At 40.8% G+C, this 118,066-nt stretch overlaps 1 protein-coding gene across 1 annotated transcript; it reads left to right on the top strand.

The window, feature by feature from the left end:
* The first annotated feature begins 59,615 nt into the window (after positions 1 to 59,615).
* LOC137258377 (metabotropic glutamate receptor 7-like) lies at positions 59,616 to 117,563 on the top strand. The gene is made up of 2 exons (XM_067796036.1): positions 59,616 to 61,727; positions 116,811 to 117,563. The coding sequence occupies exons 1-2, from the start codon at positions 59,616 to 59,618 to the stop codon at positions 117,450 to 117,452; spliced, it is 2,754 nt and encodes a 917-aa protein (XP_067652137.1). The 3' UTR covers positions 117,453 to 117,563.
* Positions 117,564 to 118,066: the final 503 nt, after the last annotated feature.

Below are 118,066 nucleotides of genomic sequence, written 5' to 3'. Positions count from 1 at the left end.
TAAGATTAACTTTCCATCATGAATTTGATTTTAATGATAAAAGCACAAAAATTGGTCATCGTTTTCAAAAACGTTTCTTAAATTTCAGATATGGAGGTACGTGGATTTTTTTGTCCCCTCCCCCTCTCAACGAAACGGGAAATGTCGGTAGCGTTTGTACGTTCGTCCCGATTCTTGTTAGCGCGATATCTCATGAACTGTTGTCTTCAAACTTGGTGACACAGAGCACTGGTAGATTACTCAGACACAAACCGATTTGGGTGATCATGACCGTATCTTCAAGGTCTCCATGGCATTTTGACCACTTTTGAAACTTATGCAAACACAGTATCTCATAAAACGTTCCACCCAATTTTAGCCACTGAGTGAGTGAGTGAGTTTTACGCCGCTTTAGCCACTGAGCTGAAGAATATGGCGATAACGCTAATTTTCAGGGCATTGTCGTTTGCAGAAGCTCGAGGCCTTTCCTTAACTGCCGATAGTCTAGTAATAGCGGGGTAGCCTAGTGGCCTAAAGCGTTCGCTCGTCACGCTGGAGACCCGGGTTCCCTTGGGTACACAGTCTGAAGCCCATATCTGGTGTCCCTCACCATATTGCAGGAATACTGAAACCACATTGAATCACACACTCGTAATTTTATACAATATAAGATGCACATGCCATCTTATGACGGGATCCGGATGACAGTGCAACCACCCCATCAGCAATATGTCTTGAAAGTACATGGTAATAACCAGTAGCGGCCCGGTAAGCGTAGCCCAATGGTTAAAGCGTTCGATTCGATCAAAGGTTTAAAGGAGCCTATTTTAGTTGCAGGATCTGTCCTGGAGGTAGTCCTCAAGATGCTCGAAGCGGGCCACGGAGCTCGTCAGCTCAGGTGGTTCTTGCTTGTATCGCCACATGTTCATCTCAAAGGCACTCGGACGATGTGCAACAAAATACATCATCTGTATAGCAAGGGAGATAACATGAGTTGTTCACAGGTCACGACGGGAAGATGGGTTGATGTACAAACATCGAGGATACATGTCAACGCGATACGACACACGTGTGAGGTACGATATTAGTATGCAACTACCCATATGTTGACCACGTGAGAATTAAACATAAATACACAACGAAATACAGTTAATGTCGACCGTCTTCCAGTCATATCCCACCCCGGAAGATCCGGGTTAGAACTCCTAGGTTTTCGACGCTCTCTTAGCACTAAGGCAGTCGTAGGTGCCATACATTAACATGAAATTACGACTATCTTAGTGCTAAGACTTCTTCGAAAATCTAAGCCCTGGTATTCAGCAAGCCATTCTTGTCGCAACAGGCGACTAGCGGGATCGCAAGATAGAGCTCGCCAAATTGATTGACACGTATGATCGAATCCCAGGTAAGTAGATCGATGTCCATAATGTCGATCACTGTATTGTCTGGTCCAGGCTGTGTTATTTACAGATCGCCTCCTAAAGCTGGAAAAGGCCAAATCTAGCCCTATGATGATATCGTTGAGTTTTTGTTTTTGTTCAACAAAGCAGGGAGACTCACATGCCGTAGAGTATCCCTGGCAAAAACCAGGACCTCCACTATCCAGTAAGGGACTGTTCATAATTTACCCATTGTTTTCCATGGGTTTCTGAATACATACATACATACAGGAGTAGAAGATTAAGAATGGTTCAGTAGCAAACTTATTTCTGAGTAAGATAAAAGAGTTTTATGTGTATAAATTAACAACATGACCCAAGTTCGCCAATTGAGTTGAGACATGCAACTTTTATATTTCTAAATTAATTAGCTAATAAAAACTTCAGTAAAAATGTAGTTAAAATTACAAATTGAGTCTTCTGACTTTATACGAGTTCAAAACCGTAGTAATCCAGCATAACATATGTCACCCTGCTGTAGGAAAGTGTGACCTACCTGGCGTTGTAAAGATAACATCATAGTAAGGAGTCCCACAAGTCTTGCTTAACGGTTATATCTACAACAAAAATGTCCGACAAACTTGGTGATTCTACCGACAGAAAATCGACTGACGAAACTGAAGGACCAGCTGCGCAAACATTCTGTTAGCCACCCTCTGAAATTTTCCCAATGACACTAGAACAATCAGTTCTGATGTTCTGATATTTCAAATTGAATCCAGTACTGCCACACAATACAATACGACGTATTTTGGAAAAATCATATAAAATATTTATGTTACATGATATTTGTATGTCAATAAACAGTTCATCATGCACCTATCATCTCTAGTGCTTTTATTCAACTTGATTTTAAGCCATATACTAGTCGCACTAGTCCATCCAGTGCACTTAAGCTAAGGGACAGAGTTTTTGGCTGTAGACGTTTTGGCAGGACGCCATTTTACTCATGTTGGGAATCGAACCCACGTGGATCTTCATATGCTATCTGGTTCTAACGCCCGTGCAAGAAGATCTTTGCTTATCTTCAGATCAGATACCAGATTCATCTCGCCAGATTTCACGTTCATCGTGAGATTGGCAGCTAACAGGACAGCTTCCAACTGTTGCCAGTTGCACAGAAGTTCGAATTTGAGAACTGAAATGAAATAGCAACCGAGCCAAATAAGAACCGAGGCCATGACCGCTTTACTGTTCTCTTTCTTTCAGCCATGATATATGCTGCTCCTCACAAAAAAAAAGAGTTAAGCAACAAGTATTTTCAGTGTAATATCTTTAGCAATCTCGAAATCGAATTTTGCCGGCATATTACTGAAAGATAAATATTCAAAGAATACATAACCTTTAGTGACAGTCAAAGTGATTTATCTGATAACATTAAAAAACATCACCCGAACACAGTCACCCTCAGAAACAACATGCAAACTGTGTGGCATGAGTGTTCAAATATATATAAGTATTAATATTGAAAATCAGTTTCAGGAGATCCGATAAGAAAGAGACAGCACTGGACACTTCATCAAGAAAGAACAGGTTCCCCCTTCTGGATAGCTTCCTGATTTAGATGGGGCAAAGATTTGGTGTGCACTGGTTTCAGTTAGGTGTTGCAAACATAAGGTATTTGGAAAGTTACAAGAAACTTAGAGGTTGGAAGGTTACGGTTGCTGTATCGATGCCATCCAGATGCACATTTAATTTTCTTTACGTGATAATCAGGTGAACAGACTTACTGGTTACGACTCGTGCTTTGCCAACGACCTGAAAGTTTTGAAACAAAATGATTAAAGATAGCATGTCTGGAATTTATTCTAAAAATTACAAAACGCAGACACCGAACCAGAGATAATATTCATGATGTAAAATACCACGTTTTATCAAATGTACGAATGGAAAATAAACTGTGTACAAGTAGCGCGATTCAGCGTTAAACAACCACATGTCTTCTGGACAGAAATTACATGCACTTACCGTTGATGGTTTGTTGTTGTGAAAATGCGTCTTTGCCATGACAGTTCCACGCCTACAGATATCGGCACACATAAAGGGATTCGGCAATTTCGTAGGCAGATACTAGGATGTTGCAGAGAATATGATGTTCAATACCTTCGAATCATTCTTCAACATTAATCTAGATACGACTTACCTTGAAAGCCTGTTCAACTGTGATGTCCTCGATAGTACGTAATTTATTGTTTATAGTCGCCATGGTGAACCTGACCAGCTCCAGGTGCCACTATTTCCAGACAGAGTTGTTCGTTATACCGAGTGTCGGCATACATGCCACAGTAAATCATGCTAGAGCACAAGGAACCAGCACAGCGTCATAACTGTTTTTCTACTGTGTCTCTACTACACAGTGTGACAGCTGTGCATGGCAAGAACTGTATTCATATTCAACAGTACATTTTCTTCATATTGGAGCGACTGGGACTGCGTTTCTATTAAATATGTACTTTTAACGACAAAAACACAAACGTTATCACCATTTTTAAGAAAACAACGCATGAATAATTCTAGATATATGCGCAATTCACAATAATGCTGTTGTCAATCTTTCCTCTTATAGTCAATACAGCTAATCATTACAAAGACCGGTTGGATAGCCTAGAGGTTTAAGCGTTCGCACGTCATGCCGAAGACTCAGGTTCGATTCCCCAAATAGGTATAATGCGTGAAGCCCATTTCTGGTGTCCCCCGCCGTGATATTGCAGGAATATTGCTAAAAGCGGTGTAAACCCTAACTGACTCAATGATTACAAACCAATAATTTCACAATTTCTTTGAGAGGCATTTAGACGTTGGAGCAGTAAGGAGCCATAGCAATATAGATGTATGGTCGAACAACTTCTTTCTTAAGAATGAAGACTTTTATGGATATCAACTTCTTTATTATGGGAACACAACGTTTCAGAGTTAATGCTTACTCCTTCATCAGGTGAATGAGAATGGGGTACAGAGCTATATTTATATGTACAGGTAAACAATCACAAAGTAACAAGTGGAATGAATCAACGAAAGCTGGAAGCCAGTATAAACAAGCACTGATAGAAAGCCGACAGTTATGATAACAATGATGGAAGCCAATGGTAAGATTATTGATATCCATACAAATCTTTATTCTTATGTATTTCACTTCTAAATGCCCTTGAAAGACTTGAAACTTCTTTCTTGCTGTGAGAATTTGTTCATCCATATATTGTTATCCTTCCTTAATTTCAAAATTTATGATTTACAAGTACATAATTTTACCGTACCAAACGATCACAGTTTCAAATCGGTATTGGTTTGTATAATTATGGGGAAGGCGCGGTAGCAGAAACAGTGGAACAACTGCACATGAGGAACGTATGTGGTGCCCTTAAGTGCACAATGGTCTTAAGTGCACAGACAACACACTTAAGGGCACAACAAACGTATGAGTTTTGATTATCATGATAAATAGATTCTTTTTGGTGTAAAGGGAAAATGAGGTGATAAGGCTATATTTAAAAAAGAGTGAAATGTTTCTCGGGCATCGGCGCGTTATTTTTATTTGTGTGCGTGACCATTTTTATTGCCATTACAAAATAATTTTGATTTTGCCGCGTCCCGGGTCCCATCAATTTTTCCACTATAAGTATGAGTGTCTGTAAGAGCGGCTGTGATCGAATCTCATTAACACATGCTGAACTCACCCAAACTATATTTCTGATCGAAAAAAAAAATGTGTTCCTCCCGAGTCACTTTTTTTCGATCAAAGATTAGAAAAGACCTACCGCCCTCGTCACTTTTGCCAAAAGTGTGCCCGAGAAACACTCTATTTTCTTATGCATCTAATAAATTGAAAATGAGCGGTGACCGTGTCCTGCCTTGGCACCGCTATTCATCGGTGGTTAATCTGGTGTACAATCGACCAAAATATCCATATTATTTCTAGCTGTATGTTCATAGGCGAGGCCCGACACTCGAACTGATACTGGTTAACTGATTGTTTTGAATGAACGACCAATAAAAAGCAGGCACCTAGCATGTCCTGACCCACATTTAACTGTCAGTAATCAAACTCTTCATCATTTCACTGGCAAAATAACATTGATATACACTTTATCATGATTAACCATTGCCTACGAGTAAAGGTACCTGACGAGTTGTACCGCATATTAACAGTCGGTAGATACCACTCTTTCTGTTCATATTTCAAATGCAGTCATATCGTATTGCTGTCACGATGCCCTGTGCTGCATAGACTATCCATGATCACATCAATATCCATTACACTGCTCCTCCAACGCTATTGAATCTGAACGTGCTGCAAGAGTCTAAAAGAAACCTTTTAGCGGCGCTTCATTCTCCTAGCATTATACCTCAGTTGTTATTCCTTAAGTTTCATCATATCCCGGAAGTAAAACAGGAGAGTATAGTGCCTTGTATAAATGTGCTAAATAGTTCCGTATTTAGCGCCGTGGCTCGCTTGTCCTTGGGTGTACAGTGAGGACAGTTAGTGTTCTTGAGGACCTCATACACTCGATAATTTATAAAAGTACTTTTCAGTTTTTACCTGGTAAGTTTGCCTTTGAAAAACCCGTGAAAAAGTCTTTGTAAGTTTCTGAAGAGAACTTTCACCAGGAAGTAGCCCTCAATATGGCGGCCATCGGGGGGAACATCATGGCTCTTTTTGTGTAGAATTCGCGTAATGGCCACTGGTCATCGGTCATGGAAAGTTTGGAATGTCTAGAGTTGATGGTTCCAACTCGGTTTATTTTGGGAGGAAACACTAAGAAAACTGTTGAAAGACATGGCCCAAAAATAGAAAACAAAAAACAAGTGCCAGACGGTACATTTTAGCAGCTTGACACTTCCGGTTCAAATTGTTGGAAATTTGATTATGCATTGTACAAGAGATTTAGAAGTGTTGGAACTATTGGCTCTTGGGATATTTGCTGTCGAATTTGAACTTTTGGAATTAATTTTGAATTATATGCCCTTTGCTATTGGGACTAGAGCCTAGAGATTTTTAATGGAAATATTTTCCCCTCTATGGGCATCTGAGTGAATTTTTATAAGTGATTCGAAGCATTGCTTAAGGAGGTATGTTTGGTACAAACATCAGCGGAGTAATACATAATCATAATCCGAACGATTACAGTATGTCTCTTGCCTAGAGGCACGAAGCTCTAGTTATTACAAGTCAGTTATAACAATTTTGTCAAATTCGATTTTACGAAAAAATATATGACATAACTTATTTTCTATAAGTTTTGGTTTCCAGAAAGTTGATGATAATGCACAAAGTTTATGCTAATAAGATACCTGATTAGAAATTGAAAACTCATGGTGAGATAGAAACCATTTTTTCTTACAGGCCCCGTGGCAGTTATACGACAAATGTCAAGTTACGATATTGAATTATCCAATGAAGATTAATAATGTAATTGCCTACTTTTTAAAGATGAGTACGATAACTACTATATCGACTATTTTTGGTATTTGGTGACCTGCACAAGCTTGTTAAACAACACGACGCGCCGGCATAATGAAAATGATTGAGTTTAGTTTTACGCCGCACTCAGCAATAATCCAGCTATACATGACATCGGTCTGTACATTATCGAGTTTGGTTCAGACAATCCCGTGATCAACTATTTATGATATAAAAGATGATACACCGAGATTTTGCTGAGTAGATTACTCAGACGAAGAAGATAGAACATCAGCACTTGACACATATTGAAACAATTAGTTATTTTTTAATAAATCGATTTCTAAACAGCTTATCGAAATGGTCTGCACAATAACAAAATGTCGACGTGACTGCTGGAAGGAGGTGTTGTATCCCCTAATTCTCCATAAATATCTATACAATTCCCCATGCATTAAAGAGCCGACCTGAATGAGAACCAGGACCTGAATGAGAACCAGGACCTGAATGAGAACCAGGACCTGAATGAGAACCAGGACCTGAACCGACCTTGGCGTTATCATGACAACACCTCACACACTTAAACATATGCTTGTAGTAGTCGTAGCTCTGAGATGGCTTTGTGAAACTGGATCAAAGTGGCGTGCTGCTGAAGTGGACAATAATGGCGACTTGCTGGACTGTCCGAAATGACTCTATTGCCATTATCAGAGGGATTCGAACAGTCTCTGCTTTAAATGCCCTTGAGAATCAACATCGTCCGCGTGCACTTTAGATACATTAATTCTAGGACTAGAAGTACAATCATGCATTTTTGCCCGAACCTTAAAATACTTTCAGTACAAGGAATCCAGATTTGTACATACCTGAAGCAGTGTTGTCGACCTATACCCTTCCTAGCCCCCTCCCTCCTCGCCGCCATTACACGCACATGTCAGTAGACCGCGCATGCCAGTAAAAATGCCTCCCCTTCAGACAAGTGTACCATAGCTGAATTGTCTGATCCAGGTTTGATTATTTTGCAGATTGCTGATGTCGGCCCACAAAGTTTACTCAATCCAAATTAATTAATCAAGATGACAGAATTCGACGTGTAGTCAAGTCGTGTAGAGTACATCGGTGGCCGTGTTGTCGATGACCACGTATGTCTATAACCACGTTGGGCACGCCGTCGAGAATACATATGTATTCGAACCCGGATCTTCACGGAGGAGACAAACACGGGGCAATCAATCCCTTGTTGGAATTTGGTTGATGCTGTCTCGGTCTCAGGTATCTGATGTTACTGACCAGCCTCTGTGTTCCCGATTCAATTATATGGTATATGCATGACTGTATAAAGAGCCAAGAAGATTTTCTATTGGCGCTTTGATGACATGAGCATGAAAATACGCACGCATGCACGTACCAACGCACGCAACCATGCAGTGGGTTTCGGTCCTTCGTTTTTCACTCCGTTCTTCGGTTATCGATATATCATTAAAAGTTAAGGTTGGGAAATTCGACAAGCAACACGTTCCCATCATTGAGGACACATTCATTCCCTAGAAAGACCCTGCATACATGTTTCACGGACACGTTTCGAGATGAAGCTACTTAAACAAATAGCGTGCCTTCAGATCAGTAGAAGTATCCATTAAGCCACTCGCACTGTAATCCGGATACACACACTGTTGTCTCTGTCTCTTTATGTACGCTCATTGATAATGGTGTTCGGAAACACTAATGCAACGCTGGCAGGTCACAGTGACCTAGCATTATCTCTGAAGTCCGCGATAATGAATCTGCCCTTTGAAGTAACGCTGCATATTGCACCACAACGTATTTATCGGAGGAAACGAGCAGTGCCTCCTGAACAAGTGTATGCTATTCACGGGTTCACGCCGATGGCGACGTTGTAACGATGTTTGCTTTTCCTAACAAAAAGAAAGAAGCACACAATCTTAAGCCTCTTCATCGCTTAGTCGTGGCGGTGGGTAGCCTAGCTGTTACACCGGTAGTTCGTCACGCCAAAGACCCTGGTTTGATTCACCATGTGGTACAATGTGTGAAGTCAATTTTTAAGGTCTCCCGTCGCGATATTGCTCAAATGACGTACAATTAAACTAACTCACTCATAATATTATGCTACTGGGTAACAGATTTTTTCACACGCTTCCTGTGTCGCTTTGCTTGACATTATATGCTGTGGTAGCCTTGTCAAGTAGTTTTATATCCGACTGTGAACTTTGAAGCGACAGTCGAACGTACTGTCCAAACAATGCTGTGTTTTACTTTGTGCCTTGTGTTAATGTCCTTTGTTTCCGGTGAGTAGTTGGCTTGCCTCTGTGTGTGTTTGTGACCTGTGGTACTCGTAGGGAAGGATAGTTTACTCTTCGTAAACACCTGGTGTCATTAGGAATTGCTAGTGATCCCCGCCCCCCCAAAAAAAAACACAAAAAAAAAACACGTGACAGTGAGACACCCGGAATCGAAGTGGACACAGCATAAGATGATGGAAATGCTTTTGTTGCTTTTATTTACATTTCTTTACTCTGATCATCTATGTTTTCTTGCCTTTATTTGTAGTATGTTGCTAACTGTTGATATCTACTATTTCTATGACGAAACACGTCTAAGTGACGTATGTCTGTGTCAAGGTGTTGCCTAGTGGTTGAAGCTCGTTACACCCATGCCGAGTTTGAATTGTCTGGTCCTGGCTCGGGCATTTACAGACTGCAGCCATAATACTGAAATATTGCTGAATATGGTGTCTAACAACGTACATCCAAAGCATTGCACTTATTATTCCGTTGATCAAAGAAGGCGATTTGCTATTGGGACCTTTTATCAAAAACATCGGCAATTTAACAAGATAATTGGAACATTTGCCTAAAAGAGGTTGACGTGATGAGAATTTCATTAGGTTGTTTTCATGCCGTTGTGGAAGCTTTTTTATTGGTTGGAGCCATGTACTGTACAGTGTGTGCAGTGACATGTATTATAACGACAATAGTACATAAAATTTACTCCAGTTACTGCATCAACCGACCCTCTGTTATATGGTCTCTGGCATTTGCCATGAAATTATCAATAGGCACACTCCATCAGTCTCCTATCCAACGTTCGAAATAGACACTAACCCGGTAGCCCTTGGCTAGTAAAAATCCTGTCGGGCCAGTAAATCTCCATACTAACTGCCCCGACTGGCTAGTGAGTTTTTATCGGGTCATTCTGTGGATATATCACTCTCTCCGAGTTGTTAAGTTAACACACTTACATGTATACGTCATGTACGATTATGGGCTGGTTAGATGTGTTATCACACTAGCAGCTTAATGATGAGACCCACGCCTACATTCATATTTCGGGCTAGCGAATTATTTTGTGGGCTAGTAACTTTCAGGCAGAGCTAGCCCGACTGGCCTGCTAAATTTGGAAACTGTTTTGCTCACTGCTTCTATCCTGCGCACATACATTTCATATTTAAAACAACCTGAATATTGATAACACGACATTGTATTAATCGGGGGTCTCATGGCGTATTTTGCTACATTTGACATAATGGATGACACAATGAATCCGCCGAGTATCAGTTAAAGATCACAGAACACTCCCAGTGGCCACAACTCGAGGCCTAACAGCCCAAACAATACATCGATCGAACACACACATCCTTCAAGTAGATCTAGTAATCTAAATACCAGGACTGTCTGTCATCTCGTTGACAAATAACTCTCATTACGCTGCAAATGATCTCTGGAACTGTACATGTGTCTCGCAGGAGATGCAATACATCTAACAGGCTTCGCTAGCTGAAAATTTAAAGAATCACGCAGCTCATCCTTGACATTGAGATTTTGTGACTTTTGGGTAGCAAAGTGGTTAAAGTGTTCGCTCATCCCGCCGAACACGTTGGCGTCAATTCCCAACAATACCTCAGTGTGAGAATCCCATTTCTGGCATTCCAGCCTCGATGTAACTGGTCTTTTAATGTAAGTGGTTCAAACAATCCTTACTTACTTACTAAGGCTTTAAGCCAAAGTATAAGGATCTAGATAGTTTGTTATTATTTGTTTTGAGTCGGTTTGACGGCGGTTTGTAAAATAGTTAAACCGGTGTTTGATGTCATGGATAATGTTCTGCAGTAGGGATACGCTGACGCACAGGCAGCCTTGTCATCATCAGTCTGCCCACCCGATTTAAAGCTATCCCTCCTCCCGAATATCAAACAGTCCGCCTTTTATAAAGAGACTAGACGTTTCCCAGTGTCTGACACCTTGACTTTAAAGGGAAGCCAAAACTGACCGCGGCCAATTCCGATATAGTGTTCACGTATATCAAGTTGGTTAATATTTGCCCCGAAAAACTAACCTTATTACACAACCCTTTTCCGCGCTTATTTTTTATAATTTGTGACCTTCGTCTTTAATGGTACCTATGGATATCACATGGATAAATACCAAGAGGTGACGAGGAAAGATGTCAACACCATTAAACAGCTCCATTCTCAAGTGGCACAGCTCAGTTACTCTAACTGGTTGCCTTGGAGACCAAACTGACGTATCTTTGCCTCGTTGATAATGTAAGAATGAGAGGGCGACATCCGCCGACCACAGCAGCATGTCACACACAAAAACAGGCGACTTATTTTTGTGACGAATCAGTCGCAAGAGATCTGCTAGAGAAAAGGTTTGTGCATGACAAGCCTGGGTGAGGGCTCAATTGCCCTGTACATTAACTTTAGGGGGTCATTCGCAATGTACATGCAACTCCCCCATCCATAATTATGAACGGTTCCTACTCCCGAAGTTCTTAAGTTCCATCCACCCCGTTCTAAATGTGTGTCTTAATAGCCGCCGAACTGCATGCGCAATTGCATATTGAAAGTATTTCCGTTGTGGATGATTGTCCCAAAGCGATCCTGCAGTAGCCATTTTGTCCAGGAGGAGTAATAAGACAATACGTTATTGTGCCATAGGTAATTTGTCTTAGATCATCAGAAGTTGTTACCTGTTACGTGTGAAAGTGAACATGGAACACAATAACTTCACTGTAATGACGAAAAAGAACATTTATAGTGTTAACTAAGTCACTCTGAGTAAACTTATCCTCAGTACTTTTCGTTACACTCCACTGCTGAGCCTAACAAAACCTTATGAGAGGTCGCGTCAGGTAACCTTTGAGATTGACCAATCAGGACACAGCGTGCCAAATCGCGAAAGTGGACATTCGCACATACCTTTTGAACATTTTATCTCGAAAAGGTTCGTATAGGAACGATTCCAAATGCTATATAGCGTACAACAATGACAACGGTGCGTGAACAGTCGCTGACAATAGTGTTTTAGGCAATATTCAAGGATGTCATCTTGCGGAAATATTAGGTAATGGTAACCATGTCAACAGAAACCCCAAATTGTATATAGTGCAGGTCAAATAACTATTATATGCAGATTTTTGTTTGTGGAGAGATCTGTGTCAGTGGCCTGAATACTTTGAAAGTCCCTCCGATCCCCGAATAGTAGCCGTTGTCTGATTGGTAAAATCTATTTAACCGTCTCGCGTTTGATTGGACGGTCATTGGTCACTCAGAGGTTACCTGACGCGACCTTCTACTAGGTTTTGTTAGACTCAGTGATGGAGTGTAACGAAATACACTGAGACTACGTTTTCTTAGACTGCAGCTGAGTACAACATTGATTATGAACACGGATTATGACAGATTTGGGTTGTAATTGTGTCGCCGCACTCAGCAGTATCCAGTCTGAATAATCCAGTCTGATAGTCTGACTCCGGACAAGCCTATCCAGTGATCAGCAGCATGAGCATTTATCCACACAAATCGCATACAATGACATTACCACCCGATCCCCGATTCCCGGTCACCTTTAACGGCCAAAATGATGGCGGATGACAAACATAGCCGTAAACACAAATGAATCATGTATTCATCATACATCGGTTTGGTTTCTCGACAGGATGACGCCAACGGAGATTTTCGGTATACATTCGGGTCTAGACGGATATGGATGCAAATTAGAGAGGTCATATGAAGACTACTTTCACAGTGTAAACAAACATGCCCTCATTCGGCGATATTGTCTGGATTGACACTGATAGTGTTTTGGTCCAAGTACATTTTGTGCCTGGTAATGGTCGATGGGCCGGATTACGAAGCAAAGCTATACATTCGTAGGCTTGTGAAGATACCAGCACCCGTTCCCCGACCGTCTCAGACGACTAAGCAGACGGGTTCGGAATCTTTTTTCGTAATCTCAGAATATATTTGTTCTGCAATGGTTAATTCAAGCCCTCTGAAGTTCCGCGCGAGAACTGTTGACATCAATACGTGCTTTGACACTAAAAACTTATCGCAGTGAACTGTGATCGGAGAAAATTGTGTTCCTGAGCTTGTTACGTAACGTATTTCTACGCACATATTTGTGACGTCACAGATATCCGTGCACATTCCACGAAGTTTAGTTTGATTATTTGTGGCAATTGATATCGCATTTTCAAAAATTATTAAGTAAGAATTATCATTGTATGATAAACAGGTTATCCCACGAATGTGTTTTGGGACGATTAATATCCTGCATTTGGAATAAACATTGTATTTAGCCAGCCTTGGCGAGCGGAGTTATTAGGGCAGGAAACAAACCATATTTGGGCATGATGAGTGAGTTTACGCCGCAGTCAGCTATTTTATGGCAAGAATGGGTTGCTGAAGACCTATTCCACCCCGGATCTTCACGGGTCGGATTATCTGATAAATACATCAATGCAGAGGTATACATGATCTATATGTCAAATTAAAGATATGATAATTGACATGTGGAAATGCCGGTATGGACACTTTCTGGTAAAACCGAATTCGGGGACAAAAACATTAAAAATGATTGTTTTGCAAAATATCCATTTTAATTTTCATACTATTGACCCCATTCAAATTAACCATAAAATGAAAGGTTATTCTCAAGTGAAAATAATAGTCGTTCCAATATTTAGACATAACAATTACATCGAATGCCCGAAATATAGGGTAACAAACATAATTTCCGCTGCTAATGTCCTCCATTTTCGCAAGGTAGCATACAGTTGAAGAATAATAAATCTACTTGTTATAATTTCAGGATTACCTTTTAATCACGCACCACTGTCATCAATACAGGTATAGATAAATTAGCGTCTCTAAAGTAGAATATCTTTTTAAAAAAAGAAAAAAAAGGTGTAAATAGGCTGAGAATCAACGATCATTCGAACTCGATTTATTTGCTGTTTCTCTCGTAAAGCAATAGTAGGTCTTGTTTAGAGGTTATAGGTAACAACGGTTATAGGCGCGTAGCAACCCATTCTTTGTTAGTCTGTCGTACAGACCCTGAAGTATAAATATCCAAGAAAGCCCACGCAAGTCTAGAAAATGTGGCGAGTCTAGATTTCTATAGCTTCGGGAAATGAAAATGAAGAAAGTCTCAGGGCTCCATTACATTATATTATTTTTTCCCACTATGAACGTTTTTTCAGTAAAATGTGTGCATTTCAGAGACTAGCTGTTAGTCTAATTCTTTGTGTGAAAGCCCGATGGACAATAAAGACGGCCTTTTGCAAACTTAGATGATTTCCACCTGCAGACATGCGTATGACTTCGTTGTCGGGGCTTTTGTAAATACTTGCATTTCAGCTTTGACTCCTGACCCTAGTAAAACCTTTACATACATGTCACTGGAATCATCATTGAAATAAAGACCTTTTGCATAATTAGGACAGGAAGAGTAACACGTTTATTGTTCATGATCACTGTATTAGTAGTGCTTTGTTTTGAAAAATGTATTAGTATGATTGATGGAGGGTTACTATTTTCTCAATTATTCTGTTAATGTGTTTCTTGGTATTGGCAAGCATTGGGGAAAAACCAAAACGAATTTTTAGCAATAATCATGTTGTTACGCTCAATAATTTACCGTGACAACAATTTAAGAAATCCCCTTGTAAACCAGCAAAACAGAACAAAGTTGTTTACGTTCAAATTCTGTTATTACTATACCACGAGAGCAAGGTGTACAAAGTCACAATTCCATATAACAATGCAGATTTCAGGTACAATTCAAGTGAGACAAACTCTAAGTCAGTGGGTTACAAAAATACAATATATCAAACTCACCAAAGTCTTGGTGTAAGAGGGAACAGCTATGGCGAAATGTAAACACAGCGATCGGTGCGACAGCAGATAATGTAGATTCAGGCGCTGACAGGATTTCAAGCGTTGGCAGTGACTCCAGCTAATATGAATAAATGTCCGTGTGAGTGTCCCCTCTGCACGGCAACCAGCCCTTATATATATTTACAAAGTCATTTCCCGAAAGGTCGGGCACAAACGAACGTCGTCAACACTGCAGAATGGTCTCGAAGCGAACATCGAAAACTAGGAACAGATAAATTCCGGACTGCCAGAATGCTACAAGTGTTGACCAGATATTAAAACGAAATGTGACCCATAATATTTACTATTCAAAACACTAAACATTGTGACCCAATAATAATTAATACTGAATTAATAACGAAAATATACAGGAAATACACACTCGTAACAATGTCTAACCCTGGGCTTTTTATTTAAATAACGGTAGTTACGTCCATGAAAGAGGGATGTAGACTGTCTTCTTGCCAACACAAAGAAATGCTGATGAAAGGCATGGGTTCCTGGCAAAGCAAAGGATAATGATGATCCAAGAAGATGGCAGATGATCTGATGACAAGAATGAATTTTATTATTTTTATTTTTGTTATTACTATATTTTATATTTTTTAATACGGGTGAGGAGATCATCTTTTTGATATTTGCACAGTGTACACTTTTGTGATTGGGTTGACGAACTATTTTTCATGATCCAAGTTCACTGATAAATATTACCTGTTACCGTGTTATTGATAATTAGAACGTCATGTACTCACACATTCTGAGATTTAAAAAAAGAAAACAAAAATATACAGGTAAACGTTAATTAAGCACCACCAAATTAAAAAGTATATATTCTGAGTTAGTGTCAACTCAATGAGGACAATGAAATTTCACAGTATGCTATATGCCTGTATTGTCCGTGCATCCCACGTATCACAGTATGCTATATGCCTGTATTGTCCGTGCATCCCACGTATCGCAGACATAAAATGTGAAATACAGAAGATGCATGTGCTCCATACACATGCACGGCTCCTTCGACTGAAAACACAGTGTTGTTGTGTGATACTTGGTGGCTGAAATTTGAACGTTGAAGTATCAGATCGTATTGCACTGTTCCAAAACGACATGCCGAGACGTGGGATATCCATTAACTTACGATGGACAATAATTGGCATGCATGACACCGGTGTATCATGTCGTCAACTTGGTATCAATTTGGACTCTCAATCACACCATTGTTAGCCGACTGGTACGAAAGCACGTGCAAATTGGAGACGTCTGAGACCTGGACGTCCAAGAAAAGACAGTGCTCGTGACGACTGGGCCTTAATTCGCTTAGTCGGACGCAATGAAGACCTAAGCGTGGGTGTGACACTGTCCACGAATACCGTCCGAAAGAGGTTAAAAGTTGCAGGATTGCACGTAGACCAGCCAGACGTCCATTTCTCACGTACAAACACATGCAACAACGCCATTCCTGGGTGCAGGTTAAGACATAACCACAATCTCAGATACTGGCGCAGAGTCCACTGGTCTGACGAAAGTTGTTGCCTTCTGCACGTCATTGACGACCGAAGTCGTGTCTGGCGCAATGAAGCTTATAACCCGGAAATGACTGAACCAACGGCCCCCTTTGGTGGTGGCTCAGTGATAGTTTGGGGTTGTGTGTCCTCTGACTGGACCTAATCACAATACAGGGAACGTTAAACAACCAAGGCTATCGACGTCACATCTTGGAAGAACCCGATTTTGACAATCGCACACTTGCCAGTCGTCCCCTATTCATGGATGATAACGCCAGGCCTCATCGTGCCAGAGCGGTAGTTGATCATTTGAGGATCAATGCTATTGACACTATTCCATGGCCAGCTAAAAGCCTGGATCTTAATTTCATAAAGTGAGTGAGTGAGTGAGTGAGTTAATATTTAACGTCACATCGGCAATATCTCAGCCATATCGTGACGAGAACATTCAATACTAAAATGAAATATATGTCTATTATAAAATCTGTCAGCGAAGGACAGTAAAACAACTAGGATATCACAGATTATAATATAAAACTAGTAACTATGCCTAAAACAATTTATCTATACAGGACAATACAATGTAGAAATGGGCTATAGATTGCTAACAACTGAAGGTAGATCACCATACTAGGGACCATGGGGACTTACAGTACCTTTGCTACCTGCATGGACCCTAGCTGGATTTACATCATTCCCTCAGCCGTCAGCAATTTGTGAAATCTAGCCATACAATAAAAAGACATTTATTCTACAATTAAAAACCTGGAAATTTAGAATTTACTTTCACTGTTTGTGGACTTACGTACCCTCTCAGGAGGACAATAATTTTACAATACTTCAACCCCCTTTGAGGGTACAGCCACTAACAATTCTAGTTACAAGTCCAAACAACCAAGAATTAAAATACATCTATTTACAGAACATGTTGTTCAAAATTCAATCAAAAAATCAATTTCTTTTAAAAAACCTATAATTAAATGAGAATTAATGTTTGTAAAAAGATCCTTTACAGTTTTGACATTGAAATATTTATCCCTTGTGATGGAGAATTCAACACAGTCAAGCAGAATATGCTTGACCGTGACTCTCTCATCACAAGGGATACAAAAAGGAGGATCCTCACCTTTTAAAAGATATGACTGAGTATATCTAGTATGGCCAATACGACATCGTCGTAAAATAACCTCTTCAAATCTGGACTGACAGCCCAAGTGGGTATAACCAATGTAAGGTTTTATCTCATGTAATTTATTTATACCCACTTGGGTGTCCCACTTCTTCTGCATCAGATCACGGATATAAGATCTAATGCTCGCTTTGTAATCACTGTAAGGAATAAGCAATGCTGTCACAGATTTGTTGAGTGCTGCCTTAGCAGCAAGGTCAGCCAATGTGTTACCAGAGATCCCTACATGGCTGGGTAACCAACAGAAGACGATGTCGTATTGGCCAGTAGCAAGATCATTATGCAATTCAATAATTTCTATTAAAAGTGGATGTTTGCAAGAAATATTTTTAATAGCCTGAAGGCAAGAAAGAGAGTCGGAATATATTATATACTGTTTACGTTTAGGGTGTCTTTGAATATATTTAAGAGCTGTTAATATGGCGTTAGCTTCTGCTGTAAAAATAGAACTATTATCTGGTAATCTAGAAGATATTGTTCTGGATCCAATGACAGTAGCACAAGCTACTGCTCCACCGTCCTTGGACCCATCTGTAAATAAGGATTTGTAATTGTTATATGTATGTTTCAATTGATTATATTCTTGTTTATACTGTAATTCATTAGTTTCTGATTTTTTAAATGTAGTTAATGTTAGGTCAACCTGTGGCCTAACCAACTGCCATAGGGGAGAGGAAAGAAGACGGGAAGGAGCTATATTGTTCAGCTCAATACCAGCAGCAGCAATAAACGGCTTTATTCTGAGCCCAAGAGGTGGAACAAGAGAAGACTTTTTGCTATACAACTCCTCATAAAGGGGATTGAAGACACAGTTATATGCAGGGTTAGATTCGTTAGAGTATAGTTTTATGATATATTGTAAAGATAATTTGATACGGCGTTGTGCAAGAGATGGCTCATCGGCCTCAACGTAAAGACTGTCAATAGGTGAAGTTCTGAAGGACCCAAGACAAAGTCTTAGACCTTGGTGATGGACAGGATCAAGAAGTTTAAGATTGCTTTTGCAGGCTCCACCATAGACGATGGAGCCATAATCAAGTTTAGAACGAACGAGTGATCGATATAAATGGAGAAGGGTAGCTTGATCCCCTCCCCATTTTGAATTTGAAACCACTTTCAACAAGTCAAGAGCTTTCAGGCATTTACTTTTAAGTGATTTAATATGTGGTAAAAACGTTAAGTGTGAATCAAAGATTAGACCCAAGAACTTGGCTTCCTTCACAACCTTAATGGGCGTCCCATCTAGAGACAGTTCAGGGTCTTTATGTGGTTTGTATTTTCGACAAAAATGTATGCAGTTAGTTTTTGATTTAGAAAATTTAAAGCCGTTTTCTAGACACCATTTATTAATCCTGTTTAAACACAACTGCAATTGCCGTTCAATGGTATGCATATTTTTACCACGACAAGAAATATTAAAATCATCCACAAATAACGACCCATCAATTGCATCGTTTAAAACTTTAGATAAACTGTTGATCTTGATGCTAAAAAGAGTGACTGACAAAATACTGCCTTGTGGAACACCCTGATCCTGATTGTAATGATCAGACAGGGTAGAGCCCACGCGGACCTGGAATTGTCTGTTATTTAAAAACTTGGCAATAAATTCAGGCAAACGACCTCGCAAGCCGAAGTCATGTAAATCTCGTAAAATGCCATATTTCCAAGTAGTGTCATATGCTTTTTCAAGATCAAAAAAGATAGACACAGCGTGTTGTTTGTTTAATCAGTGCATTTTTAACAAATGATTCTAAACGCACTAAGTGATCGACAGTACTTCTGTTTTTGCGGAAACCACATTGTATATCTGTGATAAGGTTATTAGTTTCCAAGTACCAAACAAGTCGATTATTTATCATGCGTTCCATGGTCTTGCAAACACAGCTTGTTAATGAAATCGGACGGTAATTGGATGGATCCGTATGATCACGTCCAGGTTTAGGTATTGGTACTACTATGGCATCACGCCATGACGGAGGAAAGTTACCCAATGTCCAAATATCATCAAAAATATTTAGGAGAGTTTCTAGGCAGGATTCTGGTAAGTGCTTCAGGAGTTGATAATGTATGTTATCAGCTCCAGTAGCAGTGTCATGAGCCTGATCAAGAGCAGTATGGAGTTCATGAATAGAAAACGTTTCATTATAATCTTCCCCATTATCAGAATTGAAATTAATAGTTTTCTTTTCTTGTTCTTTTTGATACTGCTGGAATTTAGGTAAATAATTAGAAGAGGAAGAGTGTTTAGCGAGTGTTTCGCCCAATTTATTTGCGATATCTGATTTATCAGTAAGCAATTGATCTCCATGTTTAAGATGATGGACTGTAGATTTAGTACCTTTACCTTTAATTTTCTGGACCATGTTCCACACCTTGGACATGGGTGTCCGAGAATTTATTTTAGATACATAATTTTGCCAAGATTGGCGTTTGTTCTGTTTAAAAGTACGCCGTGCTTTAGCATTTAAATTTTTTAATTTATTTAAATTATGCACCATAGGATGGCGACGGAAATAATGTTCTGCCTTTTTCCTTGCCTTCCTAGCTTGTTTGCACTCATCGTTGAACCATGGTTTTCGAATATGGGGAACTGCAGAGGAATTTGGTATACACTCATCAGCTATAGAGTTCAATTCATCAGAAAAGCATTTAATAGCATCAGGAACGTCAATAAAACGTTCGGGTTTAAGTTTTTCAGCACACAGTGTTTCATATAAAGCCCAGTTAGCCTTTTTAAAATTTCGTCTTGATGATGGAGGAACATCGGATGGAGTTATAGCTTTTAATATAGTAGGAAAATGGTCACTTCCACAGAGGTCATCGTGGACTGACCATTCAAATTCATTTAGTAGTTCAGAATTTGTCAATGACAAGTCGAGAGCAGAATACGTCCCTGTACCAGGATGTAAATATGTGCTGGAACCATCATTATAAATACATAAATCATTGTCAGAACAAAAGTCCTCCAACAATTTCCCTTTAGTGTTTATATTTACACTACCCCAGAGTGGGTTGTGCCCATTTAAATCTCCCATTATAATACAGGGTTTTGGGAGTTGGTCATAGAGAGCTTGCAGATCAGTTTTGGCAAACGTCGAAGACGGCGAAATATAGAGCGAGCATAGTGTAAACGCTACATGTAAAGTAATTCTCACAGCAGCAGCCTGCATATTAGTATTAAGTGAAACTGGGCTTTGAATAACGTTTTGTCTGACTAGAACGGATGACCCACCAGTGGCTCTATCACCCGGAGGTGAAAAAGAATGATATGCATTAAAATGACGAAGGTCAAATGTATCTGTTTGTTTTAAATATGTCTCTTGGAGACATATGGCTGAAGGTGTGAAATCTTGGACTAATAGCTGTAATTCATGTAAATTAGTCCTCAGTCCTCTGCAGTTCCACTGTACAATATTATTAGAATAAACTATCTTTTGGGGGGATTTATTGGGGATCTACCCCGCACTCTTTTGGAGGGCGACAAGCTATGTGCCCTAGAATGGACGTTTTCAGAAACGTCCATGTCTTCAAGAGACCCATATTTGTTGAACAACTGAATTCTATTTTGTGACCCTTTAGGAGCTCTGCCACTTTGTTGTTTTGAGGCATCAGACTTAGGCTTAGATTTACTTTTAACAGTTTGCTGATTGTCAGCTGTCGATTTAGACTTCGAGAGTGACTGAGATGATGATGGTTTGTGATCAGAAGACGACTTTGAGGTACTAGGAAGTGATTCCTCAGTCTGAGATGATATAGCAGGGTACAAAAGCTGTGGAGAATCGCAATTCACCCATGTCAAGGTAGTTTGGCAGCCTGTGGATGATTTTGTTCTTTTTGAGCTTGACTCAGATGATGTTTTTGCTACTGTAGCATAACTTTCTGGAAGATCAGATCTCTTTACCATTTTTTTTGCCTCGGAAAAGGAGATATTTTGAGTAAACTTTATTCTATTTATCTCCATTTGCTCTTTCCAAATTGGACACTGTTTAGAAAATGACGAATGATCGCCTGAGCAGTTGGTGCATTTTTTATAGTCACTGTCACAATCTTCTGTTGTGTGTGTTTTCTCACCACAGTGAGCACACACAACAGACAATGTGCAAGTATTTACACCGTGTCCATATTTCTGACACTTAAAACACCTAAGCGGGTTGGGGATGTAAGTGTCAACACTGATATTACAATATCCTGCTCTTACTGATTTTGGAATACTTGGAGAAGAGAAGTGGAAGAGATATGTGTTAGTAGGTTTTGTTTCTGAGTTTATCCGAGTTGTAAATCTTTTAACAAAAGTCACCCCTTGATCTTTCATTTCTGATACGATGTCAAACTCAGTCATATCTGCAAACAATTGATCTCGGTCTCTAACAATGCCTTTGCTCGTGTTCAGAGTCTTGTGTGGAGTAACTGAAACCGGGACTCCAACAAAGAGCTCAGTTGACAACAGGTTGGTTGATTGCTGTTTCCTGCTACATTCTACAAGTAGGGAACCTGAACGCAGTCGTCTGATATTTCGTACCTCACCTGCTATGCCATGTATACCTTTAGATACCGCAAATGGGTTTAATTTGAAAGGTGATTTGTCAAGAGTCTCGATCACTAGAAATCGTGGCCAGTATTCAACGGACGGAATAGACGGTCGTAGTTCATCATCATCATTGTCAAGTTGACGCTTGTTTCTTTTAATGGGGGTTGTGTAAGCCATAGTTACTTTAATATGGTTCATCATCTGAGCTCCCCACCCACCACGGAGTATCACAAGGACAATGCTAAAAACAAGTGGGCCTCCGACTTGCAGCACCAAGGATACTCAGATGATATACTCCAGCAGAAGAATTATAAATAATTGATCTACCAGATTGGCCCATGAGCCACCGCCTTCGGGCATAAGACTCTAGGCAAAATTCATATTATCATATTTCACAATCCAAAACGTTAGAGATCAATAGTAGTGCCAAGAAAATTCGAAAAATTCAAAATAATATTTGTGCAATGACACATACACAGTCCATGCACAGGGCTTGGCATGACCAGCCGATTGGTCGAACCGGGCCCATTCGACCACCCGTCTAGGCGAAGTCAGGGCCAAAGTGGTATATTGAGCAAGAGGAACACGGTTACAGGTCCCTATTGCCCTCAACCACCAGGATCCCCTCCTCCGCCGACACAGGGCCGCAACCCACGGCAAACGGGTTGGTGGACCAAATATCCCCCCGGGTCCACAACGGGGGTGTCGGCGAGCTCTTGGCGTTACCCAGCACCCACCACGAGGAGGTGGCTCGCCACGGGTGCCTAATTTCATAAAACATTTATGGGATTATCTTGGGCGCCAAGTGAGAGCCAGAGAGTCTCCTGTGCAGAATGTGGATGAACTGCAACAGGCTCTTCACGAGGAGTGGCAGAGATTCCCAATGATTAGGATCACACGTCTCATTTCATGCATGAGAAGGTGTGTTGAAAATGTGATTCGTATGAGAGGTGGATACTCGCGATACTGACTAACAGATAGCCCTGTCGACAACAAGCATATTCAAGTTGAACGTTCGACATTGCTGATACCACTATGGACTGGACAATGATACTTTTCAGACTTAATGAAATGGTCGTTTTGACACTTATTCACATAACTCCAATAAATTGGTATCAAAGATAATCACCGCCTTCGTTATTTGTGCAGTAATAGTGCAGGACATCCCTTCAGCAAAATCATTCCTTTTTTTACATTGAGTCAGACAGGAAATTGCACTTGTCATGGTTTGAATGTTGAACTTTTCTGAAAAATGTGTGGTGCTTAATATACGTTTAGATGTATATGAATACTCTTTAACTGAATTGTTTGCGTTGTTGGTAAGCAAACATGGCCGCCATAAGGCTAGCCCCGATACCGAAAACGTCTCATCCAGACCTTCTGGCAGTGGCCTACAGCACATCAAATCATGCAAATTTCTGGGCACGAAAATGTTCAATCAATAAAGAGCTACTCACGAATGAGAAACAACAACAGTACATCAATAAACTGTTGGCAAACTCTTGCAACGCCACCACTCTGCCAAGTCACCCTGTGCCTCAGACTGCCACCATGGCGTCATGGTGTTTGTTGCATGCCGCAGGTGTTCATTTAGTCCATACAGTATGGTCAGGTCCAAATAATGGTGGTGTATTTCACTTCACCATCTCGAAAGACCCCTCTGTAAGGCGACCATCTGCCCCAAAGAGCCGTATTCGTCCCATTGACTGTAAATCCGACTAGAGTTATGCCTCTTGGAATGAGGTGACTGTAACACGCCTTCCACAAAACACAATTTGTTTTCTTTTTAAATTACATTATGGGTAATAGATAGTATAACCGACTCGGTATGAGTGATCACGAGAAATATGCCCTCGCCAAAGCTCGGCACTGTGAACATTATTTCAACTCGGACATATTTCGTGTAATCACTCGTACCGAGGAGGTTATTCTCTAAGTCTTTGACAACAGATCTCCAGTTTCGAACCAAATTTCACGGACATGCCCCATTTGTGGATAACAGTAGATACATATATAGAACGTTAAAATAGTGCCTTTGGGTATTTTGTATTGAACGAGAAGATATCATGAGAGAAAAGACACAATCTCTTCGAACTCACTGTTTCTCTGCTCCCATGGCATCTTCTCGTTCAATACAAAACATCCAAATGCAATAGCATGATGTTCTACATTTATTATATATCCTCTTATTTTCCATTAATCTGTGTTGGATAAAGTAGAACCGTCAGAGGCTGAAAACGGAATCTGGGGTGCAATACGGAATTTGACCACGTCACTCATATCGCACAGTTATACTACTATCGTAAGTTTACATGGGTATATAATACATAGTATGCAAACATCTGTACCGGGGTCTAGATTTTCGACGCTTTCTTAGCGCTAAGGCAGTCGTGCCAGTGTTGAGGTCAGCTCTTTGGGAACGTTCTGCTTTGTGTAGTTGGGATTGTCATTCTGGTTGATGACATCTATGACAGAAACACTGTTTCGTCCTTCGAACTGTCAGTGACTATATCAAACTACATCATACCCGGTGGCGCGCGATTGCGCTTCTACATCGAACATAACGCTAACTCTAGCCCAGGAGAGTATAGTGCATACCACTAAAAACACACCAGTTACTTTGTAACAGAACACTCCGAGTATTTAAGTTGTACTTAAGTAACTTTTCGGGGGTTATTTTCAACTTTGTTGACATCCGGATTCATTCCGACGGAATATCCCTGGATCATATGAATTACCTGTACAGATTACAGATGCAGCTACACTCACAGTCACAGTTATCAATCGCAAGTCACGAGTGACTTATCGCCAGTATGAAATTTATTTACTGTTTGTCTTCATGATTCGGACATGCTATGTTTACATTATCAAGTGACAGTTTCTGCTGAGGGTTGCTACCACTGGGGATTACTGGACTCGTCTTAAGCCGAGACATACGTTTTTCACTGCAAGTCATAATTTGGAATTGGCTCCATTCTTACTTGTGTCGCATTTTGACAGATGTCGGAGGTATGGCCTTAGTATTCATTCCGGGTCACGTGACTTTCGTAATGTGTTTACATTATCTGGATCCAGTTCCGGTTACTGCAAGTTCATAAACTTTAAAGTTTCGACTTTTATTGTGCAATGAAATCCTTTAGCAACCCAGGGGTCTCAGCTGAGACTGACATACAGTATTTCAAGGCTGCTACAGCCATGACGACACAGTTTGACGAGCCAGGTATCCAGTCCGGATGACAGTCGGTATCCTATCGTGTATTTTCAGTTTAGTCCTTTATAATTAAAACCGTTATTGGAAGTTTATCTGCTTGTTGTGTGATTCTTCTGCATTTCGCCAGTTTCTACATTCAGCATGTGTAAGGTCCTTGTCATAATTTCGCTAAGCCTCGTCCCCGAACTCTGGTATCTATCTTGTTTTGTAACAGGTGGCAGTCTCAAAATTTATGTTTATATTTTTTGGCTACTAGTATTTTTCGTCTAGTCCTTGGCCGTTCCGTTACAATACTTTATCAATTCTTGGTTCTCAATCTTAATCAACTGAGATCATGGCACACAATGTGAAAACCCCGAAGATGTCTATGAAATTAAAACAACGTGAATGATCCCTGGTGTGGTCTTTAATTGGACAATGCTCTCATTAATCCTTTCAAATTATCCATGGTACATACTACATACTGTTGTAAACAAGTTAAGGAACACTCCTGTCCATCATATTGTTATTGTTAATATGTTTTTTAAGTAGTATACTTAATCATTAAACTGTATTTCTTAAATATGTTTAAATTTGGCATATGAGTAGGCTGTAACAATATTGCTGGAAACCTGTGGAGGTTCACATACCATGCATGGTGTTACGTGTTTTCGGGGTAATAACAAGATGATCATGTACATTATTGCGTAGATTATCAAAACTGTAATTCCGAGTGAGTGAGTTTAGTTTTACGCCGCACTTAGCAATATTACAGTTATATGGCGGCGGTCTGTAAATAATCGAGTCTGGACCAGACAATCCAGTGATCAACAACATGAGCATCGATCTGCGCAATTGGGAACCGATGACACGCGTCAACCAAGTCAGCGAGCCTGACCACCCGATCCCGTTAGTTGCCTCTTACGACAAGCTGAGTCGCCTTTTATGGCAAGCATGGGTTGCTGAAGCCCTATTCTACCCCGGGACCTTCACGGGTCCTGTAATTCCGAAGACAAATATCATCTCACCTTTCATAACTTTACTGTTAGTATGTCCTGTCGTTCGCTGGTTTCCAATGCAACGAACATTTCGAGCGGGATAAGTGACTGACGGACCATGTTTCGGGTTACTCGTTATCGCTCGAAGTCACGCCCATATATGGAAGTGCATGTGATGCATTCTTCTCCACAGAAATCAACAAATACAACGTGTCATTTTAATTAAAAGTTATGCAAACTGGTCATGTTTTTCTTGATTATTTGAAAGTTGTTTTTTTTGTGTGGAAAATGTTATAAACTAAACAGATATACAGGTAAGTTATTCAATCACATGCGCATTCTTTCGTTTTGTCCGCATAGCACGCCATGGCAGGGACAATATAACTTCTCATGTCCGCGCAGTACAGTGACATCGTTATGGTATTTAAATGAACCCAGTGGTCACAAGCCGAGTACAAATTCAGCAGCACGAAAAAAATATGTTAGAGGTGACCGATTCGATGTTCATTAGTATTCTATTACGTTGGAAACATTCTGTTCGAGTTACCTGATGTTTGTGTGGCTTTTCACTCGAGCAGACGATGGTCCGCTTGACACGTTGCGAGCTTCATTTTAAACGTTATGATCACATTTATGAAGGTTCTCAACTTGCATAACTTTCCGGGGTAGAATTTTAGTACTTTGACAGAAATTTAGACAACTTCCGTGAAAGCCGGATATTTCAAAACTGTTGTTCCGACTGCGATGGAAGCTTCCGCACTACAGACGGTGTTTACAGGTGGCGTTGTCATCTCACTGTACGCAAGAATCATGTTGTTCAAAACATTAATGCACACGTGTTAAATGCAGCACTATGACAACTAAGTTGACAAATGTAATGTTGACCAAAACACTGCAGCCAGAGTTTAAGTTATTGTGAAATATTTTGAATTCCATAGATGTGATGTTACTAACCTGAAGTTAGAACCGTCTCATTAGATGGTTCAAAATGACATTATTTTCCTGTTCGGGGAATTTTCGGATATATCTGGAGGAAATAAAGATATTTACTCACGAATACTAAAGTGAATGATTCAGATGTAACACATTTTTGCACATTGTCATTGTTACGATGTTTCTCTGCCATGACATAATTCATTTCACTTACTGTAAATGTTGCATCTGCTGCATTCACGTTGTGCATCTTTACAAACTTTTGTTTCTGAATTTGCACATTCTCATCGTGCATAAAAGCAGCAATCCTGTTCTTTTCTTTTTCTGTTTTCACGTGTGCCTGCTTGCTTATGGCTTTGGGTACTGAGTGGATTTGTTTCACGGGCAACCTTACAGCCGTGCTTTGATTTTGAGAAATACTTTTGGGCTAAGGGTTTGTGTTTGAGAAATACTTTTGGGCTAAGGGTTTGTGTTTGAGAAATACTTTTGGGCTAAGGGTTTGTGTTTGAGAAATACTTTTGGGCTAAGGGTTTGTGTTTGAGAAATACTTTTGGGCTAAGGGTTTGTGTTTGAGAGATCGAGCACCATCGTAATTTTAGCAACCTTAGGGAAGATAGCATGGCTATCGTTCAGAATTTCAAACATTTCATCAAAATATTCCCATTTACTTCGGAACTCACACTTTTGTTGTGATGGGCAAAAGTATTTTTGAAGTGGCTTCAGAGAACGCGAAACTTGCGCTCGGCATCGGTATGAAGAATGTTATAGCTAAACGTGCACATTTCCTTTGCAATGATCTGCCAAACGGATAGTGTTTTTTTTTTTTATTATTTGATAAACGTCGCCTGATGTTCCCGGTACTTCTTCGACAGGAGCTTCGTGGATTGGCAGTTCCTTTCGAAAGATGAGATTAAAGGACATTGAAAAGGTTAAACGCCATGCACTTTTCTTACATAGTCATTCACACATGAATATATACCACTTCTTCACTATCCTTTTACGAAAAAATGTCCTAAAATTAAAAATATGCACCAAAACAAAACGTACTACCCTCTGAGGGTGTGACGTCACCCCGAGAGTCCGCTCAGCGTGTAAACTTACATTTCAGTACTGTATAAACCTACGAGTTGAAAGTGACACAAAGCGCAATATTTAGAATAGAGCATTGCGGTTTTATGTCGGAAACTGACAACTGCACTTCGAGTTTTGATGATTATCCAATTGTGTTAACAACACGGATGTATATTTCCTCAGAAATTCTATTTGACATGTAGAAGGGCGTATAGTTTGTTTACTGTCGTCGTGCGGATTTTATGAACCCCTGCACGCACGGTCATCTGTGTTCGTAACATTTTTCGAAGAGGTCCTATTAAAGAGAACAGTGCTTGGTGAAATATGGATACAAGTAGGAAAAAACTTTACACGAATGCTGTATTGTGGACTTTCCTTTCTACATTCTAAACAAACACAGCGGCCGCAATAACAGCTTGGGACAGAGACCGAGAGAGTTGCATTCTGGAAGCGATTTTGGTTACAGGCGAGTTTCAGATGTAGTGTCTTGGAGCAACATAAACACTTACGTAACATCATATGGAGTTGGTGGTGAGACAATGTACATTAACAGAGTTGACTGCTTTGCACTTGCATTAAACCTAGTAAAAACACTTACTAAAACATGACATATAGGTTGCTTTTAACACACTTTCAGAAATGGGCAATCAGGAAAATAAGTTCATTCAGATAATGTACAGTGTGTGTGTGAGTCAAAAGTAAATATGCTACTTTAATGCTATTATAGGATTTCTTGCGTGTACATGGCAGCATTTGACATCAAATGAAAGCAGCCTATATGCCTGAGTGAGTGAGTGAGTTAATATTTAACGTTAATCGGCAATATTGCAGCCATATCGTGACGAGGCCTAAATTCCCGAGCAGCGACCAAGTCGGGAGAGCCCAAGAAGGCAATCAGCTACCCGTCAGGGAAACCAACAGGCCAAGCCAGTGAACAAGAGACCATCACGTGGCAAATATAATTCCGATAATTGACATTTTTTGTCTATTTGCTTCCTTTGGATGAACTGGTACACTCCAGTTTAAAAAACAACAAACACACACTAATCTTATTACTGCATGTTGGTCTAGTGAGTCAATACTAAGTCTTGTTCGCCAAAACACTTGTGTTTAATGTTTGTATCTATTTTTCCTCTCAGCACTTGTTAACACAAAGGTACTTACATTATTAGTACATTTTTACCAAGAAACTTATTATCATGGTAGCCAAAACGAATTATACTAAATTTTGTTCCAGAATATCTCCAACTGAACATGATATGTATTCACAGAGTATGTGGAATTCCTTCTCAGGGCCATTCTCGAGATGAAACACGTTTCCTTCCTAGGTTACCACTCCAGGATATTCTTCCAGACACTTTCATTTATAACTAGTAAACAGACTCTGGTGAATTCACTGACATCAAGATATAAAATGAAATCATGTATATGTGTAAAGATAATGACCTGAAACAAGTTGTACCGGATGTCTTAAGGTCTCTTGTATTCCTCTGTTTAAATCCTGCGACTTGTATCAGATGGTAAATGTTTCCAAATTGCAGTTACCACTGTGTCACATATAGAGCAATCTTGTTCTCTATGGCATTACGTTAAAATACATGCAAGCCTTTGCCTTCATGATGTGTGTGTACATGCACATGTATTCATTACTTTACCATAAACAGTTTGCATGCAAATAAATTATTCGCTTTAAATTTTTGTGTGGTGGTTTCTTGATTTGATAGCTGGTCTTTCTTTGGGACTGATCACACTTCACACATTACTACTAGAACACAATGAAGAAATTTCTTTTTGACTAGGTGACAGTTAAAGAGTACCATACAGTAAGGATTTGTCAGTATTTATTGCAACCTATATTTCTTTATCATATCTATTATCAGCTGTCAAGGAGGGTACGGGTATATATAGTTTTACTTTTTATGCACATTTTGCAGATTTATATGTTTACTCCGAAAACATACACTAACAAATTTAGGGTACGTCTCTAGTACTTCTCTCACGATATAGTCTCTACAGTATAGTACTGAGATAGAACTTATCGGCCTCCTTGATTAACGGTACGTATTTCATAAACACGATTATCTCCACACCAAGGCCTTTACGGATACCTTTAATCAGAAGAATCATTTAATCAGATTATTATGAAATAAAGCTGGAAAGCTTAGACACCTTAATAAAATCATGAAACTCGAATATGACTATTTCGGTGTTTACCTTCCCGATGTATTCTGTAAGATCGAACATTGTAGTTATCATGACTGCAAATTTTACCGTCACTGCTGAATATTTAATTCTGTATCTCATCGGTTTTCAATGACCAATGAAAGGCGTATGGCTTGTATACCAGTCTACAGCAGTCTATTCAAAACGTAGTCAGGATCGGTATCGTCCCACGGCTGTATGTCGTCAACTGGTGGAATCGTTGCCGCTTGAAATACTTTTGTATGCATGTGATATGTGTATCTAGTATGTCGTCCAAATGAAGGTTTGACTTTGTGGATTTATTTATTTGCTAAACTTGAAGCAGGCCTCAGTAAGCGAACAGGTTCGGTACCACTGTATTTTCCGTGTGTTCATATTAGCGACTCGGGTACGACGCGATCACCTACCTCATTATCTTGCGAAATGCTTTCGATGGACGTGCGTTTCAGATTCACAATAGAAACTGCATAATATTACTGTTAATAAATGTTGTTTTTTGTGAATATATCATTTATCTAAGTATTCATCAAAATCGAATAGAAACAATGTGTACAGACCTTTCAAAATTACTTTAACTCACGAAGACCAAACACAATACCAACACAGAAATAAATGAACAAAAGGGTAAAAACAAAATAAGTCTAACTGTAAAACGTAATATTTCGTCTCTTGACATGAAGAATAACTATGATCTATTAAAATGTGTAATTGGTGCACACCAATATTTTCAAGGGTAGCGGAAAAAGGTGATGAATTTCATTTCACTCACTACATGGCCTAAGTGTTCAGTCATACACAAATAGCTACTAATGATTATGGCATACTTCGCTAACATCAAACAAATCATAATGTGACAACCATGTCATGAATTATTGATTGGTTTAGAGAAAGTAAATGTATTACCAACCTACACCATGAATGTTGTCACAGGTAACAAACACAGAGGAACCGCAAAGCATCGTATTCTTCAATAAGTGAGCATCAGTTTCCACTGGAAATGAGAATAAACATTGCACCTTTCACAACTTGCAATGGAGCAGACTGTCATTTGTGTATCGTTTATACAAACATATCTTATTTGATACAACTGGTCTGGGTCTTCAGTTTCGCAGACTTATTGCTTTACTATTATCATACGTCCAACAAATATCATTACTAACCGTCTGGTTTTGACTGTAGTCTTGCTGCTGTATGACAGTTCTGTGGCTTCGAGAACTGCCGAATTTCTTCCAGTCTTTGGCATGGACCCTTCCTCAGACTGGAAGGTAAGCGGAGGTTGTCTACCGTATTTTGACATCTGCAGAAACATGTATTTTCAACTGTAAATGTCGCTGAAACGCTTGACATTAAGTTGATAAATCACGTAATTCCATCATTTGCTACAATAACGACATAACAGATTAAATGCATATCTTGTGACATTGCTGGAGGATAAATTAGTAGACGTATGAACACTCCGTGTAATTACAAAGAGTAGATCTTCTCAGGTTAAATAAATTAACACTCACAAGAGGATGACTGCAGATGATTGAATCAAAAACTGCACCAATCGATCAACAAGTTAAGTATCACCGCCTTCTCTCTAATGGGGGTCAGGTTTTGCAGGATGTATGGACAGACCTGCCCTGAAAAAGCGTTCACAATTACCGATGCGCCCCCTTTCCATTTTCGCCATGGAGACGTCGCACGCCCTCTGATCTGACACCACATATGTAGCTAAAGTAGTACCCACGCTGCCAAGGCTGTGGTAATTGTTTGGGATCACTCTTCCCAGAGGTTCGACAAAAGAGGTCATGTCCACTAGACAACAACAACCCCCAAAAAAATCCTCATCCCATGCGTGCCATATAATAGTCGAAGTGTAGCCAAACATTAAAAGTAATCATTGCATTCTCATACCACTCATAGTCAACCCCATTCTTTCACAATACCCTGCTAACATTCTAAAGTCAGTTTGACTAAAGGTAATGTTCAAAGTATCTGATGTTTAATTTCTTTAGGGTTGCATACGTTGCTTAGAGAGAGAAAAATTCATTCAATTTGCATGGCATTTAATGGAATATCTCTATGTTCAGCCTCAAAATGATTGGATCCTGGCACAGTAATCAATATTTTAGCGCATATACTCTAAGGAATCACTATGACAGTGTATTACCAAGATTGGAAATGTCACTTGGAAAGAACGGAGAGAAAACGAAGCGACATTCTTAAATAAATGAGCACACAAATTTAAATATTTTGTGCGTAGAGGTTGAATAGTGTCTGTCTGATATCCACAACATAATCTGTTGATACTTGGTCATTGACTCAGTCCATGATTTCCTGTTGAATCTTTAATCTCAAACTTCCCCCGGCCGCCATGTTAGTATGAGAAAGAAGCGACCAATCTTAGAGTCGGGGTCAAATACCGTAAACCTGTAGATGCCACTCGGTCTCGTCACTTCAATGTCAACCTTCTGGATATCAAAATAAGCTCATCCAATTAGCTTGCTCATTAAACAAACCGTTTCCGCATTCCGGTTTTCAGTTATCATTGGTATTGAAAACAAGCATGCAACTGGTCATCTTCAAACACTGTGCACACTAAGTCTTTGAAGGGCATTTAGAAGTGAAATGCATAAGAATGAAGATTTATGGATATCAACTTCTTTATATGAGAACACAACTGTGTTCTCATATAAAGAAGTTGATATCCATAAATCTTCATTCTTACTGTGCATACTGATGATAAACGTATTGTAAAACAAGCCGTAAAATTTAAAATACCAGTCACGAAAGATATCCCCACATGGGTACTATATGTGAAGCCTATTTCTGGTGTCTCTCGCCGTGATAGTGCTGGTGTATTGGTAAAGGAAGTGTAAAATCAAACTTTTTGACCACTTTGAAGAGGAGTAAATTTTATTTAATCAACGACTGAAAATTCATTACTTGAAAAATTGCCATTACTTGCCTTTCTCAAATCATAAAGAAGTTATAAAAATGATGCTTTTGTTTATTTCATCTGAAAGCTTCCATTAATAAGGGATGTTTCCTACTTACAATTTCCAAACTTGCAAAATACGCTTCCGCAAAGTTTACACAACACGAACTACAAGAGTTTCTCTAGGATTCAGAAGAAACATGAGACGTGCAAAGTAAGGAATTGGCTCTACAGAACGTTGTGCACATCTTTGTTAGCTTAAGAAAGTTAGTTTGGGGGATTTTTTTCTTCAGTATCTCTGTTTCTTTGCTTCTTTTCTTTCAAGCTTGTGATTAAATAATTCATCACTTATGAGAATGCTGTTGGAAGTTAGTTTTCGAGGATTGGCTTTTTGAGATTGTTTCTTTTCTTCGAGTTTTTGGAATAGTAAATTCCCGAACCACCTCATGTACCTCTGACTCGACACTCATGCTCGAGCTATTTTAAAAATAACATTACCAGTGTCGTCCATTGAAAATGGGACATCTGTCAGAACAGAGAGAGTTTGACAGGAGTGTAGCCCCCTCAGGAATAGCTACAGCAACTACTGAAGGTGTATCGACTCCCGTATAAGATGCCTCTGGGGGCAGATGTAATGACATCGTCTTCTGGAGTTGACTTATCTCCTGGGGTTGCTTTAGCCTTGGCCTCAGTGGTTGTCAGTCCCTCCTTGATTCCGCTGCAAATTTGAGCAAATTCTGCACCCCATTTTTCAATATTCTACAAAACATTCTGCTGTTAAAACGTTTAGAAAAAACAACAAAAACACTATACAGACCTTCATTGTTTAGTTCTGAAACAAAGAAAAAGGTGTGGGTGCTTTAGAACATGACATTTAAGGTACATCTAGCAGTTCTGGGAGCGGTGGCACTACAGCTTCAGGTACTACAGGTACAGGCATATATGGCTCGATGTCGTACAGGAATTTCTCGTAAGTAAGTCTCAGGTTATATAATTGAGAAATACCAATGCTTTCAGAGAATCTTCGTCTTCCAGTGAGAACAAGATTGTATAAAGAGAAACTGCGTTCAGCATCTGCCGAGTGTGTTACAGCATTCCTGTATGGTTTTGAAAGTTTTGCTAGGTGAGAGATTCTGTCTTGCACTGAAGCCCAGAAGGTCTCCACATTAACTTTGTCAGTTCCAACATATCGAGCTGCTTCTGGTGCAATCACGGTTGTATACAGTATAAATTCCTCAAGAATTAACACCCATTAAACTTGGGATATCTTCAAAACTGTTTTGAGTATTGTCACGGAAAAATTCATCTTTTTGGATTAAAAAATCTAACAGCCTTTAAGAAAGTCAACCCAGGCTGACCCTCATTCAAATACTTTTCAAGCTTTTCTTTGGCTGCTTTAAAAGCAGTTTTGAAAGTTTCAAGGCATTCTAGTTTTGTGTTTAGGATCATGTCATCAAACTTACACAAGATGTGATGTGTAGTGTCGAGGTATAGGTCAAAGTTGGCCACAAAAGAGAGATCTTCCAAAATGTCAGATGCATACAATGTACATGGAACCCTGCTTTGGAAATAGTCATTCAGGCGTAGAATGTTTTCACATTTTTCAGATATAAAGTTAATAAAACACTCTATCTTGTCACTTGTGTCTTTGTTTGTAAGCATTTCATGAAGGTCATTTACAGAATCTGGTGCTCGAGATCCACTTATATCACTCTCTGCAGCAATGAGTTCCCTGAGTGAAGTTGTTTTTGATGGTACAACACACAATCAAACCATGAATTCCACCTTGTGCTACATGGATGGGGTGGCACTGTGATCAGAGACTTGTCATCCACCCCACATCTTGCCTCAGGAAATGAACGATATCTAGCTTTTCTGTTCCCTGCATGAAAAAACATATTGCTGAATCTTTTCACAAATTTGTTAACCACCAGGAAATGTTTTCTGAATGCTTGGCCAATCAGATTCATTATGTGAGCTACACATGTAACATCAATAGCACTGGTACAAAGTCCGCTGAGTACAGAGTCAAAAGCCTTTTTCAAGTACTGGGCATTATCAGTGTCTAAGATCAGAACATCTTCAAACTTAATGTCGTAGTCATGAAGACAAGCAACCACACTTTGAGATACCGTAAGCGTGGTTTGTTTGATCACGAAACACAGTAGATGCAAGGTAAGCCAACACTTTACCATCATAGACTTCATCAAGTGGAGCTAAAAGAATGTACGTATCTCCCCTCTTCATCTCCAAGTTCATCAAAGATTACAGCAATGGGTTTGTTTCGAATCTTTTCCTTCAAGGCAGCCCTTTCCGCCACATATACGTGAAGCAAATATACATCTTGCAACCTGTGGCTGCCAGGTATGGAACCTCCATTAACAACCCTTTTGTTCATAAACTCTCGCATTGCAGGGTGATCTGTATTTGAAAGAGGTACAAAACAAGCTGTGCAAACTTTTATCCATTCATGACACACGTCAACGCGTTCCTTTTCTGCTACTGTGTTGGAGTGAAAAGTTGTGTTTTCTGTTTCTTTAATTTTACTGTTTGGTTCTTTGTTCTTGCAAGATGTTTTTTAGATTTAGAAAGATGATCGAAAACAGTACTTTTACGAGTCTGATCAATAATGACATTACACACTTTGCAAAATAACTTCCCTCCGTCTTCATACAAGTCGGAAGACATTGCACTTCTGGCTATTGCATCAACATTCCCTAGTTTAGAGCCCGTCTGACTTGCTGGGGGAACTTTCTTGACAACTCCATTCATAATGCCTAGCTGATAATTTCGTTTTAAATACTCGTTAAAAGTTATTTCTCTACTCTCGCTGATGCAGACAAACAACTTCCGGTTTCATGCAAATAACAAATATATATTTGAAAGAAATCGGAAATAATTTCAATTTTCAAAATGATCGATTTTGAGAACGTAACTGCTTTGTCAAAGTAATGTAATGGTTTGAAAATTCCTAAAACTTGCTACATTAATAAAGTATCTTTAATCATGATTATTTTTATGTCAGTTCGTTTTATAGGTAACCGATCCTAATTTTGAAACTGACTCTACTTTTCGTTTCGGGCGACAGTCAGTTTTCACTCAATTTTTAAAATAAGCAAATTCCGCGTCAGAAAAGTGAAAATCCTGCGCGGATTCTGCACGATAATGTGTTTTCCAGCATGGGAAAACCAGAACCAGACGTTTTCTGCATGGGAAGGTAAATTCCGCGATTTTTTCTGCAGCCGCGGAATCCAGGAGGGACTGGGTTGTTTTCCCATTTTCAACAGATGCGGCAGAAAGTGGGCAATCGTATCATAATGGTTGATTTGGCGCGTACATAGCGGCTGGAATTGCCGACTTGGTTCAAGGGGTATGTGTGGTCTTCCTAGGCCTCTGTGGCGAGGGAAGTGGTTGATACACCACTGAGCCCCCAGCACGTCTTCCATTCAGGTTTTACTCAGATATGTGTACACTGCAGCACCCTCTACCCCCGCACTTGTCTTTTAAGCCTGCAAGCTTTTGTTGGTTTACAATGGCCATAGGTGCAATGTTCTCTCCTGCAGCAGTGACACATGCATTGTTCCTGCTGTTCCCAACGCGACAAGGGACATTTTAATCCCACTTTCAAACAGCACTTTTGACGGCTTATGCGTGAGAGGTACGCTTGATTCGTCCATGTTCCAAATGTGCTCTGGTTTATCTTGCAAATTTGTTTTGCTATGGTCTCTTTTAAGGAATCGGATTAGTTATCAACAACTACTTTATTGAACACCCTAGCTCAAAGTGTTAACAGAACAACAGGAGAAACTTCTTAAGCCCATTCTTAACACATTGGCTACGATCAAAGTTAAGAAACCTTAGGGCTACGAACGTTGAAAGAACTGCCATTCTCACCTCTTAATTTTGCTCCGGTCCTGTTATATAGGCTGCTTAAAGGTTTCCAGAAAAAGCAGGCAGACTGACAGTAGTTTCTCCCTTTTATCCTTAATTACAATGACGTCACAATCAAGATGCACCCGGTGCAGTGATCACGTGACCGTGCGAGAGATTCGTAAACAAAGATGGCGGCGCCCATAAAACAACCTTTTGCAGCACTTATGTTGCCATCCACAGCGGGATACGGATAAGACAGACTCCCCACAAATCGAGAAAATGGCCACTGTTCAGGAGAAGACGGCATCCGAACCCAAAGAAAACGGCCAGCATAGTTGTATCAAAGGAGGTTATGTGATTAAGTATATGGTAAGTAAAAGTATTGTCGGCAGTAAGGTGATTCAACTTACGTTGTTGGCAATCTATAGCCCGTTTTTATATTGTATCGTCCTCTGTGGTTTAAAGAATTTAAATTTAATGTCTAGTTAAAATTTATGAGATAAACTTGTAGTGTTCTTCGATGACAGGTGTAATTTACCTGTAATTATCATGAAATTATAACCTGTTTTAGTCACGATATGACTGAAAGAAACTCAAAACTCAGGTCAAGATCATCCCCGGAACTCATTGTGACAGAGACAAACAAAGAGTGGTAAAACATTATGCATAAATACAACTTGTAGGTGTACACGATAAAACTTCGCCTTGACTATGTTATCATTGTTGTTGCCTACTTATTATAATATTGATTCAGAGAAGAATGAAAGTAATATGAAATACATGCAGTTTTCTGTTTTATGTAATGTGCGTTTTCTCTAAGCCCAAAGGACGTTTTCTCCAGCAGTAGTGGCCGGTTTCGCTGAGGTCCGTTTTCACTATCACCCTCCACAGTCACAAGCGTTCCTACACCATGAAATGTAATGTAATTGTAACCAATACATCCAGTAGGTGGTCACACACTTTCTAGTCTATAGTTTTCGTCAAATTTTCTCCACAAATATATTATTTTATTTTCACCAATAGCCACCTGCGATTCGTCTGAAAAGCCCCCCAAACAGTTCGTCAAAAGTTCTCAACAGTTTTGTTTTTCTTTTACCGACACCAAATACGTTTTTATCTGTTTATATCTTGTGTCAACATTTTCTACTCTGCAATCTTAGTGTAAAACATTTAAAATATCGGGATGTCATAGTCACATTTAAGAAATATATTAAAGTATATGAACGCATCTAGAATGATTTGTCAGCGTTAACAACAAAACTGAACGGTAAAACTGGTTATTCGATTATGTGACGAACTTACGAGTCTGTGTTCCCGAGTTTTCCAATGCTGACTGGTTGTCAAGATTTTAACACTGTAACCTATAATGGCTATCTTGGTGTTCTGTACTGATCAAAAGCATGTCAAACTATCTGCCTCAAAGGTAGTAGGACTGCTTTAAAAAATTAAATGTTTCTCGGGCACATTTTTTTCAAAAGTGACGAGAGCGGTAGGACATTTTTTATAAGAGAAAATGATAGCAAAGAAAAAACAAAAAAAACAAAACAAAACAAAACACAAAGTGACGAGGGAAGAGCACATTTTTTTGTCTCAGAAAAAAAGGTCTGGGAAGTTTGGCACGTATTAATGAGTTGTAGATTCAGTCACACTTGTTTTAACGGACATTCATTCTTACAGAGGACACGCCGAAGTCAAAATTATTTTTTTAAAAAAGGTAATAAAACTTGTTACGTGCACATTTAAGAGTGACGCGCCGATGCCTGGGAAACATTTCACTCTCCTATTTAGCCTAAATAGTGTGTTTGTCCATGTATTGATTGTATTGTAAGTATAAGCATATTTCCTTCACAGTTGCTTGTAAAATGAATTATAGTAAGATCGTGCCTGTGTACCTTTATGGTTCAGAAATTTGGGTGTCTAGTTCTTTGAATGAATAGAAATGGTACAAACTGCATACTTCAAATTATCAAGTAAAGCACTATTGAGTGACTGTGGTAGACTACGCGGTGCACGTATCTTCTAAAATACGTGTTACAAAGTTTTGGTTAAAATTATTAAGAATGGAATCACGCTGCCATCCTCACCAGTGTTACTTGATGAAAATTGTAAACATACATGGATGTCAGGTGTACGGCCGTCACTTAACGTTCCACAACTGGTTTCCCATATGTCTTCCATATGTGAAAGGTATGCGGATCCCCATACAAAATATTTTCATCCTATCAGTTACAAAAATCTTTCTGTTCTCAAAATTATCCTCACCATAACATATGTTGCAATTTTCATGAAATGCGTGTTTTCCTTATCATGAAAAAGTGCATATGTTCTTCGCGTTACGTGTTACGGCTATGCCGTCACAATCAATTGTACTTTGGGTCACATGGCCAAAATACCGAATAAATGACTTGAATTAAGTGGTGCCTCCGTTCCGAGGGATTCTTCTTTTTCATCTTCAATGGAAGCTTCTTTTGCAAGATGTAAAGTCGGATGGTATTGTTACAGTCTAACATCCAGGTGAAAAACATGACACTGGGAACATCTTTTATTGCTTCAGAATCTATGGTCACCGTCGAGCTGTCACGTATAACCACAGAGAACGCCATCGGCAGTAGGCACGTATGACGTCATATCCCGTGATACCCTCCTCTGCTCATTAACTGTCGAGTGTTTCTGTAATGGGCGGAAGTTTGAGGGAGTTTTTCACATTTTTATTACGATTTTACAAACTTTTTTTTTAAATTTAAAAAACGGAAGGTGACTTTTAGTATGTTTTTTTCCCATATGTCAAACACATTTCGCTAGTTTTCTAGTGCACTTTCGACGAAATGCTTTACCATAACGCGCTGAGAATGGAATACTCATTTTCTAAGTCCATGTAGAATTCGGATTCCCAAAAACTATCACCCTTCTTTCTTAAACAGCACCGTCGCTTCTATCTCTATAAAATCAATCACTCTCCATTCCGTACTTGCAAGGAAGTACTCGGTGTGTGTGCGTGCGTGCGTGCGTGCGTGTCTGTCTCTGTGTGTTATTATATGACGTTTTTCCTGTTTTCGACCCTGCGATTTTGCTACATTAAACTGACATGAAAGGTCGTGACAGTCACCGTAACAACGGTGATATTGTATAGAGATACCTAAGACAAACGTTGCACACAGTCACACAAGGAGCCCAGAATATGTATAATACTGAAAAAGTGTAATCCCAAATAACACATGTGACGTTTGACCACTTTCTATGCGGCATTGTGTATGCGTAGCGTATGCGTATGTGTATGCGTTGGTGCCATGCCAATTTACACTTGTCAGGGAAATGCTAGTATACAAAGTGTGGGATCTAGACTACCAACTGTCCGATTTCCATTTTTGTAGAAGCTGTGGTGGCTGAGTGGGTTAGATCGCTGACTTTGCTGCCTGACTCTGATAGTGAAGGTTCGAATAACTGAGGGGGCTAAACCTAACAATTTGTTCAGAGTGCACCACCGGAGAAAGTGTAATCCCAAATGCAACATATGTTACTTTTTATCACATTTTTCAAAGTGGCACTGTATATTGTTAGATTAACTGTCACGTACATCCGTGTATATGTGTGGAGATATGAAGAGGGAACCGCTTGTAAAACAAAATCATATCTGTCAAAATATTTACGTCATGTATTAAATCGAACTATGAAACTTATATGCCAAAGAACTGATTCTGATATTTACAGTCTGCACGGGCAATGCTTCCTGCCCCAGACCAATTCTAAAGAGTTCCTGCAAGTACCGCTGCCCCGTGTCATTCTAACCCCCATCAGTATCGCCAGGTCATTGACATTACGGTCGAAGGTAGACCAGCACGTTCATCATACTGAGTGTGTCTAACAGGTGCAGATACATCAACAGAGGCCATTCATCACTATCCCTAGTCGCTCATTAATTCAATAACTACATCATTGCAATCTCATGTAAGCCATAGAAGAACGACGGTTTCGATTTTGTGGTTGGTGAAGCTTTGAGTTCCTCACGCCCTCCATTGCTGCTTTCCTTCAAGAACAATTAATTGTAGGAAATAGATACCTCCCTTAAACAAGGGCGCTAACCTGCCTAGTCAGGCCTCGTTTTACCCAGCTGAAGTAACAAGTCGATCGTACCACTGCATGTCACCTTAATGTAGGCTGTAGAGTCGAGCAGTATGAGTTATGCCAACGATGAATTAAAGATCAAGCTAGACATACATAGTCGGTGACCGTGAGAACTTTTAGGTGGTTAAAGTATCATGAAACATGACGTGTTTGCTTGATGTGAGTTAAAGGAAGATCTTAAACCTTTGCCTTGGATATGCTTTATGATACCCACGAACAAGGGTATAGCCTTCACAAACCCAGAATCATAACCATGGCGAACCGGAAGTCCAAACATAAGGGACGCAACTCTTTGCAGCGAACTGAGCTTCTCAGATCACTTGGCTAACTAAACCAGCATCTGTGTTGATTTTGTAAGCAGTTTGAGAGGAATTACCGGGTAGTACTTCACTCTTGATGCCCTCAAGTATACCATGTTGACCGGTACGGCCAGTCATATGCTGTTACAGGTGACCTATCATGTTCGTGTTTGGTTAACGACTTGCTCATAGTAGCGGAGGTCTGCTAATGGTTAAGGCGTTCGCTTCCTAAACGGGTACAATAAATAAAGCTAAATTATTATGTCCCCTGATATTTTTAGGAATATTTCTCAAACCCAACTCATTTATTGACCCATGTGGTTTAAACATTCATATTTTAACAGACTTCACATCTATTGTCCAGTGAGCCGACTTTGTGCAGCTTCCTTCTCCCATCAAACAAGAATGCCCATTAACCCAGTTCTCGCCTGCCCTGGGAGTTCTGAGGAATAATTGCACAACGTTTCATCATCCCAGGGTTGTCCAAATCCGACCTGATCATCGGCTACGTCTTTCATCAAGCGAGTGACACTGAAATGGATCCTTCTACAGGACGTTGGCCTACATTTACGGCCGCGACATGATGGAACAGCTTGATGCTGATTCTACCACATCTATAGTCAAATATACCGAAGGAAACAAATAAGGTAACATCACTTCATTGCAGTGATCCATTATTTGTGATCAGATTTCCTCCTAATGCACTATTCAAAGGTGGTGAGAAGAGCTGAAAAATATTAAAGGAGCACTTGGATTTCCTTGCGTTCTTTTATTTGTTTCCTTCAGTATATTATCCACACACCATCATAAAGATTACATAATTGTGATTTAAAAATCAGGGATGTTTCAACCACACAGTGCTGAATACTGAATGGAAATATATATGGCTTTGGTTATGTTCTTGGAAGATGTTAATATTGCATTAACTGGTAGATATTAGAATATTTAAAGGTGTGTGAATGGGCCCAGGTGATAACTTAATCAACTTAATGTCTTTGGTTGGACAGTATCTCAGTTATATCAGGGCATGTCATCCATGTGCCCGAGAAAACCTTGTGTAAATGAAGTCAACGGTTGATGTTCACCATGTGTGTGAAACCCAGGAAAATCAGAATCGGACGAATCTAAAAGTGGAATCTCCGATCGACAACATTTACACGCCCCAAGCGTCATGTTTAGACACAGACTCCAAGGCAAATATACATAAAGAATCATTATTGGATCTGCCCACATGCCCACAACACGTGCCCATGTCACCATCACAAAGAATTAAATTTGGTCAAAGTTGTACGCAAAGGCAAGCACACAGATGTAGTGTTGGGATTAGATTTTGAGATAAACTAAAGCCATTCGCAAATTAGCAGCAGTTGTCCTGAATCCAAACACTGAATTTAGTTGCAACCACACAACCACAATTTAGTTGCAACGATGATTAACTCAACCCGGAGGGAATTTCGCCTTCTATAGCGTGACAGTAATTCAATATCCAGAGACGTGTAGATTCCAGGTAAAGTCATTTAGGTGTGTACAATTTATATAAATAGTTTCCCCTGTGCTTATCTAGACTAAAGTAGTAACAGCCTTTGTGTGAATGAACGTGCGGACATGTGTAACTGGAAGAGCGAAACGATGTTTCGGGGACACACACCAAAATATTTTTATAACTCTCAGCATGTTCATTGAAAATTGTTTGGGATGTAAAACTTGAGTACAAACTATTTTCAGAAATTCCATCATGCGCAGTTATGTAAAACTTGAGGTGAAAATAAATTTGCAAGCAGTCTCGCCAAAAGGTCTAGAAAAATATCTTCACTTCATTGGATATATTGGCGTATCACAATACTATTTCAAGAGCACGAATACAGATTGAATCAATAGAACACAGAATCTGTGTATATTCTCGGATATTATTGACTTTTACAGATCGGTCGGTATAAGGTTATCACAGAGACCACAGCATCGACTAGAGAGCACAGTTGCTGATATTGCTTGAACAGTCTTCCCTTATCAGAAATTGTTGGTATGTTACAGAATGTGAGTTTTGCAGAGATGGTAGCTGAATTTCTTAAACTTTCTCCTTCTCAAAGAAATACTGGCTTCCGTACTTGTTCAAAAACATTGACATTTCAGGGACAACCAAAAACTTCATTTTCTTATAAAAACACAATTTAGTTTGAGCTGGAGAAACACGGCGAAGAATGCAGGAGTGGCAGATTAGGATGACCAGTCGACAGATATTAATGCAATATTGACAGATTAGGATGACCAATCGACTGATTAGGGTGAACAATCGGCAGATTAGGATGAACAATCAGCAGATTAGGATGAACAATCGGCAGTCTCTGATAAACAAGGCTTACCATACTGATTCCAACATACTGATTGCATAATGAGACTTCAGCAAAGGTGACAATAACCGCCTATGACAGTTGTATAATACTGTTGTGAACAGCCTGCAACCCAAACCGATCACAACTACAGCATCATTAGAGATGTTTTATAGAAGATGTCTGTCAGGGTCGGTTGTGTCAGTGCGTGACGGTGTCACTTGTAGAATACTTCAACTAACAGAGAGGAAGCAGAACTGAATTAACCCATTCTCTGCTGGTCACTTTCCATCCAGAGTATGGTGGCCCTTTTTGTACATTATGACAAGGTTCCCTGAGAGTCACTGTGTTTGGTTCGACGCCCCTTTTAGCAATATTCCATTAGTATTATGGGGGCGACACCAGAAATGGGTTTCATTCATTGTACCCATATGGGAATCGCGCCCGCGTCCTCGACGTGACATGCGAACGCTTTAACCACTAGGCGTAACTACTAACCCTTAGATGTAAGGGAGCAACCAGTTGATTTTCAGGGCACATGCACAAAAGACCTAGAGAGCACAGCTCGCTATGATATTTAACGCTGAAATTTGTGAACATGTTAACTAACCAGATTGACTGAGTTTATAATCATTAAAACATGACCTCCAAGAAAGTATTTCCATTCCTCTTTGAGACTGATTTAAAAACATTCAAAGAGAGATAGCTGGGTCCAGTAAATGTACGGCAACCTTTAGGTCTGAAGGTATACCCACTATGTATGTCATCCCAAAGATAGATTATTTCTTCATGTGTGGTTTCTCAAATATCCAGGTTAAAATCGAAAGAAAGCTTGATTTGTCGGCTTTATGACTCTCTCAATCTAGTGACTGACATCATGAATTTCTACCTACGCCATTGTGATACGATGCAAACAGCCAGCAAATTTCACCACATCCGCCCCGTCTGTCGTCTCCTACTGCAGGCACAGTCGCGTTGTCTCTAGGTTAGTGTGTTCTCAGGTCAGTGACCTGAAACTGCTATGAGTTTATCAGTGATTTTCCCAATAACTGCGTGTCCACCAAATATTGAGCAGTTTGCCCCTCTGACAGATAATGGATATCGAACTAAACAAAACTGGAAGCGACAGCCATAAATCCTGTATATAGCTCGCTAATTGTACACCACGGAAACCATTGCAGTCTTCAAATTACTTGTTATCACTTCCATGGAAGAGAGAATGTCGACCGGAAGTGATGTGAGAACGGCGGTAATTGGTGTCTCGAGACATGTCTATCTACGGTTCCTAATTGCGATTGATGAACACTAACACTCGTTAAAACATAGCATGACACCATTGTCAGAATTTGTCAGAGCTGTTAGTTAACTCTCACCAAGCAATGGCAGCCAGTTGTTTATCATAATTGTTTGTTTTTAATGGTAACTTTTGCATTGTTAACATCTCCTCGGAAACAGCAAGGTTTATGTAGAACGCGGCTGTGTTGTCTCTTGGAGCACCTCATGAAATTTCGGTGCGACGGACATATTGCAAATTTCTTTCATGGCATTTCTCACCTATTCCCGCGGGTATCTTTATATCGTGATTTGGGGTTATTTTTAAATAGCGTGACACACACTGTCACGTTTATTTTTTCTGTGCCTTTTTACCCTAACTTAGTGTTTTGTACACTACATTGACATTACCAGGCTAACCGAATGTTTCAACCCCTGGCTGTGTGTGTCTATGATGGACGCTCAACTCGAGGAACATCGCGCAAGAGCGAATCAAACTGAATTCAGGCAAGTTCAGCTTCGGGTTTTTGAGTGTCCTTGGTTTGAAACAATATTGAGCATCGCTTATTGATTTGTTGAGTCCCAGACCACCAAGTAGGACTGACGCTGTTGACACTTCTACACGACGTACGTGTATTTATGGTACCAGCTATATTACAGGAAGTAAGGGGAAAACAGCCTCAGTTATATTCTGCAGGCATCCCGATGGTCTGCAGGCATCCTGGTGGTCTGCAGGCAGTGAAAACGTACCGATGAATTTCTCTTTAAATAAAAATGTAAACCAGATGAAGTGAAATCAACATTGTGAATCCATATAATTGTGCCTTGCCAACGGAACGTTTAAATTTCAGAATTTTATCATAGTTGTTAAGTTGCTTAAGAAACGATTCACAGTTTCAAATCGCTTAATTTGCTTGCATTACATGGGTGAGTGAGTGAGTGAGTTTAGTTTTACGTCGCACTTAGCAATATTCCAGCTATATGGCGACGGTCTGTAAATAATCGAGTCTGGACCAGACAACCCAGTGATCAACAACATGAGCATCGATCTGCGCAATGGGGAACCGATGACATGTGTCAACCAAGTCAGCTAGTCTGACCACCCGATCCCGTTAGTCGCCTCTTATGACAAGCATAGTCACCTTTTATGGCAAGCATGGGTTGGTGAAGGCCTATTCTACCCCGGGTAGACCTTCACGGGTCTGCATTACATGGGGGTATGCATATTAAACGATTTGAAACTATGATCGTTTCTTAAACAACTTTTGTTGTTTGAAATTGAAATGTTCAATTGGCAAGGTAAAATGATGAAGATTCGCAGTCTTAATTTCATTTTATTCAATTTACTTTTAAAGTGACATTTGTCGGTACGTTTTCACTTCAAACAGACTGTACCTTAGACGTTATAGTTACCATGATACCCTCAATAACACTATTGTAACACTAACCATTGTTTAAACTGGTTACACCACGCACCTCTGACATGTCTATGTATTTCCCCAAGGGAGCTGCTCTCCCGTTTTCGTGTATTTATGCGATGTTTGCAAACTTACTTTCATCAAAGGAGAGTGTGTTACGACGCAAATTGTAATAAAGCGGCAAATTGTAATAACATCGTGGTAAATTGTAATAAAACGTGCGGCAAAATGTAAATTGCGGTAAATGTGGTAAATTATGATAAAATACATTTCATGGTCTATTATGCAATGAAACATGCACAATGTTAAAATGTGATTCTAAGCTTCATAAAAATCACAGCCCGGACAGTGAAAACATCGCACTTATGAGGCAGAAACCGAAAATTGGAACAAACTGTAGGGAATTGTAATAGTATGTCTCATTACTTCTAATCCCTAACAAAAGTCGAATTCCAGTCTTTGTGCGTTTTCGTGACAGTGCCTCCCGTAGTGACATGTTAAAAGAAACGAAAATGTCAGTCATTATTGATTGTACGAAAGTGCGTGCAAATTGTAATAAACTGCGGTAAATTGTAATAAACTGCGGTAATAAACTGCGGCAAATTGTAATAACAGATGCAGCAAATTGTAATAACATCTCTCATTCCTTCCAAATTCCAAAGAATGTCGAAATTCAACCTTTGTTCGTCTTCATCACGGTCCCATCCCACCACTGACATGTTAAAAGAAATTTAAACTACAACTACTTTTTTTTAAATCTCTGAACTCCACGCTCAAAGTCAGGTAAAATAAATTGTACCAAAGTGCGTGTAAATTGTAATAACAAGTGCGGTAAATTGTAACAAGTGGCGGTAAATTTAAATAAACTGCGACAAATTGTAATAGCATCTCTCATTCATTCTAATCTCTAAAGAACGTAAAAATTCCAACCTTTGTTCGTTCTTATCATGAAAACAAAATATGTTTTTGATTTTTTGTATACTCCACACAGGCGCCGTAAATTGTACCAAAGTGCGTGTAAATTGTAATAACAAGTGCGGTGTACTAAGAACTCTCATTCCTTCGAACCACCAAAGAAAGTTTATCTTCCTATCGGTTGCATCTCACCACTGACATGTTAAAATAAATGAAAAGCGAAAACAATATACATCTCTAAACTCGAGTTGCACCAAAGTGCGTGTAAATTGTAATAAGAGAATCGGTAAATCGTAAAAACATCTCTCATTCCTTCTAATCTTCTACGAAAGTTGAATTTCAGTGTTGTTGGGTTTTTTTTAGATTTTATCATTGTCACATCCCACCACTTTTATTTTAAAAAAAAGAAAAAGAAGTTAATATTTTTTGCTATTTCTGTCATTTGTAATGCGAGTCATGCGCCGGAAGTTGTATCGAACTATGGCAAAGTGTAACAACAACCGAGGTAAATAGTAATAACTGCATTTATTGATTGTAGCTCCATAGTAACAGTAACACTGATTTCAATGTCCTCAATGCCGACGTCAGTTTAATAGGGAGATAACGGGAATATTCTTCTCTGTTTCTATAATGTAAACCCAGAAGCAGGTAGAGGTGTAATTGAATGTTCGGCAATCTGATTTAGACAGGGTAGATAATATTATATAATTTATAATATAACATGATATAACATTTATTTCATGTGCTACAAGGGACCATGCATGAACGAAAAATGTGCGTTATTTGACACAGTGAGTCGAATTCATAAACGCACATATGACATTTTCATGAACCAAAATAAAATTCCTTCGTTCGACCTTACTGTGGTCAAATCCGTCTACATTTATGTGAAAAGAACCAAATCAAACAACGGTTACCGTTTCTTGCAATGTGCGTCACCTATATCCCATCGTCAATGCCGAGGGGTAGATGCGGTTACTTGTAAGAAAACCTCTGGAATTTTACCGCAGGCACTACATGCGGTAAATTATGATGAAAACTGTAGCCATTTTTCAATTAACTGAGGTGCATTGTCATAAGTGATTGTTCTTTCATATTCCAATAACAGTGTCCATTTCAAGTGATGGGCCGCAATCATTTTCCAATGAAAAATACACCCAAGTCATTTCCGCGATGCGGTCACTCATACTTCAGTGCTGAGGAATCAGTTATGACGACATGTAAATAATGTTTCAACAACAGGACCACGTCCAAACCATAAACGTACAACCAAATGAATGGTGGCGATACATGGTGTTGCAGCGCCGATACTTTTACCATGCTTCATTATTAGTTTTCGCACTTACAATTCTTTGAAGGGTCATATGTGGGCAGTAAATTCGTGGTCGCAGATAGAGAAATGACTTAGAATATGTACGAAACTGATGTGAAACTTGCAAGAAAGATAATATTGTTTTGAACAGTAATCGCTAGAAGATTGCCTTGTTCCATGTCTACGAAACCCTGTTCAGTGAGCAAACGATGATCTTGCTCTTCATCGTTGTATGCGGTTTCTGTTGACTCTTCCCTTCTGTTCCTGTCCAAGTCAAGACCATCATATTTTTCTTCATCCGACACTTTTTTGACTCCTCAGTGCCTGTAGATTCCTTCTCATTGTGCGGAGAATACTCTTGTTCTTCGTCGCTGGTGCGTCTTCTGTGAAACCTTTGTCTTGATTTTTCCCGCTCTGTTTTCTTCCAATTCAGATGAACAACGATCATCACAAAGTGATAAATCTCGGGAGTTGAATTCTTTGTCGTCACTATTGTCAACAAACCCTTGTCTTGGCACATCTGTTGCATCTGTTAGTAATGGATGCTGATAATCACTTCGTTTTGAGTCCCATGCAGCTGAAGCGCATCATAGTGTTCGCCTTCCTCTTCAGCAACATGGCCAAGATTGAGTGTGTGGATGGCTACATAGTCTGTTGGAACGATATTAACTGCAGCATCAGTGCCAAGCGATGAGTGCACAATTATGTTGATATTAAACATATGTGAGACTACTTGTAGTCCTACCTTAGGTACCAGCATCTAGCATACCAGATATACATGCGTGTCCCATTCTTCGCTTCAAAAAGTTCAAATGGAAATCATTCTGATGTATAGGGATGTTCAAGTGTTCTAGAGGAGCGGAATATACCAACCTTAGCTGAAAGGTGACACAAGGCTGTAAACTCAGTCGCTGTTTCCTGCCGGATCATAAACGATGTGACCTTAAGATGAAATTGGTCTTTATGTCCGACAGTGGTATACGTTCTTTGTTGCCTGCGTTGTGATCTCGACGTCGCTCTTTTCTTCGTTTTTACCTCAGCATCAATTGTGGAACTTGACAACTTGTCGACAGACATCCATTCATACGTGTGCTCCTCTCCTGTCATAGGATTTGTGAATGAAATTATATACATCGGTGGTTATAACTTCCGTGCAAGTACTTTTCCTTTTCCAATGAACGGTTTCTTAGGAGCCACAAAACATCGTCACCAACAATGTACACCAACACTGCAGTCTTGCCGCACTGCATGTATTTGATTTCTTTGTCCCTCTTTCGTACTTGTTTTGCTTCAGTCTGTCCCTGGCATTATGTTCTTGAATATTTTCATCCAAAATATCAGCATTGAAGATACCTGAATCCAAGTCTAGAACAAAAGTGGGTTTTCTTCCGAAGTACACGTAAAATGAACTCTGCCAACCTGAACATTGCTTCTTTTCATCACTCATTATTGAGGCACATCTTCGCAAATGTGATGCCCAGTTGACGCCCATAGTTGCAAAGTCATAAAGTATTTTCTTTTTCAGTTTTCTGTGTGATCTCTCCACCTTTCCTTGAGGCTGGAGATGGTAGGTCTATTGCGTATTGGTTGGATTTTAAGGCTTTTACAAAGTTCATTTCTATGCCCCTTAAATTCAACACCTTGGTCCATCTGCAACTTCTTAGGTAGGCCATGTTCTTCATAGATTACACGTAAAGCACTGGCTACACCCGATGTTCTTTGTCTGCAACACCACAAACCATGTATATCTACTGAATACATCCACAAGAGACAATGCGGACTTGTATGTTTTCCATTTCCATTTAACAGCATTATTGCTGAAATCTACGACATCAACGTGATGGTCTGATTGCACATACTTTGCCGTGACTGGTCTGGTGATAGCCTTATTTGTAAACCTGGCAGTGTGGATGGAATACTTCTCTTTTGTGTGTAGTTCTCTCCGTATGGATCTTTCTGTAAGTCGTGACAGGGAATCGGCTGCCAAATGCCATAACCTTCGACAACATCCGTTCGTTTCACCACTGGATTCCCTCTGAAATACAGTATATTTTTTTGACTTGGTGCCTTCTGAGAAGTCCTCTGTCCTTCTCCAATGTCTAACAATGGTATTTCGCTGACCTCTGGTTCTTTCGGCAACTGGTTGGACATGTACACGCAGCTTGAGCAAAGTCGGGGTCAGTGAAAAATATACAATGTCATCCTTCGACAACAAAATGTGGACATCTTGGACATGCATTGATGCAAACATATAAGTGAAGGCATGTAAAGTCAGAAATACTTAATTTCATACTAAATGTACATACTTTAAATGTAAGTTTAGAATCTGTGAACATAAAGAGTATAGCTGTTTTTGCTGCTTTTAAACATACACTATTTATGATGGGAGTTATTAAGGGAATTAACTAGCCTTATAATTAATACCTGATTTTGAGTTTGGACTGTAGAGATTTTTTCCGTTGTTTTTAAAAATGATCTTTTTCATAATGATTTCTTTTAGCATGTCATTGGTGGGAGGGGACCGTGATGAAGACGAAGTGTTGCGAGTGTGTATTTTCTGTATATTTTGTTATTAATTCAGTAATAATTATTATTTGGTCACAGCATTTAGTGTTTTGAATAATAATTATAATGGGTCACGTTTCGTTTAATAGACTGTAAGCACTTTTAGGATTCTGGTTTTCCGGAATTTATCCGCTCTTAGTTTTCTATGTGTTTACTTCCGAGAGACTTATTCGAGTGCATTCTACAGTGTTGACGATGGTTGTATGTGCCCGAACTTTCGGGAAGTGACTGTATATATATATAAAGGCTGGTTGCCGTGTTGCGGGGACACACACTCATTCATATTTACTTGAGTTACATCGCCAACAATCATCTATGCCTGGCCTACATTAACCGCTGTCAGACCGATCGTTGTGTTTACATTCTGCATAGTCGATTCTCTCTCACACCAAGACTTTGGTGAGTTTGCTACTAAATATATTTTGTGACCCATTTGAAATCTGTGTAGTGAAATTGACTTGTGGCTTTGTATACCTTGCTCTCGTTGCATAACAATACGATTTATGACTTGTCTTTGTTCTGTTTTGCTGGTTCACAAGGGGACCTCTTACATAGTTTGTCACGGTAAATTCTTAACCGTAACTGAAGAAAGGTTGGAATTCTACTTTTATTAGAGATTAGAAGGAATGAACGATGTTATTAGAAGTTGCCGCACTTGTTATTACAATTTACACGCACTTTGGTACAACTGATGGCATCTGACATTCAGTGTGGAAAATAGAAATTAAGAAACACAAGTTTTGGTTCTGGCTTCTTTTAACATGTCAGTGGTGGGCTTGGGCCATGATGAAGACGAACAAAGACTGGAATTCAACTTTCTTTGGAACTATGGACAATATTTAAGTCACTCTTGTTAAACTGAATTCAAAATGACCTAATTGATGTATTTTACACAGTTTATAATTTCATGTTATATATTATTAAATCAATCCCAAATTAAGTTAAGTTTTAAACCAAGGCGGGCGTCATATATCGTGTGTAAGTTCTAACGTAGTTATTTCTAATTCAACTAAATGGCGGAGTTTGTTTAAAAAAAAGGACAATTAGTAAACTATTTTTCAAATGACGTAACTCTAAATGAACGTTTTTTGAGAGTGGGTAACTCCAGATTGAAATGTTGCCAAAAGGTTGTCACTTTGAGAGTGGGTAACTCCAGATTGAAATGTTGCCGAAAGGTTGTCACTTTGAGAGTGGGTAACTCCAGATTGAAATGTTGCCACAAGGTTGTCACTTTGACAATGTATGGATTGCCATTCGTAATCAGGAACAGAAAGAACGGATGAGGAAAAGCTACTATGTTTATTTAATTCGTTGGAACAGTAAGGAAATTCGTGTTTACTCAAACCACTATGTTGTGATGACTGAGATGAATGCCAATGAGATGAAACAGCAATATTGGCACGTCAGTTGTCTGTGTTTTCTTTTTCACACAAAATCATACTCATGAAAAAAATGGTTATGCGTTATCTTTGAACAATCACGTTTAAGGATGAGGGAAGTTTACCCTCATATACTTACTGTGAACTGGGATTTCTTGATCTTTCGTTGTCGGTTTTCTTGACCTTCAAATATGGTGTCTAGGAAAAGGAAATGACAATAACGCATGCGCCAGGAGGATGACATTATCGTCAGAGTGAAGACAACTTTATTGTCAAAACGACAATAGTGGCTGTCAAGTTGCTTCTAAGACTCTCGATGTTGTCACAATGTCACAATAACAACATGGGTTGCCATACTGACAACTCTCAGTGTTCAAACTGACAATTCACAATTGTCAAAGCAATAGTGACAATGATAAAATTGTCAAACTGACAACGTTTTACTTACAGTGATATGTGGCTGATGAACAGAACATATGGACCAACTTCACCAAACCGATTCGTAAATCGAAACCATACATTAATTTGTCAGAGAACGCACGATTTAACCTAACGCACAAACCGTACACTATTTCTTTCCAAATGTGATCTATACGTTGTAGCCAGTCGTACAGAACGTTGTTGTTTCTCAACGGCAGCCATTACTGATTCATCCTTGATCGAGTCACTTCAGACTTGCCTCTAGCGGCATCGCCATCTAGGTGGAAGCACCCAGCTGAATGACTGACTCGTTAAGCGTCAGGATGGGGAACAAGGATGAAAGTGTCCACGGGCAATACATGACAAATGTTACTGTGCTGTCACACGCCTAGAGAGACTGCTGTACTTCCGAAGGTGTTAGAATGTCAGCTATCCCCTAACCTACAAAGAAGTATGTGTAGCTTTGCCTTAAGATAACATGCATGCACACAGTTAGAGACACAGTCCACGAGGACATTTTAGGCAACCCTAGATCAGCTTGACCTGCACACTAAAAGACTCTAAGGAAAGGGACTTGCCTGACGCCCAGGATTAAGAGGTATTTTTTGTTTTTCAAGGAGCGGCGGGGTAGTGTTCGCTCGTCACGCCGACGACCCAGGTTCTATTCCCTACATGGGTACATTCCTGCTGTGCCTTTGCTGGAATATTGCTAAAAGCGGCGTAAAATAAGACACGGCAGTATTTCAGCCAATAATGGATATAGTCCAAATAATCCAGTGATTTAAAATGAGAGCCGTATCCCATCCGTTGAGCTTGATTACGTCATCTGTCGCATGTTGATGGGAACCTTTTCTAATACGGAATCCATTTGGAACTGTGTAAAACATGAGCTTGTGTAATCAGGGCGGTCTCCCACTGTTTATTCGTCAGGTAGGGACAGTGGTGACTGAAAGACTGGACAAGACTAGGTAGAACACCCAGTTCGGTGGTGCCTGTATTCTCGTCTAATTACCCTCGTTTACCAAAGACAGTTCACGCCAATACGTTCTATGGTTTATCATCAATAAGTAAGTACGCCACGTGCAGCGTTATTCTGACAATGTCACGGAAGGGTGAATGGACATCGGACATTGGCGGTGTGGTTGCTATTTAACAGCACTATACCCCAGCTATATGAATACTGGAGATCGAATCCGGGTCTATCCACTAAGCCATCATATTGCCCGGATGTACTACATCGCGGCCTGTAGATACATGTCCAGTAAATACAAACCACAAGATAAATTTCTACTGGAAGCTGAGTTTACGACCATCTAATAAATATGTGTTTATGAATTACTAATCAAGGACGATGACAGGGAAACCTGAGACAGTTGTCACAAACACATGCAAAGCCAGGTGAATTCTACTTTAACACATGATATAAGTAAACACAGGGAACTGCACCAGACACACGCCTTGATCAGTCGTACATAACATTTGAGTTTCCCGAAAAAAACATTATCCATATCTTCACAACATGTAGCTTATTCGTTTAATTCAAAGCGTTTGGTGATTTACGGCAAACATACAGCCTTCACACATGCCCCGAGTTCATTTCATGCTTGAAATGGACCACATATGCGCACTTAGACTTGAACTTTCACAGTGCTCTTTCAAAGATCACTGTACTCTTTCAAAGATACAGCTGTTTTCATCATATCATGTTTTCTGCAAACCATCAAAACGTGGTGTAATAAGTCTCTTAAAGAGTTAATGGGATGTAGAGCACTGATTGAAATCTAAACAGGAAATAACAGTTTGATCCCACGTATGAGCAAATGGACCCCCAATTTGAGCGCAGTTAGTAAAGTGTTCAGCAGAAACGTTTCGTTGCAACAAAAGCAAAACTCATACCAAAATAATCCTTTCCTATCTCATTTCATCTACAGTTTTCAAAAAGGGGATATTTAAAATCAGTTAATCGTTTTTTCAAACATTCAGTACCAACCATTAATAAAGTTTTCTTTATCGTCATATATATTGTCACCCTGCCGATGTTTGCAATACAGCTAAAAGCGATGGATTGAAAATATAATTCTAGTTAAACCACACTTCTTTACTACTTTAGGCCTTGTCAGATTGATCGACAGGTCAAACTGTATAGTTAATATATATTTTGGTGAACGGAAAGAGACGCATTTATGTTGACAAGGAGAAGATCTTCATGATTCCTGATGGCATTGATCATCTTCCGGTACATAGATGCCAAGGACTCGAAATGTAAATTATTTTTTTCAAAATATAACAAAAGAGACATTGTTTCTGTTTTCTGCAAAGACCCAAAAAGGCCGAATGACTGCCAGGATCCTTCACATTCATTCTCCTTAGTTTAAATGACAAGATGCCATGAAAAACCAATAATACGATACAGCGTTTAAGAGTACTAACATTGAATCTGTCTGGTTGGGTTTTCACACACGTATATTTTACGTCAAAAGCATTTTGAGTAAATTGCTTGAACGTTTTACGGAAAGTTTCTGAAGTGCGGGTAAAAACACATGGCGATTAAAGCGAACAACAGTGTCTGTTCATCACGGCCTGCTTGAGGGTAAGAGGAATCAGAAGTGGTCGCATATGGCTTTCGTCGGCACTTTCCGTAAAAGGGAAAACACTGTGGAATCGAACTGTGCATACTCCGATTGGGATCCTCGGATTGACATTTCTATACCCGTGACCGAGGCTTTCACTCAATCAAAGGCATGAGTCACTGGAGATCAGTTTTAACCCGGATTATCTTCACGATATACTGTTTAAAGTAGCGTTAATACCAACTCTTCCTTTATGTTAAAACCTCTTCATGCGCAGTGTTCTTGTGGTGATATTGATAATATCTTCTGGATCTTGATTAAAGTTTGCCATCACAGAACTACGTAAAATAATCTTTGAAGCACGGCACTATGTAATAACTAGTTAGACCTCAACAGAACTCGGCTATGTTTTATGAAAACGACGACAAAGTAAATCTAGCTATTGCAATCGTAAATTAAAACCAGGTATCACAGTCAGCACTTCTTTTCGGGCCTCTATTAAACAACGGATTGTTGAAAAAAAAATCATGGGATAGAATGTATACTCGACCGCTCCAAAAGCTCTTTAAAAAATATTTAATTTGTTTAGGGACAGTGGTTTCGTGTTTTCTCCTTTATGTTCTGTTAGATCTGTAAATCTAGTCTGTAATATTTGGACCTGTGAAGATCCGTATTAGAGTTGGTCTTCAGTAACCCATGCTTGTCGTTAAAGCAACGGGATCGGGTGGTCAGGTTAACTGACTTGGTTGACACATCGTACCCCGAACGTGTAGAACGATGCTCATGATTTTGATCATTGGATTGTCTTGTCCAGACTCAGTATATGTACAGACCGCCGCCATATAGCTGGAATAATGCTGAGTGCGGCATAAAACAACCAACCGCCCGTACTAATTTGAGAAGTTATATAATGTCGTTTTACGGTGCAGTTAGTGTTATCACGACTGCCTATTTGGTTACATCGGTATGAGGAAGCCTGTGATCACTGTCGGGTGTGGGGTGGGGTGGGGTGGGGTGAGATGACACGGCATAGTGTGGATATGCATCAGGCATCACAATACACACATCTCTTGTGTGCATCGCACCTGTTCTAGGGATAAGTCCTCAATACGGACTAAATGTTTTACTCTATACACGAGTTTCAGGGGAGACTCCATACACAGTAGCGAGGCGACAAACACTGCATTCGCAAATGGTTGGGGAAAGCACGTTAAGTTTTACAATGATGAGTACCAAACATGAATTAGACCCATTATTAAGCACTCTTCTGGTGAAGGCTCTGCTAATTTGTTAATGGAGACTAATGGGGTAATTTAAAAATTAAATACACATCTGCTTTATGAAACGTGCAGTTACGCGGCGTCTCGGGGAGCTTTCTGCAGTGTTCGATTTATTAACGTGCAGGTATCGGAGAAGATCTTAGTGCCACTCAGCTCGCCGGTCCCGCTTCGGCTTTTGAGAAACAGCCGGTGATGTTCTCTCCGTGCATCGTATCGCCGGCCTGAAGCGATACCGTCGTCATTACCCGATATGACTGCGCGTGTTGACGAGCTCACTCGTTGCTGTGAAGAGCTTCGATCAGATTGATTTCTTTGATTTGCATGCGCATGCGCTTGTGAAACAGACGACAATGCGGTTCTACAGTTGGCAATTGTGTTGCGTGTAAAGGCAACGAGCAGACGACAGTGAACACAGTGTCAGAAAGGAATTTTAGAACACTTAACAGTGTTGTATGAAGACGGGTGAAACTAACTTCCATAATATGGACGGTTGACAAGACAATACAATATTTCTTTTTGGATAAAAGATTAATGGATGTCTGCTGAAGCAAAATTGGAAATAATCATTGTCGACCCGGAGATGGGGGAATGTGTCACGCAATACATTTCTAACTGTTACGCTGAGAGTATATGGCTTTCGTGACCCGGTAATTTGTTATTCTCGACCAGGTTCCTGGAGATTAGCCCTGCTATTACGTTAGGCCATGACCACAACGTAACGTGGACACAGGATCCGAGAGTTGGATGAGAGAAGACAAATGAGCTCTGATAACTCATATTTTACAATTCCAACTTTGGTGAGTGTGTGTTTTTGTTTGGACATCCGTAATCAACTGAAGATACAAAAGCTGAGAAATGTGTCATCTGATCAGTGAAAATGTCAATTTTGGATGCTACACACGGCCGTGAACTCTTCATGAAGATTATTCAAGCTTAAGACTGAAATCTTCCTCGTATACGCGGAGCAGGCTTGTCACAAAGTTTCAAAATATCATTGAACGTGAAACCCATGGTTTATATGCCAAGGAGAAGTCGTGGCTGCTGTCAGAAGCGATTATCACTGTCTTGGAAGTGATCAGGCATAAACGACAGCAGCATGAAGTATTCACCAAAGGAGAAATACATTTAACCCGAATCAGAATCGGGAAGTTGTAGTTTAGTTTATAAACCGGGTTTATATTTTGCATATGTGTTTCGGGAACATTGCGATAGATGTTAATACGTTGAAACAAAAAGTCAGAAATCAAAATTTCCAAGACCAGATGGTATTCCCAAGGGTAATAAAATCCGTGCACCTTCACTTTGGCTGTCTGAAGTTTGTGTCGGAATTATCATGGATTAACAGCTTTGAAAGAACACAGGACGCGGCAGGCTCTTCAGCTTGTACACATGCCCCCTACAGATGACTGTTAAAATTGAGGTTAGTGTTTAACTCTATTACTTCGGGTTCTGTAAAAGCATTAAGAAAGCAGCCACAGAAAAGAATCTCAGAAAACTAACGTTACTTGAGGTAAAATAACATGAAGTATTTTTTCCAGTTCATCTGTAAGTGTTTACCATTCGAGATTGGTTGTATATTTAACGGAGTTGTCATCCATTGTGGTGTTTATGATTTAACGTGGATGTCGGTGAATTCAACTAGATTCTACTGATGTAGGAAGTAATATTACGGGTAAATTCAGACTGCGTATTGAATATTTCCTCCAGGGCGTAGTATCTGAGGAACCAGTCAAGGACGCCTGCCTCTGTCTGCCTCCTGAAACATTCCACGTGTTAACACAGACTAATTAGACTCCGTGTATTGTCAGAACAAATGTGAATGTTTTCTCAGCGTTATTTGTAACGGTTTAGCCGATTTAGTCTCTTGCTCCGCTTGTACTGGAGTGGTCTTCTCGGAAAGCTTATGAGTTTATGAGCACTTGACTGAGTAATAGGTGCAGGGCGGTATGTTGGCACGCCTGTTACCAATGTGCGACGATGCATACAAACGATTCGTTAGTTAGATTTATTCTATTTCTAGCTCAGCTCATGAAGCGGCCCCTCTACCTTCATGGAAGTACGAGTGATGAAGACAGTTGAAAATCAATAGGATTATTGGATTAAAATAACTATTGGGGTTTTCCAATTAATTATGAACATAAATTGGGACCGTACCAAAGAAGCAAGACCAATGTCACTTTTAATTAAAAAACAGGATGCACTCTCTGTAGATTACATTTAACAGGGTAAAGTATTTAAACGGTCATATCAAAGAATCGATTCGGAGAATTATTTGTTAATGTATCGGGAACAGCCAGGTCGTAACTACAGTGTCTGAAGCACCATGGCGACAGAACCTCTCCTTGGAGTCTGCACGTCTGTGTTTGTGATATCAGTACTCTTGCTGTTGGGAATACACTCTTTTCCCGACGACGTGTATGACAGTAAGTACTCCACCAGAATCGACGGCGACATCAACCTTGGCGCCGTGTTTTCAATACACGCCTCAAATAACGGCCGCTGCAGTGACAGCATATTTGGATTCAGAGCTATTGAATATTTTGAAGCTGTCAGGTTTGCAATTAGTGAAATCAACAACAGTTCTGACATCCTGTCAAACATTACATTAGGAGCCACCATCTTGGACGATTGCTTTCTGCCCTCGATGGCCCTAGCGAGGGCTATGCAGTTTATGCCGGAAGCTAACAGGCTTCACATCACGTGCAACGATTCGTTATGTGAAGACCGGAAACTACCGAGATTTTACGATGTTGTCGGAGTGTTGGGTGCATACACGAGTTCCTTAAGTATCGTCGTAGCTAACGTGATGACCTTGTTCAAAATACCACAGATCAGTCATACGTCGACAAGTGATCTGCTAAGTGACAAAAGGAAGTTCCCATACTTCCTCAGAATGGTTCCAGCTGATCAGAATCAAGTGAAAGTCATAGCGGACGTGCTGCAATATTTTAACTGGAGTTACGTCTCAGTGGTGTTTTCAGAAGGAAGCTACGGACAAGAGAGCGAGAAGAAGTTGAAACCACTTCTTCGCCAAATTGATATATGCGTAGCACAGTCTATTGAACTACGAGACGGAATGTCCGAGGGGGACTACGATGACGTGATAACGTCTTTAAGGAGATACACAACCGCAAAGGTTGTCGTGTTGTACGCTGACATCAGACACACAACATTCATTATGAAAGCTGTGAAGAGAACCAGTGCCTCACGAGAGTTTATCTGGATCGGAAGTGATGGATTATCCGTAGTCCTAAATGATCATTTGGATATGTGCAAGGACATCGTTGGCTCTCTGGCCGTACGGCCGTATTCATCAACGTTGCCGAGATTCATGACGTACATGAAAAGTCATCTTCAAGCAAGAAAATTCACTGAGGAGGAACGTAAAAAACTCAAAAGTTTTGACCAGTGGTTTTGTTTTGAAGGAGATGAATCTGGAACCGATGTGGACGAGATCTTAGACAATTCCACAATGGACCGTGTAGATTACATCCCCAAATTCGCAGCATCGTATGTAGTTGACGCAGTATACGCATTCGCAACTGCGCTGGATGCGTACACCAAAGATACGTGTCCCACCGCTAGGGGTAAGGAAGTACAAAAGTGTATAAACACTGAAACTCTTTTGCAATACGTTAAGAAAGTAGAATACGAGGGCTCCATTGGGAAAATATCTTTTGATCAAAACGGAGACGTAGTTGGAAAGCTTGACGTTCGTCAGTGTCAAGTTGTTGACGGTGTTCCACTTCATGAGAATGTAGGTATGTGGGACATGAGAAACGCAATGTTAAATATAAACGAAACCTTTCTTCAGTGGCCAAGGTTTACAAACGGAAGTGAAGGTTTACCGCACTCAGTGTGCGCAGAACCGTGCAGCGTTGGTGAAATAGCAACATTCCCCAGGGAGACTTGTTGCTGGAAATGTGTCGCCTGTAAAGACAACGAAGTTACATCGTCGAACTCAACACAGTGTCAAGCATGTGACGAGTTTTACTGGCCGGATAATCAAACCCGAAAGACGTGCCTTCCACTAGATCCAACGTATGTGAGAATGAGCGATCCAATTGCAATCGTCCTCTTCTTCTTCACCCTCGTCGGACTCTCCATCACCACGTTCGTTATTCTGTTCTTCCACAACTTCCGGAAGGAGCGCATCATCCGGTCGTCAAGTCGTGAGCTATCCCAGATGATGCTAGTGGGGATCTGTGCCGCCTACCTCCTCGTATTCGGCTTCCTTACGTTCCCAAACAACTTTTCATGTTACGTCAACAACGTTGGCTTCAGTCTGACCTTCACCTTGGTGTACGTACCGCTGTTGGTGAAGACCAATAGAATCTACCGGATCTTTAGAGCGGGAAAGAAAACGACTGTTCTGCCACGCTGCACGAGCTCTTCGTCCCAGGTTGTCATAGTAACCGGCTTATTAACCTTTCAGGTAGGTAAACAGTTTTATCATGTTTCTTCCGCCAATTGCAATTTCTGGTTATAATTACTGACGCCATAAATCATGCTGTGGTAATAACTCGTATGTAATTATCTTCATTGGATACATTAACGTGAGTTCTTCACTCAAAGAATACATGTATACGCTTTTTACCACGTGTTTTCATTCATGACTAATGATTCCGAACCGGATTTATGGCAACGGGATATTTTGATAAACTCGATCCTTAATCTTTGTATAAGCTATGTAGTCTTCAAATTGATGTTATCAGAGCCAAAGAGATGGCGGCTAAAGCAAGCACTAGGCCGTGTGTACATGTATTCATTTTATATAGCAATTGGGAACGGTAGTTTAAATATACACAGAAACAGACTGTAAATGCAAATGGATCTTGTGTGACTCTTCAGTGAAATGAATTATTTGCGTGTTTTCACTTGTAAGCATCCAACTATTGTTAGTATTGGTGGGCTAAAACATTCTTGTGTGTGTGTATGCGTGCACGCGCGATATCAAGGGCGTAGCTAATATTATGAAAAAGGTCCGGGCTTACACATGATTGTTGCTAAAAAGGTTGGTCAATACTATTTATAAACAAAGCTTTGCAACATACTGGGCTTGGATACACGTGCGTGTGTACGTGCGTGTGTACGTGCGTGTGTACGTGCGTGTGTACGTGCATGTGTGGGTGTGTACAATAAGATGTTCATGTGATAGTTAAGAGAATGCCCTTACGGTGATTAGCAGAATGCTTTCATGATCGCTAACAGAACGTTCTTATGATCGCAAACAGAACGTTTTAGTGAGCTTCAAAAAGTCGGTCGAAAAAAAGTATAAAATCTATTGTACAACGTTGTTTTATCATCTTCGAGTTTGACTTTGAAATGCGTGTAAGTTAAAGTCTGGTATGAGTACTAGTTATCGTATTTATTTTTTCGTTGGAAAATATTGTTTAAATCATTCAAAATGGCCTCAAGCGGGTATATTTTTACCCCCCGCAACATCGTCGGTCCGTCCGTTCGTCCCTGCACATTTATCATTTCCGGAGCAGATCTCTAAAACCGTTCTCTATTTCTTCACCAAACCAGGCAGATAGATTGGTCTAGTGGTGTACTGGTGCCGATTGATAGTTTTGGAATTCTGAATAAAATATTTTTGGCGTTTCCATGGCAACAAGTTTGACTTCGACTGAAATTGTAGGTAATGCGTGGGATATTGATGACTGTCTACTTGCTATTATTATGACCAACACATTCTGATATTTTTCTTTCTGAATTCTTTCGTCGGAGCCGTAAATGAATTAAGCGCATAACACATTGCAAGTCGACAACACCTCATCCACACTATTCCAAAGACAGTAGTTTGACTTCAATCATTTATAAGAAAGTTCACATCCCAGTGGATATACCTCTGTATGAGTGGAGTTGTCGCCATCAAAGACGTGCTATTCAAGCACTTAGAACTGGTTCGTGACAGAGAGTAGTTGTGACTGTCATGACCTTGGATGATAGTCCCATCATTTCCAAATTAAGACAATGGAATGCTGACGTGATCAATCACAATTTATTACCTTTTCGTACGATATATTTATCGGTTGCTGTGATATCACTGCAATCCCCATGGCAACCTGCACGCGTCCCCTGTAATAGGACTGTAACTTAGTGTACCGCAGTCAACTGCCGCCATGATACATGGGTGATGTCACAATTCATGAATGAGAATGTGTTCAGCTGACCCATGTCAAGCTCATATAAGAAGACTGTTTCAATTCCTTTGGGGACGTCTAACCTATTCCAGTCTCTTCTGTGGGACAGTTCTAGACACAAAATCAATTTTCTTGTCATGTTAATGATCACAGAAATAGCCAATCACTTTATTGTCCGCCATTTTGGCTAGTACGCGATGTCCCAGTGCATTATTCTAGAATTAATTACTAACGCAAGATAAGGCATCTGTTCCCTTGCATTCAAACCGAATTAATAGTCACACTGACTAGATCAAATGTCATTGTCGCTATTGGAGAGGTTATTCTTGTGCAATGAAGTGGAGTTGGGCAATTTTTGTCGGACATTTTTTGTCGGACAGAACGTTTTAATGGTTCTCTTAACTTCAATCTATACAACCATGATTGTTTTACCATTTTAAAAAAATAAGTGATTATTCGAGGTGATGAATTAGAGGCGGGCACCATAAACGAGTTTGGGAAAACATATTTAATGTGTTTCAGTCACTGTTTTCAGCCTGGCAATTATTCCATTTACCGTGAGCATCTCTGGTTTTTTTCCGTCTTTTTTTCTGGGTGGATGGGGGCTGGAGGGTGGGATGGGGGTGGGATTGGGTTGGTCAAGTTTTGTAAATAGACATGAACATGAAGGCTTACTTTTATGAGGTTTCATTTTTTTTTCGAAACTCGCGTTTATTTTGCCGTTCAGTATATTTTCACGTACTCTTGTTAATCCACACAGGTAGACCTTTTAGTTGACGTACGTGTGAGATGTATCTGACATAATGTTGTAACCATACCTCAAACATTTCAGAATTAACACTGAGGTGTTCAGTCAAATAAATACGTTGTTCACTGGTCCCTCGGGGTCCATGGGTAGATAGGTATCTATTTAAACATGCCTAATAGTTTTTCATACCATTTTGTTTCGTTTTATCTGACTTTCAAATGTGACATTTCAGTGGGCCAGAATTGTCACAATTGCCCGTTCTTCATTTCTTGATTCAAAGACGCCATAAACATAAACAATATATAATCTATTCCGACTCTCTTTCTTGCCTTCAGGCTATTAAAAATCATTTCCGGTAACACATTGGCCGATCGTGCTGCTAAGGCAGCACTCAACAAATCTGTGACACCACTTCTTATTCCTTATTCTGACTACAAAGCTAGCATTAGAGCTTACACTCGTGATCTGATGCAGAAGAAGTGGGACACCCAAGTAGGTATAAATAAACCACATGAAATAAAACCCTACATTGGTTATACATACTTAGGTTGTCAGTCCAGATTTGAAGAAGTCATTTTGCGACGATTTCGTATTGGCCATACAAGATACACTCATGCATACCTTTTAAAAGGTGAGGATCCTCCGTTTTGTATCCCTTGTGATGAGAGAGTCACGGGCAAGCATATCCTGCTTGACTGTGTTGAATTCTCCATCATAAGGTATTTTACTGTAAAAACTGTTAAGGATCTTTTTAACACAGTCAGCGCTCATTTAATTATTGGTTTTTTAAAGGAAATTGATTTCTTGGTTGAATTTTGAGTAATATGTTCTGTATATAAATGTATTTTAATTATTGGTAGTTTAGGTTAGGAACTAGAATTGTTAGTGGCTGTACCCTCAAAGGGGGTTGAAGTATTGTAAAACTATTGTCCTCCTGAGAGGGTACGAAAGTCCACAAACATTCGATGTAAATTTAAATCTACCAGGTTTTTAATCGTAGTATTCTTGTTGTTTTAATTTTGATTAGCATTTTGTATACTCGCCAGCGGTTGAAGGGATGGTGTAAATCCAACTAGAGTCCATGCAGGTAGCAAAGGTACTGTAAGTCCCCATGGTCCCTAGTTTGGTGATCTACTTTCAGTTGTTGGCGATCTATAGCCTGATTTTATAGAGTATTGTCCTAATTGTTTTTAACTTACCATGCTAGTTTTAATTCCATTTGTGATATTCTAGTTGTTTTACTGTCCTTCGTTGACAGATTTTATAGTAGACATATAATTAATTTTGATATTAGATGTTCTCGTCACGATATGGCTGAGATATTGCCGATGTGACGTTAAATTTTAACTCACTCTCTCACTCACTCACTCACTCACTCACTCATTTCTTGAAAGAGTAACGTTCAGAAGTGGGTCATTTTCAAATAAAGGTATGTTCCCGCAGTAACTGATGTCAGAAAGCATAGCATTTAGGAAAGGTACACAGAAAGAATATAAAAGATTGAAGAGAGTTTTCTGTGAATTCCATCTTGTTCACAGATGTGAACTTATTGGATGATAGGGGTGCATTTCAAAAATATATTCTTGTACCCTTTTTGAAATGCATTTGTCTCAGTGTGAACCACTGACGTTCATTTCAAGCTCCTAACAGGGAAGCGAATCACATGGACGCATGGCCAATCTCTGAAATGAACATATGTTACAGAAAAATAATTCAAATGAAAAAAGATGTAATATAATGAAAAGGAGCTCTAAGACTTTCAGACTTGCATCATTTTCTACACATGCAGGAACTTTCTTGGATATATTTGCTTCAGGGTCTGCATGACATACACTGGCAAGGCGAATATTAACAAATATAGAACGTCAATGACAGAGAAAAACGAGTCTTTATTATCCAATAATGTCAAGCAAGAGCCTGGATCAACGCGGTTTATAGTGTTTCAGTTATATGACGTCAGTCAGCAAAGGGTGGAAAGAAAGACGTCTTAGGCGTGAAACCAGCGAGTAGGGGTCTGTCCTATTCATGAAAATAAATGATTTGGGTGGGAACGTAGAACTCAGTGTAGAGTCAAAAGGAGACCCAGTGATAACCAACATTATGAATTCTTGACTTGCTTCATTAACGACTTTGATGTGAAACCCTCGAGTAGGGAGAGAACACCGAGATTCCATTCCAGATCCCGTATCTGGTGTATTGTTTCATTATAATAATACACGGCTAAGGCCTGGATTACTTCGGGATTTTCTCCCCCATAAAACTGAGTTAAGCGTAACTAACTCACTCTGGTTGAACAATGATGCCACAGACACTGTTTAAAACAGATACGAAGCCGATTCTTATTTCATACCCTCACTGGCACACTCATGGTCTGTCTGTCTCACAGTCCTTGAACCACATTGTTTTCCCCATTGCCAAGCCCTCTCTGCAATGAGAAAGTGTTAAACGAAGCAAGTCCAGATTTCCTTAGGTTCAGATCTGAATCTGGTCTCCCTTGGGTTCCTTTTCAATTTATATGGGTTAGTTTGTTACTGTCACAATTGTGTGTACTCAGAGGCTAAGCATCAGTCTAGCACACTCACATCCAACCGTAGTCTGTCTCACAATCTCTGAACCTAATTTCTGACCCTACTGCCTAGCCCTCCCTGTAATGCTAATCAACTAAATGAAGCAAGTCAAGATTTTCTCAGGTTCTGAAACTCCCATCTTACTTGGGCTCCGATTCAACTGAAATGGGATTGTTTTTGCAATCAAATTTGTATATATTCAGAAACTAAGCGTTAGTCTAATCAAACTGACACGAACGTTCGCGAATGTTGATTTACATGAGTGTACATATGGCAGCGTTCCGTTTCATGTCTCCGGGTTTTATCTGGAAATTCTTCAAGTGTCATGTCTTCTCTGTATTTCTTTACAGTTATTTCTGTACTCGCTTTGAAGTTGACATCTCACATTAAGCTCCTTTCTGATGACAGGAAATTAGGCGTTGCGTTGGTTAATCATTCCTTGTAAACGTAGTTAAAACAAACCTTAGTAGTCGTGAGTAATTAAGTTTTCTTCCCTGAGATAACCCAGAGAAAATAGGTGGTCGTGTTTCCGTGAGGTTTATCCATGTAAATAAATGGCCTCACTACCTGTGAGTGGGTGAGTTACGTTTTAAGCAATATTCCAGCAGTATCACGGCGAAGGTCACCAGAAATGGGCTTCACACATGGAATCGATCGTTGGTCTTCGACGTGACGAGCGAACGCTTTAACCACTGGGCTACCCGACCGCCAGTTGCTTGTTTATAATCCTCACAATCGGATATCTGTTCCTTGTTTGTTTAAACTTCCATGGCTGGAAACGTTCTTTCGCATGGTAGTAAGATGACCTTCAGTCTGATTAAATCAGTTTTAGAACTGCGATAAATATAAATTTTTCTTGGGGTTGATATTTCATTTTAAGGGAAGTTTGAGCTACCACAATCCTGTTGCTGTGGAGAGATACACTTCCACGATGACAGCCAGACACTGCCTTTTGTTGTCAACACTGACCGATATGTAATTTGGAAAAACGAAGATGTATCAATATAGTAATATATGCCGCGCGCAGATAAGATTACACTTAAACTAGGTGTTTCAGATGAATAAACAGATTCGCATTTGTCAGCAATGATGCTAATTTAAGAGTATTATATCACGTTACCATACAGCTCGTAGTAAAGATGTGCATAATTTATAATATAGATGTGTATAACGTATAATTTATGTAACGCATCTTGTTTCATTTGGGATTACACCTCCTCATTAAAGTACTGGTTTTAGTGCTTTTGTTTGGTCTCCAATCCGGGATTCGAACCCACACCCTAAGAGTCAGACACATAAGCGCCCGCAAACAAAGTCAGCCGTCTAACCCGCTCAGCCACCGCATCAAAAGTAGTAGTCTTTGTACCTTAATGAGAATGTAAAATCCCCCAAAATACCACATACTACAACTGACCACTTTCTAAACGACTTTGTGTATTGGTAGGATTTATGATAAAATCACAATGGAGAGGTGGAAAGGAATGGCGCAACGTCATGTTGTTGATTATTGTCGTTAACAACAATTGGGACGCAAGTGTGTGTGGCTGTAGGTGCGAGTCCCACCATGCGCTTGTTTTAACGCTTGGTTACACAATAGCGCTGTATAACATGGAGTGAGTGAGTTTGGTTTTACGCCGCTTTTAGCAGTTTTCCAGCGATATCACGGCGGGGGACACCAGAAAATGGGCCTCACACATTGTACCCATGTGGGGAATCGAACCCTGGTCTTCAGCGTGACGAGCGAACGTTTTAACCACTAGGCTACCCCACCGCCCCTTATAACATGGATATCGAATACTGATCCATAGCAGACAAGTCTTGAACGCCAGGCAGGGTGAAGACAAGTACCATATTTTAGTGGAATGACGTTGTCAGTAGACCTTTCAGTCTTTTCACACACGTTCTATCTAACATATTGCCTCCCGGAAAGAGTGAGTGAGTTTAGTTTCACGCCGCTTCTCGCAATATTCCAGCAATAACGCGACAGAGGACACCAGAAATGTGTTTCACACATTGTACCCATGTAGGGAATCAAACACGCGTCTTCAGCATTACTAGTAGATGCTTTAATCATTAGGCTACCCCACCGCCCATCCCGGAAAGGGAACATTTACTACTTGAAATAATATATTATAGTATCTCAGACTGTGAAATCACATTGAAAGGTGGCATAAATCGAGGATACCTCTTACCGAAACATCATTTGGTGACCTAATGCATAATTATTCATTGCTTTATCTTTGCGATGAAACGACATACACGGTATCATTGAGCCTTCACATGTGGAAACATGATCACCTTGTTTTGATGATCTTGGATGGACTGACTTGGTGGCCTGAGGGAACGTCACCTCGGTGGCAGATATACAGTATTACCGGAAGACACGTGGACAGTGGCAGTCTCGTTAAGACCGTCTGGAGTTCACAGGGAGATAATGCTTTTTGTCGCCGGAGTGGCGATGGGATGAAACAATAGACCTCACTTCCTGGACACAGTTTCTTTGACGTCATTGTGGATAAAGGTCAAGGCCGGAACCTTGAACTATTCGGTGCGTGCGTGCGTGTGTGTGTGCAGTTTGCGAGTATGTATGTATGTATGTATGTATGTATGTATGTATGTATGTATGTATGTATGTATGTATGTATGTATGTATGTGTGTGTATGTATGTATGTACGTACGTATGTATGTATGTGTTTGTGCGTATGTATGTTTGTGCGTGTGTGTGTGCGAGAGAGAGAGAGTGAGTGAGTGAATGTGCGGACAGTGGACACTGCAGAACGCCCGGGTTCGATTCTGCCGCCATTCAGCTGTAATACTGCTGAGTGCGGCGTAAAACCATGTAAAACCAAACTCACTCACTCCACATGGGCGCAATGGGTGAAGCCCATCTCTGGTGCTACTCGCCGTAATATTGCTGGAATATTGCTGAAAGCATCGTTAAAACATACTCACTCATTATTTGTGTCTGAATATGTGCGTGGGTGTTCCTCACAAGACCAATTCCAGAGCTGGAGTTACCGGAGTGGGTGTCGGGATTATCGCACTTCTATAATGCCAAATGTGAATAGAACATTGGGAAGGAACTGTAAGACAGACAGATGAAGCAGAATTTGTCTGACTGCTTGACATTTTATATGTCATTTTTGAGGCTGGAATGTTTGACATTTTGTTGCTAGGCGAGCCGCAGCGCCGAGGTTATCCGAACATCGCTGCTGACGTTCTCTTCCGAGACAGACACAGGACTAACATGACGGTTATTGATTCAGGTCTTATTTTTAATAAGTGAGGTAATGTGTAATGGCTTTTAGCGCGTCTGAAGATCATTTATCCTCTCTCTCTCTCTCTCGTTCTCTCTCTCTGTCATGACATCAGTCCTCTGAGTGAGTGAGTGACTTATGCGCAGCTTTCAGCAATATTCCAGCAATATCACAGAGGGGACACCAGAAACAGGCTTCACACACTGCATCCATGTTGGGAATCGAGCCCGGGTTATGGGTGTAACGAGCAAACACTTTAACCACTAAGCTACCCCACGGTCCCAGTCTGCTGCACTGTGACATTGTTAACTCACTAATACATAGCAGACTGACTCCATGCGACGATTCCTTATTGTATACCCTTAGTGGAGGGAGGCCGGTAAGGTAGCCAAATGGTTAAAGCGGTCCATCGTCACGGCAAAGCAACCCATGTTAGCCATAAAGGGCACCTCTGCTTGTCGTAAGAGGCGACTAACGGGATCAGGTGGTCAGACTCGCTTACTTGGTTGACACATGTCATCGGTTCCCACCTGCGCAGATCGATTCTCATGCTGTTGATCACTGGGTTGTCTGGTTCATACTCGATTATTCACAAACCGCCGCCGTATAGCTGGAATATTGCTGAGTACGGCGTAAAAGTAAACTCACTCACTCACTGTACCATGGGTATAATTTCCACCATAACCCCTTGGATGCCGAGTGGTTTTTTCAGGCGCACATTTTCATTAGGTTTGAGAAGTGAAGGTTGTGCGAGATTTGAGCTCGCGTGGCCCTGGATCTGCGCAAGACCATATAGAATTCCACAGAAATGCAGACTGTTAAATTCCCTGTCCTTTGGTATAGCTATAAGCGCGAATACCTTGGCAGTTTGAGAAACAGACACTGCTAAATGTTGTCCAAAATTGTGCTATACGTTAGAAAACAGTGACAAAAACTCATGATTTTTGTAATTTGATTCTCATATGTATGGGAATTCAGTGATTCATTTGTGGCAGCTGAATATGATTTATATACGGGATGTAACTGGCGTCTCAATACCGTCCTTTGCGAAACGTGATTTTGTAAACACTATCAATGGCACAAAGCGCACTTCGGTGTTCGTGTGTATTTTTTCCAAATCATCCCAACCGATTCAGGGTTCATCGGCAACGTTTCAGAACTATCACAGTGATTTCATGAAAACCTGGTGTCTGTGATCATTAACCTGCTATTTTTTAAATTCAGTAATCCCAGTAATTATCCGATTTTCACATTTCAAAGCATTGGGGTATTGCAGAAAATGTTCATAAAAAATAAATAAAATAAAAAAAGAGAAAAACAGCTTATAATCGAGGTAAAGCATGAATAACAAAACACAAGAAAGAAAATGAATTAAAATGCTTGATTAAATTTACTAAAAAAACCTTTTAATTGTAACAAAATATAAAATTTATAGAGTATTAGGCACAAATGGAACAAAGAAGAGAACAACTTAAGAAACGGAAGTATCCGAAGATTTCCGGGTGTTTAGAAGTTTTCCGAATGCAAGTCAAAATGCCGGTTTTCGATCAGTGTATTGCAATACGTTTCGTTTTCATGTCTGAACCGGTAAATACCGGTACACCGCTTATATTGTGCAGACCTACAAAACATACAGCAAATAACGTTGTGAAGCTCGATTTTGTACTGTGTCGAAAGTGGCACCATTTACAATGAAGCTCATTTTGAAAGGTTATTATAACTTTGTCGGAGATAACAGTTGATGGTATCAAGAAACATGGAATTTCACGCAAAATACAAAACTGTGAAGTATATTTGTGGGCGTGATTATATTTAGAATTTTATTTGACTTGAAATTGGGAGTTGAAGAGGAACGACATATATGTCCCTGTGGCACCCAGGGGATTAACCTTGAGTCGTGGCGAGACAATGTCCTTCATGTGTATCCCTCATTAGTCAGTGGTCATCCTGATTTAGTGAACGACACAGCGGTAGGCGCCAATTGTATGGGCTTACCGGAATAACACGAACGTTCCTGAAAGGTTCGCATGGTGTCGGTAGTACTTACGAGGCGTGTGTTTGAACGCTGGAATACCAATCCACGTCGCTCTCTGAGTCTGTGGTTTATGTAAAAACAAAACGATGCAGCGTTTGGGGTTTCTAGTATTTATATTTCTTATCAACAGTCCCTGGGCTGAGAGGCGCGTTAGTGTTCTCTGTAACAGTGTAGTGTAACAGGCTACTGTTGTTGGCGCTGCCTGTTGTGTACATTGACGTTGATACAGACAGCCACCGCATGAAGATTAAGGCTGATTGTGTTCTGGAAAATTAGAGTGAGTGAGTGAGTGAGTGAGAAGCCAATCCAGTGACTGACGAGGGAGTGGATGGTTGTCTAAAGTGAGTGACTGCATTGGGTTCAAACCACATTGTACTTGCTCTGTCATGACGTTGTCAAACCATGACACGGTGGAGGAATCGAACCTTCGAGTTCAGCGTCACGACATTCAGCTAAGATCTAAGCTACCTCATCTCTGAATGGAAAACAACAGCTTTGAAATGAATGCTTTATGGTTATTTCAATTTATTATTCAGAAGTAATATTGTTTGAATATACATTGACACATATTGTAACCATTTGCAGTAGAATCGTATAGTTCTACTCACTATAACTTTCCTTCTCTAAGATAATCTCGTACTGCGGAATCGTAAACGCACAAAAAATTTATCTTTCTCGCGTCAGTGGTAGAAATTCTGTGTTCCTGAATTTGCATACAAACACAAAAATAGGACACATGGTAATTAAAAGCAAGTATCCTTTATGGCTCATCGAAATATACATAGGCTACCTGTGTTACCAGAAGCCAATATTCTCATTTAGTACACATACACCAGGTGTGGCGACGCTGATATCAATACATCAACAGGCTCCCCATTGTGACCCCTTCTCTCATTAGCGTTGTGGGTTTTGCCAGCCCTGTGTTATTGTGTTCAGAGCACGTTTTACCTAGGACAGATTCTCCTTCGTGATGCTTATAACCATCGCAACAAAGCAGAGTCTGTATCTGGAACTGAATGGGATGGTAATTTACCAACACAGCGTCTCCCGCTGTGTCAGACTGTATCACCGACATTGCTTTCTTTGTATATTCACAACTGAAGTCAACAGCTAAACCTTGAGTATGTTCATCGCATGAGATTGTATTATTTCTCAACACTGGAACATTTAATATGGTAGACGTATTCAATGGCAATGCTTAATTTGCAACCCCACTCTCCTGCGTTGGTTTAGAACGCAAAGGTAATGAAACACCAACGAAACGCAAACGACCACTGTCTGGACCGTCTTGGCCGCGCGTAGGTGTCCTTGGAACCAAATCAGTACACACGTATGTATCAGTGGCAACCCTTAATAAAGAGAGAGATCAAACGGATGTTTGATCGTGGGTTGGTGCCATTGTGACAGGTGCTACCAGTGATGTCAAGGGGTTGCTAGGACTCTTTGTGGCATTTGCTACCATTAATGTTGCTGTCTGTTAATAAACGAAGATGCGCCCGTTATCTTGTTTACTGTAATGTGTAATCATGTCATTGTTCATTACTGGTATCGAGTACGGTATCGAGGATTCGGTTCGAGTCACTGCTTCTAAGTCTTGTTTTAAGTTGTAACGAAAGATTAACGTTTTGTAGGCAGACATTCGACCCGTTCACCATGCGTTTTTCCTCTTAAAGAGAAACAACTAGATAGAGTTACTTCCCTTGGGTATGATTATACCCAAGGGAAGTAACTCTATCTAGTTTTTTGTTATGTAAAGTCACACTTTGCGATCTACATTTAATATAAAAGGGGTGTTAGGTGTCACTGTGACAGTTGCTACCATTGATACGGAGGGGTGCTAGGTGCCTTTGTGACAGGTACTACCATCGATATGTTAGGTCACATTGTGAGAAGTGCCACCATTGATATAAAGGGGCTGCAAGGTGTCATTGTGACAAGTGGTACCGCTCATATCAAAGTGGTGTTAGGTGTCATTTCAACCAGTGTCTTCTTTGAAATGGACGAATAGGTGTACATATGAATGCTGTTACCTCTGACAGTTTTTTTCCTGACATCATCAAATGTTCAGGCAATATAAGCCAAGTGTTATATATGGCGTCGTTTATCGAGTCGGATATTTAGCAAGACAGTGGTGGAGGTAAGGGGAGATAAGAATGTCCAGAAATAGACCTATCTTCTTGTATGTTTACAGGCGTTAATGAGCTTTCACTCAAAATCAAATTCTGATTACACTAACTGTCCAGTCCGACACAGATGTGCTGAAACTCAAAATGGCGTTACTTGTCATTTGACGTAATAATTGTAAACTGCAAGGAAACGAATGAATAAGTATCACATTCATGGCATTGACGGTTTCTACTTGTCGCTGAGGATGTTCGTAATTACTTCGATTTTTTCAATGGCAAACTGAATATACACTTACTTTCAGATACATCGTCTTTCCCCACGAACAATTGCTGGCAAATTTAGAATAGGCAAATATGTTGTTTTTGTCATTCTGGCGATACGGCTCTAGCAAAATCCTGTTTCCCATTACTTCTGAATGCATATATGTGAAGGTCGTTTTTTGATATAATATCGGCGAGTTGGCTTTTGTTCTAGTGGGTTGTTGTATAAAGAGGAAGGAGCCTATAAGACGAGGATGACATAGGCAGTATCATCTTCTCAAGGAAATATCGTATTGTCTTCCGGTACCCTCTTAGTGAGTGGGTTGAGCCAATGTGTATGCCGAGTCTAAGATGGTAATTTGATAGACACGGATGAATATTAAAATCCGGCTTCAAGTTTTGTTATTTTTGGAGCCGTGTGGGTTCTTACGTGGGCACAGAGTGCTCATCACACCTTACACGGAATGAGTTTAGTTTTACTCCACCCTCAGCTATATTTCAGCAATGTTACGGTTGTGTGTAAATAATCGAGTATGGACCAGACATTCCAGTGACCAACAACATGAGCATCGAGCTGCACAATTGGGAAACGATGACATGCTCAACTATGTCAGCGAGCCTGACCACCCGGTCCCGATGGTCGTCTTTTACGTCAAGCATAGTCGCCTTTTGTGACAAGCATGGGTTGTTGAAGGCCTGTTCTAAGCCGGATCTTAACGGGACACCATACCCTACAGATAATGGTAAGTACTATATAATACAAGACGTGGAACCATATTTATAGTCATAAAACTCATTATGGGTCCTCATTCTCGGTTTCTTCTGAGTACATTCAAGAGCAGCTCTTCACTGCTGGAAGGGGCGGTTTGGTAGCCCAGTGGTTAAGGAGTTTGCTTGTCGTGTTGAAGATCCAGGTTAGATTGCCCACGTGTGTGCAATTTGTGAAGCCCCTTTCTGGTGTCTGCAGAGATGATGTTGCAGGAATATTGCCAAACTCGATCACTGCTGAAGTGATATGGTGTTTACATTTACACCTTGCAGAAGGGGTTGTGAGGCTGTTCCATATACTGAGATGTGTTCCGTATACAAGAAGAAGTAATAAAGGAGTGTGGCTGCAGTGTTCTGTGAACCAATGTTGATTCAGTTTAACTGGAGAGTGAATATTATGCGAGTTGATATGGAAGTGATGATAGAGTCCCAAATAAATATACCCACTGTAGTTCATGCAGCTCTTTATATCTGGAATGTTTAGATTACCGTAGTTTCAGGAAAATTCTGAATATGAAGAGAGTCCATGGGATCTCTTTTATTGTATTTTATTTTAATTTATGAACAGTTTTTTTCTTAAGATATGTTCATTTCTTACACTGGATGTTTGACTATACAGTGATGATGTTTTGGTTCGAAAAGTCAGACAGTCATTATGTTACATTTCGGTGAAAGAACACTTTGCCTCCCTGCATCGTCAACAGGGGAAATAGGGAGAAAATAGCATTGAATTTCTTATTTTGGAGGAGTCTAACAGTTAAGGTGATCGCTCGTTACGCTGAAGACCAGGGTTGCGATTCCCCACATGGGTACAATGTATGAAGCCCATTTCTGGTGTCCCCCGCCGTGATATTGCTGGAATATTGCTGAAAGCGGCTTAAAACCACACTCACTCAGTCACTATTCAGGCTTAACTTGCTGGTCTTGTAATAACGATGCCTTGTATGGCATACATATTACATCATGGAAGTATGACATGACAGAAAAGCGGCCAGTGCAACCAGTCGCATGTTACTGCGGTGGGTGTTCCGGGTCAGAATTGGTTTCAGCTGTCTATGTATTAGGCGACGAAATAGTTAGTGAGTTTAGTTTTACGCCGCTTTTAGCAGTATTTCAGGAATATCACGGCAGCCTCACCTGAACCGAACCCGGGTCTTTGGCGTGACGAGAGAACGCATTAACTACTAGGCTAAGCAAGCACCCACGACGAACTAGACTGGGGTCAATGTTGGTGACTAGATTGACATCATATCATCGTATCTCGACAGGGTTGACAATATCGATCACTAGACTGCTGTGGGCGAGGTGAAACACGAGACACACTTTGTTGAAACCCACCAGGTGGTGCTGACAAAAAACGCAGGGAGCACACGTAATTTTATACATTGTCTGGAATCGACGTTTCATTAAACCTGGAAATTCTGTCAACACATTGATTCCTTAAGGGAACAAATTGCTTTCATAATGATATTGGCAAATGTGAACTTTACATGCAAGAGAATTACCGCTCGAGACTACCCTCTTGAAACCAGTCGAGGTTACAATATACTGCAAAACGTGTTGTCATCGTGGTCATACAGATAATCTCATTTCTGAAGTCGTATGCCGTTGGTTGGCGTTATGCATAAGACTCGACATCGGGTACACATGTAATGATCCGGGTAAGAATTGATCTTCAGTAATGTCGTAAGATGCGACCAACGGGATCGGGTGGTCAGGCTCGCTGACTTGGTTGACGCAAGTCATCGCTTCCCAATTGCGCAGATCGATGTTCATGCGGTTGGTCACTGGATTGTCTGGTCCAGATTCGATGATTTACAGACCATCGCCACATGGCTGGAATATTGCTGAGCTCGGCGTTAAGTGAGTGAGTGAGTGAGTGAGTGAGTTTAGTTTTACGCCGCACTCAGCAATATTCCAGCTATATGGCGGCGGTCTGTAAATAATCGAGTCTGGACCAGACAATCCAGTGATCAACAACATGAGCATCGATCTGCGCAATTGGGAACCGATGACATGCGTCAACCAAGTCAGCGAGCCTGACCACCCGATCCCGTTAGTCGCCTCTTACGACAAGCTGAGTCGCCTTTTATGGCAAGTATGGGTTGCTGAAGGCCTATTCTACCCCGGGACCTTCACGGGTCCGTTAAGCAACAAATAAAACACAACTTAATAAAAATGCGCGAGAGAACATGTCAAACAGCACATTGTCCCGTGGATGTTTTTAGTTATTATACAATCAAATATTCTCATATTCTCACGCTGGCCCACTTCCGGTTAGTTTCGGAGAAATGCATTCTGTTCGCTATTATTACTGTCTGATCGCGATAATTAAATTCAGCTGCAACTTCTATCAGCTGCACTCGTTTCACGTTTGCAAATATATATAAGGCAAGCATTCAACAATGGACAGATAGAGAAAGAATAGCACTTCCTTCTACAGTAGATGTGATGACAGACACAGCCAAGGTGGATGACCAAAAAGGCCATAAATGTCATATACGGTAATTAATGGGAGTAACAAAGAGGAACAGAGAAGCTGACAAAACAATGTACTCTGCGGTAGTAATAAAGATTAAGAATGCAGACTGAATAATCATAAACACAGGGGCTTGTATTGCTGAAAATAATATGTCCTCAATATGCTCTCACCAACACGATATATCAATCCACGAAATGAAAATAATGCTGGTGTTTTTGACCAATCAGAGAGCAGCTCTTCGTTGGTGTAAGCCTATTGAGGGTGAAGGACAAACATGGTGGACTCGATCACACGATAACGCTCATTTCCCTATAAAGTCGTGTATTGCAGGTAAAATAATATCCTATTTCATTTGAGAGGTTGTAGAACGAAAGCGGAATATCTAGCGATTACGGGAACGCTATGTTTTTTCACCGATCGGGTGTTTCAAGTGAAATACGTAATATTTCTTCTCCGAGAGGAGATGATTTTCGTAGGCAGGTTTTTGGCGTACAAATGAAAAAGTTGTCTTTTCCCTAGTTCCAAGCGAAGTTACTCGGTACATAGTGCACCGATTTTGAAAATTTTGGATTTATGCGAAAGGGAATTTATCTGGCTTTATTTCAGTAAGATTTGCGACTGTATATTCCAAAATGTCCCACCCAGAATTCGCCCATCACCTCGAGAGTGGGGTGTTCGACAACTTTGTGCGCGTTACATCCCTTTCCTTCTTTATATGTATATGGATATCAGTGTAGGCTTGTTGGACCCAGGACATATTATTTCCAGCAATACAAGCCCCTGTGATAATAAATACATATCATATGGCTTGGCTACGTAGTTTTTGGTCTTTAGACATATTTGGACAAGGCTGTCCTGAAGTAGACACTATAGCAGCTGCATAAATTGTGAAGATAAATGTGAAAATTTTATTTCTATATCCGATAGTGCTGTAACTACATTTTCACAAACTGTAAGAGGCTTGAAGAACTGGCGATAGTTGTCACACACTCATCCTTTGACGTCTACCTACTGCAGTGGGTGCCAATACGTCCACTGATGACACGGTGACACTCTGTTATGTCATACAAATACCTTTGAGTAATTTCATAAACATGTGACGATGTCTGTTTTGTGGAGAAAATGTTATTTATTGCTGATAAGCCTTTGCCTAGTAAGACCTTTCTAGCTAATAATGATACAAAACATCAGATGCGTGTTGTGTATTTGTGGGTCTAAGGGACAGGTTATATTTCATGGCTAGGGTGTGATGATTTTCAGTGAGTGAGTGAGTGAGTTTAGTTTTACGCCGCACTCAGCAATATTCCAGCCATATGGCTGCGGTCTGTAAATAATCGAGTCTGGACCAGAAAATCCAGTGACCAACAACATGAGCATCGATCTGCACAATTAGGAACCGATGACATGTGCCAACCAGGTCAGTGAGTCTGACGACCCGATCCCGTTAGTCGCCTCTTATGACAAGTACAGTCGCTTTTTGTGGCACGCATGGGTTGCTGAAGGCCTATTCTACCCCAGGACCATCTCGGGTCGATGATTTTAAGAGGATGGGTGGTGAGGTGGTTCTGTTAATGGGAAGCAGGTCCTCAGCAGTTTTTCTGAACAATTTTGTACATAAATATATTGAATAATCATACTTTAAACTAAGGGAAGGGGAAGGAATAGTAATTGATTTACAAGACAAGCAAAGGGGGTAGGGGGTCCTTTGCTTTGTACATAAATTTTAGGGTGGGTGTTAGTCGCATTGCATGTGTATCACCATTAAAATCATCATCACAATAAATTAAGAATGGTCCCTTATGTTTCCTCACACCGCAGTGTGGTTTTCCATTCATTTTGCTTGTTTCAGATATAATTTTCACCGCAGTACGGAGTCTGTCCCTACTAAATTACATACTGCAAAGTGATGTGTATATTGACAATCCTTACACCGTTAATACCGTCATTCGTAACATCTCTGGGTGTTGTTCCCCTCGTCGCTTGTTAGTAGGACAGGGCTCTCGCCGCGTCCCCTGCCGTGCAGGCTGATTACTCCTTAACTGTGTTATTTGGGAACCTGTTGCCGATCGATGTTTCTTCACTATCCACAAATGGTTTCTCTGATTGAAATTTTAGGTATATCACGATATAACATATTAACCTGGGGGAAATAAAATATTAGTACGAACAATGGTGTCCATATATGACATAACTGTGTGTGACACCAGGCACAGTGTGCATTTTCATCGCACGCGATACGATGTTTTAAACGCTTGATGTACACGGTTGTCAAAGCACACACTCCGATATTCTGAGCACTTTATATGACATTTAGTTATACAAGTTATTTAGAGCTCGAACTGCAATATTCTAAGAACTTTATCACATTCAAACAGTGCGCTGAGGTATTCTTCTTTTTGCTTTAAACCATTGAAAACACACGCTGCAACATTCTAAGCATTTAACATATATTTTAACCGCACACATTAATATTCTAAGCTCTTTACAATGCCGTAAGCGCACGCTGTGGAATTATAAGCACCTTTTATACGTCTAAGCTCACTGCGATATTCTAAGCATTACACTTAGGGATATTCCAGCTAAATGATACGATATAGCATATTATAGTGAAGTGTGGTTCCACTTCGAATAACCAACTGATCATGCTTGGTGGTCCATTAGGATTCAATAGTCTTTACTGCATTCCTGTCTGTCCACTAATACTGATTCAAGAAGCTCTAACAGGATCGTATGGTCATCCTCGTCGATTTGGTTGCATGTTGGTGTATGTTGATACTCATGTTATTGATCACTGGGCCAGCTGTAGATTCAGCTGGAATATTGTTGTGCGGCGTTAAACGGCAAACCAACCAATCAGCTTTACTGTGGTACGACGTCATTGACGGCAGCACACATCCATCATCGTGCTGCGCTATATCTCAGCATGCCCACGAGGACGCAGGAGGAGTAATCACACAATACAAATTGCCACACCGGTGGGACTAGCCCCTTCCCTGGAGAAAACCACGACATCATGGCGTTCGTTACAACCTGCTGGGAACAATCTCGCTGTCCTATTAATAGCGTTCGTAATTCAAGAGGGTCAAGGTACGGGTTGTAGCTATTTCAGGAACTACTGGACCTTGATAATCAGGACGGGCCTGTTTGTATTACACGGTAATTACAGTTGACGTATTATGAGTCTGTTAGGGGTGACGCACGCTTTCTATGCTCAAGTGCCATTAGTCAAGGTTGTGGAGATTGGTGGACATAGGTCAACATCAAACGTGTTGACTGATATTTTAGTATTTTCTAGCAATACCACAAATATTAGTGAACTAGGATATAGTGTTGTTGAGTACCAATGTTGACTGTTGCTACGCATTATTCAAATTGGTCGAGTGACGGGTGTTGTTAGTGCAGGACATCCTTATCCTCCTTGCGAAGACCTCTTGTCGGAATTGATTTTCAGTAATCTAATCAACTGATTCCACCATTTAGCTTGTGGTATCTGTTTCGGTCGATATTCAACACTTATGTTCTGGTATTGACCTTATAGTCAATATTCACTGATTCTCAAAGAATAATCCGAAACTCATAAATATCAGGAATCGATAATTATTGTAGTCTTTTAGTACAAAAAAGTAAAAAAGACTGGTGTTGTATTTTTTAAAATTTAGTTACAGTTTTCTAGTTCTAAAATGTTTTTCCTAACTTCAGAACATGTGAATTATTACTAAGACGTTGTAATTGAAAATTAGCACCTTGATTGTTAGTTCATCGATCACTTGATTGTCTGATTTGTTTACATACCGTTGTCGCATGTTAGGTTTGGTTTGGTTGTTGTTTAACGCCGCACGCTAAACTATAAGGCGGCGGTCTGTAAATAATCGAATCTTGACCAGACACTCCAGTGATCAACATCATGAGCAGCGATCTATGCAACTGGGATACGATGACATGTGTCAGCAAAGTCAGCGAGTCTGACCATTCGATCCCGTTAGTCGCCTCTAACAAGAACGGGTTACTGAAGATCAATTCCAACCCTGATCTTCACGGGTATTGTCCCATGTCAGTCGTACTGTTGTGTAGTACTGATGTACTGTAAATGCTTACATTGTTTGAGGCTAATTATGTGAATGGCATCGGGTAGGGTAGGGTAGGGCAGGACATTACGCTTACACTATACGCGAACACCTGCAGTCATCATTGGTTTCCTGTGCTCATTTACACGATTTTCACAGCTATTTTTCTGTTACACCCAGAAATCGATTTCCGAGAATAGTTAAGAGTGCGTATTCTCTTGTACTGACGTTTTATGTTATTGAACCTGTTTAGAAACTCGATCAGAAAGGGCAAGCATTTGGGATTCAATATTCTTCAGATATGGTCAATCATGATGGGTCCAGTTGGATTGTATTCGTCCATACGATGTGGTCCCGTTGTTCGGCGACCGACGTTGCGACCTTGTGCATCTTTAAGTGTCTGTTATCTCGAGGTCTTGACGTCGTCATGGAAACAGTGTCTCCATACAATGTAAAATCTCACGTTTCATTATTTCTATCGAATACAGTGCCTTGGACTTCAAACTGCCTGTGTCTTTCGTAGTTTCTTTTTATACTCGCTGCAATGTTTTTTAGGCGATAACCGAACAATACTGAGTCAGATTATTGGATCTCTGATTTAAGCAACTATCGCGTCTAGACCTGATATGACGATGAACGTTGCTTGGTTGTTATATAGTGAGATTGTGGACGGTTTGTTGTGATGTGGTCAAAGCGGTTCTGATTGGTCCGTTGTCTCAGAATAGTACAGGCTCTGGTGAGTTTGTGAGTGGGTGTGGTTTTACGCCGCTTGTAGCAATATTCGAGCAATAACATCTGTGTACGACTGAAATGAGCTTCACACACTGTAGCCATGTGAGTAATCGAAACCGGGTCTTGGCGTGACGCTTTAACCAGCGGGCTACCCCACCGCCCCTTAGCTCTGGTAAAGGCATATATGTTGTCGTCATGTATTGCTAAGCGAGTGAACGTTGTTTCACGTTGCAGTCGTTGCACGACGCGCTGTAAGTACTCCTTCGGTCAGGTAAACCAGTGGCTCACAGCATAGGTAGCGTCCCAAATAGTCGAGATACGGTGAACTATATTCAACCATGTCGACATTGTGGACAACCAGTTCTCTTTTCAAAGGACCCACACTGACGACAGACCTAATACACGGAGGACCATGGCAAGACCATATTCAGAAAACGGATGACCCATCCAGACGATGGCTACCCACCAGTACATGTCACCGGTGTGGACAACCAGTTCTCTTTTCAAAGGACCCACACTGACGACAGACCTAAGACACGGAGGACCAAATTAGAGAACGTACCATGGCAAGACCATATTCAGAAAACGGATGACCCATCCAGACGATGGCTACCCACCAGTACATGTCACCGGTGCACCCATCGAATGTATCAAATACCTTACTGGGACCGTGGAACATCCATCCCCGAAATCTTCACAGAATTGATTACCGAAGTCTACCGGATTCCCATGTTGCCCTGAATCTTCATTAAGAGGTGGTTCGGTGGGTTAAACTGGTGGTTAAGCTAGTCACGCGGGGCTGATTGCCCACATGGGCTCAATGTGTTAAGTCTATTCCTGCTGTCAAGCGCAGTGATATTGCTGTGATATTACTAAAAGCGGCGTAAAACTAAACTCACACACTCACTCACTGCGTAGACCAGTGTTTCTGCTAGCTACATTGCACATGAAATCTAGTGGTCTAGAATTGCGTACACTGTACATTTTTGTCTAACAGAAAGGAAACAAGATTGGTCTAATGAAGACCTATACAGGAACACAAACTGGGATACAATTGACCTTTCTGTTCTGACTACATGCATGGAACACAAGGGAGCCGAAATCCCTCCTGGTATATTCCATTGCATCAAAGTGGTTCAATTCAGTGCTCTAAAAACGTCCTAAAGTCAGGTCTTAAAGACAAGCTATTCTGGGACGGGCGCCCCGAGCACTGTAGTGCTGTCAATCTGCAGATGCCTTTGTGATGACGTGCACGATAACGCCCGGAGACCACTTCCCATTGATCAAGGAATAAAAATAAGCCTGAATATTGTCGAAGCCCCTTCATCAGTCAAGCAATGTTCAAGCACGGCTAGCATAAACAGTTTCATTGTCGCTAATGTTGTTCTGGGTTATCCTAAAACACGATTCGAGTTCAGTGGGTTGCGTTCATGCATATTCAACAGATAGTATTTATAGGCGGAAGAAACAGAAGACTTCCATCAGTTTCCTTATAAAGAACATGAACGCATTTTATACCCTGGCTTAATACGTTATCCAGAGTAGGACATGACTTCCAAAGCTTCAGACACATGGTTCTTCGACCCTTCTCTGAGAATATTAAGTAATAATCCTACAGGATAATTGATGAGGGATAAATGCTTGTGTCACGCTAAACAAATACGATGTAAGCCCTTGTCCGTAGGCCAGGGGGAGATGATCTGGTGTTCAAGGAGTCCCAGAGGGGTTGTGTCGTTTCAGTATTTGAAGGGTTCTAATGACCAGCAGTCAACTGACGTGTGACATAATTTGTCACAATAGTATGTGACTGAGTATGGCTTTTAGCTATAATCCAGCAATATCATGGCGGGGGACACCAGAATTTAGTTCTGTAACAATGCATCGAACTATCAGTGGATTACAAATGTTGAGTCTCCGATAGCAATTAAACGATGGTAGAAACTAAAAACTATCGATGCATCGATAGTATTTGTGACTATCGATAGTTTAGCAAACGACTTCCGTTTTATAATAGTAACTAACTTCCGTTGATAAATGCGCAGCGCAAAATACAGGAAGTACCAGATTCGTTCATGCTGACTTAGAGTTATTCGCCCTTGCTATCTGTTGTTTGGATGGTTATTTATTTTGGGTAAGTATTTATGTTGTTTTATATATTTTATATAGCCTTGCAGCTTCATTGAGTTCATGTTTTAATTGTTTGCTTGATCTGGGTTTCAAGTTTCTTGTAGTTATTAAGAGAGACGGAAGCTACCTCATCTTGTTTTTATTTCATGTAGACTGTACATTAAACTGGGAAATGACTACAAATGAGACAATTCAAGGTGAGAAAAAATATTGCAATACCACAATTTCTATTCACGAATTTTTGTTCCGAGGTGACCTCAGTACGAGGTCGCTCTAGTGAACCTTCGAAGCTGACAATCAGCATCGAACCTTCAAATCTTCCACATACTGATAAATAAGGGTGAACAATTACGTTTCAAGAATTTATCACACACTTTGTCCTGACATCTACACTGTCAAGGATGTACTGTGGATGACTTACCAATGTTCTGTGGCTCCCTTCATTTGGTAAAATTTAATTGGAAATTCCTAATTGAATGGGAAATGAAGCTGATTGTATCAGAAATGTGACATCTGACTCACGAGCACATGTAACCTTCGTAGTAAATGAGTGGTCACCCATAGCTCATAGTTCACTGTATAAGACTTTCAGAGGTCTTCGGGCTGAGCTATGTTGCATCAGAATGGATCATATTTTTATTAAATTTAGCATATCGCCTCGTGTTTAAGAAACATGATGCAGGAAAATATAGATTTACGTCTTTGAGGCTTAGTACTTTTGGAAACAGACAAGAGCGTGGTCTTGACAAACTAGTGATTATTAATCATTTATTGGAAATATGTATCTAGACTGAAGCAATCCAGAATGTTCAGGGACCAATGGCGCTTTTGGTATACCTACCGAATACCGCATACCTATCAGCCATTTGTTTAGTGTCACGTGCACTTCGATTATAAGAAAGTGCGAGCAATAAAATTCGTAAGAGAGCATCAAAATAACTATTAAAATCGGATAATATGGGACGACCTCCGGTTAATAAAACTGGCGATTTGGAAAATGGAAGGTTACTTATCACAAATAAAAAATATATGCGTCTTTGAAAAAAAGAAGCGACGGAATTCTTGGAATTCTTGAGCATAGGAAAGGTACCTAACCTTAACGCTTAAACTAACCCCAAAGAAGATAGTAAGGGATGTCCAAGGACTAAAAACGTAAGTACACTAAGATAGCGAAGTACTAGAACCTCGAGTTGAGCAGTCCTTTCGCGCTTTTAACAAAGGGTTCTATAAGTGCCCAATATTAGGCTTTACCCATACCAAACAAAGGTACCGGTTAAAGCGCGGGTGTGGGATCATTCCAAGCTATCATCCCCCCATTAAGCTGATACGCTGTGACATCTTTGTAATACTGCTCAAAGCGTCATTAAACCCAGTCCACTAACTCACTAAGGTCAGTAATGACCGCACTCTAAATATCTCGAGTAGTTCAGCACATAACGGAATCAGAGCATCACGCTGCTTTTCAATCTCTTAGGTACAACCAGAAGGCGCCGCGAGGTGAACAGCCGAAGTGTCATTGACCTCCTATGTTAATTCCAGGGTTAGATATATCTGAGTGTAGGAAACTGCACTCATGATAATACGTAACCTGATGGATAATTCATACTTCATGGTTCAAATTAGAACTCCGTTATTTCAGTCTTCTGCACAACATCCATCTGAGATCGGCGACGTTCTAATGGCATGTTACATGCAGCGGTTCGTTTCTGCTTGGAGGGGCAGCGGTGGGATGCGCTGTTCAAAGTTATGGCAGCTTCAGAGCAACGTCTCTTATCGGTGACAGGATCCTCTGGTCAGGATCCTCCGGATTTCAATCTCAGATGCATAGCGATTTCGCATATTGTTCCGCAGAATTATTTTCCACCTCAAGGATTGCACCAAAGCGGCAACAGATCGTCTCTTTGAGCGTACGAGTGCATCCATATTAAGCTGCCACATCACACCCACATGATATACATTCGCAACCAAACAGACCATTAGGTCCCAACGCAAAGAGGCAACCTGTGACTATGTTTAGCTTCGTGTGATTCCAGTGGTGTAATTTAAAGACTTAAATCTGACTTTGAATAACAGTGGCTGAGTGTGTTGAGTTTTTCGCCGCTGTAAGCAATATTCCAGCAATATCACAGTGGGGGGATGGGCTTCACACAGTGTACCCATGTGGAGAATCGAACCCAGGTCATGGGCGTGACGAGCGAACACTTTAACCACTATGCCACCCCGCCGTTCCGGAATGGTAGGGTATGCGTCCATTCTATTTATCATCATGTAATGGAAAAGTTATACACTGGGGGCCCGTTCCAGAAAGCATTTTTAGGCGTTCGATGATAGTAAATCTACGTTTTAGTTTTTGATCGTAAATCTATCGTAGGAGATACGATTACCTTAGTGCTCGGAACGGAGCTTTGGACATACGACGATGAGTTGTCGCCATCCCCTAGACGCTACAACTCGTCATTATAAGCACATTAAACATACAATTTAAACATCGATATCAACCCAGAAAAGCATGTTATCCAATAAGGCAAAAAAAGATGAGCTTGTCAAAATTACAGTTTAATTCCATTATTGATGTTATTGACAACCGTTAGGAAAATTTCGTTTACGTTGGAACGGATAAAATTTGTTTTACCGCATGATTTAATGAAAATTGACTGAAATCATATTAGCAACGGATTACCTTCTAATATTTCACGCCCTCAAACCTGGGCTGGGATATCTACGTTTCCTGGCAATAATTATCTAACTATAATTATCTAGGTTTTTTTGGCATAACTCATACGGTTGTAATCACACAGTGTATATCTGAGGAAACGTAATGCCATTAATCAATAAAAGACGGTTTATCTATCAAGAGCATTACAGTGATGGATTTCACAAGGTGTAATCTCCGGACTTCACAGGGTATGATCCCAGGACTGCACGGGGTATGATCCCTGGACTTCATGTGGTACAATCTTCAGATTTCACAGAGTAGAATCTGTGACTTCACGGGGTATAATCCCAGGATTTAATGGGTATAACCTCAGGGCTCCGTGGGGTATGGTCTCAGGACCTCAGGACTCCGTGGGGTATGGTCTCAGGACCTCGGGGCTCCGTGGGGTATGGTTTCAGGACCTCAGGACTCCATGGGGTATGGTCTCAGGACCTCACGGAGTATAGCTTACTGACAAATGTTACAGAAGTACAACTTTTATTCGGAAAAAGATGACGTTTCATGGAAAAGCCATCCACGATACATCCTTGTAAGTTGCAGAAACCACTCTCATTTATCAGCATTTGGAAGAATCCAACATGTGGTTGTCTGTTTCTTAGGTTTTAAGAAACAGAGAGCCACGATTGATAAGTTGCAGAAACCACTCTCATTTATCAGCATTTGGAAGAATCCAACATGTGGCTGTATGTTTCTTAGGTTTTCAGAAACAGACAGCCACGACTGATAAGTTGCAGAAACCACTCTCATTTACCAGCATTTGGAAGAATCCAACATGTGGCTGTATGTTTCTTAGGTTTTAAGAAACAGACAGCCACGATTGATAAGTTGCAGAAACCACTCTCATTTATCAGCATTTGGAAGAATCCAACACGGTGGATTAGTTGCAGAAACCACTCTTACTCGCAAGAACTATAACCACATGCTTCTCTTAATGTTATCTGCGATAGCAACCTGAACAGGAAAATATGAAAAATGACCTTTTGGCTATTTGTTTTCGGTGATTGGTCGGCTCCAATGAACCAGTCTTTGAGAAAATGTTTTACTAGGGTACCGCAAATTTTAGTTTTTCAACGAAAGATGAAGTTCAGAAATACGAAGATTGTATATAAACTACTTTGTGATGTAAATATATGGGAAGAAAGCACAAGGAATAGTTTTTGGACCATGTCTTCAAATCGTGTCACCAGGATGGAGGTTCGAATCTGACCTCCGTAAGGCTGTTAATATCACTTATCCTTTAGTAATCTCGGCAATGATGTCTTACATCTTTCGCTCCCGCAGCTATACTGCGTTAAGTGCCGCCGTGTTTACAGCGGAATTACACATCTCTCTGAATCAATTTACCTCGTGGTTAGCTGATATATACCTGTGGGCAGTGTACTACACATTACATTAACTGATTAACAAATTGCTCTCTGATTTTTATGGTAGACGACGAACCCTTAATGCTACATGACGTGTCTTTATTGGAGACAGGAGAGCGTGTTTCAAGGGTGTACGTTGTCGATCTAACGTCGACCTAAATGGTTAAACGGAGGAAGGATTGAATTATCTGTCCTTCATTTGGACGTAAATAACCTCTCCTGATGCCCCAGGGTCTTTACTTAACTCTTGTGTGATAGTAGAGTACTCTTGTCTTGATTTACTCTAATGGGTCTATCAAATAGTGTATAAACCTCTAATTGTGCAGAGAACACTGTTAGGATGTTAATATCTGCAGAGACAACGTTTGCATGCTGGGACAGCATTGTATCTACCTTAAATTAATCTACATTGAAACGTTTCTTGTCAACGGCATTTCCACATAACAACACACAAATATAAGTGACAGGTGTTGTGTTCGGTTGACGCAGTAGTTCACGGTATTCCCGTTTCAAAAAAGATGTGAGAGATTTAGAGCTTAAATCTTCGTTATTATTGGTGTATATAACTATAGTTGCATGTATAGGTTGATAGAAGTGTAAAAATCTACACTGTTGCTCAGTGAATTTCTCAGAACGTTCTTATTAATAAAACCGATGCTTTGTTATTCGCTTACCAACTTCTAAAATGTCAACCAAACAATTAACACTATGGAAATGGCGTAATTTTGATGGGAAATCGAATGCCGTGGCGCAGGTGTTTGGAGCGTTGAAAGGATGTGTCCTGAACAGCAGTTCTCTGGGTTATTAAAAGAGAAAAAAACCCTGTCATCCATAGTCGATTCCGGGACAGATAAACAAATGATTGACGATATCATGGAATCCATTAGACTGCCATAGAGACCCTGAAACAAATACTTGTATATCCCAGAAAGTCAATACAATTCCACAGTTTCGGAAAATGCACAAAGGCCCCGGACTCGTTTCCATTATAGTTTATGATTATTCTATGGAGAGTTTTTTTTTATTCTGTACTAGATGTTAGTCTAGAGGTCTACGTATCCAATGAAGATTCTCTAATTCTTGGAGTTACGAAGTGTCCGATGAGCACGTCTGACGCTCAAAACAAAATGTCATGACCCAATAACAATATCCACATAAATTACATTATTTATACAATTTTAAAAAGCAGGATATTTCATTTTGCGAGCATACCACTAGCCAATGCCAATGCATATGAGACAAAGTAATATACATCCATACAGATGAAACATTTGCAAAGGAATGGAATAAATTGTCACATTTTTCCCTTAAGTTCACTTCATCATCGGTTTCCTCCATCATTTGCATTTTATCAATCTCGCCATTTCAATATCCCCCACATATTTGTATATTTACAAAACAGCAAGTACATCGTTCAGTAGGCTTACATACCGAGCTATCATTGATGTGTTTATGCTGGCATATACATGTACGTGTATACTGAAACAGCTGTCCTCACTTACTGACTGGTGTTTCCTGACAAATCAGATAAAGAGATGGGTTCTGTTTTATTGCCTTGAAATAAGAAATCATATTACAGATTCAATGTTATTATTGTGGCCTTATTAATTCATGAGAATTTACGTAAATAGTGATTTGCGTTTGTGGAACTGCACAAGTAAATACAAAGTTTTATCATCGGTTTTTTTGTAGTTATACCCAAACATTTAACCTGCTGTATACGACAGATGGCTAAACAGTTCTTCCCAGGTTTAACGGATGGCTGAATAATTGATAGGTTCTGTGCGAGAAAGGATGGAAACGGCACAACACAAGTTAATGAATATATTATAGCTTTTTCGGCACGTGTGCACGTGCTCCTCGAACAACTGGCTGTGCCTTTCTTTGCACTCTCCCCTCGTAAAAACAGTCAATATTTTAATTACAGTTTGTTAAACAACTTTTTGTATCAAACTATGTAGGGAGTGGAAATCTGACTGGTCTCAGGCTGACTTCAAACTGTTGGGAATAAATTTAGACAATGATATGGATAACATATGCCAAATGAACTACGAAGAAAAGCACTTAATGAACATCTGCTTAGCAAGAAATCTTCCACCTTATAGAAGAATCACAGTTTTAGAATCCCTCCTGCTGCCCAAGTTAAGCCATCTGTTTTCTGATCTTCCCCGCCCACCTGAATCTGTTATATACAATTACCAAAAACAATGTTTTAGATTTATATGGCGAAACAAGCCAAATAACGTTAAAGGAGATACTGTTGTTCTAAATCCGGAACATGGGAGGCTTAAAGTTCCAATGATTAAACATGTTATATCTTCGCAAAAACTGAAATGGGTAGAGAGACTACAAAATACTTGCTCACGTCATTATTAATGCATAGATTACATAGTCAGAATTTATTGTTGGTGTCATATATTAAAACAGATAATAATTCGTGCTATTTCAAATCCTTTTTGGATAGAAATCTTTCATAATTGGTCTAATATTGTTCGGAGATACAAAGGCCATGTAACAACTGAGTGTGATCTTCTCTCCCAAAGTATTTGTAATAATGATAACATAAAAGTTGGAAATAAGACTATTTGTTATAGATTCTGGGAGAAACAAGGTGTAAATTTGGTAAACGATTTATTTAATGAAAACGGTAGATTTTGTGTAATTTTGTGCCTTGTACACCCTAGACAGAGACTTTCTTAAATAGGAGTGCGTTTCCCGTTCAGTGATATGTTACGCAAATTCAATAGGTATTACATTATCCGGATGTAAACTATGTAATCCTGCGTATCCGTTTATAATGAAATGGACCAACAATCTCCTGGGACATCAGAAAATATTATGTTAACTGATTCACTCTTTGTTAAACCATCTTTGCTATGATATGTGAGAATATGTCACTGGTTTGCACTACTTTGACCTTGGCTGGAAACCTTTCAACCTGGTCGCAAATAAATGTACTCGAAATACTGAATTAAGATGGCTGCAGTACAGAATCATTCACACAATATTGCCAACCAGACATTTCCTCTACAAAATAAGCTGTGTGGATAGCCCTAAATGTACCTTTTGTAACGGTTATGACGAAACAGTCTATCATATCTGCTGCGAGTGTGACTAGGTGGAAAGTATATGGCGTGAAATGAACACATGGTTCAGAGCTGTAGAAGTAGAATTGAGTTTCACAAATTCCCAGGTAATGTTTGGGGGTAAATGTAAAACAGAACTATGCATTAAATGCGATAATTGTTTCAGTCAAGAGTGTGACTTCAGTTTTACGCCGCACCCAGCAATATTCCAGCTACATGGCGGCGGTCTGTAAATAATCGTGTCTGGACCAGGCAATCCAGTGATCAACAACATTAGCATCGATCTGCGCAATTGGGAATCAATGACATGTGTCAACCAAGTCAGTGAGTCTGACCACCCGATCCCGTTAGTCGCCTCTTACGACAAGCGTGGGTTGCTGAAGGCCTATCCTACCCCGGGACCTTCACGGGTATTCTAGTCAAGAACGTTATATAGAACTGTAGTGAGAACAGCTTCAGTCCATATATTCCATACATCAAGGGTGAAATCACACAAAACTGTGTTACCACAAAATATATAACATTAACCGTGACAAGGAAGCCTACTTTGTGAAACTATGGTCCAGCTTACACATGCTATTTAGTGCTGTAGAATAGGTAAATGTTTACGATGTACATTTAACAATGTTTATTGACACTGTCAAAATATACGAATGTATTATAGACCTTACATGTATGCTTTAATTTTATACCTTTTCACATTATACGTGAACATGTATGTCTACCTGAAAAAAATGCGAAATACATGGGAAAAAAAATTCGGGGGACAAAATTTCTGCGAAAAACCTCACAGAGTTGGTATGATATTTTATTATAGTTTTGATTATAGTTTGATCAGCGTTTCATTGAGTATGTTATGTTTATTAGTTTCCGAACGGACTATAGTCTTGAAAACATTCTGAATAAGTAACAGGTTGTGACAAAGTCTTCAGCACACTTGGTCCCATGGCTTCTGACGACTGACCAGAAACGTTCCAGACATTCATTTCCATTGAGGTTTAGCTGATTTAACAGAGCGATTTGTAAGCACGAACATGACTACAAGACAGTGAAGAAAGACTAGGCGGATGAGTGGAGACATCCTACATCTCATCCGAAGCAGTCAAGGTCTATTCTATTCTGGGTTTCCGAAGGAGTACTACCTCCAGAAAGGTCAGGCAATTAATGAGCAATGGTATGAAATTCTGCTAGGCAAGTGCGTGAGAATGTAGAGGTTAAACGTTTAGCAAAACTATAAATGTATCTTCGAGATGTATTTTTATGAAGCGAAATTAGCTTTTTACGAACCATGGGGAGTAGGCCTTCTACACCAATGAGGTCGGGGCACACTGTTAGAAGAACTGAGAGCACCTCCGGGAGGGATTAAGCGTAGAAACAATTTTCAAAAAGCATCCCATCAACGAATTCCGTCACATATAGTTAGCCCTAGTACTTTCTCAACACCCCAAAGGGGCGGTGTGGTGGCATAGTCGTTAAAGCGCTGGCTTCACGCCGAAAACACAGGATTGATTCCCCACACGGGTGCAGAGTGTGAAGACCGTTTCTGGTAGTCCTCCGCCATGATATTGCTGGAATATTGCTAACAACGGCGTAAAACTATACTCATTCACTCTAACCACTCCTCCTTCAGAGGGAGATTAAGACTTAAGTCAGGTCGCCATCTTAAATGAAGACCTCTTGCAAGAATAACTCTAGTTCATCGGCTTTACCTGACTAGAGTTCCATAAAATACGTCCATGTCCCAAGCTGAACTCACCGTATCGACCGACCATGTCAAGGTAACCTCACACAGCACCGACGGCGATTTACGACACCGCTAGTGTTTACAAGTCATTTGGTGCCTTATCCCTTTGGCGTCCCCAGGAGTGTTTAATTAATTTGAGCAAACTGGTTGGCCACTCACTGCCTTTGATCCAGTTAGCTGAGTGGTAGTTACCGTAATTGTATCTGGGAAACAACATGCATTCTACGATTACATAACCTGGTTCGCCAGACCGCTGATCGAATCCATTAACACTGGAGAGCAGTCTCGGGGCTCTGGTCAGTACAAATAGTACAGTTGTATGCAAGGCTTCAAGACAGTATTGCCGGAAGTAATGTTATTCCCTTAATATTACAACACAGTGTTGTGGTGGGCCGACTCTCTACATACAAGACATTACTTGAACGATATTAAGACCATACCGAAGTTTCGCGTTTAGGAATGTGGCTGTACGGCATCACTGAAGATGGTCTGTGATTATTCCTGAAACCGGTTAAGTAATACAAGGCTGTCGATTGATTACAACACAGTCTTGTGGTGTCCAACTCTCAACATACGTTGCTTAAATGATATTAAGACCATGCCGAATTTTCGCGTTTAGGAATGTGGCTGTGTGGCATCACTGAAGATGGTCTGTGATTATTTCTGGAACTGATTAGGTAATACAAGGATGTCGATTAATTTGCATTTTTCTACTTTCATTTGAAGATCCACAGTTGTAGATATCGATGTTTGCGTTAACGCAGAAACCTGTGTGCGTGTTTTGCCCGCATACATTCTGATCTACTTAATTTTAAAAAGCGCATTAGAAGAGCTACATACAAAAACAATAAAATTTGAAATGATTCAGGATTCTAATGACCATTTTACACGCGATAGATCAGGACTACATGTTGATAACAGCTCATCGTTTTATATATATCCGTACATCGATAAAGACACAATGTCATTTTATGTTTACAAACAGTAGTTTATGTGAAGCCTGGATTAAAAAGGGTTATTAAAAGTACAACGCGTTCACGAGAAATTGAATTGGTCTCTGCTCTCACCGACATTTTCGCTTCATCCATTCAAATATTCCAGAAATAGATTATTTTACATAACGAAAAGGTTATGCTTAGTAGAGAGTTGTTTAGTACAAACAACTCATTTTTGTCGTGTCATGGGTAATACAAATATTTTGAGCCATGGTTCCTCTTTATTGCGCTCAAATGATGACGCCATTTTGGGGCTGGTGCCGCATATGTCAGAAAATGAATATTCCTGAGTTGGGCTACACGACAAGTCTTGTGCTTATAAGTACGTTGGGTTTGATCTGCTTGGAATAGGATCGTATATTTCAATTTGAAACTAGAACAGATCCCAGTATGATACAAGTACAATGTACCCCATTGCCAAACCGCCGAGCAGGGTGAAACAAAGTTAGCCAGGTGAATATGACACCACAGCAACTCAACTATCAAATAGACTTCCGTTACGTAAATACAGCTATGGGTGATAGATATATTGAAAAAGGGACCCTATTCAATGCAAATACATTGTTCACGTAACTGTGGTCCGAGACTATAAATGTCCTGATTATTACTTTTAAATACATGTATTCACGACTGGTTTGCAGGCTACTGTGCCGAGATAGAGGTCCCATTACGCAAAGCAGTTTATCATAATTTATTTCTATAGCGATCTTGACAATGATTCTTACATAGATCACACAGATCTATGTATAGCATAGAGCATAGAGCATAGAGCTTTAGTCTGTCTCAGAACGTCGATAGTAGAGACCTTTAATCTGTCTGACAAAATAGACAGTATCAACGTTTAGTCTCTCTACATAGACAGTATAGACCTTTCATCTGTCTCACAAAACAGACAGTGTAGACTTTCAGTCTGTCTCACAAAATAGACAAAACTGACTTTTAGTCTGTCTCACTGCATATACAGCATAACCCTTTAGTCTGTTCCGCAACATCTGTCTCACAAAATAAACAGTATCGACTTTTAGTCTGTCTCTCCACATAGAAAGTATCGACCTTTAGTCTGTCTCGCAACATCGATAGTATAGACCTTTAATCTGTCTTTAATCACAAAATAGACAGTATCGACTTTTAGTCTGTCTCTCTACATAGACAATATAGACAGTTTGTCTCACTGCATCCGCAGTATAGACTTTTAGTCTGCCTCACAACATAGTGTAGACTTTTTGCCTCACTAGACAGGCAGTAAAGACAGTCTGTCTTACTACATAGATAGTATAGACCTTTAGTCTGCCACACTACATAGGCAGTATAGACCCTTATATATAGACCTTTAGTCTCTCTCACTACATTTTTTCGAAAATGTAGGCCCAGGGCGGTAAGAGAGTCGTAAGTTAACGTTAATGTATGGCACTTACGACTATCTTTACGCTAAGAGAGCTTCGAAAATCCAGGCCCTGGGCCCCGTTCCACAAAGACATCGTAGCACTAAGATGATCGTAACTCCGATACTTTAACGTAGACTTACGACAGTCCTGGCGCTACGATCGCTTTGCGGAACGGAGCCAGGCCCTGAACCTTATCGTCACTTTACTGCAGCCTTTACTGCAGTACAACAGCGCTAAATGAAGCAAGTCTGGAATGTTTGGACGTTCCTGATCCCCTATCTCAGTGGGGGCCATAAAACATGGATTATTTTATCGGAATTGTGTATTTTCAGAGTCTAGTAGTTTGTTACAGCCCCCGACAAGGGCCAGACGCTATGACCCCTCTGCTTCCGTATTCGTAATAACAGCTATATAGTGACATGACGTCATGATTCCAGAATTTACATGGGTGCTACCTGATACCGATTCCCGTCAGGGCCATGCTAGTATTCGCAGTTCCAGTCAGATGGTGAAGCATCGTTATACATTTTAACATCACAGTTTCCTGCCTACACACGTTAATGTCTCATCTGTGTCCAAACGGACATCGGGACGCTCGTTAATGTCTGCTACTTGGGTTTATCGACTTTGCAATGGTACGTTGTCCCATTCTTGATTATCTAATACTCCAGTGTTAACCGTGACATTGAGCTTGCCTACTTTGTGTCAATGTTAGGACGTTGTGTCTGTGAGGATTTTTTTGCGGTCCTTACCCCCAGGGACTGTATCAAAACCGTTGACGTCAGAGAAGCGAGATGCACATGGTATCGAACAGGCTCGTATGCTCGGATGAAACCTTATTAGCGATTATTAACCTGAAGAATGGTGTGCCACCGGTGGAACAGGATCTGCTTACTTTATTGCGAACACCTGCTCGCATCACTGTTTGATGATTGCTCATAAACACATGACTAAATTAAGTGATGATGCCATGATGGATAAAGCATGTACAAGACAGGGGCGCATACCTTTGAGAAGGGAGGTGGGTGGTAGGTGTGTGTGCCCTCAGTTGAGAAAGGGGGAGGAGGGCTGCACACTTCGTTCTTAATATAAGAAAGATGTGAAGCATGCCGTTACGCCGTTTCATTTGCGTATCGTCTCATATTTTATAAAAAAGTTGAAACCTACATTTCCTATATATTATCAATAAACTTGTGACTGAGCATTAACATGCAATTTAGTGTTAAACGTGCAAAGTGCAGACACCCTTTGTACCCTTTGGGAGACAATGCAAAGGTCACATTTACTCTAATACGGGATATTTACTTCCCCAAACGCACGCGTATGATGAGTTATATTTACCACTTTGGGTATTGTCAAACCATCTTTAATAACCTGTGAGTGAGTGGGTTTAGTTTCACGCCGTACTCTGCAATATTACAGCTATATGCCGGCAGTCTGTAAATAATCGAGTCTGGACCAGACAATCCTTTGCGCAACATGAGCATCGATCTGCACAAATGGGAACCGAAGGCATGTGTCAATCAAATCAGCGAGTCTGACCATCCGATCCCGTTAGTCGCCTCTTACAACAAGCATAGTCGCCTTTTACGGCAAGCATGGGTTGCTGAAGGCCTATTCTACCCCGGGACCTTCACGAGTCTATAATAACCTGTGATGACGTTGTCGACGCAGGCCAGACTGCGATTGAGTGAGTACGCAGATGGTGCATCTCGTCCCAATGGCTCTAAAATATCATGTAAAATATATATCTATTGATAAATATGTTCGATATATATCATGTCAGTCACTTCTTAAATTCCACGTCTTACAAGACCAAATATCACAGTAACATGATGTGACACAGCGACAGATTTGCCCACGGACAACAGTGCATGTGGCCAAACTTCACAGGGAACAAATTTTGTTTTTAAATAAAATTCGAAACTTTTGTTCTTGGGGATTACCTCGCGCCACGGATCTGGAACTCCGAAGCAAAAGCTGACGGGTTAACGAGAATGACCCCATACTTTTACAGTGTAAACTATTTAAACGATATCCAGACACCCGTAGTCTGTTTGACTTTCGACTATGGTATTTATAGCACCCCCTGATAAATGGCGACTAAAGTACTAAAGGTGGAGTGGTATGTAGATGAGGTCGGTACAATGTCCGACAATGTGAAGAACATGGATGGACGTAAACAGCTTCTGTACGGTGGTCATACTATCGATCCTTGTTACGACATAAGAGGCGGTGAGGTAGCCAAGGGGTTAAAGCGTTCGTCAGGCCGAAACCTGGGTTCGATTCCCCATATGGGTACATGTGTGAAGCCCATTTCTGGTGTCCCCAGCTGTGATATTGCTGGAATATTGCTAAAGGTGACGTAAAACTAACCTCACTCACTCACTCATTCACTAGTTACCACGCCTCAGACTACTATCGTAAATGTTTTTTCTCTTCCCGCAATTTCATAGCATGCAATTTTACATTCTAATATATTTTTAATCGAGTCAGTAATTTTAGTAATATGCAAAAGTAGGTGAAACATAAAATTTGATATCCTCGTTATAAATAACAATGCTTTGTAATGTCCCTCCTTCATTCAAACCACTTTGTGAATATTGTATTAAAATAAAAAAGATGTTATAAATTTTACTTCGATTCAAACAGTTAACTCACTAAAGTCTCTTGTAATTGCTTTTGATACCATCCCTAAGATACATAATACAAACCGATTGCCAGACTTGAGATGTAATCATGGTGCACTCAAGCGTTTGATGGCCGTGCTCGGGACAAATTGCTGCGGAATTGTCAGTGATATTTATACATAATCAATATATTGCCCCAAAATAACTTCTTGTATGAAAATTGGATCCATGAGCTATCTCAGACGCCATTTACGAAGGACTGCTTCCCATGACTCTGCTAATTAGAAACGTGACTTAATTTAACGATTTGGGGACGATAATGCCTCAAAATAATTTGTTATAAGTAAGCTTTTTTGATGAAACGTTTAGCGGTTTTGCATGATGTCTAATTAACCAACCAATCATCGAATTGCTCGCAATGGTGTCAGTGGTGATCCTTTTTGTGCTAGTACATCTGTACCGGAAGGTACTGAGTGATTGCTGTTTAAACGCCGCTCTCAGCAATATTGCATGTACTTGACAGCAGTCTGTAAATACCCAGTGATTGAAATTATGAGCATGAGTTTGTTTATATAGGGTACGACACTCGTCAAATGTCAGGGAGACTGATACATGTAGCGGCGGTACATAATCGAGTCTGGACCAGACAATACAGTGATCAACAGCATGAGTGGGATGCGATGCGATGACATGTGTCAAACAAGTCTCCCGATCCCGTTAGTCGCCACTTACGACAAACGTGGGTTGCTGAAGATCAATTCTAACCCGGATCTTCTTGATGTCGGAATTATTAAAGTGGAACGTCACACCTGTCTGTACAGTGTCACAGTAGTGTATCCGAGAATTCTGTGCAGAGACTTTCGAAGCTTTTTGTGCTACGATAGTCGCAAGTGTCGTACATAAACATTAACCTACGACTTAGTCTTTTGTGTGCTCATGCCCCAAAACGATGATTATATTTATAATTGAAATATATTACGTTTGAAATCAAGGTCCATGTGATATCATTAATCATACCACCCAAAGAGTCTGAAAAAAGAAAATATTTATATCAGTTCCAGTATCGCCATGATACTGTTGGAATATTGCGTAAAAGTAAACTCACTCCAGAAGCAGTTACGACCTGTGTAGTAATGGGAAATATTGTCAGGTGCTTATTCAATGGTGTTCCGTCCCTCTTTCCTCGTAAGAGCCCCTACGTATCCCAATACAATATCCCTCCATTAAGAATGTATGGCAGACAGGATCGTCTGTAGTAGAGCAAACTGATACTACCCTACCTTGAAAACCAAATGACCTATGTAGGGACAGGTAAAAGACAAAAGACAAAACGTGTACTCGTGTTGTTGTACTTTTGAATAACATGTAAAACAATTGTTCGTCTCGTAGTAAATATGTCTTGTCTTGGACATTCGAATGAATCTTGTTTGAGCTATTTAAATTATCGTTACAATTAGGAGAGCCTAAAAATGGTCTGTTGTCAAAAGTTTCTGTTTTCCGTATTGTGTTCTAGTCTGTACTGCAGTCTCTGACAGATAATATTTTCCCTTCCGCCCAGCTTTTACTTTAATGCTAAGCCCCTAAATGAAGCAAGTCCAGATTTCACAGGTTCAGTGTCTGCAATAATTAGCAGGAACACTATCTGCATGATACATGCTACAGAGTCAGCATACCAACCTCCGATGACAAGCAGGGCCAACTCTTACTGCGCAACTGGTGGGGCAATAGACTATTGAGGTTGGGAGTCCTGTACCATGTTTGAAAAGCATGTATGATGCTTGTATGCAGTGAATAATCTAAACACGTCCAGTTATATTTGACCTCGTGTTCACTGGTCACGAGGGGAACATCGGTTGATGTACCCTTGATGTTTGTTTGCGTTCCCTGAACCTGAAGGGTACATCAACCCATGAGCCCCCAGGGACCAGTAACCATCGTGTTTATCTCATCGAACACCAAAATGTTAATTTTCAATTGTTTGAAGCGCTAGTACTGGTACAAAACTTTTTGTAGCCATCGCCAGAGTTTGAAGACTACAAAAACTAATGTAGAGTTAACTCAATTCTATCGGTAATTGCCGTACATCATTCGTGATTCAGTGTGGTTCAGTTGTTGCATCTGATTACCAGCTTTTTGTGAAGAACTGTGCCACTCGGCATGCGGTGTGGATATCTCTTCAGTAGTATTGAAAACGCAAGAACTATGTGACACCTTCAAACTACCGCCTGTCAAGATTAAACAAAGGAAAGGTAGTACTGTCACAAAGTAGAAATTCTTATTTGCGACAGAATATTGACACATCTGAAACGATTAAGCAACTCATTATTCCGACACCACACGTGGGGATACTATAGTCACTGTGAATATTTTGCAGATTCAGTTTCTGTATTATATTAGCATAGGTGTTTGTATGCACCTGGTGCAATGACACCAAGTAATTGTACAAAGACTGAAGGTTTTGAAGGTCGTTGTTTATTAACTTGGCGGGGACATGTAAGGGCAGTACCTATGACAGCCACGAGCAGCAATACTGCGAGACTCATATCGGTCTACAGGACGGTGTTAATATTGATGACAGTAGATAAGTGTGTACATGCTGCTGATTATTTGACTGTCTTCTAGGGCGACAAACCAAACTCTCTCTCTCTCTCTCTCTCTCTCTCTCTCTCGCTCTCTCTCTCTCTCTCTCTCTCTCGCTCTCTCTCTCTCTCTCTCTCTCTCTCTTATATGGCATGTAAGAGAATTCCGTTAGTTACGCAAAGTAGCAACACTATCCATTGTACAAGTATTTCTTACTGTTTACCATTAGACTATACACCATGTCATGTTCTTGTGGAGACGAAAAGACAATTATTAAAGAAAACAGAATGCCCTATGCACATCCACAGACACAATATATGAACCTTTTAAACATACACCATGTTCATAGCAATCACGTTCATAATTCAGCCCCACGAATTGTAGGTGGTCAGTCATGAACGTCACGTCGCCTTGTGTTTCTAATTATCTCAGTACATTATGGCGTAGGAGGACGGGCAGACAACGTGTCAGTTATATTACCGAACCATGGAAATACATTTTGAATTAGTCATTAGTTACCCATTACTAATTATTTACCTGTGTATTAACCATATGACAAGCCTTACTCTGGTCATGCAAGATTTAAAGGGTATTGAAATCCATGTCATGCATTCACAGCATGTACGTTTCTTACCAGTGCTAGAAAACACATGAAAACAATGGCCAGATTTACACACCTGTGAAATACATGTAAATGCAGAGTTGAGTGTTCGTTTACTTTAACAGCCTTTGAACGTGTCTAGATCTGACATCCAGATGATACGTTCATTTCAAACGTTGTACCTATGGCCCGCCGGATGAAACGTCCATTTACTAGGGTAAGTGTATTTGGAAAATACGGTAAGTCCATGGTAAGATGTGGGAGTTCCGACCTCCTTAGCCCCAAGATCGCTTTGTACATAGCACCCTGGTGTATCTTTAACTGGTGGTGAAATGAATTTCGTGTCTTGTCGCTTCACTGGAAATATGTTACTTATACTGTGTTACTGTCAGAAGGGCTGTTTGTCTACAATATAACGCATGTTCCTGGACGGAGGGGTCACCTAGTGGTTGAAGCGTTTGTCCGTCACGCCGAAATCCCAGGTTTGATTCCCCACAAGGATACAATGTGTATCATGTTTGAAGTCCCTCGTTGTGATATTCCCGTCTGGTCCGCTATATTCATCAGCTTTACAAAAATGTTGAATAAAAAATGAGCTACTCACACACGCGCACACGCGCACACACGCACGCACGCACGCACGCACACACCAATGCGGTGTTGTTAAACCATATGTATTTAATGTATGTAATAATAAATAATATATCTCGGTAACTGGATGACAGGCGGAGGTCGGTACTTCCTGGTATTTACAAACTCCTGATTTACGATTCCAGTAGTGTCTCGCGCCCCCATAACCATGAGCTCCGCGAACAATGTAGGCGTCCTAGCCGAGACATTGTTTCGTTTACCCGAGGCACGTTGGTTGCCGGCATTCAGGTGCTTGTGTGGAATTTCTGAAGGGAAGAATACGTGACCAACGTGCCATTTGAGAACAGAATCATGACTCGTCGTGAAATCATAAAAAAGAACCACATTCCTTGACATCATTTATGCCTCAAGTAGGCTGCGCTTGTCCTCAGTGGGGGTTCCTGGACAGAACAGTGAGTGAGTTTAGTTTTACGCTGCACTCAGTAGTATTCCAACCATATGGTGGTTCTCTGTAAATAATCAAGTTTGGACCGGACAATCCAGTGATCAACAGCATGAACATCGATTTACGCAACTAGGATATGAACCTGACCACCCGATCCCGTTAGTCGTCTCTCAGGACAAGCATGGGTTGCTGAAGATCAGTTGTAACCCGGCTCCTCACTTGCTGATTGGCTACAAAAGTCCATTGTAGGCTCTTGTAGGACGGACATATATGTGAATACGTTTTTGATAATGATTGACCTTGCTTATTGTGTTCCACTTTACCCGAGAGCGTGTTTCGGTGTTCATGCCAATAGCCACTGGTTCTCCATTTACAGGATGTTTCGAAACAAGAATACTTACAGACTGTCGTTAAGGACTGCTGCATAAAATATATTCACACTCGTGACGACAATGTGTGTTACTGATACATTTCCTGCTAAAGAAATGATTGAAGGCAGTTTACTTCTTTTACTCTGGAACGAGGTTTCCGAAAAATCAATCCCTCATGAGGCGAAATCCAAGGAGATCGCAGACGACACGATGCAAACAAACATCTCACTGCTATCTATCAATATAGTTATGATTTACTAGCGTGTCAGAGTTATGTCCCTTGCCTGTATAGACTAATGAATTGTTGAGATGGATTACACACTGATATGCTCGAGGTCCCTCTGAAAGTGCAGTAAACGATATATAACACACGCCAGGTTTATAATGATCATTACATCATGATTTATGAGAGCATGCCTTTATAAACTACATGATGAATCTGACCTGGTAACCTGGCGACTATGGGTCCTAATCACATCGACAGACATCTGCATCAATCAAGATTTCTAAGTATGAATCCGATAGACGCTGACAGTGCACATTTCCATGCTGTCTTGATTTGTTTAATTTGGTTTTCGTTGATAAACTGAAGCCACTGACGTCACGGGAGGCCAGTTGTATCGTAAGCTTACTGACGTCACGGAAGGCCATTTGTATCGTAAGCTTACTGACGTCACGGGAGGCCATTTGTATCGTAAGCTTACTGACGTCACGGGAGGCCATTTGTATCGTAAGCTTACTGACGTCACGGGAGGCCATTTGTATCGTAAGCTCATATGACTCATGTAAGTGATCACATCAGCTTTTGGGGAAATATGCGGTGTCAAAGACATGTTATCATTACTCTGAATACAATAGTGTGGAAAGTTTCCTTTTCAACGAGTAAGTTTGCTTTTACCTCGCTTTGAGCAATAATCCGGTAAGTGAGTGAGTGAGTGAGTGAGTGAGTGAGTGAGGTTACTGAAGGCCAATATTGTAACCCGGACCTTCACGGGTAGCTATTCCAGCCATATCACGGCGTGAGACACCAGAAATGGGCTGCACACATTGTACCCATGTGTGGAATCGAACTCAGAACTTCGGCGTAACAATGGAATGTTTTACTCCCTAGACTACCCCACCGCCCCATCTTTATATTGAGGCGACGATGCTACCCTATGTATATAGTAGATATAGTTTAAACATCATGGCACATGAAACAATGCCTTGGTTTTAGATAAAATATATTCAGTTTGCTTACAGTTTTCCAACATCTGTGAGTACCACAGCACATAACCAGATGTTATCAATTGTATGTTTGTTCAACAAGATTTGACCAATATTCTAGTTACATCACTTCAGCTATTCTTGTATAAAAACCTGAAGTGATTGGTGCTTTGACGTTTTCCACATTGTTTAAATCCAGATATTTAATCGGATCGAACCTGGATTCGAACCCACGATTATCAGTTCCTGGTGCGCTCAAGGGACTCTACTCTGCACAAGGCATTCTCTTACCTATGTTGGGCATCTTTGATCTATGCACTGGTATTTCCAACCCAAACGAATGATCCCATAACATAGAGATTCGGGTAGAATAGGCCTTCAGCAGCCCGTGCTTGCCATAGAAGGCGACTATGCTTGTCGTAAGAGGTGACTAACGGGATCGGGTGGTCTGGGTCGCTGACTTGAGTGACACATGTCATCGGTTCCCATTTGCTCAGATCGATGCACATGCTGTTCATCACTGGATTGTCTGGTCCAGACTCGATTATTTACAGACCGCCGCCATATAGTTGTAATATTGCTGAGTGCGGCGTAAAACTAAACTCACTCACTCACTCATCAAAAGAAAAAATAAGCATTATATCTGTAAAGACGAATTAGAATTATTTCGTTTTCCTCGAATCCAGTATTTATAAATGTCATTGTTATTAAATATGAAATCCACACAACAAAAAGTACGGCAGTAAAGGTCGAACCCACACGAATCATTCAAGCCTCCTACACGGAAATAGATCTTTGTCAGACACTGTTTCATACCAATTTCCAATTTCTGCTCATCTAATCTATTATACAACACGAACAAGAAAAATATTGACATAAAATACCTATCTGAGACACAAAATGCCTTTTTTTACCGTCTCATGAATATCCCAGTAGAGTCGCGCGTCATAGAAAGGGGAAAAAAAACACACCTCCATCGAATCGTTTTGTCAAAACGTCTCCACGAGAAACGAGGCAAGAAAACGCCGAGTCTTCAAAGAAGATAGAGGTGTGCTCCGACTGCCTGTCTTGACACCAGATGCACACCCTGTGTCCCCGTTGTTTCTCCGTTGTCAGTCTAGATTTGTGAACATGTGGATTGAATCGAGAGACATTGCAGCTTGACGTCGATCGATATTTAGACAGTTCGTTAGACATTTTCTTTTCGACTTTTGACGAACACATTTTTTGTTTTGTCGAGCGGGCATTTCTTTTCCTTGCACTGTGGTATCATTTTACATGGGAAGTGTCGTGCCTCTAGCCGCAGAATTAAGAGACATGTATTTTAAAGAATACAACAGTTTGACTTTAGTTCTAGCATCATAACATGAAGCTGGAGAACAACGTCAATATGACAAAAGGGGGTGGTGGGGTTAAAGCGTCCGCTCGTCACGCAGTCCGGGTTCGATCCCCGCATGGGTTATAATGTGTAAAGCCCGTTTCTGGTGATATAAGATATTGCTGGAATATTGCTAAAGACAACGTAGAACAACGAACATCTTGTGTGTCAGCACTTTAATCGCAGTAATACATGACCATTATATGCAGTCGAAGGTTTAACCAATTTGACGCGTTCTGTCACTATGACCTCTAATGTCCACATGGATACAATTAGTGAAGCATATATCTGAGGTCTTCCGCCATGATAGTGTTAGACTAGTAGTGTCACTAAAACTCACTTGAATGTGCATGTAAATTTATGTGCAGGATATTGTTTTCAATTTCTAATAATTATTGTTGGCTACCAAAACCTATCTTCCACGACTTACCATCAGACGTCTTTATGCTGGATAAGACCTTCGCCACATTTTATACTGGACACAAATAGTTAGGAATATTTGTAAATTTTGAAATTATTAATAATGGTGTATTATTCATTGACACACTGATAAAATATCAGTCATAAAAACATCAACATCCTTAACTTATGTTGTCCAGTATAATAAGGACATCTTTACAGTTCGATGTTACAAGGCGCCTTATCAACGAATCGCACATTATATAAATATTTTATTACAAAACTGTAGGATTGTATGAACACTGTCTAAACTATGAAATATCTGCATGAATGGAAATAACAAACGCTAAAACTGCCAATTTGCTCAAAGACAGGTTGTTTGTATATCAGTAGAACTGTTTCATCGGCGCCGTGGCTGACTGTGTGCATGAGATAAGCAGTTCGTTGTGTTGAGGGCTATTCTGTAAGGGCTCCGACATGTCTTGGCAACTGAAGAGCTGAAGTTGTCTTCCACGCTTATCAAAGTTTGTGCTGTTGTTGATTAATCGTTTTCACAAATACTTGCTAACGTGATGGTGTCATGATTGTCATGCCACGTCTATAAAACCCAGTGATAACTGATATGCAGATTTGTTTGAACTTCACCGACGCAATCCAGAACCAATAAAGCACCCACAAATCTAAGGTAAACAACCACAAAGATTTATTTTTAGAATAATAACAAGGTGAAATAGCAACGTTGTGAAATAAATGACAAATTCCACTCCTAAGTGAAAACAGTTATAAATCACCAGATGGATTATATTCGGTATTACTGAGTTTCGTGCTTCGTGTTGCATCAACACCAGATAATACGGCTGATAGACACATGCAGGAAGGTGATGTGAGTCTTAGAAATATTCCAGCAAAATTACGTCATGGGAATTAGAAACACCCATCACACTGTGCTTCCATGTGGAGAATCAAACTCGGTTGTGTTGATAGGACGGTTGAACCTCTCGACTACCTCACCGTCATGTTCATGGTATTGCGGTGACAATTGTAACCACCTGAACAATGACAACTGTAAGCACCTGAACAATGATATTTGTAAGCACCTGAACAGTGACAATTGTAACCACCTGAACAGTGACAACTGTAAGCACCTGAACAGTGACAACTTTAAGCACCTGAACAGTGACAGTTGTAACCACCTGGACAGTGACAATTGTAAGCACCTGAACAGTGACAACTGTAAGCACCTGAACAATGACATTTGTAAGCACCTGAACAGTGACAATTGTAAGCACCTGGACAGTGACAATTGTAACCACCTGGACAGTGACCATTGTAAGCACCCGAACGGTGACAGCTGTAAGCACTTGAACAATGGCAATGACATGAGTATACATGTATACTGTAAACAAAGAATACAACGTGTACCCGAAGGACCCGATAATTATAGTGGCGTTGGGGTAGCCTAGTGGTTACAGTGTTTGGTTGTCCTACTGAAGACCAGCCGTGATTTTGCTGGACTATTACAAAAAGCGGCGTAAAACCACACTCGCTGGCGTTAGTTTTAGTTCGATATAGCTGTAGTTCGTTATACGTGTTTCGACTAAATTGCACAGTGCACATATACACAGTCTGGAATGATTGCAACCCACGCTCTCCCACAATGGAGTTGGATTCCAGTCAAAGGCACCGCAATTAGCTGTGCACGGTTGTCTCCCTGTAACACTGAGGACTTTCCTGTGAGAGCATGCTGTAGAAAATGACGGTATACTCAACACACTCACTAACTTACTCACTCACACACAGTACAGTGGTCCGAAAATGTTCGATATGTCCCAGATTCAGTGGATATCAGGAAAGTTGTGTTTTGTCCTCGTTAATTCAAAACACGACTGACAGAATGTCCTCCATAGTACACAATATCTGAACCTGTCGATAGCTAGTTTAATGTGAATATCGGTTATTGATATTCTGAATTGGCATCCAAACTAAAGGTTTGTGTAAGTTGGGAACCTATGCTATTTGATACGACACTTCTCTATTCTGTACCACCGGACAGTACAGAACCATCAACAAAGTCACCACTGACATCGAGATTATGTCCAGTATCTTTGGTTCCTCTTAAAACATCTGTGGAATGTTGTTTTCATCAGGGGTCCAGGCATCAACACTCACGACATGCATAATAACACGTGTGTACGTGTGCGTGTGCCTTCGTGCTGGTTTTGGTGGCCACGAGGCAGTGGGGTGGCCTCGTGGTTAAAACGTTCGCTCGTCACGTCGTAGACCCAGGTTCGTTTCCCCATATTTATACAATATGTAAAACCCATCTACTTTCTCCTACTTCGGGATATTTCAGAACTATTGCTAAAGCGCGTAAAAACATACTCACTCACTCACTTACTCACTTACTCACTCACTCACTCACTCACTCACTCACTCTTGGTGGCCACGTGGTCATCCTTATTCTCGAAACGTTCGTAGCCCTAAGAATTCTTAACTTTGATCGTAGCCAATGTGTTAAGAATGGGCTTAAGAAGTTCGTAGGGCTACGAACGTTTCGAGAATAAGGGTCCAGCTTCACAATATGGTTCCCCATTTTTCCATCGCATAATTATAAGTCGCATATCTGTGTGAACAACGTTGCTACAGCATTATCAGTCAAAAGAAAACAGATGTACATCATTTCCGTTTAATTTCCGTGAGTCTATTCTTGGTTACGCTAATTAGAGGCCGGTGTACTTTTGTTAACAATACGAAAACATTTTCCCGATCTAAAACAGCAGATCAGTTCTTCAAGTCCCTCTCATCAACAACAGACATTCGACTGTTGCCGCCGGTGATGTTCCACTCACCTCATATCGTTCCTGGCAGAATGTTTTTGTGACTAAACTCTTAATGGCTAATTATTTCTAGAACGAGATGTTTATCTTGAAACCAAAATATATTTTTGTTGATCTTTGTCCAACAAAAGACGTGTGATTTCCATTTGTTGCGACATGCTATGAAAAAGTGGCATATTTAATGATAACGAGAAAGATTAGCTAATGTTGAAAGGGGACAGTCTCATTCCCAACCGGTGGCATCCGTGAGCTGTCACCCGTCAAAATTGTTTCCACATGTGAGCGCAATCAAATATGTGTCTAAATAAAACAGGGACACAATTTTTAGAATGTCAGAAAGTACAAAACCTCGTCACAAGGTATTTCTACTGAAAACTCAGGTCATTGCACGAGATAATTATTGGAAAGAAGAACACGGTTGGTTCCATGGTCATGCATCTCTTTTATACTTACGTACATAAGAAAGTATACATCTGGTGTTTTGGGGTCGATTTCCAAATATAGCAAATAATTATATTCTAATGGATTTTGATGGTTACCAAATACAATAGACATCCTTTTACAGTGCTATTAGTAGAACATCATGAAAATAATGATTTTGTTAAGTCACGCGCGCATGATATTAAAAAACAGACATAGTCAGCTGAGATTGCCAGTGGTTTAAAGGCACACATCACAAAACATAGGTATCAGCAGCGGAGTGAGACTGAGCCACAGTAACGTCACGAGTCTTCGAACTACCGTTCTGCCAGAATGTTCGGCTGTACAAAACATGCCATCGTCAGGATAATGACTGGTGACAGATCTGACATTCCCGGAATTAGAAGACCGTATGTGACCACACTACAAGATGCTCAACCGGATACTTTAAGTGATGAGACGACTGCGTTCTGTGCGCATGCGTTTTGATGGCTCAAAACCATCAGCATCAACGACGTTGGGTGTCCACATCGGCAGGAACACAGTCATGAGACGACTGCGTTCTGTGCGCATGCGTTTTGATGGCTCAAAACCATCAGCATCAACGACGTTGGATGTCCACATCGGCGGGAACACAGTCATGAGACGACTGCGTTCTGTGCGCATGCGTTTTGATGGCTCAAAACCATCAGCATCAACGACGTTGGATGTCCACATCGGCGGGAACACAGTCATGAGACGACTGCGTTCTGTGCGCATGCGTTTTGATGGCTCAAAACCATCAGCATCAACGACGTTGGATGTCCACATCGGCGGGAACACAGTCATGAGACGACTGCGTTCTGTGCGCATGCGTTTTGATGGCTCAAAACCATCAGCATCAACGACGTTGGGTGTCCACATCGGCGGGAACACAGTCATGAGACGACTGCGTTCTGTGCGCATGCGTTTTGATGGCTCAAAACCATCAGCATCAACGACGTTGGATGTCCACATCGGCGGGAACACAGTCATGAGACGACTGCGTTCTGTGCGCATGCGTTTTGATGGCTCAAAACCATCAGCATCAACGAAGTTGGGTGTCCACATCGGCGGGAACACAGTCATGAGACGACTGCGTTCTGTGCGCATGCGTTTTGATGGCTCAAAACCATCAGCATCAACGACGTTGGGTGTCCACATCGGCAGGAACACAGTCATGAGACGACTGCGTTCTGTGCGCATGCGTTTTGATGGCTCAAAACCATCAGCATCAACGACGTTGGGTGTCCACATCGGCAGGAACACAGTCATGAGACGACTGCGTTCTGTGCGCATGCGTTTTGATGGCTCAAAACCATCAGCATCAACGACGTTGGATGTCCACATCGGCGGGAACACAGTCATGAGACGACTGCGTTCTGTGCGCATGCGTTTTGATGGCTCAAAACCATCAGCATCAACGACGTTGGGTGTCCACATCGGCAGGAACACAGTCATGAGACGACTGCGTTCTGTGCGCATGCGTTTTGATGGCTCAAAACCATCAGCATCAACGACGTTGGATGTCCACATCGGCGGGAACACAGTCATGAGACGACTGCGTTCTGTGCGCATGCGTTTTGATGGCTCAAAACCATCAGCATCAACGACGTTGGGTGTCCACATCGGCAGGAACACAGTCATGAGACGACTGCGTTCTGTGCGCATGCGTTTTGATGGCTCAAAACCATCAGCATCAACGACGTTGGATGTCCACATCGGCGGGAACACAGTCATGAGACGACTGCGTTCTGTGCGCATGCGTTTTGATGGCTCAAAACCATCAGCATCAACGACGTTGGATGTCCACATCGGCGGGAACACAGTCATGAGACGACTGCGTTCTGTGCGCATGCGTTTTGATGGCTCAAAACCATCAGCATCAACGACGTTGGGTGTCCACATCGGCAGGAACACAGTCATGAGACGACTGCGTTCTGTGCGCATGCGTTTTGATGGCTCAAAACCATCAGCATCAACGACGTTGGATGTCCACATCGGCGGGAACACAGTCATGAGACGACTGCGTTCTGTGCGCATGCGTTTTGATGGCTCAAAACCATCAGCATCAACGACGTTGGGTGTCCACATCGGCGGGAACACAGTCATGAGACGACTGCGTTCTGTGCGCATGCGTTTTGATGGCTCAAAACCATCAGCATCAACGACGTTGGGTGTCCACATCGGCGGGAACACAGTCATGAGACGACTGCGTTCTGTGCGCATGCGTTTTGATGGCTCAAAACCATCAGCATCAACGACGTTGGATGTCCACATCGGCGGGAACACAGTCATGAGACGACTGCGTTCTGTGCGCATGCGTTTTGATGGCTCAAAACCATCAGCATCAACGACGTTGGATGTCCACATCGGCGGGAACACAGTCATGAGACGACTGCGTTCTGTGCGCATGCGTTTTGATGGCTCAAAACCATCAGCATCAACGACGTTGGGTGTCCACATCGGCAGGAACACAGTCATGAGACGACTGCGTTCTGTGCGCATGCGTTTTGATGGCTCAAAACCATCAGCATCAACGACGTTGGATGTCCACATCGGCGGGAACACAGTCATGAGACGACTGCGTTCTGTGCGCATGCGTTTTGATGGCTCAAAACCATCAGCATCAACGACGTTGGATGTCCACATCGGCGGGAACACAGTCATGAGACGACTGCGTTCTGTGCGCATGCGTTTTGATGGCTCAAAACCATCAGCATCAACGACGTTGGGTGTCCACATCGGCAGGAACACAGTCATGAGACGACTGCGTTCTGTGCGCATGCGTTTTGATGGCTCAAAACCATCAGCATCAACGACGTTGGATGTCCACATCGGCGGGAACACAGTCATGAGACGACTGCGTTCTGTGCGCATGCGTTTTGATGGCTCAAAACCATCAGCATCAACGACGTTGGATGTCCACATCGGCGGGAACACAGTCATGAGACGACTGCGTTCTGTGCGCATGCGTTTTGATGGCTCAAAACCATCAGCATCAACGACGTTGGGTGTCCACATCGGCGGGAACACAGTCATGAGACGACTGCGTTCTGTGCGCATGCGTTTTGATGGCTCAAAACCATCAGCATCAACGACGTTGGGTGTCCACATCGGCGGGAACACAGTCATGAGACGACTGCGTTCTGTGCGCATGCGTTTTGATGGCTCAAAACCATCAGCATCAACGACGTTGGGTGTCCACATCGGCGGGAACACAGTCATGAGACGACTGCGTTCTGTGCGCATGCGTTTTGATGGCTCAAAACCATCAGCATCAACGACGTTGGATGTCCACATCGGCGGGAACACAGTCATGAGACGACTGCGTTCTGTGCGCATGCGTTTTGATGGCTCAAAACCATCAGCATCAACGACGTTGGGTGTCCACATCGGCGGGAACACAGTCATGAGACGACTGCGTTCTGTGCGCATGCGTTTTGATGGCTCAAAACCATCAGCATCAACGACGTTGGATGTCCACATCGGCGGGAACACAGTCATGAGACGACTGCGTTCTGTGCGCATGCGTTTTGATGGCTCAAAACCATCAGCATCAACGACGTTGGATGTCCACATCGGCGGGAACACAGTCATGAGACGACTGCGTTCTGTGCGCATGCGTTTTGATGGCTCAAAACCATCAGCATCAACGACGTTGGATGTCCACATCGGCGGGAACACAGTCATGAGACGACTGCGTTCTGTGCGCATGCGTTTTGATGGCTCAAAACCATCAGCATCAACGACGTTGGATGTCCACATCGGCGGGAACACAGTCATGAGACGACTGCGTTCTGTGCGCATGCGTTTTGATGGCTCAAAACCATCAGCATCAACGACGTTGGATGTCCACATCGGCGGGAACACAGTCATGAGACGACTGCGTTCTGTGCGCATGCGTTTTGATGGCTCAAAACCATCAGCATCAACGACGTTGGGTGTCCACATCGGCAGGAACACAGTCATGAGACGACTGCGTTCTGTGCGCATGCGTTTTGATGGCTCAAAACCATCAGCATCAACGACGTTGGATGTCCACATCGGCGGGAACACAGTCATGAGACGACTGCGTTCTGTGCGCATGCGTTTTGATGGCTCAAAACCATCAGCATCAACGACGTTGGATGTCCACATCGGCGGGAACACAGTCATGAGACGACTGCGTTCTGTGCGCATGCGTTTTGATGGCTCAAAACCATCAGCATCAACGACGTTGGATGTCCACATCGGCGGGAACACAGTCATGAGACGACTGCGTTCTGTGCGCATGCGTTTTGATGGCTCAAAACCATCAGCATCAACGACGTTGGGTGTCCACATCGGCGGGAACACAGTCATGAGACGACTGCGTTCTGTGCGCATGCGTTTTGATGGCTCAAAACCATCAGCATCAACGACGTTGGATGTCCACATCGGCGGGAACACAGTCATGAGACGACTGCGTTCTGTGCGCATGCGTTTTGATGGCTCAAAACCATCAGCATCAACGACGTTGGATGTCCACATCGGCGGGAACACAGTCATGAGACGACTGCGTTCTGCGTTTCGATGGACCATTTCGGGGCATGAACCCATCAGTATGGACTGAGTCGTCAATGTTGGAGTCGTCAATGTTGGAGTTGGAGTTGGAGTCAGTGTTGGATTCGTCAGTGGAACATGAGGCGCTAGAAACATCGCAACCGGGCAGGATAAGTGTGGTATTTGGGCAATATTTACAGTCTCAATCAAAACAATTTTCAAAATATTTACGATGAAAAAGATCGAAAAGAAACTTAGCGTGTAATTTCTTCTCTACGTCACTGTAATATTTCCTCAATGGACCTGTGACTGCATTCGTTTTCGTTTTTAACCAAACCCGATTCCACTCACTAACTCAACGCTTTTAGTAGACGTTCTTTCAGCTGTAACATCCGCAGTGTCTTATACAGCTAAATTGGGAGTTCGATATTGCCATTCCAGCGACTTATACCCCTCGGGGATGATGTATAGGGTGAAATAACTGACATTAAGGGACCACACGTGTTCAACATTTATAAGATACACCGCCTCACGTCGTGTGATTATCGTCAATTATCAAGTGAAAGTTTTCAAGAAAAGAAAACCAAAGCAAAGGAATGAGTTCTTCCAGATTCAGAGAACTCGCTATAAATTTACTTAAACAAAAATGTCCCAATCCGAGCTTGATATAAGAGATTATTTTTTCTCCCCGTGAGACGCGATAGTTTTACTAAAATAATTTGTTTAAAGAGAACAAGGATATACTTCTTCACCCAGGTGATTGGTATCCTGGCAACACCCCGCGCTCCGTATATACAACTGTTAAACAATGTTCCAGTGTATTGATGCTATGAAACAAAAGGCGTGTCAAAGGAAGCGACCGTCTTAGAACACATTAGGCTGTTAATGCGTATCACATTGATTTCGGGTGTGAATAAAGGAAAGCGGGAAGATGTCATCGATTATCAAGAGGAAAGGGTCGTATCGATATTGATCTCTGAGGAGGTTTCTTAAAGATTTAAACAAAGGCGTCGATGTTGACACTCGTGTACCTCTGACTGAGGATGTAAGAAAATAGTTGCGTTGATATTCAATAAGATTTTAGTAGCAGTATTCCTGATTTTAAGTCCTTAACTTGTCACACTCGCTCAAGTCTGTTTCCCAAGAGAATACGACCCGTGAAAATCTGATCATCAGTAACGCATGCAGTATGGCGGCGGTCTGTAAATAATCAAGTCTGGACCAAACAATCCAGAGATCAACAGCATGAGCATCTATCTGCGCAACTGGGAACCGATGATATGTGTCAACCAAGTTGGCTAGTCTGACCACCTTATCAGGTTAGTCGTCTGTAACGACAAGCATAGTCGCCTTTTGTGGCAAGCGTGGGTTGTCGAGGACATATTCTATCCCGGATCTTCACGGGTTTATAGAAATAGGAATGGGACTACACCTCTCAGTTTGGTTTAATCATGTTTGTTCATATAAATATATCAACTTGTCAACATCCAGGCCAGCGTTTGTGCGTGGTTATATTTTCAGAAATACTGCTATATAAAATATAACACAAACATGATGAAAATGCACATTGCACATAGAACCCTATTCCTCCCAGTAGAATCAAATTACTGTTTTCATGATAGAATCATTTCCCTCCGGATAAACGTGCTTCCCCCTCGGTATCAAATCGCTCCCCTATCAGGATCAAATCGTTCCCATGTCAGTGATTTGAACAGGAAAAAAAAGATTTCCCTCAGGTTAAAATCATACCTCTATACTATCAAGTCAATCAAGCAAAATCCAAATGGTTGAAATCGTTTCAAAATAGCTCAATAATTATCCAAAGGCTTGCCACCATTGCCTCGTTTTAATGTGCACACGTTGCTCGAATCAAGTGTTCCTAATAGGAAATTCATTGCATTTGCGTTGACTTTGTTTAAACCGGCTTGTGTTAACAATTGAGATTGTGATTGGGAAATGGGCAAATGTCCTACTCTCCAATCTAAGTAAACTTATCCTCAGTACTTTTCGTGACACTCCACTGCTGAGTCTAACGAAACATTATGGGAGGTCGCGTCAGGTAACCTTTGAGACTGACCAATCAGAGCACAGCTTACCAAATCGCGAAAGTGGACATTCGCACATACCTTTTGAACATTTTATCTCGAAAAGGTTCGTACCCGAACGATTCCGAACAAGGAATGCTATGCAGCGTGCGCTCGCTTCCGTGTGACGCACCCGGCGTAGGCATAGCCATGACAACGGTGAGTCGCTGAAAATGGCGTTTTTGGCGATAGTCAATGATGTCATCTTGCTAAAATGTTAGCTAATGGTAACCATGTCAACATAAACCCCAAAGCGTATATACTGCAGGTCAAATAATTGTGTTATATGCGGATTTTTGTTTGTGGAGAGATCTGTGTCAGTCCCTCCAATCCCTAAATATTAGCCGTTGTCTGATTGGTTAAATCTATTTAACCGTCTCGCATTTGATTGGACGGTCATTGGTCGCTGAAAGGTTACCTGACGCGACCTTCTACTAGGTTTTGATAGACTCGGCAGTGGTGGAGTTTAACGAAATACTCTGAGACTAAGTTTACTTAGACTATCCTACTCTCTGTCTTGAAGGCAGATTCTGACTCGTCTCTCGTTAGGATTCTGAACCCGACTCGTCACTCGTGTCTTGTAAAGATTCAGAATCTACTTGTCTCTTTTGAAGATTGAGAATCTTCTTGATTCTTGTAAAGATTCAGAATCTTTTTGTCCCACGTGAAGATTCTCACTCGCTGCCATTGATGACATGTGACATGCACATAAATATTCAGTCCGTTCTACAGATCGTCAATTTGTCCTTGAAAGTTTGTTCAAAGACTGTGCTATCGTTCAGCCACGCTAATCAGACACAGTGTATTAATTACGCTTGTTCTCATTTCAGGTAATCTTGGTGACCGTTTCGACGAGTTTCGCGCCTCCACGTGTTGCAAAAAGCATGCCTGTGAGGACCGAAAAACTTGTGGAACTGTATTGCGACATGCCGTTGGTGGGTCTACTATCATCTCTGTCCTTCAACCTCGTTCTGGTTATTATTTGTGTATTTTACGCCTTCAAAACGAGGCGACTTCCGGACAACTACAACGAGTCCCGTTACATCGCGTTTTGTGTGGATACAACTCTTTTAGTGTGGATTTCCTTCGTTCCAACGTATTTCACCACATCTCTGGCGTATTACAAAGTCATCATTCTGTCAATAGCGTTGATTGTAAACAGTTCAGTGTGCTTATTGTGTCTGTTTATTCCAAAAGTCTATGCTCTCTACCAACAGAAGCAATCGAGCAGTGGGACGCTAGATCGTTGTTATAATCCACTGAACACTACGAGGAAAGACACTGGAATCTGTCCGAACCGATTCTCGAACAGTGACTTTTTTACGTCCAAGTCCTCTTTTAATATGGCAGAACAAACGGAAAACCACCAAACTGGAAATGGAACCGGTTTGTCCAAACATGGTGATATTGTTCCTAAACCGGAACCGGATTCTTCTCCAGGGAATTCCGAGCTGAGTGTTAATTGCCAATAATGACATAAATGATAGGTTTTTCTTTGCGATGTTAAAGTATTCAAAATTTACAGTGATTTGTTGCATATGTGTGTTAGAATTGTTGGTTTGTATTCTCGGGCTGATTCACTGAACCCCAGCTGAGCTGACGAAAAGTAACGGTAAATATTACTGACGGGCAAAAAGAGAGTAAAATTTTAATTTGACCAAAAGTTCAAACGTAATCAAAACCGTTAATTTCTTTTAGTGGACTTCAGAAACTGAACAACAGGGAAAGTTGGAATAAACAACTTATTCATTATTAATGTAATCGATGGTTGGGTTTTGATAACAGTTATCAAACAAGTGTGATTAACAGTACCCGAAACACTGCAAATTGAAAGTCTAAAACACAGCATGATACTGTACAAGAATGTCACCTCGAAATTACAGTTTCTCAATTGTTTCACATTTATCAAAGTCAACTATGTGTGTATAGTTTCCTTTTGCGCAGGAGTCTAAAAGACACAAAGAGACCATTCTCGTCAGCCAGCTGGTGGCGCCAAGATTTGATGTTGATGTGATGTACTAGTACTTGCTATCATTCGATTACATTTCTACCACAGGCTATGTTTCTAGATGTTACAGATTGTATT

Source organism: Haliotis asinina, chromosome 12, assembly GCF_037392515.1.
Source record: "Haliotis asinina isolate JCU_RB_2024 chromosome 12, JCU_Hal_asi_v2, whole genome shotgun sequence".
NCBI lineage: Eukaryota > Metazoa > Mollusca > Gastropoda > Lepetellida > Haliotidae > Haliotis > Haliotis asinina.
This window is presented reverse-complemented; position numbering and strand designations above follow the sequence as displayed.

Excerpts from the sequence above, each read along its gene's own strand:
- LOC137258377 (XM_067796036.1), top strand. The coding sequence starts at position 59,616 with ATGGCGACAGAACCTCTCCTTGGAGTCTGCACGTCTGTGTTTGTGATA. Across the intron at positions 61,728-116,810 it reads CCGGCTTATTAACCTTTCAG|GTAATCTTGGTGACCGTTTC; the intron begins GTAGGTAAACAG and ends TTCTCATTTCAG.